We start from the raw sequence: 144,179 nt of genomic DNA, 5'->3' as shown, positions 1-144,179 counted from the left end.
CTGCAGGCCCATGAATTATAGGCTCGCTGAGATCCCCTGCTCAACTTCCCACTTTTGGAACTGGTCACAAATCAGCGGGAAATTTTCAAGCCCTATTCTCCTTCTGAGAGCAAGCTTAGACTTGGGTCAATTCTTGTTCAGCAGTTGAAATTAGAGCACCATATGCCTGTCCAAATATATAGGCATCGTGTCTTATTCTTCCCCGTTGTAGTTCATCCATGGAACCAATTCCAAGCTATAAGAAAGAAGGTTTTGAAAGTGCTGACTTCCCCAAGTGGGGATATTTTCAGGAAAGTGGCTGGAAGCTTGAACCCGAGCACCAGGATATGAGAAGATGAGGTGCGTTTTCATGTTTTTTCCCGTTCCAATGGGGTAGCATCCTGTGGCTGACCCATGCATGTGTTCGCTGTATAAGGGTCGTCTACATTTGGAGATTTCGGGTCAATGGAATCAGGGCAAGGCAGTGTTATTCTACAAGGGCTGCATTTGCTGACTCATGCTCACGAAGACACTCAGACCCACGATTGTCCTCCATTAGGTCCCATCTTTCTGTGTGTGAATATATGCTGAAAACAATTCCAATCACAGCCCCTGAACGAAGTCTCGAAGAATTTATCTCTCACTCACTGCCTTTATTTTGCAGTTTATTTTTCTCACCGGGTGTAGCCGATTTTCCGTGCTGTGTTGCTTGCTGCTGTGCATCCACTAGATTCTCTTCCAGAGAGACATAAATAAATTGTTTTTCAAATTCTGACCAGTTGTCAATAATCTTTTCTGGTGTGTAAAGTGGGCTGAGTTCAGTCCTTTGAGGTTTAGAGTAAGTTGTCTTGATTCCCTCCTTGGTCTATATGGAATGGTATCTGTGCTCATTGAAAACACCTGGTTTTTCCTCACATCATGTGACCTTTGCGCTCCTACAGGCATAAGTGTGTTTGCTAAATGTGTAATTCTCTCTGTCGTCTGCCATTTCGTTCAAGGGACGCAATTTTATATTCCACCTGTACCTCATATCTTTGATAAACCACTTTTTTCTATGTGACTAAATTCACTGAGAATGATTGTAACTAAGAACACTCCGGTGGCGCCAAGTGACGTTATTTCATTGATTTCCTGGCTCTGTAATATATCATTGTAGATAAGAATCACATATTCTCCATCCATGTATTCCGTCCAAGGAAATTTAGATTGTATCCTAGTCGAGGCTTTTGTAAAGAGAGCAGCAGTAAACGTTGAGTTGCCTGTGACCTGAGGTTCTTTGGTTTTCCTGAAAATATACGTCCTTGAATGGAAGTGTCCTGTGTGCTGTAGCATTGTTTCTTACTTTATCTTCGAATACACCATAGAATTTGCCAGGGTGCCGATTGCCATTGTTCATCCCACAATCCACAATATGTGGGTATGATTTACCTCCACCTTACCCTGCATTTCTGGTCTTTACACTTTTCGTACATGACCCTTTTTTTTGATGGGAAGTGATAGCATTATGTAGTGTTGATTTGCACAGAGCCCCTGCGTGGTTGCCCAAAAACGGTGTATGCCTTTATCCTAAAGATATTCAGGATAAAGGCATACACCCTTTTTCGACAAAGGCATTTTTGAAGAAGTACTACCACATCCTAGGTTCTTACCAGGCGAGACGCGTCTCCCTCTTGAAATCCCATTTTTGCAATTCTGCCTTGCTCTCAACTTCTTTTCTCTGGTTCAACCCAAGTCATTTTTCCACATTACGTGCCTTTTACCATCCTGCAGGGCCATGAATTATAGGCTCCCTGAGATCCCCGGCTCAACTTCCCACTTTCGGAACTGGTCCCAAAGCAGCAGGACATTTTCAAGCCCAATTCTCCTTCCGAGAGCAAGCTTAGACTTGGGTCAATTCTTGTTCAGCATTGGAAATTAGAGCGCCATGTGCCTGTCCAAATATATAGCCATCATCTCTTATTCTTCCCCATTGTAGTTCATCCATGGAAACATTTCCAATTTATAAGTAAGAGTGTTTTGAAAGTGCTGACTTCCCCAATTGGGTATATTTTCAGAAAAGCGGCTGAAAGCTTGAACCCGAGCACCAGGATATGAGAAGATGAGGTGGATTTTCATGTTTTTTTGCCGTTCCAATGGGGTAGCATCCTGTGGCTGTCCCATGCATGTGTTCGCTGTAGGAAGGGTCGTTTGCATTTGTAAATTTCGGGTCCATGGAATCAGGAAAAGGCAGTGTTATTCGACAAGGGCTGCATTTGCTGACTCATGCTCACGAAGACACTCAGACCCACGAGTGTCCTTCCTTAGGTCCGATCATTCTGTGTGTTAATATATGCTCAAAACAACTTCAATGACAGCCCCTGAACGAAGTCTCAAAGAATTTATCTCTCACTCACTGCCTTTATTTTGCAGTTTATTTTTCTCACGGGGTGTAGCCGATTTTGAGTGCTGTGTTGCTTGCTGCTGTGCATCCACTTGATTCTCTTCCAGAGAGACATCGATAAATTGTTTTTCAAATTCTAACCAGTTGTAAATAATCTTTTCTGGTGTGTAAAGTGGGCTGAGTTCAGTCCTTTTAGGTTTAGAGTAAGTTGTCTTGATGCCCTCTTTGGTCTATATGGAATGGTATCTGTGCTCATTGAAAACACCTGGTTTTTCCTCACCTCAAGTGACCTTCGCGCTCCTACAGGCATAAGTGTGTTTGCTAAATGTGTGATGCTTTCTGTCGTCTGCCATTTCATTCATGGGACGCAATTTTGTATTCCACCTGTACCTCATATCTTTGATAAACCACTTTTTTCTATGTGACTAAATTTACTGAGAATGATTGTAACTACGACCATTCCTTTGGCGGCAAGTGACGTTATTTCATTGATTTCCTGGCTCAGTAATATATCATTGTAGATAAGAATCACATATTCTCCATCCATGTTTGCCGTCCAAGGAAATTTAGATTGTATCCTAGTCGAGGCTTTTGTAAAGAGAGCAGCAGTAAACGTTGGGTTGCCTGTGACCTGAGGTTCTTTGTTTTTCTTGAAAATATACGTCCTTGAGTGGAAGTGTCCTATGTGCTGTAGCTTTGTTTCTTACATTATTTTTGAATACACCATAGACTTCGCCAGGGTGCTGTTTGCCATTGTTCATCCTGGAATCCACAAAATGTGGGTACGATTTACCTCCATGCTACCCTGAATTTCTCGTCTTTACACTTTTCGTAGATGACCCTTTGTTTAGATGGGAAGTGATAGCACTATGTAGTGTTGATTTGGACCGAGCCCCTGCCTGGTTGCCCAAAAACGGTGTATGCCTTTATTCGGAATATATTCAGGATAAAGGCATACACCGTTTTTCGACAAAGGCATGGTTGAAGAAGTACTGCCACATTCTAGGTTCTTACCAGGCGAGACGCGTCTCCCTCTTGAAATCCCATTTTTGCAATTCTGCCTTGCTCTCAAGTTCTTTTCTCTGGCTCAACCCAAGTCATTTGTCCACATTAGGTGTCTTTGACCATCCTGCAGGCCCATGAATTATAGGCTCGCTGAGATCCCCTGCTCAACTTCCCACTTTTGGAACTGGTCACAAATCAGCGGGAAATTTTCAAGCCCTATTCTCCTTCTGAGAGCAAGCTTAGACTTGGGTCAATTCTTGTTCAGCAGTTGAAATTAGAGCACCATATGCCTGTCCAAATATATAGGCATCGTGTCTTATTCTTCCCCGTTGTAGTTCATCCATGGAACCAATTCCAAGCTATAAGAAAGAAGGTTTTGAAAGTGCTGACTTCCCCAAGTGGGGATATTTTCAGGAAAGTGGCTGGAAGCTTGAACCCGAGCACCAGGGTATGAGAAGATGAGGTGCCTTTTCATGTTTTTTCCCGTTCCAATGGGGTAGCATCCTGTGGCTGACCCATGCATGTGTTTGCTGTAGAAGGGTCGTCTACATTTGGAGATTTCGGGTCAATGGAATCAGGGCAAGGCAGTGTTATTCTACAAGGGCTGCATTTGCTGACTCATGCTCACGAAGACACTCAGACCCACGATTGTCCTCCCTTAGGTCCCATCTTTCTGTGTGTGAATATATGCTGAAAACAACTCCAATCACAGCCCCTGAACGAAGTCTCGAAAAATTTATCTGTCACTCACTGCCTTTATTTTGCAGTTTATTTTTCTCACCGGGTGTAGCCGATTTTCCGTGCTGTGTTGCTTGCTGCTGTGCATCCACTAGATTCTCTTCCAGAGAGACATAGATAAATTGTTTTTCAAATTCTGACCAGTTGTCAATAATCTTTTCTGGTGTGTAAAGTGGGCTGAGTTCAGTCCTTTGAGGTTTAGAGTAAGTTGTCTTGATTCCCTCCTTGGTCTATATGGAATGGTATCTGTGCTCATTGAAAACACCTGGTTTTTCCTCACCTCATGTGACCTTTGCGCTCCTACAGGCATAAGTGTGTTTGCTAAATGTGTAATTCTCTCTGTCGTCTGCCATTTCGTTCAAGGGACGCAATTTTATATTCCACCTGTACCTCATATCTTTGATAAACCACTTTTTTCTATGTGACTAAATTCACTGAGAATGATTGTAACTAAGAACACACCGGTGGCGCCAAGTGACGTTATTTCATTGATTTCCTGGCTCTGTAATATATCATTGTAGATAAGAATCACATATTCTCCATCCATGTTTTCCGTCCAAGGAAATTTAGATTGTATCCTACTCGAGGCTTTTGTAAAGAGAGCAGCAGTAAACGTTGGGTTGCCTGTGACCTGAGGTTCTTTGGTTTTCCTGAAAATATACGTCCTTGAATGGAAGTGTCCTATGTGCTGTAGCATTGTTTCTTACTTTATCTTCGAATACACCATAGAATTCGCCAGGGTGCCGATTGCAATTGGTCATCCCACAATCCACAAAATGTGGGTACGATTTACCTCCACGTTACCCTGCATTTCTGGTCTTTACACTTTTCGTACATGACCCTTTGTTTGGATGGGAAGTGATAGCATTATGTAGTGTTGATTTGCACAGAGCCCCTGCCTGGTTGCCCAAAAACGGTGTATGCCTTTATCCTAAAGATATTCAGGATAAAGGCATACACCCTTTTTCGACAAAGGCATGTTTGAAGAAGTACTGCCACATCCTAGGTTCTTACCAGGCGAGACGCTTCTCCCTCTTGGAATCCCAGTTTTGCAATTCTGCCTTGCTCTCAAGTTCTTTTCTCTGGTTCAACCCAAGTCATTTTTCCACATTACGTGCCTTTTACCATCCTGCAGGGCCATGAATTATAGGCTCCCTGAGATCCCCTGCTCAACTTCCCACTTTCGGAACTGGTCCCAAAGCAGCAGGAAATTTTCAAGCCCAATTCTCCTTCCGAGAGCAAGCTTAGACTTGGGTCAATTCTTGTTCAGCATTGGAAATTAGAGCGCCATGTGCCTGTGCAAATATATAGCCATCGTCTCTTATTCCTCCACATTGTAGTTCATCCATGGAACCAATTCCAAGTTATAAGTAAAAGTGTTTTGAAAGTGCTGACTTCCCCAATTGGGTATATTTTCAGAAAAGCGGCTGAAAGCTTGAACCCGAGCACCAGGATATGAGAAGATGAGGTGGCTTTTCATGTTTTTTGCCGTTCCAATGGGGTAGCATCCTGTGGCTGTCCTATGCATGTGTTCGCTGTAGGAAGGGTCGTCTGCATTTGGAGATTTCGGGTCCATGGAATCAGGAAAAGGCAGTGTTATTCGACAAGGGCTGCATTTGCTGACTCATGCTCACGAAGACACTCAGACCCACGAGTGTCCTCCCTTAGGTCGATCCTTCTGTGTGTTAATATATGCTCAAAACAACTTCAATGACAGCCCCTGAACGAAGTCTCGAAGAATTTATCTCTCACTCACTGCCTTTAATTTGGAGTTTATTTTTCTCACGGTGTGTAGCCGATTTTGAGTGCTGTGTTGCTTGCTGCTGTGCATCCACTTGATTCTCTTCCAGAGAGACATCGATAAATTGTTTTTCAAATTCTAACCAGTTGTAAATAATCTTTTCTGGTGTGTAAAGTGGGCTGAGTTCAGTCCTTTGAGGTTTAGAGTAAGTTGTCTTGATGCCCTCTTTGGTCTATATGGAATGGTATCTGTGCTCATTGAAAACACCTGGTTTCTCCTCACCTCAAGTGACCTTCGCGCTCCTACAGGCATAAGTGTGTTTGCTAAATGTGTGATGCTTTCTCTCGTCTGCCATTTCATTCATGGGACGCAATTTTGTATTCCACCTGTACCTCATATCTTTGATAAACCACTTTTTTCTATGTGACTAAATTTACTGAGAATGATTGTAACTACGAACACCCCTTTGGCGGCAAGTGACGTTATTTCATTGATTTCCTGGCTCAGTAATATATCATTGTAGATAAGAATCACATATTCTCCATCCATGTTTTCCGTCCAAGGAAATTTAGATTGTATCCTAGTCGAGGCTTTTGTAAAGAGAGCAGCAGTAAACGTTGGGTTGCCTGTGACCTGAGGTTCTTTGGTTTTCTTGAAAATATACGTCCTTGAGTGGAAGTGTCCTATGTGCTGTAGCTTTGTTTCTTACATTATTTTTGAATACACAATAGAATTCGCCAGGGTTCCGATTGCAATTGGTCATCCCACAATCCACAAAATGTGGGTACGATTTACCTCCATGCTACCCTGAATTTCTAGTCTTTACACTTTTTGTAGATGACCCTTTGTTTAGATGGGAAGTGATAGCACTATGTAGTGTTGATTTGCACCGAGCCCCTGCCTGGTTGCCCAAAAACGGTGTATGCCTTTATTCGGAATATATTCAAGATAAAGGCATTCACCGGTTTTCGACAAAGGCATGGTTGAAGAAGTACTGCCACATTCTAGGTTCTTACCAGGCGAGACGCGTCTCCCTCTTGAAATCCCATTTTTGCAATTCTGCCTTGCTCTCAAGTTCTTTTCTCTGGCTCAACCCAAGTCATTTGTCCACATTAGGTGTCTTTCACCATCCTGCAGGCCCATGAATTATAGGCTCGCTGAGATCCCCTGCTCAACTTCCCACTTTTGGAACTGGTCACAAATCAGCGGGAAATTTTCAAGCCCTATTCTCCTTCTGAGAGCAAGCTTAGACTTGGGTCAATTCTTGTTCAGCAGTTGAAATTAGAGCACCATATGCCTGTCCAAATATATAGGCATCGTGTCTTATTCTTCCCCGTTGTAGTTCATCCATGGAACCAATTCCAAGCTATAAGAAAGAAGGTTTTGAAAGTGCTGACTTCCCCAATTGGGGATATTTTCAGGAAAGTGGCTGGAAGCTTGAACCCGAGCACCAGGATATGAGAAGATGAGGTGCCTTTTCATGTTTTTTCCCGTTCTAATGGGGTAGCATCCTGTGGCTGACCCATGCATGTGTTCGCTGTATAAGGGTCGTCTACATTTGGAGATTTCGGGTCAATGGAATCAGGGCAAGGCAGTGTTATTCTACAAGGGCTGCATTTGCTGACTCATGCTCACGAAGACACTCAGACCCACGATTGTCCTCCCTTAGGTCCCATCTTTCTGTGTGTGAATATATGCTGAAAACAATTCCAATCACAGCCCCTGAACGAAGTCTCGAAGAATTTATCTCTCACTCACTGCCTTTATTTTGCAGTTTATTTTTCTCACCGGGTGTAGCCGATTTTCCGTGCTGTGTTGCTTGCTGCTGTGCATCCACTAGATTCTCTTCCAGAGAGACATAGATAAATTGTTTTTCAAATTCTGACCAGTTGTCAATAATCTTTTCTGGTGTGTAAAGTGGGCTGAGTTCAGTCCTTTGAGGTTTAGAGTAAGTTGTCTTGATTCCCTCCTTGGTCTATATGGAATGGTATCTGTGCTCATTGAAAACACCTGGTTTTTCCTCACCTCATGTGACCTTTGCGCTCCTACAGGCATAAGTGTGTTTGCTAAATGTGTAATTCTCTCTGTCGTCTGCCATTTCGTTCAAGGGACGCAATTTTATATTCCACCTGTACCTCATATCTTTGATAAACCACTTTTTTCTATGTGACTAAATTAACTGAGAATGATTGTAACTAAGAACACTCCGGTGGCGCCAAGTGACGTTATTTCATTGATTTCCTGGCTCTGTAATATATCATTGTAGATAAGAATCACATATTCTCCATCCATGTTTTCCGTCCAAGGAAATTTAGATTGTATCCTAGTCGAGGCTTTTGTAAAGAGAGCAGCAGAAAACGTTGGGTTGCCTGTGACCTGAGGTTCTTTGGTTTTCTTGAAAATATACGTTCTTGAGTGGAAGTGTCCTATGTGCTGTAGCATTGTTTCTTACTTTATCTTCGAATACACCATAGAATTCGCCAGGGTGCCGATTGCAATTGGTCATCCCACAATCCACAAAATGTGGGTACGATTTACCTCCACGTTACCCTGCATTTCTGGTCTTTACACTTTTCGTACATGACCCTTTGTTTGGATGGGAAGTGATAGCATTATGTAGTGTTGATTTGCACAGAGCCCCTGCCTGGTTGCCCAAAAACGGTGTATGCCTTTATCCTAAAGATATTCAGGATAAAGGCATACACCCTTTTTCGACAAAGGCATGTTTGAAGAAGTACTGCCACATCCTAGGTTCTTACCAGGCGAGACGTTCTCCCTCTTGGAATCCCAGTTTTGCAATTCTGCCTTGCTCTCAAGTTCTTTTCTCTGGTTCAACCCAAGTCATTTTTCCACATTACGTGCCTTTTACCATCCTGCAGGGCCATGAATTATAGGCTCCCTGAGATCCCCTGCTCAACTTCCCACTTTCGGAACTGGTCCCAAAGCAGCAGGAAATTTTCAAGCCCAATTCTCCTTCCGAGAGCAAGTTTAGACTTGGGTCAATTCTTGTTCAGCATTGGAAATTAGAGCGCCATGTGCCTGTGCAAATATATAGCCATCGTCTCTTATTCCTCCCCATTGTAGTTCATCCATGGAACCAATTCCAAGTTATAAGTAAAAGTGTTTTGAAAGTGCTGACTTCCCCAATTGGGTACATTTTCAGAAAAGTGTCTGAAAGCTTGAACCCGAGCACCAGGATATGAGAAGATGAGGTGGCTTTTCATGTTTTTTTGCCGTTCCAATGGGGTAGCATCCTGTGGCTGTCCCATGCATGTGTTCGCTGTAGGAAGGGTCGTCTGCATTTGGAGATTTCGGGTCCATGGAATCAGGAAAAAGCAGTGTTATTCGACAAGGGCTGCATTTGCTGACTCATGCTCACGAAGACACTCAGACCCACGAGTGTCCTCCCTTAGGTCGATCCTTCTGTGTGTTAATATATGCTCAAAACAACTTCAATGACAGCCCCTGAACGAAGTCTCGAAGAATTTATCTCTCACTCACTGCCTTTAATTTGGAGTTTATTTTTCTCACGGGGTGTAGCCGATTTTCAGTGCTGTGTTGCTTGCTGCTGTGCATCCACTTGATTCTCTTCCAGAGAGACATCGATAAATTGTTTTTCAAATTCTAACCAGTTGTAAATAATCTTTTCTGGTGTGTAAAGTGGGCTGAGTTCAGTCCTTTGAGGTTTAGAGTAAGTTGTCTTGATGCCCTCTTTGGTCTATATGGAATGGTATCTGTGCTCATTGAAAACACCTGTTTTTTCCTCACCTCAAGTGACCTTCGCGCTCCTACAGGCATAAGTATGTTTGCTAAATGTGTGATGCTTTCTCTCGTCTGCCATTTCATTAATGGGACGCAATTTTGTATTCCACCTGTACCTCATATCTTTGATAAACCACTTTTTTCTATGTGACTAAATTTACTGAGAATGATTGTAACTACGAACACTCCTTTGGCGGCAAGTGACGTTATTTCATTGATTTCCTGGCTCAGTAATATATCATTGTAGATAAGAATCACATATTCTCCATCCATGTTTTCCGTCCAAGGAAATTTAGATTGTATCCTAGTCGAGGCTTTTGTAAAGAGAGCAGCAGAAAACGTTGGGTTGCCTGTGACCTGAGGTTCTTTGGTTTTCTTGAAAATATACGTCCTTGTGTGGAAGTGTCCTATGTGCTGTAGCTTTGTTTCTTACATTATTTTTGAATACACCATAGACTTCGCCAGGGTGCCGATTGCCATTGTTCATCCCGGAATCCACAAAATGTGGGTACGATTTACCTCCACGCTACCCTGAATTTCTAGCCTTTACACTTTTCGTAGATGACCCTTTGTTTAGATGGGAAGTGATAGCACTATGTAGTGTTGATTTGCACCGAGCCCCTGCCTGGTTGCCCAAAAACGGTGTATGCCTTTATCCTAAAGATATTCAGGATAAAGGCATACACCGTTTTTCGAGAAAGGCATGGTTGAAGAAGTACTGCCACATCCTAGGTTCTTTCCAGGCGAGACCCTTCTCCCTCTTGAAATCCTAGTTTTGCAATTCTGCCTTGCTCTCAAGTTCTTTTCTCTGGTTCAACCCAAGTCATTTTTCCACATTACGTGCCTTTTACCATCCTGCAGGGCCATGAATTATAGGCTCCCTGAGATCCCCGGCTCAACTTCCCACTTTCGGAACTGGTCCCAAAGCAGCAGGACATTTTCAAGCCCAATTCTCCTTCCGAGAGCAAGCTTAGACTTGGGTCAATTCTTGTTCAGCATTGGAAATTAGAGCGCCATGTGCCTGTCCAAATATATAGCCATCGTCTCTTATTCTTCCCCATTGTAGTTCATCCATGGAACCAATTCCAAGTTATAAGTAAGAGTGTTTTGAAAGTGCTGACTTCCCCAATTGGGTATATTTTCAGAAAAGCGGCTGAAAGCTTGAACCCGAGCAATAGGGTATGAGAAGATGAGGTGGCTTTTCATGTTTTTTTGCCGTTCCAATGGGGTAGCATCCTGTGGCTGTCCCATGCATGTGTTCGCTGTAGGAAGGGTCGTCTGCATTTGGAGATTTCCGGTCCATGGAATCAGGAAAAGGCAGTGTTATTCGACAAGGGCTGCATTTGCTGACTCATGCTCACGAAGACACTCAGACCCACGAGTGTCCTCCCTTAGGTCCGATCCTTCTGTGTGTTAATATATGCTCAAAACAACTTCAATGACAGCCCCTGAACGAAGTCTCGAAGAATTTATCTCTCACTCACTGCCTTTATTTTGCAGTTTATTTTTCTCACGGGGTGTAGCCGATTTTGAGTGCTGTGTTGCTTGCTGCTGTGCATCCACTTGATTCTCTTCCAGAGAGACATCGATAAATTGTTTTTCAAATTCTAACCAGTTGTAAATAATCTTTTCTGGTGTGTCAAATGGGCTGAGTTCAGTCCTTTGAGGTTTAGAGTAAGTTGTCTTGATGCCCTCTTTGGTCTATATGGAATGGTATCTGTGCTCATTGAAATCACCTGGTTTTTCCTCACCTCAAGTGACCTTCGCGCTCCTACAGGCATAAGTGTGTTTGCTAAATGTGTGATGCTTTCTCTCGTCTGCCATTTCATTCATGGGACGCAATTTTGTATTCCACCTGTACCTCATATCTTTGATAAACCACTTTTTTCTATGTGACTAAATTTACTGAGAATGATTGTAATTACGAACACTCCTTTGGCGGCAAGTGACGTTATTTCATTGATTTCCTGGCTCAGTAATATATCATTGTAGATAAGAATCACATATTCTCCATCCATGTTTTCCGTCCAAGGAAATTTAGATTGTATCCTAGTCGAGGCTTTTGTAAAGAGAGCAGCAGTAAACGTTGGGTTGCCTGTGACCTGAGGTTCTTTGGTTTTCCTGAAAATATATGTCCTTGAATGGAAGTGTCCTATGTGCTGTAGCATTGTTTCTTACTTTATCTTCGAATACACCATAGAATTCGCCAGGGTGCCGATTGCAATTCGTCATCCCACAATCCACAAAATGTGGGTACGATTTACCTCCATGCTACCCTGAATTTCTAGTCTTTACACTTTTCGTAGAAGACCATTTGTTTAGATGGGAAGTGATAGCACTATGTACTGTTGATTTGGACCGAGCCCCTGCCTGGTTCCCCAAAAACAGTGTATGCCTTTATTCGGAATATATTCAGGATAAAGGCATACACCGTTTTTCGACAAAGGCATGGTTGAAGAAGTACTGCCACATTCTAGGTTCTTACCATGCGAGACGCGTCTCCCTCTTGAAATCCCATTTTTGCAATTCTGCCTTGCTCTCAAGTTCTTTTCTCTGGCTCAACCCAAGTCATTTGTCCACATTAGGTGTCTTTGACCATCCTGCAGGCCCATGAATTATAGGCTCCCTGAGATCCCCTGCTCAACTTCCCACTTTTGGAACTGGTCACAAAGCAGCGGGAAATTTTCAAGCCCTATTCTCCTTCTGAGAGCAAGCTTAGACTTGGGTCAATTCTTGTTCAGCAGTTGAAATTAGAGCACCATATGCCTGTCCAAATATATAGGCATCATTTCTTATTCTTCCCCGTTGTAGTTCATCCATGGAACCAATTCCAAGCTATAAGAAAGAAGGTTTTGAAAGTGCTGACTTCCCCAAGTGGGGATATTTTCAGGAAAGTGGCTGGAAGCTTGAACCCGAGCACCAGGATATGAGAAGATGAGGTGCCTTTTCATGTTTTTTCCCATTCCAATGGGGTAGCATCCTGTGGCTGACACATGCATGTGTTCGCTGTAGAAGGGTCATCTACATTTGGAGATTTCGGGTCAATGGAATCAGGGCAAGGCAGTGTTATTCTACAAGGGCTGCATTTGCTGACTCATGCTCACGAAGACACTCAGACCCACGATTGTCCTCCCTTAGGTCCCATCTTTCTGTGTGTGAATATATGCTGAAAACAACTCCAATCACTGCCCCTGAACGAAGTCTCGAAGAATTTATCTGTCACTCACTGCCTTTATTTTGCAGTGTATTTTTCTCACCGGGTGTAGCCGATTTTCCGTGCTGTGTTGCTTGCTGCTGTGCATCCACTAGATTCTCTTCCAGAGAGACATAGATAAATTGTTTTTCAAATTCTGACCAGTTGTCAATAATCTTTTCTGGTGTGTAAAGTGGGCTGAGTTCAGTCCTTTGAGGTTTAGAGTAAGTTGTCTTGATTCCCTCCTTGGTCTATGTGGAATGGTATCTGTGCTCATTGAAAACACCTGGTTTTTCCTCACCTCATGTGAACTTTGCGCTCCTACAGGCATAAGTGTGTTTGCTAAATGTGTAATTCTCTCTGTCGTCTGCCATTTCGTTCAAGGGACGCAATTTTATATTCCACCTGTACCTCATATCTTTGATAAACCACTTTTTTCTATGTGACTAAATTCACTGAGAATGATTGTAACTAAGAACACTCCGGTGGCGCAAGTGACGTTATTTCATTGATTTCCTGGCTCTGTAATATATCATTGTAGATAAGAATCACATATTCTTCATCCATGTTTCTGTCCAAGGAAATTTAGATTGTATCCTCGTCGAGGCTTTTGTAAAGAGAGCAGCAGTAAACGTTGGGTTGCCTGTGACCTGAGGTTCTTTGGTTTCCTTGAAAATATACGTCCTTGAGTGGAAGTGTCCTATGTGCTGTAGCATTGTTTCTTACTTTATCTTCGAATACACCATAGAATTCGCCAGGGTGCCGATTGCCATTGTTCATTCCACAGTCCACAAAATGTGGGTACGATTTACCTCCACGTTACCCTGCATTTCTGGTCTTTACACTTTTCGTACATGACCCTTTGTTTTGATGGGAAGTGATAGCATTATGTAGTGTTGATTTGCACCGAGCCCCTGCCTGGTTCCCCAAAAACGGTGTATGCCTTTATCCTAAAGATATTCAGGATAAAGACATACACCCTTTTTCGACAAAGGCATGTTTGAAGAAGTACTGCCACATCCTTGGTTCTTACCAGGCGAGACGCTTCTCCCTCTTGAAATCCCAGTTTTGCAATTCTGCCTTGCTCTCAAGTTCTTTTCTCTGGTTCAACCCAAGTCATTTTTCCACATTACGTGCCTTTTACCATCCTGCAGGGCCATGAATTATAGGCTCCCTGAGATCCCCGGCTCAACTTCCCACTTTCGGAACTGGTCCCAAAGCAGCAGGAAATTTTCAAGCCCAATTCTCCTTCTGAGAGCAAGCTTAGACTTGGGTCAATTCTTGTTCAGCATTGGAAATTAGAGCGCCATGTTCCTGTCCACATATATAGCCATCGTCTCTTATTCTTCCCCGATGTAGTTCATCCATGGAGCCAATTCCAAGTTATAAGTAAGAGTGTTTTGAAAGTGCTGACTTCCCCAATTGGGTATATTTTCAGAAAAGCGGCTGAAAGCTTGAACCCGAGCACCAGGGTATGAGAAGATGAGGTGGCTTTTCATGTTTTTTTGCCGTTCCAATGGGGTAGCATCCTTTGGCTGTCCCATGCATGTGTTCGCTGTAGGATGGGTCGTCTGCATTTGGAGATTTCGGGTCCATGGAATCAGGAAAAGGCAGTGTTATTCGACAAGGGCTGCATTTGCTGACTCATGCTCACGAAGACACTCAGACCCACGAGTGTCCTCCCTTAGGTCCGATCCTTCTGTGTGTTAATATATGCTCAAAACAACTTCAATGACAGCCCCTGAACGAAGTCTCGAAGAATTTATCTCTCACTCACTGCCTTTATTTTGCAGTTTATTTTTCTCACGGGGTGTAGCCGATTTTCAGTGCTGTGTTGCTTGCTGCTGTGCATCCACTTGATTCTCTTCCAGAGAGACATCGATAAATTGTTTTTCAAATTCTAACCAGTTGTAAATAATCTTTTCTGGTGTGTAAAGTGGGCTGAGTTCAGTCCTTTGAGGTTTAGAGTAAGTTGTCTTGATGCCCTCTTTGGTCTATATGGAATGGTATCTGTGCTCATTGAAAACACCTGTTTTTTCCTCACCTCAAGTGACCTTTGCGCTCCTACAGGCATAAGTGTGTATGCTAAATGTGTGATGCTTTCTCTCGTCTGCCATTTCATTCATGGGACGCAATTTTGTATTCCACCTGTACCTCATATCTTTGATAAACCACTTTTTTCTATGTGACTAAATTTACTGAGAATGATTGTAACTACGAACACTCCTTTGGCGGCAAGTGACGTTATTTCATTGATTTCCTGGCTCAGTAATATATCATTGTAGATAAGAATCACATATTCTCCATCCATGTTTTCCGTCCAAGGAAATTTAGATTGTATCCTAGTCGAGGCTTTTGTAAAGAGAGCAGCAGAAAACGTTGGGTTGCCTGTGACCTGAGGTTCTTTGGTTTTCTTGAAAATATACGTCCTTGAGTGGAAGTGTCCTATGTGCTGTAGCTTTGTTTCTTACATTATTTTTGAATACACCATAGACTTCGCCAGGGTGCTGATTGCCATTGTTCATCCTGGAATCCACAAAATGTGGGTACGATTTACCTCCATGCTACCCTGAATTTCTAGTCTTTACACTTTTCGTAGATGACCCTTTGTTTAGATGCGAAGTGATAGCACTATGTAGTGTTGATTTGCACCGAGCCCCTGCCTGGTTGCCCAAAAACGGTGTATGCCTTTATTCGGAATATATTCAGGATAAAGGCATACACCCTTTTTCGACAAAGGCATGTTTGAAGAAGTACTGCCACATCCTAGGTTCTTACCAGGCGAGACGCTTCTCCCTCTTGAAATCCCAGTTTTGCAATTCTGCCTTGCTCTCAAGTTCTTTTCTCTGGTTCAACCCAAGTCATTTTTCCACATTACGTGCCTTTTACCATCCTGCAGGGCCATGAATTATAGGCTCCCTGAGATCCCCGGCTCAACTTCCCACTTTCGGAACTGGTCCCAAAGCAGCAGGAAATTTTCAAGCCCAATTCTCCTTCCGAGAGCAAGCTTAGACTTGGGTCAATTCTTGTTCAGCATTGGAAATTAGAGCGCCATGTGCCTGTCCAAATATATAGCCATCGTCTCTTATTCTTCCCCATTGTAGTTCATCCATGGAACCAATTCCAAGTTATAAGTAAGAGTGTTTTGAAAGTGCTGACTTCCCCAATTGGGTATATTTTCAGAAAAGCGGCTGAAAGCTTGAACCCGAGCACCAGGATATGAGAAGATGAGGTGGCTTTTCATGTTTTTTGCCGTTCCAATGGGGTAGCATCCTGTGGCTGTCCCATGCATGTGTTCGCTGTAGGAAGGGTCGTCTGCATTTGGAGATTTCGGGTCCATGGAATCAGGAAAAGGCAGTGTTATTCTACAAGGGCTGCATTTGCTGACTCATGCTCACGAAGACACTCAGACCCACGAGTTTCCTCCTTTAGGTCCGATCCTTCTGTGTGTTAATATATGCTCAAAAGAACTTCAATGACAGCCCCTGAACAAAGTCTCGAATAATTTATCTCTCACTCACTGCCTTTATTTTGCAGTTTATTTTTCTCACGGGGTGTAGCCGATTTTCAGTGCTGTGTTGCTTGCTGCTGTGCATCCACTTGATTCTCTTCCAGAGAGACATCGATAAATTGTTTTTCAAATTCTAACCAGTTGTAAATAATCTTTTCTGGTGTGTAAAGTGGGCTGAGTTCAGTCCTTTGAGGTTTAGAGTAAGTTGTCCTCATTCCCTCTTTGGTCTATATGGAATGGTATCTGTGCTCATTGAAAACACCTGGTTTTTCCTCACCTCAAGTGACCTTCGCGCTCCTACAGGCATAAGTGTGTTTGCTAAATGTGTGATGCTTTCTCTCCTCTGCCATTTCATGCATTGGACGCAATTTTGTATTCCACCTGTACCTCATATCTTTGATAAACCACTTTTTTCTATGTGACTAAATTTACTGAGAATGATTGTAACTACAAACACTCCTATGGCGGCAAGTGGCGTTATTTCATTGATTTCCTGGCTCTGTAATATATCATTGTAGATAAGAATCACATATTCTCCATCCATGTTTTCCGTCCAAGGAAATTTAGATTGTATCCTAGTCGAGGCTTTTGTAAAGAGAGCAGCAGGAAACGTTGGGATGCCTGTGACCTGAGGTTCTTTGGTTTTCTTGAAAATATACGTCCTTGAGTGGAAGTGTCCTATGTGCTGTAGCTTTGTTTCTTACATTATTTTTGAATACACCATAGACTTCGCCAGGGTGCCGATTGCCATTTTTCATCCTGGAATCCACAAAATGTGGGTACGATTTACCTCCATGCTACCCTGAATTTCTAGTCTTTACAATTTTCGTAGATGACCCTTTGTTTAGATGGGAAGTGATAGCACTATGTAGTGTTGATTTGCACCGAGCCCCTGCCTGGTTGCCCAAAAACGGTGTATGCCTTTATTCGGAATATATTCAGGATAAAGGCATACACCGTTTTTCGACAAAGGCATGGTTGAAGAAGTATCGCCACATTCTATTTTCTTACCAGGCGAGACGCGTCTCCCTCTTGAAATCCCATTTTTGCAATTCTGCCTTGCTCTCAAGTTCTTTTCTCTGGCTCAACCCAAGTCATTTGTCCACATTAGGTGTCTTGGCCCATCCTGCAGGCCCATGAATTATATGCTCGCTGAGATCCCCTGCTCAACTTCCCACTTTTGGAACTGGTCACAAATCAGCGGGAAATTTTCAAGCCCTATTCTCCTTCTGAGAGCAAGCTTAGACTTGGGTCAATTCTTGTTCAGTAGTTGAAATTAGAGCACGATATGCCTGTCCAAATATATAGGCATCGTGTCTTATTCTTCCCCATTGTAGTTCATCCATGGAACCAATTCCAAGCTATAAGAAAGAAGGTTTTGAAAGTGCTGACTTCCCCAAGTGGGGATATTTTCAGGAAAGTGGCTGGAAGCTTGAACCCGAGCACCAGGATATGAGAAGATGAGGTGCCTTTTCATGTTTTTTCCCTTTCCAATGGGGTAGCATCCTGTGGATGACCCATGCAAGTGTTCGCTGTAGACTGGTCATCTACATTTGGAGATTTCGGGTCCATGGAATCAGGAAAAGGCAGTGTTATTCGACAAGGGCTGCATTTGCTGACTCTTCCTCACGAAGACACTCAGACCCACGAGTGTCCTCCCTTAGGTCTGATCCTTCTGTGTGTTAATATATGCTCAAAAGAACTTCAATGACAGCCCCTGAACGAAGTCTCGAAGAATTTATCTCTCACTCACTGCCTTTATTTTGCAGTTTATTTTTCTCACGGGGTGTAGCCGATTTTCACTGCTGTGTTGCTTGCTGCTGTGCATCCACTTGATTCTCTTCCAGAGAGACATCGATAAATTGTTTTTCAACTTCTGACCAGTTGTCAATAATCTTTTCTGGTGTGTAAAGTGGGCTGAGTTCAGTCCTTTGAGGTTTAGAGTAAGTTGTCTTGATTCCCTCTTTGGTCTATATGGAATGGTATCTGTGCTCATTGAAAACACCTGGTTTTTCCTCACCTCAAGTGACCTTCGCGCTCCTACAGGCATAAGTGTGTTTGCTAAATGTGTGATGCTTTCTCTCCTCTGCCATTTCATTCATGGGACCCAAATTTGTATTCCACCTGTACCTCATATCTTTGATAAACCACTTTTTTCTATGTGACTAAATTTACTGAGAATGATTGTAACTACGAACACTCCTTTGGCGGCAAGTGACGTTACATCATTGATTTCCTGGCTCAGTTATATATCATTGTAGATAAGAATCACATATTCTCCATCCATGTTTTCCATCCAAGGAAATTTAGATTGTATCCTAGTCGAGGCTTTTGTAAAGAGAGAAGCAGTAAACGTTGGGTTGCCTGTGACCTGAGGTTCTTTGGTTTTCTTGAAAATATACGTCCTTGAGTGGAAGTGTCCTATGTGCTTTACCATTGTTTCTTACATTATTTTTGAATACACCATGGACTTCGCCAGGGTGCCGATTGCCATTGTTCATCCTGGAATCCACAAAATGTGGGTACGATTTACCTCCATGCTACCCTGAATTTCTAGTCTTTACAATTTTCGTAGATGACCCTTTGTTTAGATGGGATGTGATAGCACTATGTAGTGTTGATTTGCACCGAGCCCCTGCCTGGTTGCCCAAAAACGGTGTATGCCTTTATTCGGAATATATTCAGGATAAAGGCATACACCGTTTTTCGACAAAGGCATGGTTGAAGAAGTACTGCCACATTCTAGGTTCTTACCAGGCGAGAAGCGTCTCCCTCTTGAAATCCCATTTTTGCAATTCTGCCTTGCTCTCAAGTTCTTTTCTCTGGCTCAACCCATGTCATTTGTCCACATTAGGTGTCTTTGACCATCCTGCAGGCCCATGAATTATAGGCTCGCTGAGATCCCCTGCTCAACTTCCCACTTTTGGAAATGGTCACAAATCAGTGGGAAATTTTCAAGCCCTATTCTCCTTCTGAGAGCAAGCTTACAGTTGGGTCAATTCTTGTTCAGCAGTTGAAATTAGAGCACCATATGCCTGACCAAATATATAGGCATCGTGTCTTATTCTTCCCCGTTGTAGTCCATCCGTGGAACCAATTCCAAGCTATAAGAAAGAAGGTTTTGAAAGTGTTGACTTCCCCAAGTGGGGATATTTTCAGGAAAGTGGCTGGAAGCTTGAACCCGAGCACCAGGATATGAGAAGATGAGGTGCCTTTTCATGTTTTTTCCCATTCCAATGGGGTAGCATCCTGTGGCTGACACATGCATGTGTTCGCTGTAGAAGGGTCATCTATATTTGGAGATTTCGGGTCAATGGAATCAGGGCAAGGCAGTGTTATTCTACAAGGGCTGCATTTGCTGACTCATGCTCACGAAGACACTCAGACCCACGATTGTCCTCCCTTAGGTCCCATCTTTCTGTGTGTGAATATATGCTGAAAACAACTCCAATCACAGCCCCTGAACGAAGTCTCGAAGAATTTATCTCTCACTCACTGCCTTTATTTTGCAGTTTATTTTTCTCACCGGGTGTAGCCGATTTTCCGTGCTGTGTTGCTTGCTGCTGTGCATCCACTAGATTCTCTTCCAGAGAGACATAGATAAATTGTTTTTCAAATTCTGACCAGTTGTCAATAATCTTTTCTGGTGTGTAAAGTGGGCTGAGTTCAGTCCTTTGAGGTTTAGAGTAAGTTGTCTTGATTCCGTCCTTGGTCTGTATGGAATGGTATCTGTGCTCATTGAAAACACCTGGTTTTTCCTCACCTCATGTGAACTTTGCGCTCCTACAGGCATAAGTGTGTTTGCTAAATGTGTGATGCTTTCTCTCGTCTGCCATTTCATTCATGGGACGCAATTTTGTATTCCACCTGTACCTCATATCTTTGATAAACCACTTTTTTCTATGTGACTAAATTTACTGAGAATGATTGTAACTACAAACACTCCTTTGGCGGCAAGTGACGTTATTTCATTGATTTCCTGGCTCAGTAATATATCATTGTAGATAAGAATCACATATTCTCCATCAATGTTTTCCGTCCAAGGAAATGTAGATTGTATCCTAGTCGAGGCTTTTGTAAAGAGAGCAGCAATAAACGTTGGGTGGCCTGTGACCTGAGGTTCTTTGGTTTTCTTGAAAATATACGTCCTTGAGTGGAAGTGTCCTATGTGCTGTAGCTTTGTTTCTTACATTATTTTTGAATACATCATAGACTTCGCCAGGGTGCCGATTGCCATTGTTCATCCTGGAATCCACAAAATGTGGGTACGATTTACCTCCATGCTACCCTGAATTTCTAGTCTTTACACTTTTCGTAGATGACCCTTTGTTTAGATGGGAAGTGATAGCACTATGTAGTGTTGATTTGCACCGAGCCCCTGCCTGGTTGCCCAAAAACGGTGTATGCCTTTATTCGGAGTATATTCAGGATAAAGGCATACACCCTTTTTCGACAAAGGCATGTTTGAAGAAGTACTGCCACATCCTAGGTTATTACCAGGCGAGACGCTTCTCCTTCTTGAAATCCCAGTTTTGCAATTCTGCCTTGCTCTCAAGTTCTTTTCTCTGGTTCAACCCAAGTCATTTTTCCACATTACGTGCCTTTTACCATCCTGCAGGGCCATGAATTATAGGCTCCGTGAGATCCCCGGCTCAACTTCCCACTTTCGGAACTGGTCCCAAAGCAGCAGGAAATTTTCAAGCCCAATTCTCCTTCCGAGAGCAAGCTTAGACTTGGGTCAATTCTTGTTCAGCATTGGAAATTAGAGCGCCATGTGCCTGTCCAAATATATAGCCATCGTCTCTTATTCTTCACCATTGTAGTTCATCCATGGAACCAATTCCAAGTTATAAGAAAGAGTGTTTTGAAAGTGCTGACTTCCCCAATTGGGTATATTTTCAGGAAAGTGGCTGGAAGCTTGAACCCGAGCACCAGGATAAGAGAAGATGAGGTGGCTTTTCATGTTTTTTTGCCGTTCCAATGGGGTAGCATCCTGTGGCTGTCCCATGCATGTGTTCGCTGTAGGAAGGGTCGTCTGCATTTGGAGATTTCGGGTCCATGGAATCAGGAAAAGGCAGTGTTATTCGACAAGGGCTGCATTTGCTGACTCATGCTCACGAAGACACTCAGACCCACGAGTGTCCTCCCTTAGGTCCGATCCTTCTGTGTGTTAATATATGCTCAAAACAACTTCAATGACAGATCCTGAACGAAGTCTCGAAGAATTTATCTCTCACTCACTGCCTTTATTTTGCAGTTTATTTTTCTCACGGGGTGTAGCCGATTTTGAGTGCTGTGTTGCTTGCTGCTGTGCATCCACTTGATTCTCTTCCAGAGAGACATCGATAAATTGTTTTTCAAATTCTAACCAGTTGTAAATAATCTTTTCTGGTGTGTAAAGTGGGCTGAGTTCAGTCCTTTGAGGTTTAGAGTAAGTTGTCTTGATGCCCTCTTTGGTCTATATGGAATGGTATCTGTGCTCATTGAAAACACCTGGTTTTTCCTCACCTCAAGTGACCTTCGCGCTCCTACAGGCATAAGTGTGTTTGCTAAATGTGTGATGCTTTCTCTCTTCTGCCATTTCATTCATGGGAAGCAATTTTGTATTCCACCTGTACCTCATATCTTTGATAAACCACTTTTTTCTATGTGACTAAATTTACTGAGAATGATTGTAACTACGAACACTCCTTTGGCGGCAAGTGACGTTATTTCATTGATTTCCTGGCTCAGTAATATATCATTGTAGATAAGAATCACATATTCTCCATCCATGTTTTCCGTCCAAGGAAATTTAGATTGTATCCTAGTCGAGGCTTTTGTAAAGAGAGCAGCAGTAAACGTAAGGTTGCCTGTGACCTGAGGTTCTTTGGTTTTCCTGAAAATATATGTCCTTGAATGGAAGTGTCCTATGTGCTGTAGCATTGTTTCTTACTTTATCTTCGAATACACCATAGAATTCGCCAGGGTGCCGATTGCAATTGGTCATCCCACAATCCACAAAATGTGGGTACGATTTACCTCCATGCTACCCTGAATTTCTAGTCTTTACACTTTTCATAGAAGACCCTTTGTTTAGATGGGAAGTGATAGCACTATGTACTGTTGATTTGGACCGAGCCCCTGCCTGGTTGCCCAAAAACGGTGTATGCCTTTATTCGGAATATATTCAGGATAAATGCATACACCGTTTTTCGACAAAGGCATGGTTGAAGAAGTACTGCCACATTCTAGGTTCTTACCAGGCGAGACGCGTCTCCCTCTTGAAATCCCATTTTTGCAATTCTGCCTTGCTCTCAAGTTCTTTTCTCTGGCTCAACCCAAGTCATTTGTCCACATTAGGTGTCTTTGACCATCCTGCAGGCCCATGAATTATAGGCTCCCTGACATCCCCTGCTCAACTTCCCACTTTTGGAACTGGTCACAAATCAGTGGGAAATTTTCAAGCCCTATTCTCCTTCTGAGAGCAAGCTTAGACTTGGGTCAATTCTTGTTCAGCAGTTGAAATTAGAGCACCATATGCCTGTCCAAATATATAGGCATCGTTTCTTATTCTTCCCCGTTGTAGTTCATCCATGGAACCAATTCCAAGCTATAAGAAAGAAGGTTTTGAAAATGCTGACTTCCCGAAGTGGGGATATTTTCAGGAACGTGGCTGGAAGCTTGAACCCGAGCACCAGGATATGAGAAGATGAGGTGCCTTTTCATGTTTTTTCCCATTCCAATGGGGTAGCATCCTGTGGCTGACACATGCATGTGTTCGCTGTAGAAGGGTCATCTACATTTGGAGATTTCGGGTCAATGGAATCAGGGCAAGGCAGTGTTATTCTACAAGGGCTGCATTTGCTGACTCATGCTCACGAAGACACTCAGACCCACGATTGTCCTCCCTTAGGTCCCATCTTTCTGTGTGTGAATATATGCTGAAAACAACTCCAATCACAGCCCCTGAACGAAGTCTCGAAGAATTTATCTGTCACTCACTGCCTTTATTTTGCAGTTTATTTTTCTCACCGGGTGTAGCCGATTTTCCGTGCTGTGTTGCTTGCTGCTGTGCATCCACTAGATTCTCTTCCAGAGAGACATAGATAAATTGTTTTTCAAATTCTGACCAGTTGTCAATAATCTTTTCTGGTGTGTAAAGTGGGCTGAGTTCAGTCCTTTGAGGTTTAGAGTAAGTTGTCTTGATTCCCTCCTTGGTCTATATGGAATGGTATCTGTGCTCATTGAAAACACCTGGTTTTTCCTCACCTCATGTGACCTTTGCGCTCCTACAGGCATAAGTGTGTTCGCTAAATATGTAATTCTCTCTGTCGTCTGCCATTTCGTTCAAGGGACGCAATTTTATATTCCACCTGTACCTCATATCTTTGATAAACCACTTTTTTCTATGTGACTAAATTCACTGAGAATGATTGTAACTAAGAACACTCCGGTGGCGCCGAGTGACGTTATTTCATTGATTACCTGGCTCTGTAATATATCATTGTAGATAAGAATCACATATTCTTCATCCATGTTTTCCGTCCAAGGAAATTTAGATTGTATCCTAGTCGAGGCTTTTGTAAAGAGAGCAGCAGTAAACGTTGGGTTGCCTGTGACCTGAGGTTCTTTGGTTTTCCTGAAAATATACGTCCTTGAATGGAAGTGTCCTATGTGATGTAGCATTGTTTCTTACTTTATCTTCGAATACACCATAGAATTCGCCAGGGTGCCGATTGCAATTGGTCATCCCACAATCCACAAAATGTGGGTACGATTTACCTCCACGTTACCCTGCATTTCTGGTCTTTACACTTTTCGTACATGACCCTTTGTTTTGATGGGAAGTGATAGCATTATGTAGTGTTGATTTGCACAGAGCCCCTGCCTGGTTGCCCAAAAACGGTGAATGCCTTTATCCTAAAGATATTCAGGATAAAGGCATACACCCTTTTTCGACAAAGGCATGTTTGAAGAAGTACTGCCACATCCTAGGTTCTTACCAGGCGAGACGCTTCTCCCTCTTGAAATCCCAGTTTTGCAATTCTGCCTTGCTCTCAAGTTCTTTTCTCTGGTTCAACCCAAGTCATTTTTCCACATTACGTGCCTTTTACCATCCTGCAGGGCCATGAATTATAGGCTCCCTGAGATCCCCGGCTCAACTTCCCACTTTCGGAACTGGTCCCAAAGCAGCAGGGAATTTTCAAGCTCAATTCTCCTTCTGAGAGCAAGCTTAGACTTGGGTCAATTCTTGTTCAGCATTGGAAATTAGAGCGCCATGTGCCTGTCCAAATATATAGCCATCGTCTCTTATTCTTCCCCGTTGTAGTTCATCCATGGAACCAATTCCAAGTTATAAGTAAGAGTGTTTTGAAAGTGCTGACTTCCCCAATTGGGTATATTTTCAGAAAAGCGGCTGAAAGCTTGAACCCGAGCACCAGGATATGAGAAGATGAGGTGGCTTTTCATGTTTTTTGCCGTTCCAATGGGGTAGCATCCTGTGGCTGTCCCATGCATGTGTTCGCTGTAGGAAGGGTCGTCTGCATTTGGAGATTTCGGGTCCATGGAATCAGGAAAAGGCAGTGTTATTCGACAAGGGCTGCATTTGCTGACTCATGCTCACGAAGACACTCAGACCCACGAGTGTCCTCCCTTAGGTCTGATCCTTCTGTGTGTTAATATATGCTCAAAACAACTTCAATCACAGCCCCTGAAAGAAGTCTCGAAGAATTTATCTCTCACTCACTGCCTTTATTTTGCAGTTTATTTTTCTCACGGGGTGTAGCCGATTTTGAGTGCTGTGTTGCTTGCTGCTGTGCATCCACTTGATTCTCTTCCAGAGAGACATCGATAAATTGTTTTTCAAATTCTAACCAGTTGTAAATAATCTTTTCTGGTGTGTAAAGTGGGCTGAGTTCAGTCCTTTGAGGTTTAGAGTAAGTTGTCCTCATTCCCTCTTTGGTCTATATGGAATGGTATCTGTGCTCATTGAAAACACCTGTTTTTTCCTCACCTCAAGTGACCTTCGCGCTCCTACAGGCATAAGTGTGTTTGCTAAATGTGTGATGCTTTCTCTCGTCTGCTATTTCATTCATGGGACGCAATTTTGTATTCCACCTGTACCTCATATCTTTGATAAACCACTTTTTTCTATGTGACTAAATTTACTGAGAATGATTGTAACTACAAACACTCCTTTGGCGGCAAGTGGCGTTATTTCATTGATTACCTGGCTCAGTAATATATCATTGTAGATAAGAATCACATATTCTCCATCCATGTTTTCCGTCCAAGGAAATTTAGATTGTATCCTAGTCGAGGCTTTTGTAAAGAGAGCAGCAGGAAACGTTGGGATGCCTGTGACCTGAGGTTCTTTGGTTTTCTTGAAAATATACGTCCTTGAGTGGAAGTGTCCTATGTGCTGTAGCTTTGTTTCTTACATTATTTTTGAATACACCATAGACTTCGCCAGGGTGCCGATTGCCATTTTTCATCCTGGAATCCACAAAATGTGGGTACGATTTACCTCCATGCTACCCAGAATTTCTAGTCTTTACAATTTTCGTAGATGACCCTTTGTTTAGATGGGAAGTGATAGCACTATGTAGTGTTGATTTGCACCGAGCCCCTACCTGGTTGCCCAAAAACGGTGTATGCCTTTATTCGGAATATATTCAGGATAAAGGCATACACCGTTTTTCGACAAAGGCATTGTTGAAGAAGTATTGCCACATTCTAGTTTCTTACCAGGCGAGACGCGTCTCCCTCTTGAAATCCCATTTTTGCAATTCTGCCTTGCTCTCAAGTTCTTTTCTCTGGCTCAACCCAAGTCATTTGTCCACATTAGGTGTCTTGGCCCATCCTGCAGGCCCATGAATTATAGGCTCGCTGAGATCGCCTGCTCAACTTCCCACTTTTGGAACTGGTCACAAAGCAGCGGGAAATTTTCAAGCCCTATTCTCCTTCTGAGAGCAAGCTTAGACTTGGGTCAATTCTTGTTCAGCAGTTGAAATTAGAGCACCATATGCCTGTCCAAATATATAGGCATCGTGTCTTATTCTTCCCCGTTGTAGTTCATCCATGGAACCAATTCCAAGCTATAAGAAAGAAGGTTTTGAAAGTGCTGACTTCCCCAAGTGGGGATATTTTCAGGAACGTGGCTGGAAGCTTGAACCCGAGCACCAGGATATGAGAAGATGAGGTGCCTTTTCATGTTTTTTCCCTTTCCAATGGGGTAACATCCTGTGGATGACCCATGCATGTGTTCGCTGTAGAAGGGTCGTCTACATTTGGAGATTTCGGGTCAATGGAATCAGGGCAAGGCAGTGTTATTCTACAAGGGCTGCATTTGCTGACTCATGCTCACGAAGACACTCAGACCCACGATTGTCCTCCCTTAGGTCCCATCTTTCTGTGTGTTAATATATGCTGAAAACAACTCCAATCACAGCCCCTGAACGAAGTCTCGAAGAATTTATCTGTCACTCACTGCCTTTATTTTGCAGTTTATTTTTCTCACCGGGTGTAGCCGATTTTCCGTGCTGTGTTGCTTGCTGCTGTGCATCCACTAGATTCTCTTCCAGAGAGACATAGATAAATTGTTTTTCAAATTCTGACCAGTTGTCAATAATCTTTTCTGGTGTGTAAAGTGGGCTGAGTTCAGTCCTTTGAGGTTTAGAGAAAGTTGTCCTCATTCCCTTCTTGGTCTATATGGAATGGTATCTTTGCTCATTGAAAACACCTGGTTTTTCCTCACCTCATGTGACCTTTGCGCTCCTACAGGCATAAGTGTGTTCGCTAAATATGTAATTCTCTCTGTCGTCTGCCATTTCGTTCAAGGGACGCAATTTTATATTCCACCTGTACCTCATATCTTTGATAAACCACGTTTTTCTATGTGACTAAATTCACTGAGAATGATTGTAACTAAGAACACTCCGGTGGCGCCGAGTGACGTTATTTCATTGATTACCTGGCTCTGTAATATATCATTGTAGATAACAATCACATATTCTTCATCCATGTTTTCCGTCCAAGGAAATTTAGATTGTATCCTAGTCGAGGCTTTTGTAAAGAGAGCAGCAGTAAACGTTGGGTTGCCTGTGACCTGAGGTTCTTTGTTTTTCCTGAAAATATACGTCCTTGAATGGAAGTGTCCTATGTGCTGTAGCATTGTTTCTTACTTTATCTTCGAATACACCATAGAATTCGCCAGGGTGCCGATTGCAATTGGTCATCCCACAATCCACAAAATGTGGGTACGATTTACCTCCACGTTACCCTGCATTTCTGGTCTTTACACTTTTCATACATGACCCTTTGTTTTGATGGGAAGTGATAGCATTATGTAGTGTTGATTTGCACCGAACCCCTGCCTGGTTGCCCAAAAACGGTGTATGCCTTTATCCTAAAGATATTCAGGATAAAGGCATACACCCTTTTTCGACAAAGGCATGTTTGAAGAAGTACTGCCACATCCTAGGTTCTTACCAGGCGAGACGCTTCTCCCTCTTGAAATCCCAGTTTTGCAATTCTGCCTTGCTCTCAAGTTCTTTTCTCTGGTGCAACCCAAGTCATTTTTCCACATTACGTGCCTTTTACCATGCTGCAGGGCCATGAATTATAGGCTCCCTGAGATCCCCGGCTCAACTTCCCACTTTCGGAACTGGTCCCAAAGCAGCAGGGAATTTTCAAGCTCAATTCTCCTTCCGAGAGCAAGCTTAGACTTGGGTCAATTCTTGTTCAGCATTGGAAATTAGAGCGCCATGTGCCTGTCCAAATATATAGCCATCGTCTCTTATTCTTCCCCGTTGTAGTTCATCCATGGAACCAATTCCAAGTTATAAGTAAGAGTGTTTTGAAAGTGCTGACTTCCCCAATTGGGTATATTTTCAGAAAAGCGGCTGAAAGCTTGAACCCGAGCACCAGGATATGAGAAGATGAGGTGGCTTTTCATGTTTTTTGCGGTTCCAATGGGGTAGCATCCTGTGGCTGTCCCATGCATGTGTTCGCTGTAGGAAGGGTCGTCTGCATTTGGAGATGTCGGGTCCATGGAATCAGGAAAAGGCAGTGTTATTCTACAAGGGCTGCATTTGCTGACTCATGCTCACGAAGACACTCAGACCCACGAGTGTCCTCCCTTAGGTCTGATCCTTCTGTGTGTTAATATATGCTCAAAAGAACTTCAATGACAGCCCCTGAACGAAGTCTCGAAGAATTTATCTCTCACTCACTGCCTTTATTTTGCAGTTTATTTTTCTCACGGGGTGTAGCCGATTTTGAGTGCTGTGTTGCTTGCTGCTGTGCATCCACTTGATTCTCTTCCAGAGAGACATCGATAAATTGTTTTTCAAATTCTAACCAGTTGTAAATAATCTTTTCTGGTGTGTAAAGTGGGCTGAGTTCAGTCCTTTGAGGTTTAGAGTAAGTTGTCCTCATTCCCTCTTTGGTCTATATGGAATGGTATCTGTGCTCATTGAAAACACCTGTTTTTTCCTCACCTCAAGTGACCTTCGCGCTCCTACAGGCATAAGTGTGTTTGCTAAATGTGTGATGCTTTCTCTCGTCTGCTATTTCATTCATGGGACGCAATTTTGTATTCCACCTGTACCTCATATCTTTGATAAACCACTTTTTTCTATGTGACTAAATTTACTGAGAATGATTGTAACTACAAACACTCCTTTGGCGGCAAGTGGCGTTATTTCATTGATTACCTGGCTCTGTAATATATCATTGTAGATAAGAATCACATATTCTCCATCCATGTTTTCCGTCCAAGGAAATTTAGATTGTATCCTAGTCGAGGCTTTTGTAAAGAGAGCAGCAGGAAACGTTGGGATGCCTGTGACCTGAGGTTCTTTGGTTTTCTTGAAAATATACGTCCTTGAGTGGAAGTGTCCTATGTGCTGTAGCTTTGTTTCTTACATTATTTTTGAATACACCATAGACTTCGCCAGGGTGCCGATTGCCATTTTTCATCCTGGAATCCACAAAATGTGGGTACGATTTACCTCCATGCTACCCAGAATTTCTAGTCTTTACAATTTTCGTAGATGACCCTTTGTTTAGATGGGAAGTGATAGCACTATGTAGTGTTGATTTGCACCGAGCCCCTACCTGGTTGCCCAAAAACGGTGTATGCCTTTATTCGGAATATATTCAGGATAAAGGCATACACCGTTTTTCAACAAAGGCATTGTTGAAGAAGTATTGCCACATTCTAGTTTCTTACCAGGCGAGACGCGTCTCCCTCTTGAAATCCCATTTTTGCAATTCTGCCTTGCTCTCAAGTTCTTTTCTCTGGCTCAACCCAAGTCATTTGTCCACATTAGGTGTCTTGGCCCATCCTGCAGGCCCATGAATTATAGGCTCGCTGAGATCCCCTGCTCAACTTCCTACTTTTGGAACTGGTCACAAAGCAGCGGGAAATTTTCAAGCCCTATTCTCCTTCTGAGAGCAAGCTTAGACTTGGGTCAATTCTTGTTCAGCAGTTGAAATTAGAGCACCATATGCCTGTCCAAATATATAGGCATCGTGTCTTATTCTTCCCCGTTGTAGTTCATCCATGGAACCAATTCCAAGCTATAAGAAAGAAGATTTTGAAAGTGCTGACTTCCCCAAGTGGGGATATTTTCAGGAACGTGGCTGGAAGCTTGAACCCGAGCACCAGGATATGAGAAGATGAGGTGCCTTTTCATGTTTTTTCCCTTTCCAATGGGGTAGCATCCTGTGGATGACCCATGCATGTGTTCGCTGTAGAAGGGTCGTCTACATTTGGAGATTTCGGGTCAATGGAATCAGGGCAAGGCAGTGTTATTCTACAAGGGCTGCATTTGCTGACTCATGCTCACAAAGACACTCAGACCCACGATTGTCCTCCCTTAGGTCCCATCTTTCTGTGTGTTAATATATGCTGAAAACAACTCCAATCACAGCCCCTGAACGAAGTCTCGAAAAATTTATCTGTCACTCACTGCCTTTATTTTGCAGTTTATTTTTCTCACCGGGTGTAGCCGATTTTCCGTGCTGTGTTGCTTGCTGCTGTGCATCCACTAGATTCTCTTCCAGAGAGACATAGATAAATTGTTTTTCAAATTCTGACCAGTTGTCAATAATCTTTTCTGGTGTGTAAAGTGGGCTGAGTTCAGTCCTTTGAGGTTTAGAGAAAGTTGTCCTCATTCCCTTCTTGGTCTATATGGAATGGTATCTTTGCTCATTGAAAACACCTGGTTTTTCCTCACCTCATGTGACCTTTGCGCTCCTACAGGCATAAGTGTGTTCGCTAAATATGTAATTCTCTCTGTCATCTGCCATTTCGTTCAAGGGACGCAATTTTATATTCCACCTGTACCTCATATCTTTGATAAACCACGTTTTTCTATGTGACTAAATTCACTGAGAATGATTGTAACTAAGAACACTCCGGTGACGCCGAGTGACGTTATTTCATTGATTACCTGGCTCTGTAATATATCATTGTAGATAACAATCACATATTCTTCATCCATGTTTTCCGTCCAAGGAAATTTAGATTGTATCCTAGTCGAGGCTTTTGTAAAGAGAGCAGCAGTAAACGTTGGGTTGCCTGTGACCTGAGGTTCTTTGTTTTTCCTGAAAATATACGTCCTTGAATGGAAGTGTCCTATGTGCTGTAGCATTGTTTCTTACTTTATCTTCGAATACACCATAGAATTCGCCAGGGTGCCGATTGCAATTGGTCATCCCACAATCCACAAAATGTGGGTACGATTTACCTCCACGTTACCCTGCATTTCTGGTCTTTACACTTTTCGTACATGACCCTTTGTTTTGATGGGAAGTGATAGCATTATGTAGTGTTGATTTGCACCGAGCCCCTGCCTGGTTGCCCAAAAACGGTGTATGCCTTTATCCTAAAGATATTCAGGATAAAGGCATACACCCTTTTTCGACAAAGGCATGTTTGAAGAAGTACTGCCACATCCTAGGTTCTTACCAGGCGAGACGCTTCTCCCTCTTGAAATCCCAGTTTTGCAATTCTGCCTTGCTCTCAAGTTCTTTTCTCTGGTGCAACCCAAGTCATTTTTCCACATTACGTGCCTTTTACCATGCTGCAGGGCCATGAATTATAGGCTCCCTGAGATCCCCGGCTCAACTTCCCACTTTCGGAACTGGTCCCAAAGCAGCAGGGAATTTTCAAGCTCAATTCTCCTTCCGAGAGCAAGCTTAGACTTGGGTCAATTCTTGTTCAGCATTGGAAATTAGAGCGCCATGTGCCTGTCCAAATATATAGCCATCGTCTCTTATTCTTCCCCGTTGTAGTTCATCCATGGAACCAATTCCAAGTTATAAGTAAGAGTGTTTTGAAAGTGCTGACTTCCCCAATTGGGTATATTTTCAGAAAAGCGGCTGAAAGCTTGAACCCGAGCACCAGGATATGAGAAGATGAGGTGGATTTTCATGTTTTTTGCGGTTCCAATGGGGTAGCATCCTGTGGCTGTCCCATGCATGTGTTCGCTGTAGGAAGGGTCGTCTGCATTTGGAGATGTCGGGTCCATGGAATCAGGAAAAGGCAGTGTTATTCTACAAGGGCTGCATTTGCTGACTCATGCTCACGAAGACACTCAGACCCACGAGTGTCCTCCCTTAGGTCCGATCCTTCTGTGTGTTAATATATGCTCAAAAGAACTTCAATGACAGCCCCTGAACGAAGTCTCGAAGAATTTATCTCTCACTCACTGCCTTTATTTTGCAGTTTATTTTTCTCACGGGGTGTAGCCGATTTTGAGTGCTGTGTTGCTTGCTGCTGTGCATCCACTTGATTCTCTTCCAGAGAGACATCGATAAATTGTTTTTCAAATTCTAACCAGTTGTAAATAATCTTTTCTGGTGTGTAAAGTGGGCTGAGTTCAGTCCTTTGAGGTTTAGAGTAAGTTGTCCTCATTCCCTCTTTGGTCTATATGGAATGGTATCTGTGCTCATTGAAAACACCTGTTTTTTCCTCACCTCAAGTGACCTTCGCGCTCCTACAGGCATAAGTGTGTTTGCTAAATGTGTGATGCTTTCTCTCGTCTGCTATTTCATTCATGGGACGCAATTTTGTATTCCACCTGTACCTCATATCTTTGATAAACCACTTTTTTCTATGTGACTAAATTTACTGAGAATGATTGTAACTACAAACACTCCTTTGGCGGCAAGTGGCGTTATTTCATTGATTACCTGGCTCTGTAATATATCATTGTAGATAAGAATCACATATTCTCCATCCATGTTTTCCGTCCAAGGAAATTTAGATTGTATCCTAGTCGAGGCTTTTGTAAAGAGAGCAGCAGGAAACGTTGGGATGCCTGTGACCTGAGGTTCTTTGGTTTTCTTGAAAATATACGTCCTTGAGTGGAAGTGTCCTATGTGCTGTAGCTTTGTTTCTTACATTATTTTTGAATACACCATAGACTTCGCCAGGGTGCCGATTGCCATTTTTCATCCTGGAATCCACAAAATGTGGGTACGATTTACCTCCATGCTACCCAGAATTTCTAGTCTTTACAATTTTCGTAGATGACCCTTTGTTTAGATGGGAAGTGATAGCACTATGTAGTGTTGATTTGCACCGAGCCCCTACCTGGTTGCCCAAAAACGGTGTATGCCTTTATTCGGAATATATTCAGGATAAAGGCATACACCGTTTTTCGACAAAGGCATTGTTGAAGAAGTATTGCCACATTCTAGTTTCTTACCAGGCGAGACGCGTCTCCCTCTTGAAATCCCATTTTTGCAATTCTGCCTTGCTCTCAAGTTCTTTTCTCTGGCTCAACCCAAGTCATTTGTCCACATTAGGTGTCTTGGCCCATCCTGCAGGCCCATGAATTATAGGCTCGCTGAGATCCCCTGCTCAACTTCCCACTTTTGGAACTGGTCACAAAGCAGCGGGAAATTTTCAAGCCCTATTCTCCTTCTGAGAGCAAGCTTAGACTTGGGTCAATTCTTGTTCAGCAGTTGAAATTAGAGCACCATATGCCTGTCCAAATATATAGGCATCGTGTCTTATTCATCTCCGTTGTAGTTCATCCATGGAACCAATTCCAAGCTATAAGAAAGAAGGTTTTGAAAGTGCTGACTTCCCCAAGTGGGGATATTTTCAGGAACGTGGCTGGAAGCTTGAACCCGAGCACCAGGATATGAGAAGATGAGGTGCCTTTTCATGTTTTTTCCCTTTCCAATGGGGTAACATCCTGTGGATGACCCATGCATGTGTTCGCTGTAGAAGGGTCGTCTACATTTGGAGATTTCGGGTCAATGGAATCAGGGCAAGGCAGTGTTATTCTACAAGGGCTGCATTTGCTGACTCATGCTCACGAAGACACTCAGACCCACGATTGTCCTCCCTTAGGTCCCATCTTTCTGTGTGTTAATATATGCTGAAAACAACTCCAATCACAGCCCCTGAACGAAGTCTCGAAGAATTTATCTGTCACTCACTGCCTTTATTTTGCAGTTTATTTTTCTCACCGGGTGTAGCCGATTTTCCGTGCTGTGTTGCTTGCTGCTGTGCATCCACTAGATTCTCTTCCAGAGAGACATAGATAAATTGTTTTTCAAATTCTGACCAGTTGTCAATAATCTTTTCTGGTGTGTAAAGTGGGCTGAGTTCAGTCCTTTGAGGTTTAGAGAAAGTTGTCCTCATTCCCTTCTTGGTCTATATGGAATGGTATCTTTGCTCATTGAAAACACCTGGTTTTTCCTCACCTCATGTGACCTTTGCGCTCCTACAGGCATAAGTGTGTTCGCTAAATATGTAATTCTCTCTGTCGTCTGCCATTTCGTTCAAGGGACGCAATTTTATATTCCACCTGTACCTCATATCTTTGATAAACCACGTTTTTCTATGTGACTAAATTCACTGAGAATGATTGTAACTAAGAACACTCCGGTGGCGCCGAGTGACGTTATTTCATTGATTACCTGGCTCTGTAATATATCATTGTAGATAACAATCACATATTCTTCATCCATGTTTTCCGTCCAAGGAAATTTAGATTGTATCCTAGTCGAGGCTTTTGTAAAGAGAGCAGCAGTAAACGTTGGGTTGCCTGTGACCTGAGGTTCTTTGTTTTTCCTGAAAATATACGTCCTTGAATGGAAGTGTCCTATGTGCTGTAGCATTGTTTCTTACTTTATCTTCGAATACACCATAGAATTCGCCAGGGTGCCGATTGCAATTGGTCATCCCACAATCCACAAAATGTGGGTACGATTTACCTCCACGTTACCCTGCATTTCTGGTCTTTACACTTTTCGTACATGACCCTTTGTTTTGATGGGAAGTGATAGCATTATGTAGTGTTGATTTGCACCGAGCCCCTGCCTGGTTGCCCAAAAACGGTGTATGCCTTTATCCTAAAGATATTCAGGATAAAGGCATACACCCTTTTTCGACAAAGGCATGTTTGAAGAAGTACTGCCACATCCTAGGTTCTTACCAGGCGAGACGCTTCTCCCTCTTGAAATCCCAGTTTTGCAATTCTGCCTTGCTCTCAAGTTCTTTTCTCTGGTGCAACCCAAGTCATTTTTCCACATTACGTGCCTTTTACCATGCTGCAGGGCCATGAATTATAGGCTCCCTGAGATCCCCGGCTCAACTTCCCACTTTCGGAACTGGTCCCAAAGCAGCAGGGAATTTTCAAGCTCAATTCTCCTTCAGAGAGCAAGCTTAGACTTGGGTCAATTCTTGTTCAGCATTGGAAATTAGAGCGCCATGTGCCTGTCCAAATATATAGCCATCGTCTCTTATTCTTCCCCGTTGTAGTTCATCCATGGAACCAATTCCAAGTTATAAGTAAGAGTGTTTTGAAAGTGCTGACTTCCCCAATTGGGTATATTTTCAGAAAAGCGGCTGAAAGCTTGAACCCGAGCACCAGGATATGAGAAGATGAGGTGGCTTTTCATATTTTTTGCCGTTCCAATGGGGTAGCATCCTGTGGCTGTCCCATGCATGTGTTCGCTGTAGGAAGGGTCGTCTGCATTTGGAGATGTCAGGTCCATGGAATCAGGAAAAGGCAGTGTTATTCTACAAGGGCTGCATTTGCTGACTCATGCTCACGAAGACACTCAGACCCACGAGTGTCCTCCCTTAGGTCTGATCCTTCTGTGTGTTAATATATGCTCAAAAGAACTTCAATGACAGCCCCTGAACGAAGTCTCGAAGAATTTATCTCTCACTCACTGCCTTTATTTTGCAGTTTATTTTTCTCACGGGGTGTAGCCGATTTTGAGTGCTGTGTTGCTTGCTGCTGTGCATCCACTTGATTCTCTTCCAGAGAGACATCGATAAATTGTTTTTCAAATTCTAACCAGTTGTAAATAATCTTTTCTGGTGTGTAAAGTGGGCTGAGTTCAGTCCTTTGAGGTTTAGAGTAAGTTGTCCTCATTCCCTCTTTGGTCTATATGGAATGGTATCTGTGCTCATTGAAAACACCTGGTTTTTCCTCACCTCAAGTGACCTTCGCGCTCCTACAGGCATAAGTGTGTTTGCTAAATGTGTGATGATTTCTCTCCTCTGCCATTTCATGCATTGGACGCAATTTTGTATTCCACCTGTACCTCATATCTTTGATAAACCACTTTTTTCTATGTGACTAAATTTACTGAGAATGATTGTAACTACGAACACTCCTTTGGCGGCAAGTGGCGTTATTTCATTGATTTCCTGGCTCTGTAATATATCATTGTAGATAAGAATCACATATTCTCCATCCATGTTTTCCGTCCAAGGAAATTTAGATAGTATCCTAGTCGAGGCTTTTGTAAAGAGAGCAGCAGGAAACGATGGGATGCCTGTGACCTGAGGTTCTTTGGTTTTCTTGAAAATATACGTCCTTGAGTGGAAGTGTCCTATGTGCTGTAGCTTTGTTTCTTACATTATTTTTGAATACACCATAGACTTCGCCAGGGTGCCGATTGCCATTTTTCATCCTGGAATACACAAAATGTGGGTACGATTTACCTCCATGCTACCCAGAATTTCTAGTCTTTACAATTTTCGTAGATGACCCTTTGTTTAGATGGGAAGTGATAGCACTATGTAGTGTTGATTTGCACCGAGCCCCTACCTGGTTGCCCAAAAACGGTGTATGCCTTTATTCGGAATATATTCAGGATAAAGGCATACACCGTTTTTCGACAAAGGCATTGTTGAAGAAGTATTGCCACATTCTAGTTTCTTACCAGGCGAGACGCGTCTCCCTCTTGAAATCCCATTTTTGCAATTCTGCCTTGCTCTCAAGTTCTTTTCTCTGGCTCAACCCAAGTCATTTGTCCACATTAGGTGTCTTGGCCCATCCTGCAGGCCCATGAATTATAGGCTCGCTGAGATCCCCTGCTCAACTTCCCACTTTTGGAACTGGTCACAAATCAGCGGGAAATTTTCAAGCCCTATTCTCCTTCTGAGAGCAAGCTTAGACTTGGGTCAATTCTTGTTCAGCAGTTGAAATTAGAGCACCATATGCCTGTCCAAATATATAGGCATCGTGTCTTATTCTTCCCCGTTGTAGTTCATCCATGGAACCAATTCCAAGCTATAAGAAAGAAGGTTTTGAAAGTGCTGACTTCCCCAAGTGGGGATATTTTCAGGAACGTGGCTGGAAGCTTGAACCCGAGCACCAGGATATGAGAAGATGAGGTGCCTTTTCATGTTTTTTCCCTTTCCAATGGGGTAACATCCTGTGGATGACCCATGCATGTGTTCGCTGTAGAAGGGTCGTCTACATTTGGAGATTTCGGGTCAATGGAATCAGGGCAAGGCAGTGTTATTCTACAAGGGCTGCATTTGCTGACTCATGCTCACGAAGACACTCAGACCCACGATTGTCCTCCCTTAGGTCCCATCTTTCTGTGTGTTAATATATGCTGAAAACAACTCCAATCACAGCCCCTGAACGAAGTCTCGAAGAATTTATCTGTCACTCACTGCCTTTATTTTGCAGTTTATTTTTCTCACCGGGTGTAGCCGATTTTCCGTGCTGTGTTGCTTGCTGCTGTGCATCCACTAGATTCTCTTCCAGAGAGACATAGATAAATTGTTTTTCAAATTCTGACCAGTTGTCAATAATCTTTTCTGGTGTGTAAAGTGGGCTGAGTTCAGTCCTTTGAGGTTTAGAGAAAGTTGTCCTCATTCCCTTCTTGGTCTATATGGAATGGTATCTTTGCTCATTGAAAACACCTGGTTTTTCCTCACCTCATGTGACCTTTGCGCTCCTACAGGCATAAGTGTGTTCGCTAAATATGTAATTCTCTCTGTCGTCTGCCATTTCGTTCAAGGGACGCAATTTTATATTCCACCTGTACCTCATATCTTTGATAAACCACGTTTTTCTATGTGACTAAATTCACTGAGAATGATTGTAACTAAGAACACTCCGGTGGCGCCGAGTGACGTTATTTCATTGATTACCTGGCTCTGTAATATATCATTGTAGATAACAATCACATATTCTTCATCCATGTTTTCCGTCCAAGGAAATTTAGATTGTATCCTAGTCGAGGCTTTTGTAAAGAGAGCAGCAGTAAACGTTGGGTTGCCTGTGACCTGAGGTTCTTTGGTTTTCCTGAAAATATACGTCCTTGAATGGAAGTGTCCTATGTGCTGTAGCATTGTTTCTTACTTTATCTTCGAATACACCATAGAATTCGCCAGGGTGCCGATTGCAATTGGTCATCCCACAATCCACAAAATGTGGGTACGATTTACCTCCACGTTACCCTGCATTTCTGGTCTTTACACTTTTCGTACATGACCCTTTGTTTTGATGGGAAGTGATAGCATTATGTAGTGTTGATTTGCACCGAGCCCCTGCCTGGTTGCCCAAAAACGGTGTATGCCTTTATCCTAAAGATATTCAGGATAAAGGCATACACCCTTTTTCGACAAAGGCATGTTTGAAGAAGTACTGCCACATCCTAGGTTCTTACCAGGCGAGACGCTTCTCCCTCTTGAAATCCCAGTTTTGCAATTCTGCCTTGCTCTCAAGTTCTTTTCTCTGGTGCAACCCAAGTCATTTTTCCACATTACGTGCCTTTTACCATGCTGCAGGGCCATGAATTATAGGCTCCCTGAGATCCCCGGCTCAACTTCCCACTTTCGGAACTGGTCCCAAAGCAGCAGGGAATTTTCAAGCTCAATTCTCCTTCCGAGAGCAAGCTTAGACTTGGGTCAATTCTTGTTCAGCATTGGAAATTAGAGCGCCATGTGCCTGTCCAAATATATAGCCATCGTCTCTTATTCTTCCCCGTTGTAGTTCATCCATGGAACCAATTCCAAGTTATAAGTAAGAGTGTTTTGAAAGTGCTGACTTCCCCAATTGGGTATATTTTCAGAAAAGCGGCTGAAAGCTTGAACCCGAGCACCAGGATATGAGAAGATGAGGTGGCTTTTCATATTTTTTGCCGTTCCAATGGGGTAGCATCCTGTGGCTGTCCCATGCATGTGTTCGCTGTAGGAAGGGTCGTCTGCATTTGGAGATGTCAGGTCCATGGAATCAGGAAAAGGCAGTGTTATTCTACAAGGGCTGCATTTGCTGACTCATGCTCACGAAGACACTCAGACCCACGAGTGTCCTCCCTTAGGTCTGATCCTTCTGTGTGTTAATATATGCTCAAAAGAACTTCAATGACAGCCCCTGAACGAAGTCTCGAAGAATTTATCTCTCACTCACTGCCTTTATTTTGCAGTTTATTTTTCTCACGGGGTGTAGCCGATTTTGAGTGCTGTGTTGCTTGCTGCTGTGCATCCACTTGATTCTCTTCCAGAGAGACATCGATAAATTGTTTTTCAAATTCTAACCAGTTGTAAATAATCTTTTCTGGTGTGTAAAGTGGGCTGAGTTCAGTCCTTTGAGGTTTAGAGTAAGTTGTCCTCATTCCCTCTTTGGTCTATATGGAATGGTATCTGTGCTCATTGAAAACACCTGGTTTTTCCTCACCTCAAGTGACCTTCGCGCTCCTACAGGCATAAGTGTGTTTGCTAAATGTGTGATGATTTCTCTCCTCTGCCATTTCATGCATTGGACGCAATTTTGTATTCCACCTGTACCTCATATCTTTGATAAACCACTTTTTTCTATGTGACTAAATTTACTGAGAATGATTGTAACTACGAACACTCCTTTGGCGGCAAGTGGCGTTATTTCATTGATTTCCTGGCTCTGTAATATATCATTGTAGATAAGAATCACATATTCTCCATCCATGTTTTCCGTCCAAGGAAATTTAGATAGTATCCTAGTCGAGGCTTTTGTAAAGAGAGCAGCAGGAAACGATGGGATGCCTGTGACCTGAGGTTCTTTGGTTTTCTTGAAAATATACGTCCTTGAGTGGAAGTGTCCTATGTGCTGTAGCTTTGTTTCTTACATTATTTTTGAATACACCATAGACTTCGCCAGGGTGCCGATTGCCATTTTTCATCCTGGAATACACAAAATGTGGGTACGATTTACCTCCATGCTACCCAGAATTTCTAGTCTTTACAATTTTCGTAGATGACCCTTTGTTTAGATGGGAAGTGATAGCACTATGTAGTGTTGATTTGCACCGAGCCCCTACCTGGTTGCCCAAAAACGGTGTATGCCTTTATTCGGAATATATTCAGGATAAAGGCATACACCGTTTTTCGACAAAGGCATTGTTGAAGAAGTATTGCCACATTCTAGTTTCTTACCAGGCGAGACGCGTCTCCCTCTTGAAATCCCATTTTTGCAATTCTGCCTTGCTCTCAAGTTCTTTTCTCTGGCTCAACCCAAGTCATTTGTCCACATTAGGTGTCTTGGCCCATCCTGCAGGCCCATGAATTATAGGCTCGCTGAGATCCCCTGCTCAACTTCCCACTTTTGGAACTGGTCACAAATCAGCGGGAAATTTTCAAGCCCTATTCTCCTTCTGAGAGCAAGCTTAGACTTGGGTCAATTCTTGTTCAGCAGTTGAAATTAGAGCACCATATGCCTGTCCAAATATATAGGCATCGTGTCTTATTCTTCCCCGTTGTAGTTCATCCATGGAACCAATTCCAAGCTATAAGAAAGAAGGTTTTGAAAGTGCTGACTTCCCCAAGTGGGGATATTTTCAGGAACGTGGCTGGAAGCTTGAACCCGAGCACCAGGATATGAGAAGATGAGGTGCCTTTTCATGTTTTTTCCCTTTCCAATGGGGTAACATCCTGTGGATGACCCATGCATGTGTTCGCTGTAGAAGGGTCGTCTACATTTGGAGATTTCGGGTCAATGGAATCAGGGCAAGGCAGTGTTATTCTACAAGGGCTGCATTTGCTGACTCATGCTCACGAAGACACTCAGACCCACGATTGTCCTCCCTTAGGTCCCATCTTTCTGTGTGTTAATATATGCTGAAAACAACTCCAATCACAGCCCCTGAACGAAGTCTCGAAGAATTTATCTGTCACTCACTGCCTTTATTTTGCAGTTTATTTTTCTCACCGGGTGTAGCCGATTTTCCGTGCTGTGTTGCTTGCTGCTGTGCATCCACTAGATTCTCTTCCAGAGAGACATAGATAAATTGTTTTTCAAATTCTGACCAGTTGTCAATAATCTTTTCTGGTGTGTAAAGTGGGCTGAGTTCAGTCCTTTGAGGTTTAGAGAAAGTTGTCCTCATTCCCTTCTTGGTCTATATGGAATGGTATCTTTGCTCATTGAAAACACCTGGTTTTTCCTCACCTCATGTGACCTTTGCGCTCCTACAGGCATAAGTGTGTTCGCTAAATATGTAATTCTCTCTGTCGTCTGCCATTTCGTTCAAGGGACGCAATTTTATATTCCACCTGTACCTCATATCTTTGATAAACCACGTTTTTCTATGTGACTAAATTCACTGAGAATGATTGTAACTAAGAACACTCCGGTGGCGCCGAGTGACGTTATTTCATTGATTACCTGGCTCTGTAATATATCATTGTAGATAACAATCACATATTCTTCATCCATGTTTTCCGTCCAAGGAAATTTAGATTGTATCCTAGTCGAGGCTTTTGTAAAGAGAGCAGCAGTAAACGTTGGGTTGCCTGTGACCTGAGGTTCTTTGGTTTTCCTGAAAATATACGTCCTTGAATGGAAGTGTCCTATGTGCTGTAGCATTGTTTCTTACTTTATCTTCGAATACACCATAGAATTCGCCAGGGTGCCGATTGCAATTGGTCATCCCACAATCCACAAAATGTGGGTACGATTTACCTCCACGTTACCCTGCATTTCTGGTCTTTACACTTTTCGTACATGACCCTTTGTTTTGATGGGAAGTGATAGCATTATGTAGTGTTGATTTGCACCGAGCCCCTGCCTGGTTGCCCAAAAACGGTGTATGCCTTTATCCTAAAGATATTCAGGATAAAGGCATACACCCTTTTTCGACAAAGGCATGTTTGAAGAAGTACTGCCACATCCTAGGTTCTTACCAGGCGAGACGCTTCTCCCTCTTGAAATCCCAGTTTTGCAATTCTGCCTTGCTCTCAAGTTCTTTTCTCTGGTGCAACCCAAGTCATTTTTCCACATTACGTGCCTTTTACCATGCTGCAGGGCCATGAATTATAGGCTCCCTGAGATCCCCGGCTCAACTTCCCACTTTCGGAACTGGTCCCAAAGCAGCAGGGAATTTTCAAGCTCAATTCTCCTTCCGAGAGCAAGCTTAGACTTGGGTCAATTCTTGTTCAGCATTGGAAATTAGAGCGCCATGTGCCTGTCCAAATATATAGCCATCGTCTCTTATTCTTCCCCGTTGTAGTTCATCCATGGAACCAATTCCAAGTTATAAGTAAGAGTGTTTTGAAAGTGCTGACTTCCCCAATTGGGTATATTTTCAGAAAAGCGGCTGAAAGCTTGAACCCGAGCACCAGGATATGAGAAGATGAGGTGGCTTTTCATGTTTTTTGCCGTTCCAATGGGGTAGCATCCTGTGGCTGTCCCATGCATGTGTTCGCTGTAGGAAGGGTCGTCTGCATTTGGAGATGTCGGGTCCATGGAATCAGGAAAAGGCAGTGTTATTCTACAAGGGCTGCATTTGCTGACTCATGCTCACGAAGACACTCAGACCCACGAGTGTCCTCCCTTAGGTCTGATCCTTCTGTGTGTTAATATATGCTCAAAAGAACTTCAATGACAGCCCCTGAACGAAGTCTCGACGAATTTATCTCTCACTCACTGCCTTTATTTTGCAGTTTATTTTTCTCACGGGGTGTAGCCGATTTTGAGTGCTGTGTTGCTTGCTGCTGTGCATCCACTTGATTCTCTTCCAGAGAGACATCGATAAATTGTTTTTCAAATTCTAACCAGTTGTAAATAATCTTTTCTGGTGTGTAAAGTGGGCTGAGTTCAGTCCTTTGAGGTTTAGAGTAAGTTGTCCTCATTCCCTCTTTGGTCTATATGGAATGGTATCTGTGCTCATTGAAAACACCTGGTTTTTCCTCACCTCAAGTGACCTTCGCGCTCCTACAGGCATAAGTGTGTTTGCTAAATGTGTGATGCTTTCTCTCCTCTGCCATTTCATGCATTGGACGCAATTTTGTATTCCACCTGTACCTCATATCTTTGATAAACCACTTTTTTCTATGTGACTAAATTTACTGAGAATGATTGTAACTACAAACACTCCTTTGGCGGCAAGTGGCGTTATTTCATTGATTACCTGGCTCTGTAATATATCATTGTAGATAAGAATCACATATTCTCTATCCATGTTTTCCGTCCAAGGAAATTTAGATAGTATCCTAGTCGAGGCTTTTGTAAAGAGAGCAGCAGGAAACGATGGGATGCCTGTGACCTGAGGTTCTTTGGTTTTCTTGAAAATATACGTCCTTGAGTGGAAGTGTCCTATGTGCTGTAGCTTTGTTTCTTACATTATTTTTGAATACACCATAGACTTCGCCAGGGTGCCGATTGCCATTTTTCATCCTGGAATACACAAAATGTGGGTACGATTTACCTCCATGCTACCCAGAATTTCTAGTCTTTACAATTTTCCTAGATGACCCTTTGTTTAGATGGGAAGTGATAGCACTATGTAGTGTTGATTTGCACCGAGCCCCTACCTGGTTGCCCAAAAACGGTGTATGCCTTTATTCGGAATATATTCAGGATAAAGGCATACACCGTTTTTCGACAAAGGCATTGTTGAAGAAGTATTGCCACATTCTAGTTTCTTACCAGGTGAGACGCGTCTCCCTCTTGAAATCCCATTTTTGCAATTCTGCCTTGCTCTCAAGTTCTTTTCTCTGGCTCAACCCAAGTCATTTGTCCACATTAGGTGTCTTTGCCCATCCTGCAGGCCCATGAATTATAGGCTCGCTGAGATCCCCTGCTCAACTTCCCACTTTTGGAACTGGTCACAAATCAGCGGGAAATTTTCAAGCCCTATTCTCCTTCTGAGAGCAAGCTTAGACTTGGGTCAATTCTTGTTCAGCAGTTGAAATTAGAGCACCATATGCCTGTCCAGATATATAGGCATCGTGTCTTATTCTTCCCCGTTGTAGTTCATCCATGGAACCAATTCCAAGCTATAAGAAAGAAGGTTTTGAAAGTGCTGACTTCCCCAAGTGGGGATATTTTCAGGAACGTGGCTGGAAGCTTGAACCCGAGCACCAGGATATGAGAAGATGAGGTGCCTTTTCATGTTTTTTCCCTTTCCAATGGGGTAACATCCTGTGGATGACCCATGCATGTGTTCGCTGTAGAAGGGTCGTCTACATTTGGAGATTTCGGGTCAATGGAATCAGGGCAAGGCAGTGTTATTCTACAAGGGCTGCATTTGCTGACTCATGCTCACGAAGACACTCAGACCCACGATTGTCCTCCCTTAGGTCCCATCTTTCTGTGTGTTAATATATGCTGAAAACAACTCCAATCACAGCCCCTGAACGAAGTCTCGAAGAATTTATCTGTCACTCACTGCCTTTATTTTGCAGTTTATTTTTCTCACCGGGTGTAGCCGATTTTCCGTGCTGTGTTGCTTGCTGCTGTGCATCCACTAGATTCTCTTCCAGAGAGACATAGATAAATTGTTTTTCAAATTCTGACCAGTTGTCAATAATCTTTTCTGGTGTGTAAAGTGGGCTGAGTTCAGTCCTTTGAGGTTTAGAGAAAGTTGTCCTCATTCCCTTCTTGGTCTATATGGAATGGTATCTTTGCTCATTGAAAACACCTGGTTTTTCCTCACCTCATGTGACCTTTGCGCTCCTACAGGCATAAGTGTGTTCGCTAAATATGTAATTCTCTCTGTCGTCTGCCATTTCGTTCAAGGGACGCAATTTTATATTCCACCTGTACCTCATATCTTTGATAAACCACGTTTTTCTATGTGACTAAATTCACTGAGAATGATTGTAACTAAGAACACTCCGGTGGCGCCGAGTGACGTTATTTCATTGATTACCTGGCTCTGTAATATATCATTGTAGATAACAATCACATATTCTTCATCCATGTTTTCCGTCCAAGGAAATTTAGATTGTATCCTAGTCGAGGCTTTTGTAAAGAGAGCAGCAGTAAACGTTGGGTTGCCTGTGACCTGAGGTTCTTTGGTTTTCCTGAAAATATACGTCCTTGAATGGAAGTGTCCTATGTGCTGTAGCATTGTTTCTTACTTTATCTTCGAATACACCATAGAATTCGCCAGGGTGCCGATTGCAATTGGTCATCCCACAATCCACAAAATGTGGGTACGATTTACCTCCACGTTACCCTGCATTTCTGGTCTTTACACTTATCGTACATGACCCTTTGTTTTGATGGGAAGTGATAGCATTATGTAGTGTTGATTTGCACCGAGCCCCTGCCTGGTTGCCCAAAAAAGGTGTATGCCTTTATCCTAAAGATATTCAGGATAAAGGCATACACCCTTTTTCGACAAAGGCATGTTTGAAGAAGTACTGCCACATCCTAGGTTCTTACCAGGCGAGACGCTTCTCCCTCTTGAAATCCCAGTTTTGCAATTCTGCCTTGCTCTCAAGTTCTTTTCTCTGGTGCAACCCAAGTCATTTTTCCACATTACGTGCCTTTTACCATGCTGCAGGGCCATGAATTATAGGCTCCCTGAGATCCCCGGCTCAACTTCCCACTTTCGGAACTGGTCCCAAAGCAGCAGGGAATTTTCAAGCTCAATTCTCCTTCCAAGAGCAAGCTTAGACTTGGGTCAATTCTTGTTCAGCATTGGAAATTAGAGCGCCATGTGCCTGTCCAAATATATAGCCATCGTCTCTTATTCTTCCCCGTTGTAGTTCATCCATGGAACCAATTCCAAGTTATAAGTAAGAGTGTTTTGAAAGTGCTGACTTCCCCAATTGGGTATATTTTCAGAAAAGCGGCTGAAAGCTTGAACCCGAGCACCAGGATATGAGAAGATGAGGTGGCTTTTCATGTTTTTTGCCGTTCCAATGGGGTAGCATCCTGTGGCTGTCCCATGCATGTGTTCGCTGTAGGACGGGTCGTCTGCATTTGGAGATGTCAGGTCCATGGAATCAGGAAAAGGCAGTGTTATTCTACAAGGGCTGCATTTGCTGACTCATGCTCACGAAGACACTCAGAACCACGAGTGTCCTCCCTTAGGTCTGATCCTTCTGTGTGTTAATATATGCTCAAAAGAACTTCAATGACAGCCCCTGAACGAAGTCTCGAAGAATTTATCTCTCACTCACTGCCTTTATTTTGCAGTTTATTTTTCTCACGGGGTGTAGCCGATTTTGAGTGCTGTGTTGCTTGCTGCTGTGCATCCACTTGATTCTCTTCCAGAGAGACATCGATAAATTGTTTTTCAAATTCTAACCAGTTGTAAATAATCTTTTCTGGTGTGTAAAGTGGGCTGAGTTCAGTCCTTTGAGGTTTAGAGTAAGTTGTCCTCATTCCCTCTTTGGTCTATATGGAATGGTATCTGTGCTCATTGAAAACACCTGGTTTTTCCTCACCTCAAGTGACCTTCGCGCTCCTACAGGCATAAGTGTGTTTGCTAAATGTGTGATGCTTTCTCTCCTCTGCCATTTCATGCATTGGACGCAATTTTGTATTCCACCTGTACCTCATATCTTTGATAAACCACTTTTTTCTATGTGACTAAATTTACTGAGAATTATTGTAACTACAAACACTCCTTTGGCGGCAAGTGGCGTTATTTCATTGATTTCCTGGCTCTGTAATATATCATTGTAGATAAGAATCACATATTCTCCATCCATGTTTTCCGTCCAAGGAAATTTAGATTGTATACTAGTCGAGGCTTTTGTAAAGAGAGCAGCAGGAAACGTTGGGATGCCTGTGACCTGAGGTTCTTTGGTTTTCTTGAAAATATACGTCCTTGAGTGGAAGTGTCCTATGTGCTGTAGCTTTGTTTCTTACATTATTTTTGAATACACCATAGACTTCGCCAGGGTGCCGATTGCCATTTTTCATCCTGGAATCCACAAAATGTGGGTACGATTTACCTCCATGCTACCCTGAATTTCTAGTCTTTACAATTTTCGTAGATGACCCTTTGTTTAGATGGGAAGTGATAGCACTATGTAGTGTTGATTTGCACCGAGCCCCTGCCTGGTTGCCCAAAAACGGTGTATGCCTTTATTCGGAAAATATTCAGGATAAAGGCATACACCATTTTTCGACAAAGGCATGGTTGAAGAAGTATTGCCACATTCTAGTTTCTTACCAGGCGAGACGCGTCTCCCTCTTGAAATCCCATTTTTGCAATTCTGCCTTGCTCTCAAGTTCTTTTCTCTGGCTCAACCCAAGTCATTTGTCCACATTAGGTGTCTTGGCCCATCCTGCAGGCCCATGAATTATATGCTCGCTGAGATCCCCTGCTCAACTTCCCACTTTTGGAACTGGTCACAAATCAGCGGGAAATTTTCAAGCCCTATTCTCCTTCTGAGAGCAAGCTTAGACTTGGGTCAATTCTTGTTCAGCAGTTGAAATTAGAGCACCATATGCCTGTCCAAATATATAGGCATCGTGTCTTATTCTTCCCCGTTGTAGTTCATCCATGGAACCAATTCCAAGCTATAAGAAAGAAGGTTTTGAAAGTGCTGACTTCCCCAAGTGGGGATATTTTCAGGAACGTGGCTGGAAGCTTGAACCCGAGCACCAGGATATGAGACGATGAGGTGGCTTTTCATGTTTTTTCCCTTTCCAATGGGGTAGCATCCTGTGGATGACCCATGCATGTGTTCGCTGTAGAAGGGTCGTCTACATTTGGAGATTTCGGGTCAATGGAATCAGGGCAAGGCAGTGTTATTCTACAAGGGCTGCATTTGCTGACTCATGCTCACGAAGACACTCAGACCCACGATTGTCCTCCCTTAGGTCCCATCTTTCTGTGTGTTAATATATGCTGAAAACAACTCCAATCACAGCCCCTGAACGAAGTCTCGAAGAATTTATCTGTCACTCACTGCCTTTATTTTGCAGTTTATTTTTCTCACCGGGTGTAGCCGATTTTCCGTGCTGTGTTGCTTGCTGCTGTGCATCCACTAGATTCTCTTCCAGAGAGACATAGATAAATTGTTTTTCAAATTCTGACCAGTTGTCAATAATCTTTTCTGGTGTGTAAAGTGGGCTGAGTTCAGTCCTTTGAGGTTTAGAGAAAGTTGTCCATATTCCCTTCTTGGTCTATATGGAATGGTATCTTTGCTCATTGAAAACACCTGGTTTTTCCGCACCTCATGTGACCTTTGCGCTCCTACAGGCATAAGTGTGTTCGCTAAATATGTAATTCTCTCTGTCGTCTGCCATTTCGTTCAAGGGACGCAATTTTATATTCCACCTGTACCTCATATCTTTGATAAACCACGTTTTTCTATGTGACTAAATTCACTGAGAATGATTGTAACTAAGAACACTCCGGTGGCGCCGAGTGACGTTATTTCATTGATTACCTGGCTCTGTAATATATCATTGTAGATAACAATCACATATTCTTCATCCATGTTTTCCGTCCAAGGAAATTTAGATTGTATCCTAGTCGAGGCTTTTGTAAAGAGAGCAGCAGTAAACGTTGGGTTGCCTGTGACCTGAGGTTCTTTGTTTTTCCTGAAAATATACGTCCTTGAATGGAAGTGTCCTATGTGCTGTAGCATTGTTTCTTACTTTATCTTCGAATACACCATAGAATTCGCCAGGGTGCCGATTTCAATTGGTCATCCCACAATCCACAAAATGTGGGTACGATTTACCTCCACGTTACCCTGCATTTCTGGTCTTTACACTTTTCGTACATGACCCTTTGTTTTGATGGGAAGTGATAGCACTATGTAGTGTTGATTTGCACCGAGCCCCTGCCTGGTTGCCCAAAAACGGTGTATGCCTTTATCCTAAAGGCATTCAGGATAAAGGCATACACCCTTTTTCGACAAAGGCATGTTTGAAGAAGTACTGCCACTTCCTAGGTTCTTACCAGGCGAGACGCTTCTCCCTCTTGAAATCCCAGTTTTGCAATTCTGCCTTGCTCTCAAGTTCTTTTCTCTGGTTCAACCCAAGTCATTTTTCCACATTACGTGCCTTTTACCATGCTGCAGGGCCATGAATTATAGGCTCCCTGAGATCCCCGGCTAAACTTCCCACTTTCGGAACTGGTCCCAAAGCAGCAGGGAATTTTCAAGCTCAATTCTCCTTCCGAGAGCAAGCTTAGACTTGGGTCAATTCTTGTTCAGCATTGGAAATTAGAGCGCCATGTGCCTGTCCAAATATATAGCCATCGTCTCTTATTCTTCCCCGTTGTAGTTCATCCATGGAACCAATTCCAAGTTATAAGTAAGAGTGTTTTGAAAGTGCTGACTTCCCCAATTGGGTATATTTTCAGAAAAGCGGCTGAAAGCTTGAACCCGAGCACCAGGATATGAGAAGATGAGGTGGCTTTTCATGTTTTTTGCCGTTCCAATGGGGTAGCATCCTGTGGCTGTCCCATGCATGTGTTCGCTGTAGGAAGGGTCGTCTGCATTTGGAGATGTCGGGTCCATGGAATCAGGAAAAGGCAGTGTTATTCTACAAGGGCTGCATTTGCTGACTCATGCTCACGAAGACACTCAGACCCACGAGTGTCCTCCCTTAGGTCTGATCCTTCTGTGTGTTAATATATGCTCAAAAGAACTTCAATGACAGCCCCTGAACGAAGTCTCGAAGAATTTATGTCTCACTCACTGCCTTTATTTTGCAGTTTATTTTTCTCACGGGGTGTAGCCGATTTTGAGTGCTGTGTTGCTTGCTGCTGTGCATCCACTTGATTCTCTTCCAGAGAGACATCGATAAATTGTTTTTCAAATTCTAACCAGTTGTAAATAATCTTTTCTGGTGTGTAAAGTGGGCTGAGTTCAGTCCTTTGAGGTTTAGAGTAAGTTGTCCTCATTCCCTCTTTGGTCTATATGGAATGGTATCTGTGCTCATTGAAAACACCTGGTTTTTCCTCACCTCAAGTGACCTTCGCGCTCCTACAGGCATAAGTGTGTTTGCTAAATGTGTGATGCTTTCTCTCCTCTGCCATTTCATGCATTGGACGCAATTTTGTATTCCACCTGTACCTCATATCTTTGATAAACCACTTTTTTCTATGTGACTAAATTTACTGAGAATGATTGTAACTACAAACACTCCTTTGGCGGCAAGTGGCGTTATTTCATTGATTACCTGGCTCTGTAATATATCATTGTAGATAAGAATCACATATTCTCCATCCATGTTTTCCGTCCAAGGAAATTTAGATTGTATCCTAGTCGAGGCTTTTGTAAAGAGAGCAGCAGGAAACGTTGGGATGCCTGTGACCTGAGGTTCTTTGGTTTTCTTGAAAATATACGTCCTTGAGTGGAAGTGTCCTATGTGCTGTAGCTTTGTTTCTTACATTATTTTTGAATACACCATAGACTTCCCCAGGGTGCCGATTGCCATTTTTCATCCTGGAATCCACAAAATGTGGGTACGATTTACCTCCATGCTACCCTGAATTTCTAGTCTTTACAATTTTCGTAGATGACCCTTTGTTTAGATGGGAAGTGATAGCACTATGTAGTGTTGATTTGCACCGAGCCCCTACCTGGTTGCCCAAAAACGGTGTATGCCTTTATTCGGAATATATTCAGGATAAAGGCATACACCGTTTTTCGACAAAGGCATGGTTGAAGAAGTATTGCCACATTCTAGTTTCTTACCAGGCGAGACGCGTCTCCCTCTTGAAATCCCATTTTTGCAATTCTGCCTTGCTCTCAAGTTCTTTTCTCTGGCTCAACCCAAGTCATTTGTCCACATTAGGTGTCTTGGCCCATCCTGCAGGCCCATGAATTATAGGCTCGCTGAGATCCCCTGCTCAACTTCCCACTTTTGGAACTGGTCACAAATCAGCGGGAAAATTTCAAGCCCTATTCTCCTTCTGAGAGCAAGCTTAGAATTGGGTCAATTCTTGTTCAGCAGTTGAAATTAGAGCACCATATGCCTGTCCAAATATATAGGCATAGTGTCTTATTCTTCCCCGTTGTAGTTCATCCATGGAACCAATTCCAAGCTATAAGAAAGAAGGTTTTGAAAGTGCTGACTTCCCCAAGTGGGGATATTTTCAGGAACGTGGCTGGAAGCTTGAACCCGAGCACCAGGATATGAGAAGATGAGGTGCCTTTTCATGTTTTTTCCCTTTCCAATGGAGTAGCATCCTGTGGATGACCCATGCAGGTGTTCGCTGTATAAGGGTCGTCTACATTTGGAGATTTCGGGTCAATGGAATCAGGGCAAGGCAGTGTTATTCTACAAGGGCTGCATTTGCTGACTCATGCTCACGAAGACACTCAGACCCACGATTATCCTCCCTTAGGTCCCATCTTTCTGTGTGTTAATATATGCTGAAAACAACTCCAATCACAGCCCCTGAACGAAGTCTCGAAGAATTTATCTGTCACTCACTGCCTTTATTTTGCAGTTTATTTTTCTCACCGGGTGTAGCCGATTTTCCGTGCTGTGTTGCTTGCTGCTGTGCATCCACTAGATTCTCTTCCAGAGAGACATAGATAAATTGTTTTTCAAATTCTGACCAGTTGTCAATAATCTTTTCTGGTGTGTAAAGTGGGCTGAGTTCAGTCCTTTGAGGTTTAGAGTAAGTTGTCTTGATTCCCTCTTTGGTCTATATGGAATGGTATCTGTGCTCATTGAAAACACCTGGTTTTTCCTCACCTCAAGTGACCTTCGCGCTCCTACAGGCATAAGTGTGTTTGCTAAATGTGTGATGCTTTCTCTCGTCTGCCATTTCATTCATGGGACGCAATTTTGTATTCCACCTGTACCTCATATCTTTGATAAACCACTTTTTTCTATGTGACTAAATTTACTGAGAATGATTGTAACTACGAACACTCCTTTGGCGGCAAGTGACGTTACATCATTGATTTCCTGGCTCAGTTATATATCATTGTAGATAAGAATCACATATTCTCCATCCATGTTTTCCATCCAAGGAAATTTAGATTGTATCCTAGTCGAGGCTTTTGTAAAGAGAGAAGCAGTAAACGTTGGGTTGCCTGTGACCTGAGGTTCTTTGGTTTTCTTGAAAATATACGTCCTTGAGTGGAAGTGTCCTATGTGCTGTACCTTTGTTTCTTACATTATTTTTGAATACACCATGGACTTCGCCAGGGTGCCGATTGCCATTGTTCACCCTGGAATCCACAAAATGTGGGTACGATTTACCTCCATGCTACCCTGAATTTCTAGTCTTTACAATTTTCGTAGATGACCCTTTGTTTAGATGGGATGTGATAGCACTATGTAGTGTTGATTTGCACCGAGCCCCTACCTGGTTGCCCAAAAACGGTGTATGCCTTTATTCGGAATATATTCAGGATAAAGGCATACACCGTTTTTCGACAAAGGCATGGTTGAAGAAGTACTGCCACATTCTAGGTTCTTACCAGGCGAGAAGCGTCTCCCTCTTGAAATCCCATTTTTGCAATTCTGCCTTGCTCTCAAGTTCTTTTCTCTGGCTCAACCCAAGTCATTTGTCCACATTAGGTGTCTTTGACCATCCTTCAGGCCCATGAATTATAGGCTCGCTGAGATCCCCTGCTCAACTTCCCACTTTTGGAAATGGTCACAAATCAGTGGGAAATTTTCAAGCCCTATTCTCCTTCTGAGAGCAAGCTTACAATTGGGTCAATTCTTGTTCAGCAGTTGAAATTAGAGCACCATATGCCTGTCCAAATATATAGGCATCGTGTCTTATTCTTCCCCGTTGTAGTCCATCCATGGAACCAATTCCAAGCTATAAGAAAGAAGGTTTTGAAAGTGCTGACTTCCCCAAGTGGGGATATTTTCAGGAAAGTGGCTGGAAGCTTGAACCCGAGCACCAGGATATGAGAAGATGAGGTGCCTTTTCATGTTTTTTCCCATTCCAATGGGGTAGCATCCTGTGGCTGACACATGCATGTGTTCGCTGTAGAAGGGTCATCTACATTTGGAGATTTCGGGTCAGTGGAATCAGGGCAAGGCAGTGTTATTCTACAAGGGCTGCATTTGCTGACTCATGCTCACGAAGACACTCAGACCCACGATTGTCCTGCCTTAGGTCCCATCTTTCTGTGTGTGAATATATGCTGAAAACAACTCCAATCACAACCCCTGAACGAAGTCTCGAAGAATTTATCTCTCACTCACTGCCTTTATTTTGCAATTTATTTTTCTCACCGGGTGTAGCCGATTTTGAGTGCTGTGTTGCTTGCTGCTGTGCATCCACTAGATTCTCTTCCAGAGAGACATAGATAAATTGTTTTTCAAATTCTGACCAGTTGTCAATAATCTTTTCTGGTGTGTAAAGTGGGCTGAGTTCAGTCCTTTGAGGGTTAGAGTAAGTTGTCTTGATTCCCTCCTTGGTCTATATGGAATGGTATCTGTGCTCATTGAAAACACCTGGTTTTTCCTCACCTTATGTGACCTTTGCGCTCCTACAGGCATAAGTGTGTTTGCTAAATGTGTGATGCTTTCTCTCGTCTGCCATTTCATTCATGGGACGCAATTTTGTATTCCACCTGTACCTCATATCTTTGATAAACCACTTTTTTCTATGTGACTAAATTTACTGAGAATGATTGTAACTACGAACACTCCTTTGGCGGCAAGTGACGTTATTTCATTGATTTCCTGGCTCACTAATATATCATTGTAGATAAGAATCACATATTCTCCATCCATGTTTTCCGTCCAAGGAAATTTAGATTGTATCCTAGTCGAGGCTTTTGTAAAGAGAGCAGCAGTAAACGTTGGGTTGCCTGTGACCTGAGGTTCTTTGGTTTTCTTGAAAATATACGTCCTTGAGTGGAAGTGTCCTATGTGCTGTAGCTTTGTTTCTTACATTATTTTTGAATACACCATAGACTTCGCCAGGGTGCCGATTGCCATTGTTCATCCTGGAATCCACAAAATGTGGGTACGATTTACCTCCATGCTACCCTGAATTTCTAGTCTTTACACTTTTCGTAGATGACCCTTTCTTTAGATGGGAAGTGATAGCACTATGTAGTGTTGATTTGCACCGAGCCCCTGCCTGGTTGCCCAAAAACGGTGTATGCCTTTATTCGGAATATATTCAGGATAAAGGCATACACCCTTTTTCGACAAAGGCATGTTTGAAGAAGTACTGCCACATCCTAGGTTCTTACCAGGCGAGACGCGTCTCCTTCTTGAAATCCCAGTTTTGCAATTCTGCCTTGCTCTCAAGTTCTTTTCTCTGGTTCAACCCAAGTCATTTTTCCACATTACGTGCCTTTTACCATCCTGCAGGGCCATGAATTATAGGCTCCCTGAGATCCCCGGCTCAACTTCCCACTTTCGGAACTGGTCCCAAAGCAGCAGGAGATTTTCAAGCCCAATTCTACTTCCGAGAGCAAGCTTAGACTTGGGTCAATTCTTGTTCAGCATTGGAAATTAGAGCGCCATGTGCCTGTCCAAATATATAGCCATCGTCTCTTATTCTTCCCCATTGTAGTTCATCCATGGAACCAATTCCAAGTTATAAGTAAGAGTGTTTTGAAAGTGCTGACTTCCCCAATTGGGTATATTTTCAGAAAAGCGGCTGAAAGCTTGAACCCGAGCACCAGGATATGAGAAGATGAGGTGGCTTTTCATGTTTTTTTGCCGTTCCAATGGGGTAGCATCCTGTGGCTGTCCCATGCATGTGTTCGCTGTAGGAAGGGTCGTCTGCATTTGGAGATTTCGTGTCCATGGAATCAGGAAAAGGCAGTGTTATTCGACAAGGGCTGCATTTGCTGACTCATGCTCACGAAGACACTCAGACCCACGAGTGTCCTCCCTTAGGTCCGATCCTTCTGTGTGTTAATATATGCTCAAAACAACTTCAATGACAGATCCTGAACGAAGTCTCGAATAATTTATCTCTCACGCACTGCCTTTATTTTGCAGTTTATTTTTCTCACGGGGTGTAGCCGATTTTGAGTGCTGTGTTGCTTGCTGCTGTGCATCCACTTGATTCTCTTCCAGAGAGACATCGATAAATTGTTTTTCAAATTCTAACCAGTTGTAAATAATCTTTTCTGGTGTGTAAAGTGGGCTGAGTTCAGTCCTTTGAGGTTTAGAGTAAGTTGTCTTGATTCCCTCTTTGGTCTATATGGAATGGTATCTGTGCTCATTGAAAACACCTGGTTTTTCCTCACCTCAAGTGACCTTCGCGCTCCTACAGGCATAAGTGTGTTTGCTAAATATGTGATGCTTTCTCTCTTCTGCCATTTCATTCATGGGAAGCAATTTTGTATTCCACCTGTACCTCATATCTTTGATAAACCACTTTTTTCTATGTGACTAAATTTACTGAGAATGATTGTAACTACGAACACTCCTTTGGCGGCAAGTGACGTTATTTCATTGATTTCCTGGCTCAGTAATATATCATTGTATATAAGAATGACATATTCTCCATCCATGTTTTCCGTCCAAGGAAATTTAGATTGTATCCTAGTCGAGGCTTTTGTAAAGAGAGCAGCAGTAAACGTTGGGTTGCCTGTGACCTGAGGTTCTTTGGTTTTCCTGAAAATATATGTCCTTGAATGGAAGTGTCCTATGTGCTGTAGCATTGTTTCTTACTTTACCTTCGAATACACCATAGAATTCGCCAGGGTGCCGATTGCAATTGGTCATCCCACAATCCACAAAATGTGGGTACGATTTACCTCCATGCTACCCTGAATTTCTAGTCTTTACACTTTTCGTAGAAGACCCTTTGTTTAGATGGGAAGTGATAGCACTATGTACTGTTGATTTGGACCGAGCCCCTGCCTGGTTCCCCAAAAACGGTGTATGCCTTTATTCGGAATATATTCAGGATAAAGGCATACACCGTTTTTCGACAAAGGCATGGTTGAAGAAGTACTGCCACATTCTAAGTTCTTACCAGGCGAGACGCGTCTCCCTCTTGAAATCCCATTTTTGCAATTCTGCCTTGCTCTCAAGTTCTTTTCTCTGGCTCAACCCAAGTCATTTGTCCACATTAGGTGTCTTTGACCATCCTGCAGGCCCATGAATTATAGGCTCCCTGAGATCCCCTGCTCAACTTCCCACTTTTGGAACTGGTCACAAAGCAGCGGGAAATTTTCAAGCCCTATTCTCCTTCTGAGAGCAAGCTTAGACTTGGGTCAATTCTTGTTCAGCAGTTGAAATTAGAGCACCATATGCCTGTCCAAATATATAGGCATCGTTTCTTATTCTTCCCCGTTGTAGTTCATCCATGGAACCAATTCCAAGCTATAAGAAAGAAGGTTTTGAAAATGCTGACTTCCCGAAGTGGGGATATTTTCAGGAAAGTGGCTGGAAGCTTGAAGCCGAGCACCAGGATATGAGAAGATGAGGTGCCTTTTCATGTTTTTTCCCATTCCAATGGGGTAGCATCCTGTGGCTGACACATGCATGTGTTCGCTGTAGAAGGATCATCTACATTTGGAGATTTCGGGTCAATGGAATCAGGGCACGGCAGTGTTATTCTACAAGGGCTGCATTTGCTGACTCATGCTCACGAAGACACTCAGACCCACGATTGTCCTCCCTTAGGTCCCATCTTTCTGTGTGTGAATATATGCTGAAAACAACTCCAATCACAGCCCCTGAACGAAGTCTCGAAGAATTTATCTGTCACTCACTGCCTTTATTTTGCAGTTTATTTTTCTCACCGGGTGTAGCCGATTTTCCGTGCTGTGTTGCTTGCTGCTGTGCATCCACTAGATTCTCTTCCAGAGAGACATAGATAAATTGTTTTTCAAATTCTGACCAGTTGTCAATAATCTTTTCTGGTGTGTAAAGTGGGCTGAGTTCAGTCCTTTGAGGTTTAGAGTAAGTTGTCTTGATTCCCTCCTTGGTCTATATGGAATGGTATCTGTGCTCATTGAAAACACCTGGTTTTTCCTCACCTCATGTGACCTTTGCGCTCCTACAGGCATAAGTGTGTTCGCTAAATGTGTAATTCTCTCTGTCGTCTGCCATTTCGTTCAAGGGACGCAATTTTATATTCCACCTGTACCTCATATCTTTGATAAACCACTTTTTTCTATGTGACTAAATTTACTGAGAATGATTGTAACTACGAACACTCCTTTGGCGGCAAGTGACGTTATTTCATTGATTTCCTGGCTCACTAATATATCATTGTAGATAAGAATCACATATTCTCCATCCATGTTTTCCGTCCAAGGAAATTTAGATTGTATCCTAGTCGAGGCTTTTGTAAAGAGAGCAGCAGTAAACGTTGGGTTGCCTGTGACCTGAGGTTCTTTGGTTTTCTTGAAAATATACGTCCTTGAGTGGAAGTGTCCTATGTGCTGTAGCTTTGTTTCTTACATTATTTTTGAATACACCATAGACTTCGCCAGGGTGCCGATTGCCATTGTTCATCCTGGAATCCACAAAATGTGGGTACGATTTACCTCCATGCTACCCTGAATTTCTAGTCTTTACACTTTTCGTAGATGACCCTTTCTTTAGATGGGAAGTGATAGCACTATGTAGTGTTGATTTGCACCGAGCCCCTGCCTGGTTGCCCAAAAACGGTGTATGCCTTTATTCGGAATATATTCAGGATAAAGGCATACACCCTTTTTCGACAAAGGCATGTTTGAAGAAGTACTGCCACATCCTAGGTTCTTACCAGGCGAGACGCGTCTCCTTCTTGAAATCCCAGTTTTGCAATTCTGCCTTGCTCTCAAGTTCTTTTCTCTGGTTCAACCCAAGTCATTTTTCCACATTACGTGCCTTTTACCATCCTGCAGGGCCATGAATTATAGGCTCCCTGAGATCCCCGGCTCAACTTCCCACTTTCGGAACTGGTCCCAAAGCAGCAGGAGATTTTCAAGCCCAATTCTACTTCCGAGAGCAAGCTTAGACTTGGGTCAATTCTTGTTCAGCATTGGAAATTAGAGCGCCATGTGCCTGTCCAAATATATAGCCATCGTCTCTTATTCTTCCCCATTGTAGTTCATCCATGGAACCAATTCCAAGTTATAAGTAAGAGTGTTTTGAAAGTGCTGACTTCCCCAATTGGGTATATTTTCAGAAAAGCGGCTGAAAGCTTGAACCCGAGCACCAGGATATGAGAAGATGAGGTGGCTTTTCATGTTTTTTTGCCGTTCCAATGGGGTAGCATCCTGTGGCTGTCCCATGCATGTGTTCGCTGTAGGAAGGGTCGTCTGCATTTGGAGATTTCGTGTCCATGGAATCAGGAAAAGGCAGTGTTATTCGACAAGGGCTGCATTTGCTGACTCATGCTCACGAAGACACTCAGACCCACGAGTGTCCTCCCTTAGGTCCGATCCTTCTGTGTGTTAATATATGCTCAAAACAACTTCAATGACAGATCCTGAACGAAGTCTCGAATAATTTATCTCTCACGCACTGCCTTTATTTTGCAGTTTATTTTTCTCACGGGGTGTAGCCGATTTTGAGTGCTGTGTTGCTTGCTGCTGTGCATCCACTTGATTCTCTTCCAGAGAGACATCGATAAATTGTTTTTCAAATTCTAACCAGTTGTAAATAATCTTTTCTGGTGTGTAAAGTGGGCTGAGTTCAGTCCTTTGAGGTTTAGAGTAAGTTGTCTTGATTCCCTCTTTGGTCTATATGGAATGGTATCTGTGCTCATTGAAAACACCTGGTTTTTCCTCACCTCAAGTGACCTTCGCGCTCCTACAGGCATAAGTGTGTTTGCTAAATATGTGATGCTTTCTCTCTTCTGCCATTTCATTCATGGGAAGCAATTTTGTATTCCACCTGTACCTCATATCTTTGATAAACCACTTTTTTCTATGTGACTAAATTTACTGAGAATGATTGTAACTACGAACACTCCTTTGGCGGCAAGTGACGTTATTTCATTGATTTCCTGGCTCAGTAATATATCATTGTATATAAGAATGACATATTCTCCATCCATGTTTTCCGTCCAAGGAAATTTAGATTGTATCCTAGTCGAGGCTTTTGTAAAGAGAGCAGCAGTAAACGTTGGGTTGCCTGTGACCTGAGGTTCTTTGGTTTTCCTGAAAATATATGTCCTTGAATGGAAGTGTCCTATGTGCTGTAGCATTGTTTCTTACTTTACCTTCGAATACACCATAGAATTCGCCAGGGTGCCGATTGCAATTGGTCATCCCACAATCCACAAAATGTGGGTACGATTTACCTCCATGCTACCCTGAATTTCTAGTCTTTACACTTTTCGTAGAAGACCCTTTGTTTAGATGGGAAGTGATAGCACTATGTACTGTTGATTTGGACCGAGCCCCTGCCTGGTTCCCCAAAAACGGTGTATGCCTTTATTCGGAATATATTCAGGATAAAGGCATACACCGTTTTTCGACAAAGGCATGGTTGAAGAAGTACTGCCACATTCTAAGTTCTTACCAGGCGAGACGCGTCTCCCTCTTGAAATCCCATTTTTGCAATTCTGCCTTGCTCTCAAGTTCTTTTCTCTGGCTCAACCCAAGTCATTTGTCCACATTAGGTGTCTTTGACCATCCTGCAGGCCCATGAATTATAGGCTCCCTGAGATCCCCTGCTCAACTTCCCACTTTTGGAACTGGTCACAAAGCAGCGGGAAATTTTCAAGCCCTATTCTCCTTCTGAGAGCAAGCTTAGACTTGGGTCAATTCTTGTTCAGCAGTTGAAATTAGAGCACCATATGCCTGTCCAAATATATAGGCATCGTTTCTTATTCTTCCCCGTTGTAGTTCATCCATGGAACCAATTCCAAGCTATAAGAAAGAAGGTTTTGAAAATGCTGACTTCCCGAAGTGGGGATATTTTCAGGAAAGTGGCTGGAAGCTTGAAGCCGAGCACCAGGATATGAGAAGATGAGGTGCCTTTTCATGTTTTTTCCCATTCCAATGGGGTAGCATCCTGTGGCTGACACATGCATGTGTTCGCTGTAGAAGGATCATCTACATTTGGAGATTTCGGGTCAATGGAATCAGGGCACGGCAGTGTTATTCTACAAGGGCTGCATTTGCTGACTCATGCTCACGAAGACACTCAGACCCACGATTGTCCTCCCTTAGGTCCCATCTTTCTGTGTGTGAATATATGCTGAAAACAACTCCAATCACAGCCCCTGAACGAAGTCTCGAAGAATTTATCTGTCACTCACTGCCTTTATTTTGCAGTTTATTTTTCTCACCGGGTGTAGCCGATTTTCCGTGCTGTGTTGCTTGCTGCTGTGCATCCACTAGATTCTCTTCCAGAGAGACATAGATAAATTGTTTTTCAAATTCTGACCAGTTGTCAATAATCTTTTCTGGTGTGTAAAGTGGGCTGAGTTCAGTCCTTTGAGGTTTAGAGTAAGTTGTCTTGATTCCCTCCTTGGTCTATATGGAATGGTATCTGTGCTCATTGAAAACACCTGGTTTTTCCTCACCTCATGTGACCTTTGCGCTCCTACAGGCATAAGTGTGTTCGCTAAATGTGTAATTCTCTCTGTCGTCTGCCATTTCGTTCAAGGGACGCAATTTTATATTCCACCTGTACCTCATATCTTTGATAAACCACTTTTTTCTATGTGACTAAATTCACTGAGAATGATTGTAACTAAGAACACTCTGGTGGCGCAAGTGACGTTATTTCATTGATTTCCTGGCTCTGTAATATATCATTGTAGATAAGAATCACATATTCTTCATCCATGTTTCTGTCCAAGGAAATTTAGATTGTATCCTCGTCGAGGCTTTTGTAAAGAGAGCAGCAGTAAACGTTGGGTTGCCTGTGACCTGAGGTTCTTTGGTTTTCCTGAAAATATACGTCCTTGAATGGAAGTGTCCTATGTGCTGTAGCATTGTTTCTTACTTTATCTTCGAATACACCATAGAATTCGCCAGGGTGCCGATTGCCATTGTTCATCCCACAATCCACAAAATGTGGGTACGATTTACCTCCACGTTACCCTGCATTTCTGGTCTTTACACTTTTCGTACATGACCCTTTGTTTTGATAGGAAGTGATAGCATTATGTAGTGTTGATTTGCACCGAGCCCCTGCCTGGTTCCCCAAAAACGGTGTATGCCTTTATCCTAAAGATATTCAGGATAAAGACATACACCCTTTTTCGACAAAGGCATGTTTGAAGAAGTACTGCCACATCCTAGGTTCTTACCAGGCGAGACGCTTCTCCCTCTTGAAATCCCAGTTTTGCAATTCTGCCTTGCTCTCAAGTTCTTTTCTCTGGTTCAACCCAAGTCATTTTTCCACATTACGTGCCTTTTACCATCCTGTAGGGCCATGAATTATAGGCTCCCTGAGATCGCCGGCTCAACTTCCCACTTTCGGAACTGGTCCCAAAGCAGCAGGAAATTTTCAAGCCCAATTCTCCTTCTGAGAGCAAGCTTAGACTTGGGTCAATTCTTGTTCAGCATTGGAAATTAGAGCGCCATGTTCCTGTCCACATATATAGCCATCGTCTCTTATTCTTCCCTGATGTAGTTCATCCATGGAACCAATTCCAAGTTATAAGTAAGAGTGTTTTGAAAGTGCTGACTTCCCCAATTGGGTATATTTTCAGAAAAGCAGCTGAAAGCTTGAACCCGAGCACCAGGATATAAGAAGATGAGGTGGCTTTTCATGTTTTTCCGTTCCAATGGGGTAGCATCCTGTGGCTGTCCCATGCATGTGTTCGCTGTAGGAAGGGTCGTCTGCATTTGGAGATTTCGGGTCCATGGAATCAGGAAAAGGCAGTGTTATTCGACAAGGGCTGCATTTGCTGACTCATGCTCACGAAGACACTCAGACCCACGAGTGTCCTCCCTTAGGTCCGATCCTTCTGTGTGTTAATATATGCTCAAAACAACTTCAATGACAGCCCCTGAACGAAGTCTCGAAGAATTTATCTCTCACTCACTGCCTTTATTTTGCAGTTTATTTTTCTCACGGTGTGTAGCCGATTTTCAGTGCTGTGTTGCTTGCTGCTGTGCATCCACTTGATTCTCTTCCAGAGAGACATCGATAAATTGTTTTTCAAATTCTAACCAGTTGTAAATAATCTTTTCTGGTTTGTAAAGTGGGCTGAGTTCAGTCCTTTGAGGTTTAGAGTAAGTTGTCTTGATTCCCTCTTTGGTCTATATGGAATGGTATCTGTGCTCATTGAAAACACCTGGTTTTTCCTCACCTCAAGTGACCTTCGCGCTCCTACAGGCATAAGTGTGTTTGCTAAATGTGTGATGCTTTCTCTCCTCTGCCATTTCATGCATTGGACACTATTTTGTATTCCACCTGTACCTAAAATCTTTGATAAACCACTTTTTTCTATGTGACTAAATTTACTGAGAATGATTGTAACTACGAACACTCCTTTGGCGGCAAGTGGCGTTATTTCATTGATTTCCTGGCTCTGTAATATATCATTGTAGATAAGAATCACATATTCTCCATCCATGTTTTCCGTCCAAGGAAATTTAGATTGTATCCTAGTCGAGGCTTTTGTAAAGAGAGCAGCAGGAAACGTTGGGATGCCTGTGACCTGAGGTTCTTTGGTTTTCTTGAAAATATACGTCCTTGAGTGGAAGTGTCCTATGTGCTGTAGCTTTGTTTCTTACATTATTTTTGAATACACCATAGACTTCGCCAGGGTGCAGATTGCCATTTTTCATCCTGGAATCCACAAAATGTGGGTACGATTTACCTCCATGCTACCCTGAATTTCTAGTCTTTACACTTTTCGTAGATGACCCTTTGTTTCGATGGGAAGTGATAGCACTATGTAGTGTTGATTTGCACCGAGCCCCTACCTGGTTGCCCAAAAACGGTGTATGCCTTTATTCGGAATATATTCAGGATAAAGGCATACACCATATTTCGACAAAGGCATGGTTGAAGAAGTATTGCCACATTCTAGTTTCTTACCAGGCGAGACGCGTCTCCCTCTTGAAATCCCATTTTTGCAATTCTGCCTTGCTCTCAAGTTCTTTTCTCTGGCTCAACCCAAGTCATTTGTCCACATTAGGTGTCTTTGACCATCCTGAAGGCCCATGAATTATAGGCTCGCTGAGATCCCCTGCTCAACTTCCCACTTTTGGAACTGGTCACAAATCAGCTGGAAATTTTCAAGCCCTATTCTCCTTCTGAGAGCAAGCTTAGACTTGGGTCAATTCTTGTTCAGCAGTTGAAATTAGAGCACCATATGCCTGTCCAAATATATAGGCATCGTGTCTTATTCTTCCCCGTTGTAGTTCATCCATGGAACCAATTCCAAGCTATAAGAAAGAAGGTTTTGAAAGTGCTGACTTCCCCAAGTGAGGATATCTTCAGGAACGTGGCTGGAAGCTTGAACCGGAGCACCAGGATATGAGAAGATGAGGTGCCTTTTCATGTTTTTTCCCTTTCCAATGGGGTAGCATCCTGTGGATGACCCATGCATGTGTTCGCTGTAGAAGGGTCGTCTACATTTGGAGATTTCGGGTCAATGGAATCAGGGCAAGGCAGTGTTATTCTACAAGGGCTGCATTTGCTGACTCATGCTCACGAAGACACTCAGACCCACGATTGTCCTCCCTTAGGTCCCATCTTTCTGTGTGTGAATATATGCTGAAAACAACTCCAATCACAGCCCCTGAACGAAGTCTCGAAGAATTTATCTGTCACTCACTGCCTTTATTTTGCAGTTTATTTTTCTCACCGGGTGTAGCCGATTTTCCGTGCTGTGTTGCTTGCTGCTGTGCATCCACTAGATTCTCTTCCAGAGAGACATAGATAAATTGTTTTTCAAATTCTGACCAGTTGTCAATAATCTTTTCTGGTGTGTAAAGTGGGCTGAGTTCAGTCCTTTGAGGTTTAGAGTAAGTTGTCTTGATTCCCTCCTTGGTCTATATGGAATGGTATCTGTGCTCATTGAAAACACCTGGTTTTTCCTCACCTCATGTGACCTTTGCGCTCCTACAGGCATAAGTGTGTTTGCTAAATGTGTAATTCTCTCTGTCGTCTGCCATTTCGTTCAAGGGACGCAATTTTATATTCCACCTGTACCTCATATCTTTGATAAACCACTTTTTTCTATGTGACTAAATTCACTGAGAATGATTGTAACTAAGAACACTCCGGTGGCGGCAAGTGACGTTTTTTCATTGATTTCCTGGCTCTGTAATATATCATTGTAGATAAGAATCACATATTCTTCATCCATGTTTGCCGTCCAAGGAAATTTAGATTGCATCCTAGTCGAGGCTTTTGTAAAGAGAGCAGCAGTAAACGTTGGGTTGCCTGTGACCTGAGGTTCTTTGGTTTTCCTGAAAATATACGTCCTTGAATGGAAGTTTCCTATGTGCTGTAGCTTTGTTTCTTACTTTACCTTCGAATACACCATAGACTTCGCCAGGGTGCCGATTGCCATTGGTCATCCCACGGTCCACAAAATGTGGGTACGATTTACCTCCACGTTACCCTGCATTTTTTGTCTTTACACTTTTCCTACATGACACATTGTTTTGATGGGAAGTGACAGCATTATGTAGTGTTGATTTGCACCGAGCCCCTGCCTGGTTGCCCAAAAACGGTGTATGCCTTTATCCGGAATATATTCACTATAAAGGCATACACCCCTTTTCGACAAAGGCATGGTTGAAGAAGTACTGCCACATTCTAGGTTCTTACCAGGAGAGACGCTTCCCCGTCTTGAAATCCTATTTTTGCAATTCTGCCTTGCTCTCAAGTTCTTTTCTCTGGCTCAACCCAAGTCATTTGTCCACATTAGGTGTCTTGGCCCATCCTGCAGGCCCATGAATTATAGGCTCGCTGAGATCCCCTGCTCAACTTCCCACTTTTGGAACTGGTCACAAATCAGCTGGAAATTTTCAAGCCCTATTCTCCTTCTGAGAGCAAGCTTAGACTTGGGTCAATTCTTGTTCAGCAGTTGAAATTAGAGCACCATATGCCTGTCCAAATATATAGGCATCGTGTCTTATTCTTCCCCGTTGTAGTTCATCCATGGAACCAATTCCAAGCTATAAGAAAGAAGGTTTTGAAAGTGCTGACTTCCCCAAGTGAGGATATCTTCAGGAACGTGGCTGGAAGCTTGAACCGGAGCACCAGGATATGAGAAGATGAGGTGCCTTTTCATGTTTTTTCCCTTTCCAATGGGGTAGCATCCTGTGGATGACCCATGCATGTGTTCGCTGTAGAAGGGTCGTCTACATTTGGAGATTTCGGGTCAATGGAATCAGGGCAAGGCAGTGTTATTCTACAAGGGCTGCATTTGCTGACTCATGCTCACAAAGACACTCAGACCCACGATTGTCCTCCCTTAGGTCCCATCTTTCTGTGTGTGAATATATGCTGAAAACAACTCCAATCACAGCCCCTGAACGAAGTCTCGAAGAATTTATCTGTCACTCACTGCCTTTATTTTGCAGTTTATTTTTCTCACCGGGTGTAGCCGATTTTCCGTGCTGTGTTGCTTGCTGCTGTGCATCCACTAGATTCTCTTCCAGAGAGACATAGATAAATTGTTTTTCAAATTCTGACCAGTTGTCAATAATCTTTTCTGGTGTGTAAAGTGGGCTGAGTTCAGTCCTTTGAGGTTTAGAGTAAGTTGTCTTGATTCCCTCCTTGGTCTATATGGAATGGTATCTGTGCTCATTGAAAACACCTGGTTTTTCCTCACCTCATGTGACCTTTGCGCTCCTACAGGCATAAGTGTGTTTGCTAAATGTGTAATTCTCTCTGTCGTCTGCCATTTCGTTCAAGGGACGCAATTTTATATTCCACCTGTACCTCATATCTTTGATAAACCACTTTTTTCTATGTGACTAAATTCACTGAGAATGATTGTAACTAAGAACACTCCGGTGGCGGCAAGTGACGTTTTTTCATTGATTTCCTGGCTCTGTAATATATCATTGTAGATAAGAATCACATATTCTTCATCCATGTTTGCCGTCCAAGGAAATTTAGATTGCATCCTAGTCGAGGCTTTTGTAAAGAGAGCAGCAGTAAACGTTGGGTTGCCTGTGACCTGAGGTTCTTTGGTTTTCCTGAAAATATACGTCCTTGAATGGAAGTTTCCTATGTGCTGTAGCTTTGTTTCTTACGTTACCTTCGAATACACCATAGACTTCGCCAGGGTGCCGATTGCCATTGGTCATCCCACGGTCCACAAAATGTGGGTACGATTTACCTCCACGTTACCCTGCATTTTTTGTCTTTACACTTTTCCTACATGACACATTGTTTTGATGGGAAGTGACAGCATTATGTAGTGTTGATTTGCACCGAGCCCCTGCCTGGTTGCCCAAAAACGGTGTATGCCTTTATCCGGAATATATTCACTATAAAGGCATACACCCCTTTTCGACAAAGGCATGGTTGAAGAAGTACTGCCACATTCTAGGTTCTTACCAGGAGAGACGCTTCCCCGTCTTGAAATCCTATTTTTGCAATTCTGCCTTGCTCTCAAATTTTTTATCTGGCTCAACTCAAGTCATTTGTCCACATTAGGTGTCTTTGACCATCCTGCAGGCCCATGAATTATAGGCTCGCTGAGATCCCCTGCTCAACTTCCCACTTTTGGAACTGGTCACAAAGCAGCGGGAAATTTTCAAGCCCTATTCTCCTTCTGAGAGCAAGCTTAGACTTGGGTCAATTCTTGTTCAGCAGTTGATATTAGAGCACCATGTGCCTGTCCAAATATATAGGCATCGTGTCTTACTCTTCCCCGTTGTAGTTCATCCATGGAACCAATTCCAAGCTATAAGAAAGAAGGTTTTGAATGTGCTGACTTCCCCAAGTGGGGATATTTTCAGGAAAGTGGCTGGAAGCTTGAACCCGAGCACCAGGATATGCGAAGATGAGGTGGTTTTCATGTTTTATCCCGTTCCAATGGGGTAGCTTCTTGTGGCTGTCCCATGCATGTGTTAGCTGTAGGAAGAGTCGTCTGCATTTGGAGATTTCGGGTCAATGGAATCAGGGCAAGAGAGTGTTATTCTACAAGGGCTGCATTTGCTGACTCATGCTCACGAAGACACTCAGACCCACGAGTGTCCTCCGTTCGGTCCGATCCTTCTGTGTGTTAATATATGCTCAAAACAACTTCAATGACAGCCACTGAACGAAGTCTCCAAGAATTTATCTGTCACTCACTGCCTTTATTTTGCAGTTTATTTTTCTCACAGGGTGTAGCCGATTTTCAGTGCTATGTTGCTTGCTGCTGTGCATCCACTTGATTCTCTTCTAGAGAGACATCGATAAATAGATTTTCAAATTCTAACCAGTAGTAAATAATCTTTTCTGGTGTGTAAAGTGGGCTGAGTTCAGTCCTTTGAGGTTTAGAGTAAGTTGTCTTGATTCCCTCTTTGGTCTATATGGAATGGTATCTGTGCTCATTGAAAACACCTGGTTTTTCCTCACATCAAGTGACCTTTGCGCTCCTACAGGCATAAGTGTGTTTGCTAAATGTGTAATTCTTTCTGTCGTCTGCAATTTCGTTCAAGGGACGCAATTTTATATTCCACCTGTACCTCATATCTTTGATAAACCACTTTTTTCTATGTGACTAAATTCACTGAGAATGATTTTAACTAAGAACACTCCAGTCGCGGCAAGTGACGTTATTTCATTGATTTCCTGGCTCAGTAATATATCATTGTACATAAGAATCACATATTCTTCATCCGTGTTTTCCGTCCAAGGAAATTTAGATTGTATCCTAGTCGAGGCCTTTGTAAAGAGAGCAGCAGTAAAGGTTGGGTTGCCTGTGACCTGAAGTTGTTTGGTTTTCCTGAAAATATACGTCCTTGTGTGGAAGTGTCCTATGTGCTGTAGCTTTGTTTCTTACTTTATCTTCGAATACACCATAGACTTCGCCAGGGTGCCGATTGCCATTGTTCATCCCACAATCCACAAAATCTGGGTATGATTTACCTCCACGTGACCCTGCATTTCTGGTCTTTACACTTTTCGTACATGACCCTTTGTTTTGATGGGAAGTGATAGCATTATGTAGTGTTGATTTGCACCGACCCTCTGCCTGCTTGCCCAAGAACGGTGTATGCCTTTATCCTGAATATATTCAGGATAAAGGCATACACCCATTTTCGACACAGGCATAGTTGAAGAAGTACTGCCACATTCTAGGTTCTTACCAGGCGAGACGCATCTCCCTCTTGAAATCCCAGTTTTGCAATTCTGCCTTCCTCTCAAGTTCTTTTCTCTGGTTCAACCCAAGTCATTTTTCCACATTACGTGCCTTTTACCATCCTGCAGGGCCATGAATTTTAGGCTCCCTGAGATCCCCTGCTCAACTTCCCACTTTCAGGCCTGGTCACAAAGTAGCAGGATATTTTCAAACTCTATTCTGCTTCTGAGAGAAAGCTAAGACTTGGGTCAATTCTTGTTCAGCATTAGAAATTAGAGCGCCATGTGCCTGTCCAAGTATACAGCCATCGTCTCGTATTCTTCCCCGTTGTAGTTCATGCATGGAACCAATTCCAAGCTATAAGAAAGAGGGTTTTGAAAGTTCTGACTTCCCCAAGTGGGGATATTTTCAGAAAAGCGGCTAGAAGCTTGAAAGCGAGCACCAGGTTTTGAGAAGATGAGGTGGCTTTTCATGTGTTTGCCGTTCCAATGGGGTAGCATCCTGTGGCTGTCCCATGCATGTGTTCGCTGTAGGAAGGGTCGTCTGCATTTGGAGATTTAGGGTCCACGGAATCAGGAAAAGGCAGTGTTATTCTACAAGGGCTGCATTTGCTGACTCATGCTCACGAAGACACTCAGACCCACGAGTGTCCTCCCTTAGGTCCGATCCTTCTGTGTGTTAATATATGCTCAAAACAACTTCAATGACAGCCCCTGAACGAAGTCTCGAAGAATTTATCTGTCACTCACTGCCTTTATTTTGCAGTTTATTTTTCTCACGGGGTGTAGCCGATTTTCATTGCTGTGTTGCTTGCTGCAGTGCAACCACTTGATTCTCTTCCAGAGAGACATCGATAAATTGTTTTTCAAATTCTGACCAGTTGTAAATAATCTTTTCTGGTGTGTAAAGTGGGCTGAGTTCAGTCCTTTGAGGTTTAGAGTTAGTTGTCCTGATTCCCTCTTTGTTCTATATGGAATGGTATCTGTGCTCATTTAAAACAACTGGTTTTTCCTCACCTCAAGTGACCTTTGCGCTCCTACAAGCATAAGTGGGTTTGCTAAATGTGTAATTATTTCTGTCGTCTGCCATTTCGTTCAAGGGATGCAATTTTATATTCCACCTGTACCTCATATCTTTGATAAACCACTTTTTTCTATGGGCCTAAATTCACTGAGAATGATTGTAACTAAGAACACTCCGGTGGCGGCAAGTGACGTTATTTCATTGATTTCCTGGCTCTGTAATATATTATTGCAGATAAGAATCACATATTCTCCATCCATGTTTTCTGTCCAAGGAAATTTAGATTGTATCCTAGTCTAGGCTTTTGGAAAGAGAGCAGCAGTAAACGTTGGGTTGCCTGTGACCTGAGATTCTTTGTTTTTCTTGAAAGTATACGTCCTTGAGTGGAAGTGTCCTATGTGCTGTAGCTTTTTTTCTTACATTATTTTTGAATACACCATAGACTTCGCCAGGGTGCCGATTGACATTTTTCATCCTGGAATCCACAAAATGTGGGTACGGTTTACCTCCATGCTACCCTGAATTTCTAGTCTTTACAATTTTCGTAGATGACCCTTTGTTTAGATGGGAAATGATAGCACTATGTAGTGTTGATTTGCACCGAGCCCCTACCTGGTTGCCCAAAAACGGTGTATGCCTTTATTCGGAAAATATTCAGGATAAAGGCATACACCATTTTTCGACAAAGGCATGGTTGAAGAAGTATTGCCACATTCTAGTTTCTTACCAGGCGAGACGCGTCTCCCTCTTGAAATCCCATTTTTGCAATTCTGCCTTGCTCTCAAGTTCTTTTCTCTGGCTCAACCCAAGTCATTTGTCCACATTAGGTGTCTTTGACCATCCTGCAGGCCCATGAATTATAGGCTCGCTGAGATCCCCTGCTCAACTTCCCACTTTTGGAACTGGTCACAAATCAGCGGGAAATTTTCAAGCCCTATTCTCCTTCTGAGAGCAAGCTTAGACTTGGGTCAATTCTTGTTCAGCAGTTGAAATTAGAGCACCATATGCCTGTCCAAATATATAGGCATCGTGTCTTATTCTTCCCCGTTGTAGTTCATCCATGGAACCAATTCCAAGCTATAAGAAAGAAGGTTTTGAAAGTGCTGACTTCCCCAAGTGGGGATATTTTCAGGAAAGTGGCTGGAAGCTTGAACCCGAGCACCAGGATATGAGAAGATGAGGTGCCTTTTCATGTTTCTTCCCGTTCCAATGGGGTAGCATCCTGTGGATGACCCATGCATGTGTTCGCTGTAGAAGGGTCGTCTGCATTTGGAGATTTCGGGTCCATGGAATCAGGAAAAGGCAATGTTATTCGACAAGGGCTGCATTTGCTGACTCATGCTCACGAAGACACTCAGACCCACGAGTGTCCTCCCTTAGGTCCGATACTTCTGTGTGTTAATATATGCTCAAAACAACTTCAATGACAGCCCCTGAACGAAGTCTCGAAGAATTTATCTCTCACTCACTGCCTTTATTTTGCAGTTTATTTTTCTCACGGGGTGTAGCCGATTTTGAGTGCTGTGCTGCTTGCTGCTGTGCATCCACTTGATTCTCTTCCAAAGAGACATCGATAAATTGTTTTTCAAATTCTAACCAGTTGTAAATAATCTTTTCTGCTGTGTAAAGTGGGCTGAGTTCAGTCCTTTGATGTTTAGAGTAAGTTGTCTTGATGCCCTCTTTGCTCTATATGGAATGGTATCTGTGCTCATTGAAAACACCTGGTTTTTCCTCACCTCAAGTGACCTTCGTGCTCCTACAGGCATAAGTGTGTTTGCTAAATGTGTGATGCTTTCTCTCCTCTGCCATTTTATTCATGGGACGCAATTTTGTATTGCACCTGTACCTCATATCTTTGATAAACCACTTTTTTCTATGTGACTAAATTTACTGAGAATGATTGTAACTACGAACACTCCTTTGACGGCAAGTGACGTTATTTCATTGATTTCCTGGCTCAGTAATATATCATTGTAGATAAGAATCACATATTCTCCATCCATGTTTTCCGTCCAAGGAAATTTAGATTGTATCCTAGTCGAGGCTTTTGTAAAGAGAGCAGCAGTAAACGTTGGGTTGCCTGTGACCTGAGGTTCTTTGGTTTTCTTGAAAATATACGTCCTTGAGGGGAAGTGTCCTATGTGCTGTAGCTTTGTTTCTTACATTATTTTTGAATACACAATAGAATTCGCCAGGGTTCCGATTGCAATTGGTCATCCCACAATCCACAAAATGTGGGTACGATTTACCTCCATGCTACCCTGAATTTCTAGTCTTTACACTTTTCGTAGATGACCCTTTGTTTAGATGGGAAGTGATAGCACTATGTAGTGTTGATTTGCACCGAGCCCCTGCCTGGTTGCCCAAAAACGGTGTATGCCTTTATTCGGAATATATTCAGGATAAAGGCATTCACCGTTTTTCGACAAAGGCATGGTTGAAGAAGTACTGCCACATTCTAGGTTCTTACCAGGCGAGACGCGTCTCCCTCTTGAAATCCCATTTTTGCAATTCTGCCTTGCTCTCAAGTTCTTTTCTCTGGCTCAACCCAAGTCATTTGTCCACATTAGGTGTCTTGGCCCATCCTGCAGGCCCATGAATTATATGCTCGCTGAGATCCCCTGCTCAACTTCCCACTTTTGGAACTGGTCACAAATCAGCGGGAAATTTTCAAGCCCTATTCTCCTTCTGAGAGCAAGCTTAGACTTGGGTCAATTCTTGTTCAGCAGTTGAAATTAGAGCACCATATGCCTGTCCAAATATATAGGCATCGTGTCTTATTCTTCCCCGTTGTAGTTCATCCATGGAACCAATTCCAAGCTATAAGAAAGAAGGTTTTGAAAGTGCTGACTTCCCCAAGTGGGGATATTTTCAGGAAAGTGGCTGGAAGCTTGAACCCGAGTACCAGGATATGAGAAGATGAGGTGCCTTTTCATGTTTTTTCCCGTTCCAATGGTGTAGCATCCTGTGGCTGACCCATGCATGTGTTCGCTGTAGAAGGGTCGTCTACATTTGGAGATTTCGGGTCAATGGAATCTGGGCAAGGCAGTGTTATTCTACAAGGGCTGCATTTGCTGACTCATGCTCACGAAGACACTCAGACCCACGATTGTCCTCCCTTAGGTCCCATCTTTCTGTGTGTGAATATATGCTGAAAACAATTCCAATCACAGCCACTGAACGAAGTCTCGAAGAATTTATCTCTCACTCACTGCCTTTATTTTGCAGTTTATTTTTCTCAACGGGTGTAGCCGATTTTCCGTGCTGTGTTGCTTGCTGCTGTGCTTCCACTAGATTCTCTTCCAGAGAGACATAGATAAATTGTTTTTCAAATTCTGACCAGTTGTCAATAATCTTTTCTGGTGTGTAAAGTGGGCTGAGTTCAGTCCTTTGAGGTTTAGAGTAAGTTGTCTTGATTCCCTCCTTGGTCTATATGGAATGGTATCTGTGCTCATTGAAAACACCTGGTTTTTCCTCACCTCATGTGACCTTTGCGCTCCTACAGGCATAAGTGTGTTTGCTAAATGTGTAATTCTCTCTGTCGTCTGCCATTTCATTCATGGGACGCAATTTTGTATTCCACCTGTACCTCATATCTTTGATAAACCACTTTTTTCTATGTGACTAAATTTACTGAGAATGATTGTAACTACGAACACTCCTTTGGCGGCAAGTGACGTTATTTCATTGATTTCCTGGCTCAGTAATATATCATTGTAGAAAAGAATCACATATTCTCCATCCATGTTTTCCGTCCAAAGAAATTTAGATTGTATCCTTCTCGAGGCATTTGTAAAGAGAGCAGCAGTAAACGTTGGGTTGCCTGTGACCTGAGGTTTTTTGGTTTTCTTGAATGGATACATCCTTGAGTGGAAGTGTCCGATGTGCTGTAGCTTTGTTTCTTACATTATTTTTGAATACACCATAGACTTCGCCAGGGTGCCGATTGCCATTTTTCATCCTGGAATCCACAAAATGTGGGTACGGTTTACCTCCATGCTACCCTGAATTTCTAGTCTTTACAATTTTCGTAGATGACCCTTTGTTTAGATGGGAAATGATAGCACTATGTAGTGTTGATTTGCACCGAGCCCCTACCTGGTTGCCCAAAAACGGTGTATGCCTTTATTCGGAAAATATTCAGGATAAAGGCATACACCATTTTTCGACAAAGGCATGGTTGAAGAAGTATTGCCACATTCTAGTTTCTTACCAGGCGAGACGCGTCTCCCTCTTGAAATCCCATTTTTGAAATTCTGCCTTGCTCTCAAGTTCTTTTCTCTGGCTCAACCCAAGTCATTTGTCCACATTAGGTGTCTTTGACCATCCTGCAGGCCCATGAATTATATGCTCGCTGAGATCCCCTGCTCAACTTCCCACTTTTGGAACTGGTCACAAATCAGCGGGAAATTTTCAAGCCCTATTCTCCTTCTGAGAGCAAGCTTAGACTTAGGTCAATTCTTGTTCAGCAGTTGAAATTAGAGCACCATATGCCTGTCCAAATATATAGGCATCGTGTCTTATTCTTCCCCGTTGTAGTTCATCCATGGAACCAATTCCAAGCTATAAGAAAGAAGGTTTTGAAAGTGCTGACTTCCCCAAGTGGGGATATTTTCAGGAAAGTGGCTGGAAGCTTGAACCCGAGCACCAGGATATGAGAAGATGAGGTGCCTTTTCATGTTTCTTCCCGTTCCAATGGGGTAGCATCCTGTGGCTGACCCATGCATGTGTTCGCTGTAGAAGGGTCGTCTGCATTTGGAGATTTCGGGTCCATGGAATCAGGAAAAGGCAATGTTATTCGACAAGGCCTGCATTTGCTGACTCATGCTCACGAAGACACTCAGACCCACGAGTGTCCTCCCTTAGGTCCGATCCTTCTGTGTGTTAATATATGCTCAAAACAACTTCAATGACAGCCCCTGAACGAAGTCTCGAAGAATTTATCTCTCACTCACTGCGTTAATTTTGCAGTTTATTTTTCTCACGGGGTGTAGCCGATTTTCAGTGCTGTGTTGCTTGCGGCTGTGCATCCACTTGATTCTCTTCCAGAGAGACATCGATAAATTGTTTTTCAAATTCTAACCAGTTGTAAATAATCTTTGCTGGTGTGTAAAGTGGGCTGAGTTCAGTCCTTTGAGGTTTAGAGTAAGTTGTCTTGATTCCCTCTTTGGTCTATATGGAATGGTATCTGTGCTCATTGAAAACACCTGGTTTCTCCTCACCTCAAGTGACCTTCGCGCTCCTACAGGCATAAGTGTGTTTGCTAAATGTGTGATGCTTTCTCTCGTCTGCCATTTCATTCATGGGATGCAATTTTGTATTCCAACTGTACCTCATATCTTTGATAAACCACTTTTTTCTATGTGACTAAATTTACTGAGAATGATTGTAACTACGAACACTCCTTTGGCGGCAAGTGACGTTACTTCATTGATTTCCTGGCTCAGTAATATATCATTGTAGATAAGAATCACATATTCTCCATCCATGTTTTCCGTCCAAGGAAATTTAGATTGTATCCTAGTTGAGGCTTTTGTAAAGAGAGAAGCAGTAAACGTTGGGTTGCCTGTGACCTGAGGTTCTTTGGTTTTCTTCAAAATATACATCCTTGAGTGGAAGTGTCCTATGTGCTGTAGCTTTGTTTCTTACATTATTTTTGAATACACCATAGACTTCGCCAGGGTGCCGATTGCCATTGTTCATCCTGGAATCCACAAAATGTGGGTACGATTTACCTCCATGCTAACCTGAATTTCTAGTCTTTACACTTTTCGTAGATGACCCTTTTTTTAGATGGGAAGTGATAGCACTATGTAGTGTTGATTTGCACCGAGCCCCTGCCTGGTTGCCCAAAAACGGTGTATGCCTTTATTCGGAATATATTCAGGATAAAGGCATACACCGTTTTTCGACAAAGGCATGGTTGAAGAAGTACTGCCACATTCTAGGTTCTTACCAGGCGAGACGCGTCTCCCTCTTGAAATCCCATTTTTGCAATTCTGCCTTGCTCTCAAGTTCTTTTCTCTGGCTCAACCCAAGTCATTTGTCCACATTAGGTGCCTTTGACCATCCTGCAGGGCCATGAATTATAGGCTCCCTGAGATCCCCTGCTCAACTTCCCACTTTTGGAACTGGTCACAAAGCAGCGGGAAATTTTCAAGCCCTATTCTCCTTCTGAGAGCAAGCTTAGACTTGGGTCAATTCTTGTTCAGCAGTTGAAATTAGAGCACCATATGCCTGTCCAAATATATAGGCATCGTGTCTTATTCTTCCCCGTTGTAGTTCATCCATGGAACCAATTCCAAGCTATAAGAAAGAAGGTTTTGAAAGTGCTGACTTCCCCAAGTGGGGATATTTTCAGGAAAGTGGCTGGAAGCTTGAAACCGAGTACCAGGATATGAGAAGATGAGGTGCCTTTTCATGTTTTTTCCCGTTCCAATGGGGTAGCATCCTGTGGCTGACCCATGCATGTTTTTGCTGTAGAAGGGTCGTCTACATTTGGAGATTTCGGGTCAATGGAATCAGGGCAAGGCAGTGTTATTCTACAAGGGCTGCATTTGCTGACTCATGCTGACGAAGACACTCAGACCCACGATTGTCCTCCCTTAGGTCCCATCTTTCTGTGTGTGAATATATGCTGAAAACAACTCCAATCACAGCCCCTGAACGAAGTCTTGAAAAATTTATCTGTCACTCACTGCCTTTATTTTGCAGTTTATTTTTCTCACCGGGTGTAGCCGATTTTCCGTGCTGTGTTGCTTGCTGCTGTGCTTCCACTAGATTCTCTTCCAGAGAGACATAGATAAATTGTTTTTCAAATTCTGACCAGTTGTCAATAATCTTTTCTGGTGTGTAAAGTGGGCTGAGTTCAGTCCTTTGAGGTTTAGAGTAAGTTGTCTTGATTCCCTCCTTGGTCTATATGGAATGGTATCTGTGCTCATTGAAAACACCTGGTTTTTCCTCACCTCATGTGACCTTTGCGCTCCTACAGGCATAAGTGTGTTTGCTAAATGTGTAATTCTCTCTGTCATCTGCCATTTCGTTCAAGGGATGCAATTTTATATTCCACCTGTACCTCATATCTTTGATAAACCACTTTTTTCTATGTGACTAAATTCACTGAGAATGATTGTAACTAAGAACACTCCGGTGGCGCCAAGTGACGTTATTTCATTGATTTCCTGGCTCTGTAATATATCATTGTAGATAAGAATCACATATTCTCCATCCATGTATTCCGTCCAAGGAAATTTAGATTGTATCCTAGTCGAGGCTTTTGTAAAGAGAGCAGCAGTAAACGTTGGGTTGCCTGTGACCTGAGGTTCTTTGGTTTTCCTGAAAATATACGTCCTTGAATGGAAGTGTCCTATGTGCTGTAGCATTGTTTCTTACTTTATCTTCGAATACACCATAGAATTCGCCAGGGTGCCGATTGTAATTGGTCATCCCACAATCCACAAAATGTGGGTACGATTTACCTCCACGTTACCCTGCATTTCTGGTCTTTACACTTTTCGTACATGACCCTTTGTTTTGATGGGAAGTGATAGCATTATGTAGTGTTGATTTGCACCGAGCCCCTGCCTGGTTGCCCAAAAACGGTGTATGCCTTTATCCTAAAGATATTCAGGATAAAGGCATACACCCTTTTTCGACAAAGGCATGTTTGAAAAAGTACTGCCACATCCTAGGTTCTTACCAGGCGAGACGCTTCTCCCTGTTGAAATCCCAGTTTTGCAATTCTGCCTTGCTCTCAAGTTCTTTTCTCTGGTTCAACCCAAGTCATTTTTCCACATTACGTGCCTTTTACCATCCTGCAGGGCCATGAATTATAGGCTCCCTGAGATCCCCGGCTCAACTTCTCACTTTCGGAACTGGTCCCAAAGCAGCAGGAAATTTTCAAGCCCAATTCTCCTTCTGAGAGCAAGCTTAGACTTGGGTCAATTCTTGTTCAGCATTGGAAATTAGAGCGCCATGTGCCTGTCCAAATATATAGCCATCGTCTCTTATTCTTCCCCGTTGTAGTTCATCCATGGAACCAATTCCAAGTTATAAGTAAGAGTGTTTTGAAAGTGCTGACTTCCCCAATTGGGTATATTTTCAGAAAAGCGGCTGAAAGCTTGAACCCGAGCACCAGGATATGAGAAGATGAGGTGGCTTTTCATGTTTTTTGCCATTCCAATGGGGTAGCATCCTGTGGCTGTCCCATGCATGTGTTCGCTGTAGGAAGGGTCGTCTGCATTTGGAGATTTCGGGTCCATGGAATCAGGGCAAGGCAGTGTTATTCGACAAGGGCTGCATTGGCTGACTCATGCTCACGAAGACACTCACACCCACGAGTGTCCTCCCTTAGGTCCGATCCTTCTGTGTGTTAATATATGCTCAAAACAACTTCAATGACAGCCCCTGAACGAAGTCTCGAAGAATTTATCTCTCACTCACTGCCTTTATTTTGCAGTTTATTTTTCTCACCGGGTGTAGCCGATTTTCAGTGCTGTGTTGCTTGCTGCTGTGCATCCACTTGATTCTCTTCCAGAGAGACATCGATAAATTGTTTTTCAAATTCTGACCATTTGTCAATAATCTTTTCTGGTGTGTAAAGTGGGCTGAGTTCAGTCCTTTGAGGTTTAGAGTAAGTTGTCTTGATTCCCTCTTTGGTCTATATGGAATGGTATCTGTGCTCATTGAAAACACCTGGTTTTTCCTCACCTCAAGTGACCTTCGCGCTCCTACAGGCATAAGTGTGTTTGCTTAATGTGTGATGCTTTCTCTCATCTGCCATTTCATTCATGGGACGCAATTTTGTATTCCACCTGTACCTCATATCTTTGATAAACCACTTTTTTCTATGTGACTAAATTTACTGAGAATGATTGTAACTACGAACACTCCTTTGGTGGCAAGTGACGTTATTTCATTGATTTCCTGGCTCAGTAATATATCCTTGTAGATAAGAATCACATATTCTCCATCCATGTTTTCCATCGAAGGAAATTTAGATTGTATCCTAGTCGAGGCTTTTGTAAAGAGAGCAGCAGTAAACGTTGGGTTGCCTGTGACCTGAGGTTCTTTGGTTTTCTTGAAAATATATGTCCTTGAGTGGAAGTGTCCTATGTGCTGTAGCTTTGTTTCTTACATTATTTTTGAATACACCATAGACTTCGCCAGGGTGCCGATTGCCATTGTTCATCCCGGAATCCACAAAATGTGGGTACGATTTACCTCCACGCTACCCTGAATTTCTAGTCTTTACACTTTTCGTAGATGACCCTTTGTTTAGATGGGAAGTGATAGCAATATGTAGTGTTGATTTGCACCGAGCCCCTGCCTGGTTGCCCAAAAACGGTGTATGCCTTTATTCGGAATATATTCAGGATAAAGGCATACACCGTTTTTCGACAAAGGCATGGTGGAAGAAGTATTGCCACATTCTAGTTTCTTACCAGGCGAGACGCGTCTCCCTCTTGAAATCCCATTTTTGCAATTCTGCCTTGCTCTCAAGTTCTTTTCTCTGTCTCAACCCAAGTCATTTGTCCACATTAGGTGTCTTTGACCATCCTGCAGGCCCATGGATTATATGCTCGCTGAGATCCCCTGCTCAACTTCCCACTTTCGGAACTGGTCACAAATCAGCGGGAAATTTTCAAGCCCTATTCTCCTTCTGAGAGCAAGCTTAGACTTGGGTCAATTCTTGTTCAGCAGTTGAAATTAGAGCACCATATGCCTGTCCAAATATATAGGCATCGTGTCTTATTCTTCCCCATTGTAGTTCATCCATGGAACCAATTCCAAGCTATAAGAAAGAAGGTTTTGAAAGTGCTGACTTCCCCAAGTGGGGATATTTTCAGGAAAGTGGCTGGAAGCTTGAACCCGAGCACCAGGATATGAGAAGATGAGGTGCCTTTTCATGTTTTTTCCCGTTCCAATGGGGTAGCATCCTGTGGCTGACCCATGCATGTGTTCGCTGTAGAAGGGTCGTCTACATTTGGAGATTTCGGGTCAATGGAATCAGGGCAAGGCAGTGTTATTCTACAAGGGCTGCATTTGCTGACTCATGCTGACGAAGACACTCAGACACACGATTGTCCTCCCTTAGGTCCCATCTTTCTGTGTGTGAATATATGCTGAAAACAACTCCAATCACAGCCCCTGAACGAAGTCTCGAAGAATTTATCTGTCACTCACTGCCTTTATTTTGCAGTTTATTTTTCTCACCGGGTGTAGCCGATTTTCCGTGCTGTGTTGCTTGCTGCTGTGCATCCACTTGATTCTCTTCCAGAGAGACATCGATAAATTGTTTGTCAAATTCTGACCAGTTGTCAATAATCTTTTCTGGTCTGTAAAGTGGGCTGAGTTCTGTCCTTTGAGGTTTAGAGTAAGTTGTCTTGATTCCCTCCTTGGTCTATATGGAATGGTATCTGTGCTCATTGAAAACACCTGGTTTTTCCTCACCTCATGTGACCTTTGCGCTCCTACAGGCATAAGTGTGTTTGCTAAATGTGTAATTCTCTCTGTCGTCTGCCATTTCGTTCAAGGGACGCAATTTTATATTCCACCTGTACCTCATATCTTTGATAAACCACTTTTTTCTATGTGACTAAATTCACTGAGAATGATTGTAACTAAGAACACTCCGGTGGCGGCAAGTGACGTTTTTTCATTGATTTCCTGGCTCTGTAATATATCATTGTAGATAAGAATCACATATTCTTCATCCATGTTTGCCGTCCAAGGAAATTTAGATTGCATCCTAGTCGAGGCTTTTGTAAAGAGAGCAGCAGTAAACGTTGGGTTGCCTGTGACCTGAGGTTCTTTGGTTTTCCTGAAAATATACGTCCTTGAATGGAAGTTTCCTATGTGCTGTAGCTTTGTTTCTTACTTTACCTTCGAATACACCATAGACTTCGCCAGGGTGCCGATTGCCATTGGTCATCCCACGGTCCACAAAATGTGGGTACGATTTACCTCCACGTTACCCTGCATTTTTTGTCTTTACACTTTTCCTACATGACACATTGTTTTGATGGGAAGTGACAGCATTATGTAGTGTTGATTTGCACCGAGCCCCTGCCTGGTTGCCCAAAAACGGTGTATGCCTTTATCCGGAATATATTCACTATAAAGGCATACACCCCTTTTCGACAAAGGCATGGTTGAAGAAGTACTGCCACATTCTAGGTTCTTACCAGGAGAGACGCTTCCCCGTCTTGAAATCCTATTTTTGCAATTCTGCCTTGCTCTCAAATTTTTTATCTGGCTCAACTCAAGTCATTTGTCCACATTAGGTGTCTTTGACCATCCTGCAGGCCCATGAATTATAGGCTCGCTGAGATCCCCTGCTTAACTTCCCACTTTTGGAACTGGTCACAAAGCAGCGGGAAATTTTCAAGCCCTATTCTCCTTCTGAGAGCAAGCTTAGACTTGGGTCAATTCTTGTTCAGCAGTTGATATTAGAGCACCATGTGCCTGTCCAAATATATAGGCATCGTGTCTTACTCTTCCCCGTTGTAGTTCATCCATGGAACCAATTCCAAGCTATAAGAAAGAAGGTTTTGAATGTGCTGAATTCCCCAAGTGGGGATATTTTCAGGAAAGTGGCTGGAAGCTTGAACCCGAGCACCAGGATATGCGAAGATGAGGTGGTTTTCATGTTTTATCCCGTTCCAATGGGGTAGCTTCTTGTGGCTGTCCCATGCATGTGTTAGCTGTAGGAAGAGTCGTCTGCATTTGGAGATTTCGGGTCAATGGAATCAGGGCAAGAGAGTGTTATTCTACAAGGGCTGCATTTGCTGACTCATGCTCACGAAGACACTCAGACCCACGAGTGTCCTCCGTTAGGTCCGTTCCTTCTGTGTGTTAATATATGCTCAAAACAACTTCAATGACAGCCACTGAACGAAGTCTCCATGAATTTATCTGTCACTCACTGCCTTTATTTTGCAGTTTATTTTTCTCACAGGGTGTAGCCGATTTTCAGTGCTATGTTGCTTGCTGCTGTGCATCCACTTGATTCTCTTCTAGAGAGACATCGATAAATAGTTTTTCAAATTCTAACCAGTAGTAAATAATCTTTTCTGGTGTGTAAAGTGGGCTGAGTTCAGTCCTTTGAGGTTTAGAGTAAGTTGTCTTGATTCCCTCTTTGGTCTATATGGAATGGTATCTGTGCTCATTGAAAACACCTGGTTTTTCCTCACATCAAGTGACCTTTGCGCTCCTACAGGCATAAGTGTGTTTGCTAAATGTGTAATTCTTTCTGTCGTCTGCAATTTCGTTCAAGGGACGCAATTTTATATTCCACCTGTACCTCATATCTTTGATAAACCACTTTTTTCTATGTGACTAAATTCACTGAGAATGATTTTAACTAAGAACACTCCAGTGGCGGCAAGTGACGTTATTTCATTGATTTCCTGGCTCAGTAATATATCATTGTACATAAGAATCACATATTCTTCATCCGTGTTTTCCGTCCAAGGAAATTTAGATTGTATCCTAGTCGAGGCTTTTGTAAAGAGAGCAGCAGTAAAGGTTGGGTTGCCTGTGACCTGAAGTTGTTTGGTTTTCCTGAAAATATACGTCCTTGTGTGGAAGTGTCCTATGTGCTGTAGCTTTGTTTCTTACTTTATCTTCGAATACACCATAGACTTCGCCAGGGTGCCGATTGCCATTGTTCATCCCACAATCCACAAAATCTGGGTATGATTTACCTCCACGTTACCCTGCATTTCTGGTCTTTACACTTTTCGTACATGACCCTTTGTTTTGATGGGAAGTGATAGCATTATGTAGTGTTGATTTGCACCGACCCTCTGCCTGCTTGCCCAAGAACGGTGTATGCCTTTATCCTGAATATATTCAGGATAAAGGCATACACCCATTTTCGACACAGGCATAGTTGAAGAAGTACTGCCACATTCTAGGTTCTTACCAGGCGAGACGCATCTCCCTCTTGAAATCCCAGTTTTGCAATTCTGCCTTCCTCTCAAGTTCTTTTCTCTGGTTCAACCCAAGTCATTTTTCCACATTACGTGCCTTTTACCATCCTGCAGGGCCATGAATTTTAAGCTCCCTGAGATCCCCTGCTCAACTTCCCACTTTCAGGCCTGGTCACAAAGTAGCAGGATATTTTCAAACTCTATTCTGCTTCTGAGAGAAAGCTAAGACTTGGGTCAATTCTTGTTCAGCATTAGAAATTAGAGCGCCATGTGCCTGTCCAAGTATATAGCCATCGTCTCGTATTCTTCCCCGTTGTAGTTCATGCATGGAACCAATTCCAAGCTATAAGAAAGAGGGTTTTGAAAGTTCTGACTTCCCCAAGTGGGGATATTTTCAGAAAAGCGGCTAGAAGCTTGAACCCGAGCACCAGGTTTTGAGAAGATGAGGTGGCTTTTCATGTGTTTGCCGTTCCAATGGGGTAGCATCCTGTGGCTGTCCCATGCATGTGTTCGCTGTAGGAAGGGTCGTCTGCATTTGGAGATTTAGGGTCCACGGAATCAGGAAAAGGCAGTGTTATTCTACAAGGGCTGCATTTGCTGACTCATGCTCACGAAGACACTCAGACCCACGAGTGTCCTCCCTTAGGTCCGATCCTTCTGTGTGTTAATATATGCTCAAAACAACTTCAATGACAGCCCCTGAACGAAGTCTCGAAGAATTTATCTGTCACTCACTGCCTTTATTTCGCAGTTTATTTTTCTCACGGGGTGTAGCCGATTTTCATTGCTGTGTTGCTTGCTGCAGTGCAACCACTTGATTCTCTTCCAGAGAGACATCGATAAATTGTTTTTCAAATTCTGACCAGTTGTAAATAATCTTTTCTGGTGTGTAAAGTGGGCTGAGTTCAGTCCTTTGAGGTTTAGAGTTAGTTGTCCTGATTCCCTCTTTGTTCTATATGGAATGGTATCTGTGCTCATTTAAAACACCTGGTTTTTCCTCACCTCAAGTGACCTTTGCGCTCCTACAAGCATAAGTGGGTTTGCTAAATGTGTAATTATTTCTGTCGTCTGCCATTTCGTTCAAGGGATGCAATTTTATATTCCACCTGTACCTCATATCTTTGATAAACCACTTTTTTCTATGGGCCTAAATTCACTGAGAATGATTGTAACTAAGAACACTCCGGTGGCGGCAAGTGACGTTATTTCATTGATTTCCTGGCTCTGTAATATATTATTGCAGATAAGAATCACATATTCTCCATCCATGTTTTCTGTCCAAGGAAATTTAGATTGTATCCTAGTCTAGGCTTTTGGAAAGAGAGCAGCAGTAAACGTTGGGTTGCCTGTGACCTGAGATTCTTTGTTTTTCTTGAAAGTATACGTCCTTGAGTGGAAGTGTCCTATGTGCTGTAGCATTGTTTCTTACATTATTTTTGAATACACCATAGACTTCGCCACGGTGCCGATTCCAATTGTTCATCCCGGATTCCACAAAATGTGGGTACGATTTACCTCCATGCTACCCTGAATTTCTAGTGTTTACACTTTTCGTAGATGACCCTTTGTTTAGATGGGAAGTGATAGCACTATGTAGTGTTGTTTTGCACCGAGCCCCTGCCTGGTGGCCCAAAAATGGTGTATGCCTTTATCCTAAACATATTCAGGATAAAGGCATACACCCTTTTTCGACAAAGGCATGTTTGAAGAAGTACTGCCACATCCTAGGTTCTTACCAGGCGAGACGCTTCTCCCTATTGAAATCCCAGTTTTGCAATTCTGCCTTGCTCTCAAATTCTTTTCTCTGGCTCAACTCAAGTCATTTGTCCACATTAGGTGTCTTTGACCATCATGCAGGCCCATGAATTATAGGCTCGCTGAGATCCCCTGCTCAACTTCCCACTTCTGGAACTGGTCACAAAGCAGCGGGAAATTTTCAAGCCCTATTCTCCTTCTGAGAGCAAGCTAAGACTTGGGTCAATTCTTGTTCAGCAGTTCAAATTAGAGCACCATGTGCCTGTCCAAATATATAGGCATCGTGTCTTACTCTTCCCCGTTGTACTTTATTCATGGAACCAAATCCAAGCTATAAGAAAGAGTGTTTTGAAGGTGCTAACTTCCCCAAGTGGGGATATTTTCAGGAAAGTGGCTGGAAGCTTGAACCCGAGCACCAGGATATGAGAAGATGAGGTGGCTTTTCATGTTTTTTCCCGTTCCAATGGGGTAGCATCCTGTGGCTGACACATGCATGTGTTCGCTGTAGAAGGGTCGTCTACATTTGGAGATTTCGGCTCAATGGAATCAGGGCAAGGCAGTGTTATTCTACAAGGTCGGCATTTGCTGACTCATGCTCACGAAGACACTCAGACCGACGATTGTCCTCCCTTAGGTCCCATCTTTCTGTGTGTTAATATATGCTCAAAACAACTTCAATGACAGCCCCTGAACGAAGTCTCGAAGTATTTATCTGTCACTCACTGCCTTTATTTTGCAGTTTATTTTTCTCACGGGGTGTAGCCGATTTTCAGTGCTGTGTTGCTTGCTGCTGTGCATCCACTTGATTCTCTTCCAGAGAGACATCGATAAATTGTTTTTCAAATTCTGACCAGTTGTCAATAAACTTTTTTGGAGTGTAAAGTGGGCTGAGTTCAATCCTTTGAGGTTTAGAGTAAGTTGTCTTGATTCCCTCTTTGGTCTATATGGAATGTTATTTGTGCTCATTGAAAACACCTGCTTTCTCCTCACCTCAAGTGACCTTCGCGCTCCTACAGGCATAAGTGTGTTTGCTAAATGTGTGATGCTTTCTCTCGTCTGCCATTTCATTCATGGGACGCAATTTTGTATTCCACCTGTACCTCATATCTTTGATAAACCACTTTTTTCTATGTGACTAAATTTACTGAGAATGATTGTAACTACGAACACTCGTTTGGCGGCAAGTGACGTTATTTCATTGATTTCCTGGCTCAGTAATATATCATTGTAGATAAGAATCACATATTCTCAATCCATGTTTTCCGTCCAAAGATATTTAGATTGTATCCTTGTCGAGGCATTTGTAAAGAGAGCAGCAGTAAACGTTGGGTTGCCTGTGACCTGAGGTTTTTTGGTTTTCTTGAAAGGATACATCCTTGAGTAGAAGTGTCCGATGTGCTGTAGCTTTGTTTCTTACATTATTTTTGAATACACCATAGACTTCGCCAGGGTGCCGATTGCCATTGTTCATCCCGGAATCCACAAAATGTGGGTACGATTTACCTCCATGCTACCCTGAATTTATAGTCTTTACACTTTTCGTAGATGACCCTTTGTTTAGATGGGAAGTGATAGCACTATGTAGTGTTGATTTGCACCGAGCCCCTGCCTGGTTGCCCAAAAACGGTGTATACCTTTATCCGGAATATATTCAGGATAAAGGCATACACCCTTTTTCGACAAAGGCATGGTTGAAGAAGTACTGCCACATTCTAGGTTCTTACCAGGCGAGACGCTTCTCCCTCTTGAAATCCCAGATTTGAAATTCTGCCTTGCTCTCACGTTCTTTTCTCTGGTTCAACCCAAGTCATTTTTCCACATTAGGTGCCTTTGACCATCCTGCAGGGCCATGAATTATAGGCTCCCTGAGATCCCCTGCTCAACTTCCCACTTTGGGAACTGGTCCCAAAGCAGCAGGAAATTTTCAAGCCCGATTTTCCTTCTGAGAGCAAGCTTAGACTTGGGTCAATTCTTGTTCAGCATTTGAAATTAGAGCGCCATGTGCCTGTCCAAATGTATAGCCATCATCTCTTGTTCTTCCCCGTTGTAGTTCATCCATGGAACCAATTCCAAGCTATAAGAAAGGGTGTTTTGAAAGTACTGACTTCCCCAAGTGGGGATAATTTCAGAAGAGCAGCTGAAAGCTTGAAACCGAGCACCAGGATATGAGAAGATGAGGTGGCTTTTCATGTTTTTTTCCCGTTCCAATGGGGTAGCATCCTGTGGCTGTCCCATGCATTTGTTCGGTGTAGGAAGGGTGGTCTGCATTTGGGGATTTCGGGTCAATGGAATCAGGGAAAGGCAGTGTTATTCTACAAGGGCTGCATTTGCTGACTCATGCTCACGAAGACACTCAGACCCACGAGTGTCCTCCCTTAGGTCCCATCTTTATGTGTGTTAATATATGCTCAAAACAACTTCAAACACAGCCCCTGAATGAAGTCTCGAAGTATTTATCTCTTATTCACTGCCTTTATTTTGCAGTTTATTTTTCTCACGGGGTGTAGCCGATTTTCAGTGCTGTGTTGCTTGCTTCTGTGCATCCACTTCATTCTCTTCCAGAGAGACATCGATAAATTGTTTTTCAAATTCTGACCAGATGTCAATAAACTTTTTTGGTGTGTAAATTGGGCTGAGTTCAATCCTTTGATGTTTAGAGTAAGTTGTCTTGATTCCCACTTTGGTCTACATGGAATGATATCTGTGCTCATTGAAAACACCTGGTTTTTCCGCTCCTCAAGTGACCTTTGCGTTCCTACAAGCATAAGTGGGTTTGAAAAATGTGTAATTATTTCTGTCGTCTGCCATTTCGTTCAAGGGATGCAATTTTATATTCCACCTGTACCTCATATCTTTGATAAACCACTTTTTTCTATGGGACTAAATTCACTGAGAATGATTGTAACTAAGAACACTCCGGTGGCGGCAAGTGACGTTATTTCATTGATTTCCTGGCTCTGTAATATATCATTGCAGATAAGAATCACATATTCTCCATCCATGTTTTCCTCCAAGGAAATTTAGATTGTATCCTAGTCTAGGCTTTTGGAAAGAGAGCAGCAGTAAACGTTGGGTTGCCTGTGACCTGAGATTCTTTGTTTTTCTTGAAAGTATACGTCCTTGAGTGGAAGTGTCCTATGTGCTGTAGCTTTGTTTCTTACATTATTTTCGAATACACCATAGAATTCGCCAGGGTGCCGATTGCCATTGTTCATCCCACAATCCACAAAATGTGGGTACGATTTACCTCCACGTTACCCTGCATTTCTGGTCTTTACACTTTTCGTACATGACCCTTTGTTTTGATGGGAAGTGATAGCATTAAGTAGTGTTGATTTGCACCGAGCCCCTGCCTGGTTCCCCAAAAACGGTGTATGCCTTTATCCTAAAGATATTCAGGATAAAGGCATACACCCTTTTTCGACAAAGGCATGTTTGAAGAAGTACTGCCACATTCTAGGTTCTTACCAGGCGAGACGCTTCTCCCTCTTGAAATCCCATTTTTGCAATTCTGCCTTGCTCTCAAGTTCTTTTCTCTGGCTCAACCCAAGTCATTTGTCCACATTAGGTGTCTTTGACCATCCTGCAGGCCCATGAATTATAGGCTCGCTGAGATCCCCTGCTCAACTTCCCACTTTTGGAACTGGTCACAAATCAGCGGAAAATTTTCAAGCCCTATTCTCCTTCTGAGAGCAAGCTTAGACTTGGGTCAATTCTTGTTCAGCATTGGAAATTAGAGCGCCATGTGCCTGTCCAAATATATAGCCATCGTCTCTTATTCTTCCCCATTGTAGTTCATCCATGGAACCAATTCCAAGTTATAAGTAAGAGTGTTTTGAAAGTGCTGACTTCCCCAATTGGGTATATTTTCAGAAAAGCGGCTGAAAGCTTGAACCCGAGCACCAGGATATGAGAAGATGAGGTGGCTTTTCATGTTTTTTTGCCGTTCCAATGGGGTAGCATCCTGTGGCTGTCCCATGCATGTGTTCGCTGTAGGAAGGGTCGTCTGCATTTGGAGATTTCGGGTCCATGGAATCAGGAAAAGGCAGTGTTATTCGACAAGGGCTGCATTTGCTGACTCATGCTCACGAAGACACTCAGACCCACGAGTGTCCTCCCTTAGGTCCGATCCTTCTGTGTGTTAATATATGCTCAAAACAACTTCAATGACAGCCCCTGAACGAAGTCTCGAAGAATTTATCTCTCACTCACTGCCTTTATTTTGCAGTTTATTTTTCTCACGGGGTGTAGCCGATTTTGAGTGCTGTGTTGCTTGCTGCTGTGCATCCACTTGATTCTCTTCCAGAGAGACATCGATAAATTGTTTTTCAAATTCTAACCAGTTGTAAATAATCTTTTCTGGTGTGTAAAGTGGGCTGAGTTCAGTCCTTTGAGGTTTAGAATAAGTTGTCTTGATTCCCTCTTTGGTCTATATGGAATGGTATCTGTGCTCATTGAAAACACCTGGTTTTTCCTCACCTCAAGTGACCTTCGCGCTCCTACAGGCATAAGTGTGTTTGCTAAATGTGTGATGCTTTTCTCTCGTCTGCCATTTCATTCATGGGACGCAATTTTGTATTCCACCTGTACCTCATATCTTTGATAAACCACTTTTTTCTATGTGACTAAATTTACTGAGAATGATTGTAACTACGAACACTCCTTTGGTGGCAAGTGACGTTATTTCATTGATTTCCTGACTCCGTAATATATCATTGTAGATAAGAATCACATATTCTCCATCCATGTTTTCCGTCCAAGGAAATTTAGATTCTATCCTAGTCGAGGCTTTTGTAAAGAGAGCAGCAGTAAACGTTGGGTTGCCTGTGACCTGAGGTTCTTTGGTTTTCCTGAAAATATACGTCCTTGAATGGAAGTGTCCTATGTGCTGTAGCATTGTTTCTTACTTTATCTACGAATACACCATAGAATTCGCCAGGGTGCCGCTTGCAATTGGTCATCCCACAATCCACAAAATATGGGTACGATTTACCTCCATGCTACCCTGAATTTCTAGTCTTTACACTTTTCGTAGATGACCCTTTGTTTAGATGGGAAGTGATAGCACTATGTAGTGTTGATTTGGACCGAGCCCCTGCCTGGTTGCCCAAAAACGGTGTATGCCTTTATTCGGAATATATTCAGGATAAAGGCATACACCGTTTTTCGACAAAGGCATGGTTGAAGAAGTACTGCCACATTCTAGGTTCTTACCAGGCGAGACGCGTCTCCCTCTTGAAATCCCATTTTTGCAATTCTGCCTTGCTCTCAAGTTCTTTTCTCTGGCTCAACCCAAGTCATTTGTCCACATTAGGTGTCTTTGACCATCCTGCAGGCCCATGAATTATAGGCTCCCTGAGATCCCCTGCTCAACTTCCCACTTTTGGAACTGGTCACAAAGCAGCGGGAAATTTTCAAGCCCTATTCTCCTTCTGAGAGCAAGCTTAGACTTGGGTCAATTCTTGTTCAGCAGTTGAAATTAGAGCACCATATGCCTGTCCAAATATAAAGGCATCGTGTCTTATTCTTCCCCGTTGTAGTTCATCCAGGGAAGCAATTCCAAGCTCTAAGAAAGAAGGTTTTGAAAGTGCTGACTTCCCCAAGTGGGGATATTTTCAGGAAAGTGGCTGGAAGCTTGAACCCGAGCACCAGGATATGAGAAGATGAGGTGCCTTTTCATGTTTTTTCCCATTCCAATGGGGTAGCATCCTGTGGCTGACACATGCATGTGTTCGCTGTAGAAGGGTCGTCTACATTTGGAGATTTCAGGTCAATGGAATCAGGGCAATGCAGTGTTATTCTACAAGGGCTGCATTTGCTGACTCATGCTCACGAAGACACTCAGACCCACGATTGTCCTCCCTTAGGTCCCATCTTTCTGTGTGTGAATATATGCTGAAAACAACTCCAATCACAGCCCCTGAACGAAGTCTCGAAGAATTTATCTGTCACTCACTGCCTTTATTTTGCAGTTTATTTTTCTCACCGGGTGTAGCCGATTTTCCGTGCTGTGTTGCTTGCTGCTGTGCATCCACTAGATTCTCTTCCAGAGAGACATAGATAAATTGTTTTTCAAATTCTGACCAGTTGTCAATAATCTTTTCTGGTGTGTAAAGTGGGCTGAGTTCAGTCCTTTGAGGTTTAGAGTAAGTTGTCTTGATTCCCTCCTTGGTCTATATGGAATGGTATCTGTGCTCATTGAAAACACCTGGTTTTTCCTCACCTCATGTGACCTTTGCGCTCCTACAGGCATAAGTGTGTTTGCTAAATGTGTAATTCTCTCTGTCGTCTGCCATTTCGTTCAAGGGACGCAATTTTATATTCCACCTGTACCTCATATCTTTGATAAACCACTTTTTTCTATGTGACTAAATTCACTGAGAATGATTGTAACTAAGAACACTCCGGTGGCGCAAGTGACGTTATTTCATTGATTTCCTGGCTCTGTAATATATCATTGTAGATAAGAATCACATATTCTTCATCCATGTTTCTGTCCAAGGAAATTTAGATTGTATCCTCGTCGAGGCTTTTGTAAAGAGAGCAGCAGTAAACGTTGGGTTGCCTGTGACCTGAGGTTCTTTGGTTTCCTTGAAAATATACGTCCTTGAGTGGAAGTGTCCTATGTGCTGTAGCATTGTTTCTTACTTTATCTTCGAATACACCATAGAATTCGCCAGGGTGCCGATTGCCATTGTTCATCCCACAATCCACAAAATGTGGGTACGATTTACCTCCACGTTACCCTGCATTTCTGGTCTTTACACTTTTCGTACATGACCCTTTGTTTTGATGGGAAGTGATAGCATTATTTAGTGTTGATTTGCACCGAGCCCCTGCCTGGTTCCCCAAAAACGGTGTATGCCATTATCCTAAAGATATTCAGGATAAAGACATACACCCTTTTTCGACAAAGGCATGTTTGAAGAAGTACTGCCACATCCTAGGTTCTTACCAGGCGAGACGCTTCTCCCTCTTGACATCCTAGTTTTGCAATTCTGCCTTGCTCTCAAGTTCTTTTCTCTGGTTCAACCCAAGTCATTTTTCCACATTACGTGCCTTTTACCATCCTGTAGGGCCATGAATTATAGGCTCCCTGAGATCCCCGGCTCAACTTCCCACGTTCGGAACAGGTCCCAAAGCAGCAGGAAATTTTCAAGCCCAATTCTCCTTCTGAGAGCAAGCTTAGACTTGGGTCAATTCTTGTTCAGCATTGGAAATTAGAGCGCCATGTGCCTGTCCAAGTATATAGCCATCGTCTCTTATTCTTCCCCATTGTAATTCATCCATGGAACCAATTCCAAGTTATAAGTAAGAGTGTTTTGAAAGTGCTGACTTCCCCAATTGGGTATATTTTCAGAAAAGCGGCTGAAAGCTTGAACCCGAGCACCAGGATATGAGAAGATGAGGTGGCTTTTCATGGTTTTTTGCCATTCCAATGGGGTAGCATCCTTTGGCTGTCCCATGCATGTGTTCGCTGTAGGAAGGGTCGTCTGCATTTGGAGATTTCGGGTCCATGGAATCAGGAAAAGGCAGTGTTATTCGACAAGGGCAGCATTTGCTGACTCATGCTCACGAAGACATTCAGACCTACGAGTGTCCTCCCTTAGGTCCGATCCTTCTGTGTGTTAATATATGCTCAAAACAACTTCAATGACAGCCCCTGAACGAAGTCTCGAAGAATTTATCTCTCACTCACTGCCTTTATTTTGCAGTTTATTTTTCTCACAGGGTGTAGCCGATTTTCAGTGCTGTGTTGCTTGCTGCTGTGCATCCACTTGATTCTCTTCCAGAGAGGCATCGATAAATTGTTCTTCAAATTCTAACCAGTTGTAAATAATCTTTTCTGGTGTGTAAAGTGGGCTGAGTTCAGTCCTTTGAGGTTTAGAGTAAGTTGTCTTGATGCCCTCTTTGGTCTATATGGAATGGTATCTGTGCTCATTGAAAACACCTGGTTTTTCCTCACCTCAAGTGACCTTCGCGCTCCTACAGGCATAAGTGTGTTTGCTAAATGTGTGATGCTTTCTCTCGTCTGCCATTTCCTTCATGGGACGCAATTTTGTATTCCACCTGTACCTCATATCTTTGATAAACCACTTTTTTCTATGTGACTAAATTTACTGAGAATGATTGTAACTACGAACACTCCTTTGGCGGCAAGTGACGTTATTTCATTGATTTCCTGGCTCAGTAATATATCATTGTAGATAAGAATCACATATTCTCCATCCATGTTTTCCGTCCAAGGAAATTTAGATTGTATCCTAGTCGAGGCTTTTGTAAAGAGAGCAGCAGAAAACGTTGGGTTGCCTGTGACCTGAGGTTCTTTGGTTTTCCTGAAAATATACGTCCTTGAATGGAAGTGTCCTATGTGCTGTAGCATTGTTTCTTACTTTATCTTCGAATACACCATAGAATTCGCCAGGGTGCCGATTGCAATTGGTCATCCCACAATCCACAAAATGTGGGTACAATTTACCTCCACGTTACCCTGCATTTCTGGTCTTTACACTTTTCGTACCTGACCCTTTGTTTTCATGGGAAGTGATAGCATTATGTAGTGTTGATTTGCACAGAGCCCCTGCCTGGTTGCCCAAAAATGGTGTATGCCTTTATCCTAAAGATATTCAGGATAAAGGCATACACCCTTTTTCGACAAAGGCATGTTTGAAGAAGTACTGCCACATCCTAGGTTCTTACCAGGTGAGACGCTTCTCCCTCTTGAAATCCCAGTTTTGCATTTCTGCCTTGCTCTCAAGTTCTTTTCTCTGGTTCAACCCAAGTCATTTTTCCTCATTACGTGCCTTTTACCATCCTGCAGGGCCATGAATTATAGGCACCCTGAGATACGCGGCTCAACTTCCCACTTTCGGAACTGGTCCCAAAGCAGCAGGAAATTTTCAAGCCCAATTCTCCTTACGAGAGCAAGCTTAGACTTGGGTCAATTCTTGTTCAGCATTGGAAATTAGAGCGCCATGTGCCTGTCCAAATATATAGCCATCGTCTCTTATTCTTCCCCGTTGTAGTTCATCCATGGAACCAATTCCAAGTTATAAGTAAGAGTGTTTTGAAAGTGCTGACTTCCCCAATTGGGTATATTTTCAGAAAAGCGGCTGAAAGCTTGAACCCGAGCACCAGGATATGAGAAGATGAGGTGGCTTTTTTTTTTTTTTTGCCGTTCCAATGCGGTAGCATCCTGCGGCTGTCCCATGCATGTGTTCGCTGTAGGAAGGGTCGTCTGCATTTGGAGAATTCGGGTCCATGGAATCAGGAAAAGGCAGTGTTATTCGACAAGGACTGCATTTGCTGACTCATGCTCACGAAGACACTCAGACCCACGGGTGTCCTTCCTTAGGTCCGATCATTCTGTGTGTTAATATATGCTCAAAACAACTTCAATGACAGCCCCTGAACGAAGTCTCGAAGAATTTATCTCTCACTCACTGCCTTTATTTTGCAGTTTATTTTTCTCACGGGGTGTAGCCGATTTTGAGTGCTGTGTTGCTTGCTGCTGTGCATCCACTTGATTCTCTTCCAGAGAGACATCGATAAATTGTTTTTCAAATTCTAACCAGTTGTAAATAATCTTTTCTGGTGTGTAAAGTGGGCTGAGTTCAGTCCTTTGAGGTTTAGAGTAAGTTGTCTTGATTCCCTCTTTGGTCTATATGGAATGGTATCTGTGCTCATTGAAAACACCTGGTTTTTCCTCACCTCAAGTGACCTTCGCGCTCCTACAGGCATAAGTGTGTTTGCTAAATGTGTGATGCTTTCTCTCGTCTGCCATTTCATTCATGGGACGCAATTTTGTATTCCACCTGTACCTCATATCTTTGATAAACCACTTTTTTCTATGTGACTAAATTTACTGAGAATGATTGTAACTACGAACACTCCTTTGGTGGCAAGTGACGTTATTTCATTGATTTCCTGGCTCAGTAATATATCATTGTAGATAAGAATCACATATTCTCCATCCATGTTTTCCGTCCAAGGAAATTTAGATTGTATCCTAGTCGAGGCTTTTGTAAAGAGAGCAGCAGTAAACGTTGGGTTGCCTGTGAACTGAGGTTCTTTGGTTTTCTTGAAAATATACGTCCTTGACTGGAAGTGTCCTATGTGCTGTAGCTTTGTTTCTTACATTATTTTTGAATACACCATAGACTTCGCCAGGGTGCCGATTGCCATTGTTCATCCTGGAATCCACAAAATGTGGGTACGATTTACCTCCATGCTACCATGAATTTCTAGTCTTTACACTTTTCGTAGATGACCCTTTGTTTAGATGGGAAGTGATAGCACTATGTAATGTTGATTTGCACTGAGCCCCTGCCTGGTTGCCCAAAAATGGTGTATGCCTTTATTCGGAATATATTCAGGATAAAGGCATACACCGTTTTTCGACAAAGGCATGGTTGAAGAAGTACTGCCACATTCTAGGTTCTTACCAGGCGAGACGCGTCTCCCTCTTGAAATCCCATTTTTGCAATTCTGCCTTGCTCTCAAGTTCTTTTCTCTCGCTCAACCCAAGTCATTTGTCCACATTAGGTGTCTTTGACCATCCTGCAGGCCCATGAATTATAGGCTCCCTGAGATCCCCTGCTCAACTTCCCACTTTTGGAACTGGTCACAAAGCAGCGGGAAATTTTCAAGCCCTATTCTCCTTCTGAGAGTAAGCTTAGACTTGGGTCAATTCTTGTTCAGCAGTTGAAATTAGAGCACCATATGCCTGTCCAAATATATAGGCATCGTGTCTTATTCTTCCCCGTTGTAGTTCATCCATGGAACCAATTCCAAGCTATAAGAAAGAAGGTTTTGAAAGTGCTGACTTACCCAAGTGGGGATATTTTCAGGGAAGTGGCTGGAAGCTTGAACCCGAGCACCAGGTTATGAGAAGATGAGGTGCCTTTTCATGTTTTTTCCCGTTCCAATGGGGTAGCATCCTGTGGCTGACCCATGCATGTGTTTGCTGTAGAAGGGTCGTCTACATTTGGAGATTTCGGGTCAATGGAATCAGGGCAAGGCAGTGTTATTCTACAAGGGCTGCATTTGCTGACTCATGCTCACGAAGACACTCAGACCCACGATTGTCCTCCCTTAGGTCCCATCTTTCTGTGTGTGAATATATGCTGAAAACAACTCCAATCACAGCCCCTGAACGAAGTCTCGAAGAATTTATCTGTCACTCACTGCCTTTATTTTGCAGTTTATTTTTCTCACCGGGTGTAGCCGATTTTCCGTGCTGTGTTGCTTGCTGCTGTGCATCCACTAGATTCTCTTCCAGAGAGACATAGATAAATTGTTTTTCAAATTCTGACCAGTTGTCAATAATCTTTTCTGGTGTGTAAAGTGGGCTGAGTTCAGTCCTTTGAGGTTTAGAGTAAGTTGTCTTGATTCTCTCCTTGGTCTATATGGAATGGTATCTCTGCTCATTGAAAACACCTGGTTTTTCCTCAACTCATGTGACCTTTGCGCTCCTACAGGCATAAGTGTGTTTGCTAAATGTGTAATTCTCTCTGTCGTCTGCCATTTCGTTCAAGGGACGCAATTTTATATTCCACCTGTACCTCATATCTTTGATAAACCACTTTTTTCTATGTGACTAAATTTACTGAGAATGATTGTAACTAAGAACATTCCGGTGGCGCCATGTGACGTTATTTCATTGATTTCCTGGCTCAGTAATATATCATTGTAGATAAGAATCACATATTCTCCATCCATGTTTTCCATCCAAGGAAATTTAGATTGTATCCTCGTCGAGGCTTTTGTAAAGAGAGCAGCAGTAAACGTTGGGTTGCCTGTGACCTGAGGTTCTTTGGTTTTCTTCAAAATATACGTCCTTGAGTGGAAGTGTCCTATGTGCTGTAGCTTTGTTTCTTACATTATTTTTGAATACACCATAGACTTCGCCAGGGTGCCAATTGCCATTGTTCATCCTGAAATCCACAAAATGTGGGTACGATTTACCTCCACGCTACCCTGAATTTCTAGTCTTTACACTTTTCGTAGATGACCCTTTGTTTAGATGGGAAGTGATAGCACTATGTAGTGTTGATTTGCACCGAGCCCCTGCCTGGTTGCCCAAAAACGGTGTATGCCTTAATTCGGAATATATTCAGGATAAAGGCATACACCGTTTTTCGACAAAGGCATGGTTGAAGAAGTACTGCCACATTCTAGGTTCTTACCAGGCGAGACGCGTCTCCCTCTTGAAATCCCATTTTTGCAATTCTGCCTTGCTCTCAAGTTCTTTTCTCTGGCACAACCCAAGTTATTTGTCCACATTAGGTGTCTTTGACCATCCTGCAGGCCCATGAATTATAGGCTCGCTGAGATCCCCTGCTCAACTTCCAAATTTTGGAACTGGTCACAAATCAGCGGGAAATTTTCAAGCCCTATTCTCCTTCTGAGAGCAAGCTTAGACTTGGGTCAATTCTTGTTCAGCAGTTGAAATTAGAGCACCATATGCCTGTCGAAATATATAGGCATCGTGTCTTATTCTTCCCCGTTGTAGTTCATCCATGGAACCAATTCCAAGCTATAAGAAAGAAGGTTTTAAAAGTGTTGACTTCCCCAAGTGGGGATATTTTCAGGAAAGTGGCTGGAAGCTTGAACCCGAGCACCAGGATATGAGAAGATGAGGTGCCTTTTCATGTTTTTTCCCGTTCCAATGGGGTAGCATCCTGTGGCTGACCGATGCATGTGTTTGCTGTAGAAGGGTCGTCTACATTTGGAGATTTCGGGTCAATGGAATCAGGGCAATGCAGTGTTATTCTACAAGGGCTGCATTTGCTGACTCATGCTCACGAAGACACTCAGACCCACGATTGTCCTCCCTTAGGTCCCATCTTTCTGTGTGTGAATATATGCTGAAAACAACTCCAATCACAGCCCCTGAACGAAGTCTCGAAAAACTTATCTGTCACTCACTGCCTTTATTTTGCAGTTTATTTTTCTCACCAGGTGTAGCCGATTTTCCGTGCTGTGTTGCTTGCTGCTGTGCATCCACTAGATTCTCTTCCAGAGAGACATAGATAAATTGTTTGTCAAATTCTGACCAGTTGTCAATAATCTTTTCTGGTGTGTAAAGTGGGCTGAGTTCAGTCCTTTGAGGTTTAGAGTAAGTTGTCTTGATTCCCTCCTTTGTCTATATGGAATGGTATCTGTGCTCATTGAAAACACCTGGTTTTTCCTCACCTCATGTGACCTTTGCGCTCCTACAGGCATAAGTGTGTTTGCTAAATGTGTAATTCTCTCTGTCGTCTGCCATTTCGTTCATGGGACGCAATTTTATATTCCACCTGTACCTCATATCTTTGATAAACCACTTTTTTCTATGTGACTAAATTCACTGAGAATGATTGTAACTAAGAACACTCCGGTGGCGCCAAGTGACGTTATTTCATTGATTTCCTGGCTCTGTAATATATCATTGTAGATAAGAATCACATATTCTCCATCCATGTATTCCGTCCAAGGAAATTTAGATTGTATCCTCGTCGAGGCTTTTGTAAAGAGAGCAGCAGTAAACGTTGGGTTGCCTGTGACCTGAGGTTCTTTGGTTTTCCTGAAAATATACGTCCTTGAATGGAAGTGTCCTATGTGCTGTAGCATTGTTTCTTACTTTATCTTCGAATACACCATAGAATTCGCCAGGGTGCCGATTGCAATTGTTCATCCCACAATCCACAAAATGTGGGTACGATTTACCTCCACGTTACCCTGCATTTCTGGTCTTTACACTTTTCGTACATGACCCTTTGTTTTGATGGGAAGTGATAGCATTATGTAGTGTTGATTTGCACAGAGCCCCTGCCTGGTTGCCCCAAAACGGTGTATGCCTTTATCCTAAAGATATTCAGGATAAAGGCATACACCCTTTTTCGACAAAGGCATGTTTGAAGAAGTACTGCCACATCCTAGGTTCTTACCAGGCGAGACGCTTTTCCCTCTTGGAATCCCAGTTTTGCAATTCTGCCTTGCTCTCAAGTTCTTTTCTCTGGTTCAACCCAAGTCATTTATCCACATTACGTGCCTTTTACCATCCTGCAGGGCCATGAATTATAGGCTCCCTGAGATCCCCTGCTCAACTTCCCACTTTCGGAACTGGTCCCAAAGCAGCAGGAAATTTTCAAGCCCAATTCTCCTTCCGAGAGCAAGCTTAGACTTGGGTCAATTCTTGTTCAGCATTGGAAATTAGAGCGCCATGTGCCTGTCCAAATATATAGTCATCGTCTCTTATTCCTCCCCATTGTAGTTCATCCATGGAACCAATTCCAAGTTATAAGTAAGAGTGTTTTGAAAGTGCTGACTTCCCCAATTGGGTATATTTTCAGAAAAGCGGCTGAAAGCTTGAACCCGAGCACCAGGATATGAGAAGATGAGGTGGCTTTTCATGTTTTTTGCCGTTCCAATGGGGTAGCATCCTGTGGCTGTCCCATGCATGTGTTCGCTGTAGGAAGGGTCGTCTGCATTTGGAGATTTCGGGTCCATGGAATCAGGAAAAGGCAGTGTTATTCAACAACGGCTGCATTTGCTGTCTCATGCTCACGAAGACACTCAGACCCACGAGTGTCCTCCCTTAGGTCCGATCCTTCTGTGTGTTAATATATGCTCAAAACAACTTCAATGACAGCCCCTGAACGAAGTCTTGAAGAATTTATCTCTCACTCACTGCCTTTAATTTGCAGTTCATTTTTCTCACGGGGTGTAGCCGATTTTGAGTGCTGTGTTGCTTGCTGCTGTGCATCCACTTGATTCTCTTCCAGAGAGACATCGATAAATTGTTTTTCAAATTCTAACCAGTTGTTAATAATCTTTTCTGGTGTGTAAAGTGGGCTGAGTTCAGTCCTTTGAGGTTTAGAGTAAGTTGTCTTGATTCCCTCCTTGGTCTATATGGAATGGTATCTGTGCTCATTGAAAACACCTGGTTTTTCCTCACCTCAAGTGACCTTCGCGCTCCTACAGGCATAAGTGTGTTTGCTAAATGTGTGATGCTTTCTCTCGTCTGCCATTTCATTCATGGGACGCAATTTTGTATTCCACCTGTACCTCATATCTTTGATAAACCACTTTTTTCTATGTGACTAAATTTACTGAGAATGATTGTAACTACGAACACTCCTTTGGCGGCAAGTGACGTTATTTCATTGATTTCCTGGCTCAGTAATATATCATTGTAGATAAGAATCACATATTCTCCATCCATGTTTTCCGTCCAAGGAAATTTAGATTGTATCCTAGTCGAGGCTTTTGTAAAGAGAGCAGCAGTAAACGTTGGGTTGCCTGTGACCTGAGGTTCTTTGGTTTTCTTGAAAATATACGTCCTTGAGTGGAAGTGTCCTATGTGCTGTAGCTTTGTTTCTTACATTATTTTTGAATACACCATAGACTTCGCCAGGGTGCCGATTGCCATTGTTCATCCTGGAATCCACAAAATGTGGGTACGATTTACCTCCATGCTACCCTGAATTTCTAGTCTTTACACTTTTCGTAGATGACCCTTTGTTTAGATGGGAAGTGATAGCACTATGTAGTGTTGATTTGCACCGAGCCCCTGCCTGGTTGCCCAAAAACGGTGTATGCCTTTATTCGGAATATATTCAGGATAAAGGCATACACCGTTTTTCGACAAAGGCATGGTAGAAGAAGTACTGCCACATTCTAGGTTCTTACCAGGCGAGACGCGTCTCCCTCTTGAAATCCCATTTTTGCAATTCTGCCTTGCTCTCAAGTTCTTTTCTCTGGCTCAACCCAAGTCATTTGTCCACATTAGGTGTCTTTGACCATCCTGCAGGGCCATGAATTATAGGCTCCCTGAGATCCCCGGCTCAACTTCCCACTTTCGGAACTGGTCCCAAAGCAGCGGGAAATTTTCAAGCCCAATTCTCCTTCCGAGAGCAAGCTTAGACTTGGGTCAATTCTTGTTCAGCATTGGAAATTAGAGCGCCATGTGCCTGTCCAAATATATAGCCATCGTCTCTTATTCTTCCCCGTTGTAGTTCATCCATGGAACCAATTCCAAGTTATAAGTAAGAGTGTTTTGAAAGTGCTGACTTCCCCAATTGGGTATATTTACAGAAAAGCGGCTGAAAGCTTGAACCCGAGCACCAGGATATGAGAAGATGAGGTGGCTTTTCATGTTTTTTTGCCGTTCCAATGGGGTAGCATCCTGTGGCTGTCCCATGCATGTGTTCGCTGTAGGAAGGGTCGTCTGCATTTGGAGAATTCGGGTCCATGGAATCAGGAAAAGGCAGTGTTATTCGACAAGGGCTGCATTTGCTGACTCATGCTCACGAAGACACTCAGACCCACGAGTGTCCTTCCTTAGGTCCGATCCTTCTGTGTGTTAATATATGCTCAAAACAACTTCAATGACAGCCCCTGAACGAAGTCTCGAAGAATTTATCTCTCACTCACTGCCTTTATTTTGCAGTTTATTTTTCTCACGGGGTGTAGCCGATTTTGAGTGCTGTGCTGCTTGCTGCTGTGCATCCACTTGATTCTCTTCCAGAGAGACATCGATAAATTGTTTTTCAAATTATAACCAGTTGTAAATAATCTTTTCTCGTGTGTAAAGTGGGCTGAGTTCAGTCCTTTGAGGTTTAGAGTAAGTTGTCTTGATGCCCTCTTTGGTCTATATGGAATGGTATCTGTGCTCATTCAAAACACCTGTTTTTTCCTCACCTCAAGTGACCTTCGCGCTCCTACAGGCATAAGTGTGTTTGCTAAATGTGTGATGCTTACTCTCGTCTGCCATTTCATTCATGGGACGCAATTTTGTATTCCACCTGTACCTCATATCTTTGATAAACCACTTTTTTCTATGTGACTAAATTTACTGAGAATGATTGTAACTACGAACACCCCTTTGGCGGCAAGTGACGTTATTTCATTAATTTCCTGGCTCAGTAATATATCATTGTAGATAAGAATCACATATTCTCCATCCATGTTTTCCGTCCAAGGAAATTTAGATTGTATCCTAGTCGAGGCTTTTGTAAAGAGAGCAGCAGTAAACGTTGGGTTGCCTGTGACCTGAGGTTCTTTGGTTTTCCTGAAAATATATGTCCTTGAATGGAAGTGTCCTATGTGCTGTAGCTTTGTTTCTTACATTATTTTTGAATACACCATAGACTTCGCCAGGGTGCCGATTGCCATTGTTCATCCTGGAATCCACAAAATGTGGGTACGATTTACCTCCACGCTACCCTGAATTTCTAGTCTTTACACTTTTCGTAGATGACCCTTTGTTTAGATGGAAAGTGATAGCACTATGTAGTGTTGATTTGCACCGAGCCCCTGCCTGGTTGCCCAAAAACGGTGTATGCCTTTATCCTAAAGATATTCAGGATAAAGGCATACACCGTTTTTCGACAAAGGCATGGTTGAAGAAGTACTGCCACATTCTAGGTTCTTACCAGGCGAGACGCGTCTCCCTCTTGAAATCCCATTTTTGCAATTCTGCCTTGCTCTCAAGTTCTTTTCTCTGGCTCAACCCAAGTCATTTGTCCACATTAGGTGTCTTTGACCATCCTGCAGACCCATGAATTATAGGCTCCATGAGATCCCCTGCTCAACTTCCCACTTTTGGAACTGGTCACAAAGCAGCGGGAAATTTTCAAGCCCTATTCTCCTTCTGAGAGCAAGCTTAGACTTGGGTCAATTCTTGTTCAGCAGTTGAAATTAGAGCACCATATGCCTGTCCAAATATATAGGCATCTATTCTTATTCTTCCCCGTTGTAGTTCATCCATGGAAGCAATTCCAAGCTCTAAGAAAGAAGGTTTTGAAAGTGCTGACTTCCCCAAGTGGGGATATTTTCAGGAAAGTGGCTGGAAGCTTGAAACCGAGCACCAGGATATGAGAAGATGAGGTGCCTTTTCATGTTTTTTCCCATTCCAATGGGGTAGCATCCTGTGGCTGACACATGCATGTGTTCGCTGTAGAAGGGTCGTCTACATTTGGAGATTTCAGGTCAATGGAATCAGGGCAAGGCAGTGTTATTCTACAAGGGCTGCATTTGCTGACTCATGCTCACGAAGACACTCAGACCCACGATTGTCCTCCCTTAGGTCCCATCTTTCTGTGTGTGAATATATGCTGAAAACAACTCCAATCACAGCCCCTGAACGAAGTCTCGAAGAATTTATCTGTCACTCACTGCCTTTATTTTGCAGTTTATTTTTCTCACCGGGTGTAGCCGATTTTCCGTGCTGTGTTGCTTGCTGCTGTGCATCCACTAGATTCTCTTCCAGAGAGACATAGATAAATTGTTTTTCAAATTCTGACCAGTTGTCAATAATCTTTTCTGGTGTGTAAAGTGGGCTGAGTTCAGTCCTTTGAGGTTTAGAGTAAGTTGTCTTGATTCCCTCCTTGGTCTATATGGAATGGTATCTGTGCTCATTGAAAACACCTGGTTTTTCCTCACCTCATGTGACCTTTGCGCTCCTACAGGCATAAGTGTGTTTGCTAAATGTGTAATTCTCTCTGTCGTCTGCCATTTCGTTCAAGGGACGCAATTTTATATTCCACCTGTACCTCATATCTTTGATAAACCACTTTTTTCTATGTGACTAAATTCACTGAGAATGATTGTAACTAAGAACACTCCGGTGGCGCAAGTGACGTTATTTCATTGATTTCCTGGCTCTGTAATATATCATTGTAGATAAGAATCACATATTCTTCATCCATGTTTCTGTCCAAGGAAATTTAGATTGTATCCGCGTCGAGGCTTTTGTAAAGAGAGCAGCAGTAAACGTTGGGTTGCCTGTGACCTGAGGTTGTTTGGTTTCCTTGAAAATATACGTCCTTGAGTGGAAGTGTCCTATGTGCTGTAGCATTGTTTCTTACTTTATCTTCCAATACACCATAGAATTCGCCAGGGTGCCGATTGCCATTGTTCATCCCACAATCCACAAAATGAGGGTATGATTTACCTCCACGTTACCCTGCATTTCTGGTCTTTACACTTTTCGTACATGACCCTTTGTTTTGATGGGAAGTGATAGCATTATGTAGTGTTGATTTGCACCGAGCCCCTGCCTGGTTCCCCAAAAACGGTGTATGCCTTTATCCTAAAGATATTCAGGATAAAGACATACACCCTTTTTCGACAAAGGCATGTTTGAAGAAGTACTGCCACATCCTTGGTTCTTACCAGGCGAGACGCTTCTCCCTCTTGAAATCCCAGTTTTGCAATTCTGCCTTGCTCTCAAGTTCTTTTCTCTGGTTCAACCCAAGTCATTTTTCCACATTACGTGCCTTTTACCATCCTGCAGGGCCATGAATTATAGGCTCCCTGAGATCCCCGGCTCATCTTCCCACTTTCGGAACTGGTCCCAAAGCAGCAGGACATTTTCAAGCCCAATTCTCCTTCCGAGAGCAAGCTTAGACTTGGGTCAATTCTTGTTCAGCATTGGAAATTAGAGCGCCATGTGCCTGTCCAAATATATAGCCATCGTCTCTTATTATTCCCCATTGTAGTTCATCCATGGAACCAATTCCAAGTTATAAGTAAGAGTGTTTTGAAAGTGCTGACTTCCCCAATTGGGTATATTTTCAGAAAAGCGGCTGAAAGCTTGAACCCGAGCACCAGGATATGAGAAGATGAGGTGGCTTTTCATGTTTTTTTGCCGTTCCAATGGGGTAGCATCCTGTGGCTGTCCCATGCATGTGTTCGCTGTAGGAAGGGTCGTCTGCATTTGGAGATGTCGGGTCCATGGAAACAGGAAAAGGCAGTGTTATTCGACAAGGGCTGCATTTGCTGACTCATGCTCACGAAGACACTCAGACCCACGAGTGTCCTCCCTTAGGTCCGATCCTTCTGTGTGTTAATATATGCTCAAAACAACTTCAATGACAGCCCCTGAACGAAGTCTCGAAGAATTTATCTCTCACTCACTGCCTTTATTTTGCAGTTTATTTTTCTCACGGGGTGTAGCCGATTTTGAGTGCTGTGTTGCTTGCTGCTGTGCATCCACTTGATTCTCTTCCAGAGAGACATCGATAAATTGTTTTTCAAATTCTAACCAGTTGTAAATAATCTTTTCTGGTGTGTAAAGTGGGCTGAGTTCAGTCCTTTGATGTTTAGAGTAAGTTGTCTTGATTCCCTCTTTGGTCTATATGGAATGGTATCTGTGCTCATTGAAAACACCTGTTTTTTCCTCACCTCAAGTGACCTTCGCGCTCCTACAGGCATAAGTGTGTTTGCTAAATGTGTGATGCTTTTCTCTCGTCTGCCATTTCATTCATGGGACGCAATTTTGTATTCCACCTGTACCTCATATCTTTGATAAACCACTTTTTTCTATGTGACTAAATTTACTGAGAATGATTATAACTACGAACACTCCTTTGGCGGCAAGTGACATTATTTCATTGATTTCCTGGCTCAGTTATATATCATTGTAGATAAGAATCACATATTCTCCATCCATGTTTTCCGTCCAAGGAAATTTAGATTGTATCCTAGTCGAGGCTTTTGTAAAGAGAGCAGCAGAAAACGTTGGGTTGCCTGTGACCTGAGGTTCTTTGGTTTTCTTGAAAATATACGTCCTTGAGTGGAAGTGTCCTATGTGCTGTAGCTTTGTTTCTTACATTATTTTTGAATACACAATAGAATTCGCCAGGGTGCCGATTGCCATTGTTCATCCTGGAATCCACAAAATGTGGGTACGATTTACCTCCATGCTACCCTGAATTTCTAGTCTTTACACTTTTCGTAGATGACCCTTTGTTTAGATGGGAAGTGATAGCACTATATAGTGTTGATTTGCACCGAGCCCCTGCCTGGTTGCCCAAAAACGGTGTATGCCTTTATTCGGAATATATTCAGGATAAAGGCATACACCCTTTTTCGACAAAGGCATGTTTGAAGAAGTACTGCCACATCCTAGGTTCTTACCAGGCGAGACGCTTCTCCCTCTTGAAATCCCAGTTTTGCAATTCTGCCTTGCTCTCAAGTTCTTTTCTCTGGTTCAACCCAAGTCATTTTTCCACATTACGTGCCTTTTACCATCCTGCAGGGCCATGAATTATAGGCTCCCTGAGATCCCCGGCTCAACTTCCCACTTTCGGAACTGGTCCCAAAGCAGCAGGACATTTTCAAGCCCAATTCTCCTTCCGAGAGCAAGATTAGACTTGGGTCAATTCTTGTTCAGCATTGGAAATTAGAGCGCCATGTGCCTGTCCAAATATATAGCCATCGTCTCTTATTATTCCCCATTGTAGTTCATCCATGGAACCAATTCCAAGTTATAAGTAAGAGTGTTTTGAAAGTGCTGACTTCCCCAATTGGGTATATTTTCAGAAAAGCGGCTGAAAGCTTGAACCCGAGCACCAGGATATGAGAAGATGAGGTGGCTTTTCATGTTTTTTTGCCGTTCCAATGGGGTAGCATCCTGTGGCTGTCCCATGCATGTGTTCGCTGTAGGAAGGGTCGTTTGCATTTGGAGATGTCGGGTCCATGGAAACAGGAAAAGGCAGTGTTATTCGACAAGGGCTGCATTTGCTGACTCATGCTCACGAAGACACTCAGACCCACGAGTGTCCTCCCTTACGTCCGATCCTTCTGTGTGTTAATATATGCTCAAAACAACTTCAATGACAGCCCCTGAACGAAGTCTCGAAGAATTTATCTCTCACTCACTGCCTTTATTTTGCAGTTTATTTTTCTCACGGGGTGTAGCCGATTTTGAGTGCTGTGTTGCTTGCTGCTGTGCATCCACTTGATTCTCTTCCAGAGAGACATCGATAAATTGTTTTTCAAATTCTAACCAGTTGTAAATAATCTTTTCTGGTGTGTAAAGTGGGCTGAGTTCAGTCCTTTGATGTTTAGAGTAAGTTGTCTTGATTCCCTCTTTGGTCTATATGGAATGGTATCTGTGCTCATTGAAAACACCTGTTTTTTCCTCACCTCAAGTGACCTTCGCGCTCCTACAGGCATAAGTGTGTTTGCTAAATGTGTGATGCTTTTCTCTCGTCTGCCATTTCATTCATGGGACGCAATTTTGTATTCCACCTGTACCTCATATCTTTGATAAACCACTTTTTTCTATGTGACTAAATTTACTGAGAATGATTATAACTACGAACACTCCTTTGGCGGCAAGTGACATTATTTCATTGATTTCCTGGCTCAGTTATATATCATTGTAGATAAGAATCACATATTCTCCATCCATGTTTTCCGTCCAAGGAAATTTAGATTGTATCCTAGTCGAGGCTTTTGTAAAGAGAGCAGCAGTAAACGTTGGGTTGCCTGTGACCTGAGGTTCTTTGGTTTTCCTGAAAATATACGTCCTTGAATGGAAGTGTCCTATGTGCTGTAGCATTGTTTCTTAATTTATCTTCGAATACACCATAGAATTCTCCAGGGTGCCGATTGCAATTGGTCATCCCACAATCCACAAAATGTGGGTACGATTTCCCTCCATGCTACCCTGAATTTCTAGTCTTTACACTTTTCGTAGATGACCCTTTGTTTAGATGGGAAGTGATAGCACTATGTAGTGTTGATTTGGACCGAGCCCCTGCCTGGTTGCCCAAAAACGGTGTATGCCTTTATTCGGAATATATTCAGGATAAAGGCATACACCGTTTTTCGACAAAGGCATGGTTGAAGAAGTACTGCCACATTCTAGGTTCTTACCAGGCGAGACGCATCTCCCTCTTGAAATCCCATTTTTGCAATTCTGCCTTGCTCTCAAGTTCTTTTCTCTGGCTCAACCCAAGTCATTTGTCCACATTAGGTGTCTTTGACCATCCTGCAGGCCCATGAATTATAGGCTCCCTGAGATCCCCTGCTCAACTTCCCACTTTTGGAACTGGTCACAAAGCAGCGGGAAATTTTCAAGCCCTATTCTCCTTCTGAGAGCAAGCTTAGACTTGGGTCAATTCTTGTTCAGCAGTTGAAATTAGAGCACCATATGCCTGTCCAAATATAAAGGCATCGTGTCTTATTCTTCCCCGTTGTAGTTCATCCATGGAAGCAATTCCAAGCTCTAAGAAAGAAGGTTTTGAAAGTGCTGACTTCCCCAAGTGGGGATATTTTCAGGAAAGTGGCTGGAAGCTTGAACCCGAGCACCAGGATATGAGAAGATGAGGTGCCTTTTCATGTTTTTTCCCATTCCAATGGGGTAGCATCCTGTGGCTGACACATGCATGTGTTCGCTGTAGAAGGGTCGTCTACATTTGGAGATTTCAGGTCAATGGAATCAGGGCAAGGCAGTGTTATTCTACAAGGGCTGCATTTGCTGACTCATGCTCACGAAGACACTCAGACCCACGATTGTCCTCCCTTAGGTCCCATCTTTCTGTGTGTGAATATATGCTGAAAACAACTCCAATCACAGCCCCTGAACGAAGTCTCGAAGAATTTATCTGTCACTCACTGCCTTTATTTTGCAGTTTATTTTTCTCACCGGGTGTAGCCGATTTTCCGTGCTGTGTTGCTTGCTGCTGTGCATCCACTAGATTCTCTTCCAGAGAGACATAGATAAATAGTTTTTCAAATTCTGACCAGTTGTCAATAATCTTTTCTGGTGTGTAAAGTGGGCTGAGTTCAGTCCTTTGAGGTTTAGAGTAAGTTGTCTTGATTCCCTCCTTGGTCTATATGGAATGGTATCTGTGCTCATTGAAAACACCTGGTTTTTCCTCACCTCATGTGACCTTTGCGCTCCTACAGGCATAAGTGTGTTGCTAAATGTGTAATTCTCTCTGTCGTCTGCCATTTCGTTCAAGGGACGCAATTTTATATTCCACCTGTACCTCATATCTTTGATAAACCACTTTTTCTATGTGACTAAATTCACTGAGAATGATTGTAACTAAGAACACTCCGGTGGCGCAAGTGACGTTATTTCATTGATTTCCTGGCTCTGTAATATATCATTGTAGATAAGAATCACATATTCTTCATCCATGTTTCTGTCCAAGGAAATTTAGATTGTATCCTCGTCGAGGCTTTTGTAAAGAGAGCAGCAGTAAACGTTGGGTTGCCTGTGACCTGAGGTTCTTTGGTTTCCTTGAAAATATACGTCCTTGAGTGGAAGTGTCCTATGTGCTGTAGCATTGTTTCTTACTTTATCTTCGAATACACCATAGAATTCGCCAGGGTGCCGATTGCCATTGTTCATCCCACAATCCACAAAATGTGGGTACGATTTACCTCCACGTTACCCTGCATTTCTGGTCTTTACACTTTTCGTACATGACCCTTTGTTTTGATGGGAAGTGATAGAATTATGTAGTGTTGATTTGCACCGAGCCCCTGCCTGGTTCCCCAAAAACGGTGTATGCCTTTATCCTAAAGATATTCAGGATAAAGACATACACCCTTTTTCGACAAAGGCATGTTTGAAGAAGTACTGCCACATCCTAGGTTCTTTCCAGGCGAGACGCTTCTCCCTCTTGAAATCCTAGTTTTGCAATTCTGCCTTGCTCTCAAGTTCTTTTCTCTGGTTCAACCCAAGTCATTTTTCCACATTACGTGCCTTTTACCATCCTGTAGGGCCATGAATTATAGGCTCCCTGAGATCCCCGGCTCAACTTCCCACTTTCGGAACAGGTCCCAAAGCAGCAGGAAATTTTCAAGCCCAATTCTCCTTCTGAGAGCAAGCTTAGACTTGGGTCAATTCTTGTTCAGCATTGGAAATTAGAGCGCCATGTGCCTGTCCAAATATATAGCCATCGTCTCTTATTCTTCCCCATTGTAGTTCATCCATGGAACCAATTCCAAGTTATAAGTAAGAGTGTTTTGAAAGTGCTGACTTCCCCAATTGGGTATATTTTCAGAAAAGCGGCTGAAAGCTTGAACCCGAGCACCAGGATATGAGAAGATGAGGTGGCTTTTCATGTTTTTTGCCGTTCCAATGGGGTAGCATCCTGTGGCTGTCCCATGCATGTGTTCGCTGTAGGAAGGGTCGTCTGCATTTGGAGATTTCGGGTCCATGGAATCAGGAAAAGGCAGTGTTATTCGACAAGGGCTGCATTTGCTGACTCATGCTCACGAAGACACTCAGACCCACGAGTGTCCTTCCTTAGGTCCGATCATTCTGTGTGTTAATATATGCTCAAAACAACTTCAATGACACCCCCTGAACGAAGTCTCGAAGAATTTATCTCTCACTCACTGCCTTTATTTTGCAGTTTATTTTTCTCACGGGGTGTAGCCGATTTTGAGTGCTGTGTTGCTTGCTGCTGTGCATCCACTTGATTCTCTTCCAGAGAGACATCGATAAATTGTTTTTCAAATTCTAACCAGTTGTAAATAATCTTTTCTGGTGTGTAAAGTGGGCTGAGTTCAGTCCTTTGAGGTTTAGAGTAAGTTGTCTTGATTCCCTCCTTGGTCTATATGGAATGGTATCTGTGCTCATTCAAAACACCTGTTTTTTCCTCACCTCAAGTGACCTTCGCGCTCCTACAGGCATAAGTGTGTTTGCTAAATGTGTGATGCTTTCTCTCGTCTGCCATTTCATTCATGGGACGCAATTTTGTATTCCACCTGTACCTCATATCTTTGATAAACCACTTTTTTCTATGTGACTAAATTTACTGAGAATGATTGTAACTACGAACAATCCTTTGGCGGCAAGTGACGTTATTTCATTGATTTCCTGGCTCAGTAATATATCATTGTAGATAAGAATCACATATTCTCCATCCATGTTTTCCGTCCAAGGAAATTTAGATTGTATCCTAGTCGAGGCTTTTGTAAAGAGAGCAGCAGAAAACGTTGGGTTGCCTGTGACCTGAGGTTCTTTGGTTTTCTTGAAAATATACGTCCTTGAGTGGAAGTGTCCTATGTGCTGTAGCTTTGTCTCTTACATTATTTTTGAATACACCATAGACTTCGCCAGGGTGCCGATTGCCATTGTTCATCCTGGAATCCACAAAATGTGGGTACGATTTACCTCCATGCTACCCTGAATTTCTAGTCTTTACACTTTTCGTAGATGACCCTTTGTTTAGATGGGAAGTGATAGCACTATGTAGTGTTGATTTGCACCGAGCCCCTGCCTGGTTCCCCAAAAACGGTGTATGCCTTTATTCGGAATATATTCAGGATAAAGGCATACACCCTTTTTCGACAAAGGCATGTTTGAAGAAGTACTGCCACATCCTAGGTTCTTACCAGGCGAGACGCTTCTCCCTCTTGAAATCCCAGTTTTGCATTTCTGCCTTGCTCTCAAGTTCTTTTCTCTGGTTCAACCCAAGTCATTTTTCCACATTACGTGCCTTTTACCATCCTGCAGGGCCATGAATTATAGGCTCCCTGAGATCCCCGGCTCAACTTCCCACTTTCAGAACTGGTCCCAAAGCAGCAGGACATTTTCAAGCCCAATTCTCCTTCTGAGAGAAAGCTTAGACTTGGGTCAATTCTTGTTCAGAAGTTGAAATTAGAGCACCATATGCCTGTCCAAATATATAGGCATCGTGTCTTATTCTTCCCCATTGTAGTTCATCCATGGAACCAATTCCAAGCTATAAGAAAGAAGGTTTTGAAAGTGCTGTCTTCCCCAAGTGGGGATATTTTCAGGAAAGTGGCTGGAAGCTTGAACCCGAGCACCAGGATATGAGAAGATGAGGTGCCTTTTCATGTTTTTTCCCGTTCCAATGGGGTAGCATCCTGTGGCTGACCGATGCATGTGTTCGCTGTAGAAGGGTCGTCTACATTTGGAGATTTTGGGTCAATGGAATCAGGGCAAGGCAGTGTTATTCTACAAGGGCTGCATTTGCTGACTCATGCTCACGAAGACACTCAGACCCACGATTGTCCTCCCTTAGGTCCCATCTTTCTGTGTGTGAATACATGCTGAAAACAACTCCAATCACAGCCCCTAAACGAAGTCTCAAAAAATTTATCTGTCACTCACTGCCTTTATTTTGCCGTTTATTTTTCTCACCGGGTGTAGCCGATTTTCCGTGCTGTGTTGCTTGCTGCTGTGCATCCACTAGATTCTCTTCCAGAGAGACATAGATAAATTGTTTTTCAAATTCTGACCAGTTGTCAATAATCTTTTCTGGTGTGTAAAGTGGGCTGAGTTCAGTCCTTTGAGGTTTAGAGTAAGTTGTCTTGATTCCCTCCTTGGTCTATATGGAATGGTATCTGTGCTCATTGAAAACACCTGTTTTTTCCTCACCTCATGTGACCTTTGCGCTCCTAAAGGCATAAGTGTGTTTGCTAAATGTGTAATTCTCTCTGTCGTCTGCCATTTCGTTCATGGGACGCAATTTTATATTCCACCTGTACCTCATATCTTTGATAAACCACTTTTTTCTATGTGACTAAATTCACTGAGAATGATTGTAACTAAGAACACTCCGGTGGCGCAAGTGACGTTATTTCATTGATTTCCTGGCTCTGTAATATATCATTGTAGATAAGAATCACATATTCTCCATCCATATATTCCGTCCAAGGAAATTTAGATTGTATCCTAGTCGAGGCTTTTGTAAAGAGAGCAGCAGTAAACGTTGGGTTGCCTGTGACCTGAGGTTCTTTGGTTTTCCTGAAAATATACGTCCTTGAATGGAAGTGTCCTATGTGCTGTAGCATTGTTTCTTACTTTATCTTCGAATACACCATAGAATTCGCCAGGGTGCCGATTGCAATTGGTCATCCCACAATCCACAAAATGTGGGTACGATTTACCTCCACGTTACCCTGCATTTCTGGTCTTTACACTTTTCGTACATGACCCTTTGTTTTGATGGGAAGTGATGGCATTATGTAGTGTTGATTTGCACAGAGCCCCTGCCTGGTTGCCCAAAAACGGTGTATGCCTTTATCCTAAAGATATTCAGGATAAAGGCATACACCCTTTTTCGACAAAGGCATGTTTGAAGAAGTACTGCCACATCCTAGGTTCTTACCAGGCGAGACGTTTCTCCCTCTTGAAATCCCAGTTTTGCAATTCTGCCTTGCTCTCAAGTTCTTTTCTCTGGTTCAACCCAAGTCATTTTTCCACATTACGTGCCTTTTACCATCCTGCAGGGCCATGAATTATAGGCTCCCTGAGATCCCCGGCTCAACTTCCCACTTTCGGAACTGGTCCCAAAGCAGCAGGAAATTTTCAAGCCCAATTCTCCTTCCGAGAGCAAGCTTAGACTTGGGTCAATTCTTGTTCAGCATTGGAAATTAGAGCGCCATGTGCCTGTCCAAATATATAGCCATCGTCTCTTTTTCTTCCCCATTGTAGTTCATCCATGGAACCAATTCCAAGTTGTAAGTAAGAGTGTTTTGAAAGTGCTGACTTCCCCAATTGGGTATATTTTCAGAAAAGCGGCTGAAAGCTTGAACCCGAGCACCAGGATATGAGAAGATGAGGTGGCTTTTTTTTTTTTTTGCCGTTCCAATGGGGTAGCATCCTGTGGCTGTCCCATGCATGTGTTCGCTGTAGGAAGGGTCGTCTGCATTTGGAAATTTCGGGTCCATGGAATCAGGAAAAGGCAGTGTTATTCGACAAGGGCTGCATTTGCTGACTCATGCTCACGAAGACACTCAGACCCACGAGTGTCCTCCCTTAGGTCCGATCCTTCTGTGTGTTAATATATGCTCAAAACAACTTCAATGACAGCCCCTGAACGAAGTCTCGAAGAATTTATCTCTCACTCACTGCCTTTAATTTGCAGTTTATTTTTCTCACGGGGTGTAGCCGATTTTGAGTGCTGTGTTGCTTGCTGCTGTGCATCCACTTGATTCTCTTCCAGAGAGACATCGATAAATTGTTTTTCAAATTCTAACCAGTTGTAAATAATCTTTTCTGGTGTGTAAAGTGGGCTGAGTTCAGTCCTTTGAGGTTTAGAGTAATTTGTCCTCATTCCCTCTTTGGTCTATATGGAATGGTATCTGTGCTCATTGAAAACACCTGGTTTTTCCTCACCTGAAGTGACCTTCGCGCTCCTACAGGCATAAGTGTGTTTGCTAAATGTGTGATGCTTTCTCTCGTCTGCCATTTCATTCATGGGACGCAATTTTGTATTCCACCTGTACCTCATATCTTTGATAAACCACTTTTTTCTATGTGACTAAATTTACTGAGAATGATTGTAACTACGAACACTCCTTTGGCGGCAAGTGACGTTATTTCATTGATTTCCTGGCTCAGTAATATATCATTGTAGATAAGAATCACATATTCTCCATCCATGTTTTCCGTCCAAGGAAATTTAGATTGTATCCTAGTCGAGGCTTTTGTAAAGAGAGCAGCAGTAAACGTTGGGTTGCCTGTGACCTGAGGTTCTTTGGTTTTCCTGAAAATATATGTCCTTGAATGGAAGTGTCCTATGTGCTGTAGCATTGTTTCTTACTTTATCTTCGAATACACCATAGAATTCGCCAGGGTGCCGAATGCAATTGGTCATCCCACAATCCACAAAATGTGGGTACGATTTACCTCCATGCTACCCTGAATTTCTAGTCTTTACACTTTTCGTAGAAGACCCTTTGTTTAGAAGGGAAGTGATAGCACTATGTACTGTTGATTTGGACCGAGCCCCTGCCTGGTTGCCCAAAAACGGTGTATGCCTTTATTCGGAATATATTCAGGATAAAGGCATACACCGTTTTTCGACAAAGGCATGGTTGAAGAAGTACGGCCACATTCTAGGTTCTTACCAGGCGAGACGCGTCTCCCTCTTGAAATCCCATTTTTGCAATTCTGCCTTGCTCTCAAGTTCTTTTCTCTGGCTCAACCCAAGTTATTTGTCCACATTAGGTGTCTTTGACCATCCTGCAGGCCCATGAATTATAGGCTCGCTGAGATCCCCTGCTCAACTTCCAACTTTTGGAACTGGTCACAAATCAGCGGGATATTTTCAAGCCCTATTCTCCTTCTGAGAGCAAGCTTAGACTTGGGTCAATTCTTGTTCAGCAGTTGAAATTAGAGCACCATATGCCTGTCCAAATATATAGGCATCGTGTCTTATTCTTCCCCGTTGTAGTTCATCCATGGAACCAATTCCAAGCTATAAGAAAGAAGGTTTTGAAAGTGCTGACTTCCCCAAGTGGGGATATTTTCAGGAAAGTGGCTGGAAGCTTGAACCCGAGCACCAGGATATGAGAAGATGAGGTGCCTTTTCATGTTTTTTCCCGTTCCAATGGGGTAGCATCCTGTGGCTGACCCATGCATGTGTTTGCTGTAGAAGGGTCGTCTACATTTGGAGATTTCGGGTCAATGGAATCAGGGCAAGGCAGTGTTATTCTACAAGGGCTGCATTTGCTGACTCATGCTCACGAAGACACTCAGACCCACGATTGTCCTCCCTTAGGTCCCATCTTTCTGTGTGTGAATATATGCTGAAAACAACTCCAATCACAGCCCCTGAACGAAGTCTCGAAAAATTTATCTGTCACTCACTGCCTTTATTTTGCAGTTTATTTTTCTCACCGGGTGTAGCCGATTTTCCGTGCTGTGTTGCTTCCTGCTGTGCATCCACTAGATTCTCTTCTAGAGAGACATAGATAAATTGTTTTTCAAATTCTGACCAGTTGTCAATAATCTTTTCTGGTGTGTAAAGTGGTCTGAGTTCAGTCCTTTGAGGTTTAGAGTAAGTTGTCTTGATTCCCTCCTTGGTCTATATGGAATGGTATCTGAGATCATTGAAAACACCTGGTTTTTCCTCACCTCATGTGACCTTTGCGCTCCTACAGGCATAAGTGTGTTTGCTAAATGTGTAATTCTCTCTGTCGTCTGCCATTTCGTTCATGGGACGCAATTTTATATTCCACCTGTACCTCATATCTTTGATAAACCACTTTTTTCTATGTGACTAAATTCACTGAGAATGATTGTAACTAAGAACACTCCGGTGGCGCCAAGTGACGTTATTTCATTGATTTCCTGGCTCTGTAATATATCATTGTAGATAAGAATCACATATTCTCCATCCATGTATTCCGTCCAAGGAAATTTAGATTGTATCCTAGTCGAGGCTTTTGTAAAGAGAGCAGCAGTAAACGTTGGGTTGCCTGTGACCTGAGGTTCTTTGGTTTTCCTGAAAATATACGTCCTTGAATGGAAGTGTCCTATGTGCTGTAGCATTGTTTCTTACTTTATCTTCGAATAAACCATAGAATTCGCCAGGGTGCCGATTGCAATTGTTCATCCCACAATCAACAAAATGTGGGTACGATTTACCTCCACGTTACCCTGCATTTCTGGTCTCTAAACTTTTCGTACATGACCCTTTGTTTTGATGGGAAGTGATAGCATTATGTAGTGTTGATTTGCACAGAGCCCCTGCCTGGTTGCCCCAAAACGGTGTATGCCTTTATCCTAAAGATATTCAGGATAACGGCATACACCCTTTTTCGACAAAGGCATGTTTGAAGAAGTACTTCCACATCCTAGGTTCTTACCAGGCGAGACGCTTCTCCCTCTTGGAATCCCAGTTTTGCAATTCTGCCTTGCTCTCAAGTTCTTTTCTCTGGTTCAACCCAAGTCATTTATCCACATTACGTGCCTTTTACCATCCTGCAGGGCCGTGAATTATAGGCTCCCTGAGATCCCCTGCTCAACTTCCCACTTTCGGAACTGGTCCCAAAGCAGCAGGAAATTTTCAAGCCCAATTCTCCTTCCGAGAGCAAGCTTAGACTTGGGTCAATTCTTGTTCAGCATTGGAAATTAGAGCGCCATGTGCCTGTCCAAATATATAGCCATCGTCTCTTATTCCTCCCCATTGTAGTTCATCCATGGAACCAATTCCAAGTTATAAGTAAGAGTGTTTTGAAAGTGCTGACTTCCCCAATTGGGTATATTTTCAGAAAAGCGGCTGAAAGCTTGAACCCGAGCACCAGGATATGAGAAGATGAGGTGGCTTTTCATGATTTTTTGCCGTTCCAATGGGGTAGCATCCTGTGGCTGTCCCATGCATGTGTTCGCTGTAGGAAGGGTCGTCTGCATTTGGAGATTTCGGGTCCATGGTATCAGGAAAAGGCAGTGTTATTCGACAAGGGCTGCATTTGCTGACTCATGCTCACGAAGACACTCAGACCCACGAGTGTCCTCCCTTAGGTCCGATCCTTCTGTGTGTTAATATATGCTCAAAACAACTTCAATGACAGCCCCTGAACGAAGTCTCGAAGAATTTATCTCTCACTCACTGCCTTTAATTTGCAGTTCATTTTTCTCACGGGGTGTAGCCGATTTTGAGTGCTGTGTTGCTTGCTGCTGTGCATCCACTTGATTCTCTTCCAGAGAGACATCGATAAATTGTTTTTCAAATTCTACCCAGTTGTAAATAATCTTTTCTGGTGTGTAAAGTGGGCTGAGTTCAGTCCTTTGAGGTTTAGAGTAAGTTGTCTTGATGCCCTCTTTGCTCTATATGGAATGGTATCTGTGCTCATTGAAAACACCTGGTTTTTCCTCACCTCAAGTGACCTTCGCGCTCCTACAGGCATAAGTGTGTTTGCTAAATGTGTGATGCTTTCTCTCGTCTGCCATTTCATTCATGGGACGCAATTTTGTATTCCACCTGTACCTCATATCTTTGATAAACCACTTTTTTCTATGTGACTAAATTTACTGAGAATGATTGTAACTACGAACACTCCTTTGGCGGCAAGTGACGTTATTTCATTGATTTCCTGGCTCAGTAATATATCATTGTAGATAAGAATCACATATTCTCCATCCATGTTTTCCGTCCAAGGAAATTTAGATTGTATCCTAGTCGAGGCTTTTGTAAAGAGAGCAGCAGTAAACGTTGGGTTGCCTGTGACCTGAGGTTCTTTGGTTTTCTTGAAAATATACGTCCTTGAGTGGAAGTGTCCTATGTGCTGTAGCTTTTTTTCTTACATTATTTTTGAATACATCATAGACTTCGCCAGGGTGCCGATTGCCATTGTTCATCCTGGAATCCACAAAATGTGGGTACGATTTACCTCCATGCTACCCTGAATTTCTAGTCTTTACACTTTTCGTAGATGACCCTTTGTTTAGATGGGAAGTGATAGCACTATGTAGTGTTGATTTGCACCGAGCCCCTGCCTGGTTGCCCAAAAACGGTGTATGCCTTTATTCGGAATATATTCAGGATAAAGGCATACAACGTTTTTCGACAAAGGCATGGTTGAAGAAGTACTGCCACATTCTAGGTTCTTACCAGGCGAGACGCGTCTCCCTCTTGAAATCCCATTTTTGCAATTCTGCCTTGCTCTCAAGTTCTTTTCTCTGGCTCAACACAAGTCATTTGTCCACATTAGGTGCCTTTGACCATCCTGCAGGGCCATGAATTATAGGCTCCCTGAGATCCCCTGCTCAACTTCCCACTTTTGGAACTCGTCACAAATCAGCGGGAAATTTTCAAGCCCTATTCTCCTTCTGAGAGCAAGCTTAGACTTGGGTCAATTCTTGTTCAGCAGTTGAAATTAGAGCACCATATGCCTGTCCAAATATATAGGCATCGTGTCTTATTCTTCCCCGTTGTAGTTCATCCATGGAACCAATTCCAAGCTATAAGAAATAAGGTTTTGAAAGTGCTGACTTCCCCAAGTGGGGATATTTTCAGGAAAGTGGCTGGAAGCTTGAACCCGAGTACCAGGATACGAGAAGATGAGGTGCCTTTTCATGTTTTGTCCCGTTCCAATGGGGTAGCATCCTGTGGCTGACCCATGCATGTGTTTGCTGTAGAAGGGTCGTCTACATTTGGAGATTTCGGGTCAATGGAATCAGGGCAAGGCAGTGTTATTCTACAAGGGCTGCATTTGCTGACTCATGCTGACGAAGACACTCAGACCCACGATTGTCCTCCCTTAGGTCCCATCTTTCTGTGTGTGAATATATGCTGAAAACAACTCCAATCACAGCCCCTGAACGAAGTCTCGAAGAATTTATCTGTCACTCACTGCCTTTATTTTGCAGTTTATTTTTCTCACCGGGTGTAGCCGATTTTCCGTGCTGTGTTGCTTGCTGCTGTGCATCCACTAGATTCTCTTCCAGAGAGACATAGATAAATTGTTTTTCAAATTCTGACCAGTTGTCAATAATCTTTTCTGGTGTGTAAAGTGGGCTGAGTTCAGTCCTTTGAGGTTTAGAGTAAGTTGTCTTGATTCCCTCCTTGGTCTATATGGAATGGTATCTGTGCTCATTGAAAACACCTGGTTTTTCCTCACCTCATGTGACCTTTGCGCTCCTACAGGCATAAGTGTGTTTGTTAAATGTGTAATTCTCTCTGTAATCTGCCATTTCGTTCAAGGGATGCAATTTTATATTCCACCTGTACCTCATATCTTTGATAAACCACTTTTTTCTATGTGACTAAATTCACTGAGAATGATTGTAACTAAGAACACTCCGGTGGCGCCAAGTGACGTTATTTCATTGATTTCCTGGCTCTGTAATATATCATTGTAGATAAGAATCACATATTCTCCATCCATGTATTCCGTCCAAGGAAATTTAGATTGTATCCTAGTCGAGGCTTTTGTAAAGAGAGCAGCAGTAAACGTTGGGTTGCCTGTGACCTGAGGTTCTTTGGTTTTCCTGAAAATATACGTCCTTGAATGGAAGTGTACTATGTGCTGTAGCATTGTTTCTTACTTTATCTTCGAATACACCATAGAATTCGCCAGGGTGCCGATTGCAATTGGTCATCCCACAATCCACAAAATGTGGGTACGATTTACCTCCACGTTACCCTGCATTTCTGGTCTTTACACTTTTCGTACATGACCCTTTGTTTTGATGGGAAGTGATAGCATTATGTAGTGTTGATTTGCACAGAGCCCCTGCCTGGTTGCCCAAAAACGGTGTATGCCTTTATCCTAAAGATATTCAGGATAAAGGCATACACCCTTTTTCGACAAAGGCATGTTTGAAGAAGTACTGCCACATCCTAAGTTCTTACCAGGCGAGACGCGTCTCCGTCTTGAAATCCCATTTTTGCAATTCTGCCTTGCTCTCAAGTTCTTTTCTCTGGCTCAACCCAAGTCATTTGTCCACATTAGGTGTCTTTTACCATCCTGCAGGGCCATGAATTATAGGCTCCCTGAGATCCCCGGCTCAACTTCCCACTTTCGGAACTGGTCCCAAAGCAGCAGGACATTTTCTAGCCCAATTCTCCTTCCGAGAGCAAGCTTAGACTTGGGTCAATTCTTGTTCAGCATTGGAAATTAGAGCGCCATGTGCCTGTCCAAATATATACCCATCGTCTCTTATTCTTCCCCGTTGTAGTTCATCCATGGAACCAATTCCAAGTTATAAGTAAGAGTGTTTTGAAAGTGCTGACTTCCCCAATTGGGTATATTTTCAGAAAAGCGGCTGAAAGCTTGAACCCGAGCACCAGGATACGAGAAGATGAGGTGCCTTTTCATGTTTTTTCCCGTTCCAATGGGGTAGCATCCTGTGGCTGACCCATGCATGTGTTTGCTGTAGAAGGGTCGTCTACATTTGGAGATTTCGGGTCAATGGAATCAGGGCAAGGCAGTGTTATTCTACAAGGGCTGCATTTGCTGACTCATGCTGACGAAGACACTCAGACCCACGATTGTCCTCCCTTAGGTCCCATCTTTCTGTGTGTGAATATATGCTGAAAACAACTCCAATCACAGCCCCTGAACGAAGTCTCGAAGAATTTATCTGTCACTCACTGCCTTTATTTTGCAGTTTATTTTTCTCACCGGGTGTAGCCGATTTTCCGTGCTGTGTTGCTTGCTGCTGTGCATCCACTAGATTCTCTTCCAGAGAGACATAGATAAATTGTTTTTCAAATTCTGACCAGTTGTCAATAATCTTTTCTGGTGTGTAAAGTGGGCTGAGTTCAGTCCTTTGAGGTTTAGAGTAAGTTGTCTTGATTCCCTCCTTGGTCTATATGGAATGGTATCTGTGCTCATTGAAAACACCTGGTTTTTCCTCACCTCATGTGACCTTTGCGCTCCTACAGGCATAAGTGTGTTTGCTAAATGTGTAATTCTCTCTGTCGTCTGCCATTTCATTCAAGGGACGCAATTTTATATTCCACCTGTACCTCATATCTTTGATAAACCACTTTTTTCTATGTGACTAAATTCACTGAGAATGATTGTAACTAAGAACACTCCGGTGGCGGCAAGTGTCGTTTTTTCATTGATTTCCTGGCTCTGTAATATATCATTGTAGATAAGAATCACATATTCTTCATCCATGTTTGCCGTCCAAGGAAATTTAGATTGCATCCTAGTCGAGGCTTTTGTAAAGAGAGCAGCAGTAAACGTTGGGTTGCCTGTGACCTGAGGTTCTTTGGTTTTCCTGAAAATATACGTCCTTGAATGGAAGTTTCCTATGTGCTGTAGCTTTGTTTCTTACTTTACCTTCGAATACACCATAGACTTCGCCAGGGTGCCGATTGCCATTGGTCATCCCACGGTCCACAAAATGTGGGTACGATTTACCTCCACGTTACCCTGCATTTTTTGTCTTTACACTTTTCCTACATGACACATTGTTTTGATGGGAAGTGACAGCATTATGTAGTGTTGATTTGCACCGAGCCCCTGCCTGGTTGCCCAAAAACGGTGTATGCCTTTATCCGGAATATATTCACTATAAAGGCATACACCCCTTTTCGACAAAGGCATGGTTGAAGAAGTACTGCCACATTCTAGGTTCTTACCAGGAGAGACGCTTCCCCGTCTTGAAATCCTATTTTTGCAATTCTGCCTTGCTCTCAAACTTTTTATCTGGCTCAACTCAAGTCATTTGTCCACATTAGGTGTCTTTGACCATCCTGCAGGCCCATGAATTATAGGCTCGCTGAGATCCCCTGCTCAACTTCCCACTTTTGGAACTGGTCACAAAGCAACGGGAAATTTTCAAGCCCTATTCTCCTTCTGAGAGCAAGCTTAGACTTGGGTCAATTCTTGTTCAGCAGTTGATATTAGAGCACCATGTGCCTGTCCAAATATATAGGCATCGTGTCTTACTCTTCCCCGTTGTAGTTCATCCATGGAACCAATTCCAAGCTATAAGAAAGAAGGTTTTGAATGTGCTGACTTCCCCAAGTGGGGATATTTTCAGGAAAGTGGCTGGAAGCTTGAACCCGAGCACCAGGATATGCGAAGATGAGGTGGTTTTCATGTTTTATCCCGTTCCAATGGGGTAGCTTCTTGTGGCTGTCCCATGCATGTGTTAGCTGTAGGAAGAGTCGTCTGCATTTGGAGATTTCGGGTCAATGGAATCAGGGCAAGAGAGTGTTATTCTACAAGGGCTGCATTTGCTGACTCATGCTCACGAAGACACTCAGACCCACGAGTGTCCTCCGTTCGGTCCGATCCTTCTGTGTGTTAATATATGCTCAAAACAACTTCAATGACAGCCACTGAACGAAGTCTCCAAGAATTTATCTGTCACTCACTGCCTTTATTTTGCAGTTTATTTTTCTCACAGGGTGTAGCCGATTTTCAGTGCTATGTTGCTTGCTGCTGTGCATCCACTTGATTCTCTTCTAGAGAGACATCGATAAATAGATTTTCAAATTCTAACCAGTAGTAAATAATCTTTTCTGGTGTGTAAAGTGGGCTGAGTTCAGTCCTTTGAGGTTTAGAGTAAGTTGTCTTGATTCCCTCTTTGGTCTATATGGAATGGTATCTGTGCTCATTGAAAACACCTGGTTTTTCCTCACATCAAGTGACCTTTGCGCTCCTACAGGCATAAGTGTGTTTGCTAAATGTGTAATTCTTTCTGTCGTCTGCAATTTCGTTCAAGGGACGCAATTTTATATTCCACCTGTACCTCATATCTTTGATAAACCACTTTTTTCTATGTGACTAAATTCACTGAGAATGATTTTAACTAAGAACACTCCAGTCGCGGCAAGTGACGTTATTTCATTGATTTCCTGGCTCAGTAATATATCATTGTACATAAGAATCACATATTCTTCATCCGTGTTTTCCGTCCAAGGAAATTTAGATTGTATCCTAGTCGAGGCTTTTGTAAAGAGAGCAGCAGTAAAGGTTGGGTTGCCTGTGACCTGAAGTTGTTTGGTTTTCCTGAAAATATACGTCCTTGTGTGGAAGTGTCCTATGTGCTGTAGCTTTGTTTCTTACTTTATCTTCGAATACACCATAGACTTCGCCAGGGTGCCGATTGCCATTGTTCATCCCACAATCCACAAAATCTGGGTATGATTTACCTCCACGTGACCCTGCATTTCTGGTCTTTACACTTTTCGTACATGACCCTTTGTTTTGATGGGAAGTGATAGCATTATGTAGTGTTGATTTGCACCGACCCTCTGCCTGCTTGCCCAAGAACGGTGTATGCCTTTATCCTGAATATATTCAGGATAAAGGCATACACCCATTTTCGACACAGGCATAGTTGAAGAAGTACTGCCACATTCTAGGTTCTTACCAGGCGAGACGCATCTCCCTCTTGAAATCCCAGTTTTGCAATTCTGCCTTCCTCTCAAGTTCTTTTCTCTGGTTCAACCCAAGTCATTTATCCACATTACGTGCCTTTTACCATCCTGCAGGGCCGTGAATTATAGGCTCCCTGAGATCCCCTGCTCAACTTCCCACTTTCGGAACTGGTCCCAAAGCAGCAGGAAATTTTCAAGCCCAATTCTCCTTCCGAGAGCAAGCTTAGACTTGGGTCAATTCTTGTTCAGCATTGGAAATTAGAGCGCCATGTGCCTGTCCAAATATATAGCCATCGTCTCTTATTCCTCCCCATTGTAGTTCATCCATGGAACCAATTCCAAGTTATAAGTAAGAGTGTTTTGAAAGTGCTGACTTCCCCAATTGGGTATATTTTCAGAAAAGCGGCTGAAAGCTTGAACCCGAGCACCAGGATATGAGAAGATGAGGTGGCTTTTCATGATTTTTTGCCGTTCCAATGGGGTAGCATCCTGTGGCTGTCCCATGCATGTGTTCGCTGTAGGAAGGGTCGTCTGCATTTGGAGATTTCGGGTCCATGGTATCAGGAAAAGGCAGTGTTATTCGACAAGGGCTGCATTTGCTGACTCATGCTCACGAAGACACTCAGACCCACGAGTGTCCTCCCTTAGGTCCGATCCTTCTGTGTGTTAATATATGCTCAAAACAACTTCAATGACAGCCCCTGAACGAAGTCTCGAAGAATTTATCTCTCACTCACTGCCTTTAATTTGCAGTTCATTTTTCTCACGGGGTGTAGCCGATTTTGAGTGCTGTGTTGCTTGCTGCTGTGCATCCACTTGATTCTCTTCCAGAGAGACATCGATAAATTGTTTTTCAAATTCTAACCAGTTGTAAATAATCTTTTCTGGTGTGTAAAGTGGGCTGAGTTCAGTCCTTTGAGGTTTAGAGTAAGTTGTCTTGATGCCCTCTTTGCTCTATATGGAATGGTATCTGTGCTCATTGAAAACACCTGGTTTTTCCTCACCTCAAGTGACCTTCGCGCTCCTACAGGCATAAGTGTGTTTGCTAAATGTGTGATGCTTTCTCTCGTCTGCCATTTCATTCATGGGACGCAATTTTGTATTCCACCTGTACCTCATATCTTTGATAAACCACTTTTTTCTATGTGACTAAATTTACTGAGAATGATTGTAACTACGAACACTCCTTTGGCGGCAAGTGACGTTATTTCATTGATTTCCTGGCTCAGTAATATATCATTGTAGATAAGAATCACATATTCTCCATCCATGTTTTCCGTCCAAGGAAATTTAGATTGTATCCTAGTCGAGGCTTTTGTAAAGAGAGCAGCAGTAAACGTTGGGTTGCCTGTGACCTGAGGTTCTTTGGTTTTCTTGAAAATATACGTCCTTGAGTGGAAGTGTCCTATGTGCTGTAGCTTTTTTTCTTACATTATTTTTGAATACATCTTAGACTTCGCCAGGGTGCCGATTGCCATTGTTCATCCTGGAATCCACAAAATGTGGGTACGATTTACCTCCATGCTACCCTGAATTTCTAGTCTTTACACTTTTCGTAGATGACCCTTTGTTTAGATGGGAAGTGATAGCACTATGTAGTGTTGATTTGCACCGAGCCCCTGCCTGGTTGCCCAAAAACGGTGTATGCCTTTATTCGGAATATATTCAGGATAAAGGCATACAACGTTTTTCGACAAAGGCATGGTTGAAGAAGTACTGCCACATTCTAGGTTCTTACCAGGCGAGACGCGTCTCCCTCTTGAAATCCCATTTTTGCAATTCTGCCTTGCTCTCAAGTTCTTTTCTCTGGCTCAACACAAGTCATTTGTCCACATTAGGTGCCTTTGACCATCCTGCAGGGCCATGAATTATAGGCTCCCTGAGATCCCCTGCTCAACTTCCCACTTTTGGAACTCGTCACAAATCAGCGGGAAATTTTCAAGCCCTATTCTCCTTCTGAGAGCAAGCTTAGACTTGGGTCAATTCTTGTTCAGCAGTTGAAATTAGAGCACCATATGCCTGTCCAAATATATAGGCATCGTGTCTTATTCTTCCCCGTTGTAGTTCATCCATGGAACCAATTCCAAGCTATAAGAAATAAGGTTTTGAAAGTGCTGACTTCCCCAAGTGGGGATATTTTCAGGAAAGTGGCTGGAAGCTTGAACCCGAGTACCAGGATACGAGAAGATGAGGTGCCTTTTCATGTTTTTTCCCGTTCCAATGGGGTAGCATCCTGTGGCTGACCCATGCATGTGTTTGCTGTAGAAGGGTCGTCTACATTTGGAGATTTCGGGTCAATGGAATCAGGGCAAGGCAGTGTTATTCTACAAGGGCTGCATTTGCTGACTCATGCTGACGAAGACACTCAGACCCACGATTGTCCTCCCTTAGGTCCCATCTTTCTGTGTGTGAATATATGCTGAAAACAACTCCAATCACAGCCCCTGAACGAAGTCTCGAAGAATTTATCTGTCACTCACTGCCTTTATTTTGCAGTTTATTTTTCTCACCGGGTGTAGCCGATTTTCCGTGCTGTGTTGCTTGCTGCTGTGCATCCACTAGATTCTCTTCCAGAGAGACATAGATAAATTGTTTTTCAAATTCTGACCAGTTGTCAATAATCTTTTCTGGTGTGTAAAGTGGGCTGAGTTCAGTCCTTTGAGGTTTAGAGTAAGTTGTCTTGATTCCCTCCTTGGTCTATATGGAATGGTATCTGTGCTCATTGAAAACACCTGGTTTTTCCTCACCTCATGTGACCTTTGCGCTCCTACAGGCATAAGTGTGTTTGTTAAATGTGTAATTCTCTCTGTAATCTGCCATTTCGTTCAAGGGATGCAATTTTATATTCCACCTGTACCTCATATCTTTGATAAACCACTTTTTTCTATGTGACTAAATTCACTGAGAATGATTGTAACTAAGAACACTCCGGTGGCGCCAAGTGACGTTATTTCATTGATTTCCTGGCTCTGTAATATATCATTGTAGATAAGAATCACATATTCTCCATCCATGTATTCCGTCCAAGGAAATTTAGATTGTATCCTAGTCGAGGCTTTTGTAAAGAGAGCAGCAGTAAACGTTGGGTTGCCTGTGACCTGAGGTTCTTTGGTTTTCCTGAAAATATACGTCCTTGAATGGAAGTGTACTATGTGCTGTAGCATTGTTTCTTACTTTATCTTCGAATACACCATAGAATTCGCCAGGGTGCCGATTGCAATTGGTCATCCCACAATCCACAAAATGTGGGTACGATTTACCTCCACGTTACCCTGCATTTCTGGTCTTTACACTTTTCGTACATGACCCTTTGTTTTGATGGGAAGTGATAGCATTATGTAGTGTTGATTTGCACAGAGCCCCTGCCTGGTTGCCCAAAAACGGTGTATGCCTTTATCCTAAAGATATTCAGGATAAAGGCATACACCCTTTTTCGACAAAGGCATGTTTGAAGAAGTACTGCCACATCCTAAGTTCTTACCAGGCGAGACGCGTCTCCGTCTTGAAATCCCATTTTTGCAATTCTGCCTTGCTCTCAAGTTCTTTTCTCTGGCTCAACCCAAGTCATTTGTCCACATTAGGTGTCTTTTACCATCCTGCAGGGCCATGAATTATAGGCTCCCTGAGATCCCCGGCTCAACTTCCCACTTTCGGAACTGGTCCCAAAGCAGCAGGAGATTTTCTAGCCCAATTCTCCTTCCGAGAGCAAGCTTAGACTTGGGTCAATTCTTGTTCAGCATTGGAAATTAGAGCGCCATGTGCCTGTCCAAATATATACCCATCGTCTCTTATTCTTCCCCGTTGTAGTTCATCCATGGAACCAATTCCAAGTTATAAGTAAGAGTGTTTTGAAAGTGCTGACTTCCCCAATTGGGTATATTTTCAGAAAAGCGGCTGAAAGCTTGAACCCGAGCACCAGGATACGAGAAGATGAGGTGCCTTTTCATGTTTTTTCCCGTTCCAATGGGGTAGCATCCTGTGGCTGACCCATGCATGTGTTTGCTGTAGAAGGGTCGTCTACATTTGGAGATTTCGGGTCAATGGAATCAGGGCAAGGCAGTGTTATTCTACAAGGGCTGCATTTGCTGACTCATGCTGACGAAGACACTCAGACCCACGATTGTCCTCCCTTAGGTCCCATCTTTCTGTGTGTGAATATATGCTGAAAACAACTCCAATCACAGCCCCTGAACGAAGTCTCGAAGAATTTATCTGTCACTCACTGCCTTTATTTTGCAGTTTATTTTTCTCACCGGGTGTAGCCGATTTTCCGTGCTGTGTTGCTTGCTGCTGTGCATCCACTAGATTCTCTTCCAGAGAGACATAGATAAATTGTTTTTCAAATTCTGACCAGTTGTCAATAATCTTTTCTGGTGTGTAAAGTGGGCTGAGTTCAGTCCTTTGAGGTTTAGAGTAAGTTGTCTTGATTCCCTCCTTGGTCTATATGGAATGGTATCTGTGCTCATTGAAAACACCTGGTTTTTCCTCACCTCATGTGACCTTTGCGCTCCTACAGGCATAAGTGTGTTTGCTAAATGTGTAATTCTCTCTGTCGTCTGCCATTTCGTTCAAGGGACGCAATTTTATATTCCACCTGTACCTCATATCTTTGATAAACCACTTTTTTCTATGTGACTAAATTCACTGAGAATGATTGTAACTAAGAACACTCCGGTGGCGGCAAGTGTCGTTTTTTCATTGATTTCCTGGCTCTGTAATATATCATTGTAGATAAGAATCACATATTCTTCATCCATGTTTGCCGTCCAAGGAAATTTAGATTGCATCCTAGTCGAGGCTTTTGTAAAGAGAGCAGCAGTAAACGTTGGGTTGCCTGTGACCTGAGGTTCTTTGGTTTTCCTGAAAATATACGTCCTTGAATGGAAGTTTCCTATGTGCTGTAGCTTTGTTTCTTACTTTACCTTCGAATACACCATAGACTTCGCCAGGGTGCCGATTGCCATTGGTCATCCCACGGTCCACAAAATGTGGGTACGATTTACCTCCACGTTACCCTGCATTTTTTGTCTTTACACTTTTCCTACATGACACATTTTTTTGATGGGAAGTGACAGCATTATGTAGTGTTGATTTGCACCGAGCCCCTGCCTGGTTGCCCAAAAACGGTGTATGCCTTTATCCGGAATATATTCACTATAAAGGCATACACCCCTTTTCGACAAAGGCATGGTTGAAGAAGTACTGCCACATTCTAGGTTCTTACCAGGAGAGACGCTTCCCCGTCTTGAAATCCTATTTTTGCAATTCTGCCTTGCTCTCAAACTTTTTATCTGGCTCAACTCAAGTCATTTGTCCACATTAGGTGTCTTTGACCATCCTGCAGGCCCATGAATTATAGGCTCGCTGAGATCCCCTGCTCAACTTCCCACTTTTGGAACTGGTCACAAAGCAACGGGAAATTTTCAAGCCCTATTCTCCTTCTGAGAGCAAGCTTAGACTTGGGTCAATTCTTGTTCAGCAGTTGATATTAGAGCACCATGTGCCTGTCCAAATATATAGGCATCGTGTCTTACTCTTCCCCGTTGTAGTTCATCCATGGAACCAATTCCAAGCTATAAGAAAGAAGGTTTTGAATGTGCTGACTTCCCCAAGTGGGGATATTTTCAGGAAAGTGGCTGGAAGCTTGAACCCGAGCACCAGGATATGCGAAGATGAGGTGGTTTTCATGTTTTATCCCGTTCCAATGGGGTAGCTTCTTGTGGCTGTCCCATGCATGTGTTAGCTGTAGGAAGAGTCGTCTGCATTTGGAGATTTCGGGTCAATGGAATCAGGGCAAGAGAGTGTTATTCTACAAGGGCTGCATTTGCTGACTCATGCTCACGAAGACACTCAGACCCACGAGTGTCCTCCGTTCGGTCCGATCCTTCTGTGTGTTAATATATGCTCAAAACAACTTCAATGACAGCCACTGAACGAAGTCTCCAAGAATTTATCTGTCACTCACTGCCTTTATTTTGCAGTTTATTTTTCTCACAGGGTGTAGCCGATTTTCAGTGCTATGTTGCTTGCTGCTGTGCATCCACTTGATTCTCTTCTAGAGAGACATCGATAAATAGATTTTCAAATTCTAACCAGTAGTAAATAATCTTTTCTGGTGTGTAAAGTGGGCTGAGTTCAGTCCTTTGAGGTTTAGAGTAAGTTGTCTTGATTCCCTCTTTGGTCTATATGGAATGGTATCTGTGCTCATTGAAAACACCTGGTTTTTCCTCACATCAAGTGACCTTTGCGCTCCTACAGGCATAAGTGTGTTTGCTAAATGTGTAATTCTTTCTGTCGTCTGCAATTTCGTTCAAGGGACGCAATTTTATATTCCACCTGTACCTCATATCTTTGATAAACCACTTTTTTCTATGTGACTAAATTCACTGAGAATGATTTTAACTAAGAACACTCCAGTCGCGGCAAGTGACGTTATTTCATTGATTTCCTGGCTCAGTAATATATCATTGTACATAAGAATCACATATTCTTCATCCGTGTTTTCCGTCCAAGGAAATTTAGATTGTATCCTAGTCGAGGCTTTTGTAAAGAGAGCAGCAGTAAAGGTTGGGTTGCCTGTGACCTGAAGTTGTTTGGTTTTCCTGAAAATATACGTCCTTGTGTGGAAGTGTCCTATGTGCTGTAGCTTTGTTTCTTACTTTATCTTCGAATACACCATAGACTTCGCCAGGGTGCCGATTGCCATTGTTCATCCCACAATCCACAAAATCTGGGTATGATTTACCTCCACGTGACCCTGCATTTCTGGTCTTTACACTTTTCGTACATGACCCTTTGTTTTGATGGGAAGTGATAGCATTATGTAGTGTTGATTTGCACCGACCCTCTGCCTGCTTGCCCAAGAACGGTGTATGCCTTTATCCTGAATATATTCAGGATAAAGGCATACACCCATTTTCGACACAGGCATAGTTGAAGAAGTACTGCCACATTCTAGGTTCTTACCAGGCGAGACGCATCTCCCTCTTGAAATCCCAGTTTTGCAATTCTGCCTTCCTCTCAAGTTCTTTTCTCTGGTTCAACCCAAGTCATTTTTCCACATTACGTGCCTTTTACCATCCTGCAGGGCCATGAATTTTAGGCTCCCTGAGATCCCCTGCTCAACTTCCCACTTTCAGGCCTGGTCACAAAGTAGCAGGATGTTTTCAAACTCTATTCTGCTTCTGAGAGAAAGCTAAGACTTGGGTCAATTCTTGTTCAGCATTAGAAATTAGAGCGCCATGTGCCTGTCCAAGTATATAGCCATCGTCTCGTATTCTTCCCCGTTGTAGTTCATGCATGGAACCAATTCCAAGCTATAAGAAAGAGGGTTTTAAAAGTTCTGACTTCCCCAAGTGGGGATATTTTCAGAAAAGCGGCTAGAAGCTTGAACCCGAGCACCAGGTTTTGAGAAGATGAGGTGGCTTTTCATGTGTTTGCCGTTCCAATGGGGTAGCATCCTGTGGCTGTCCCATGCATGTGTTCGCTGTAGGAAGGGTCGTCTGCATTTGGAGATTTAGGGTCCACGGAATCAGGAAAAGGCAGTGTTATTCTACAAGGGCTGCATTTGCTGACTCATGCTCACGAAGACACTCAGACCCACGAGTGTCCTCCCTTAGGTCCGATCCTTCTGTGTGTTAATATATGCTCAAAACAACTTCAATGACAGCCCCTGAACGAAGTCTCGAAGAATTTATCTGTCACTCACTGCCTTTATTTTGCAGTTTATTTTTCTCACGGGGTGTAGCCGATTTTCATTGCTGTGTTGCTTGCTGCAGTGCAACCACTTGATTCTCTTCCAGAGAGACATCGATAAATTGTTTTTCAAATTCTGACCAGTTGTAAATAATCTTTTCTGGTGTGTAAAGTGGGCTGAGTTCAGTCCTTTGAGGTTTAGAGTTAGTTGTCCTGATTCCCTCTTTGTTCTATATGGAATGGTATCTGTGCTCATTTAAAACACCTGGTTTTTCCTCACCTCAAGTGACCTTTGCGCTCCTACAAGCATAAGTGGGTTTGCTAAATGTGTAATTATTTCTGTCGTCTGCCATTTCGTTCAAGGGATGCAATTTTATATTCCACCTGTACCTCATATCTTTGATAAACCACTTTTTTCTATGGGCCTAAATTCACTGAGAATGATTGTAACTAAGAACACTCCGGTGGCGGCAAGTGACGTTATTTCATTGATTTCCTGGCTCTGTAATATATTATTGCAGATAAGAATCACATATTCTCCATCCATGTTTTCTGTCCAAGGAAATTTAGATTGTATCCTAGTCTAGGCTTTTGGAAAGAGAGCAGCAGTAAACGTTGGGTTGCCTGTGACCTGAGATTCTTTGTTTTTCTTGAAAGTATACGTCCTTGAGTGGAAGTGTCCTATGTGCTGTAGCTTTTTTTCTTACATTATTTTTGAATACACCATAGACTTCGCCAGGGTGCCGATTGCCATTTTTCATCCTGGAATCCACAAAATGTGGGTACGGTTTACCTCCATGCTACCCTGAATTTCTAGTCTTTACAATTTTCGTAGATGACCCTTTGTTTAGATGGGAAATGATAGCACTATGTAGTGTTGATTTGCACCGAGCCCCTACCTGGTTGCCCAAAAACGGTGTATGCCTTTATTCGGAAAATATTCAGGATAAAGGCATACACCATTTTTCGACAAAGGCATGGTTGAAGAAGTATTGCCACATTCTAGTTTCTTACCAGGCGAGACGCGTCTCCCTCTTGAAATCCCATTTTTGCAATTCTGCCTTGCTCTCAAGTTCTTTTCTCTGGCTCAACCCAAGTCATTTGTCCACATTAGGTGTCTTTGACCATCCTGCAGGCCCATGAATTATATGCTCGCTGAGATCCCCTGCTCAACTTCCCACTTTTGGAACTGGTCACAAATCAGCGGGAAATTTTCAAGCCCTATTCTCCTTCTGAGAGCAAGCTTAGACTTGGGTCAATTCTTGTTCAGCAGTTGAAATTAGAGCACCATATGCCTGTCCAAATATATAGGCATCGTGTCTTATTCTTCCCCGTTGTAGTTCATCCATGGAACCAATTCCAAGCTATAAGAAAGAAGGTTTTGAAAGTGCTGACTTCCCCAAGTGGGGATATTTTCAGGAAAGTGGCTGGAAGCTTGAACCCGAGCACCAGGATATGAGAAGATGAGGTGCCTTTTCATGTTTCTTCCCGTTCCAATTGGGTAGCATCCTGTGGATGACCCATGCATGTGTTCGCTGTAGAAGGGTCGTCTGCATTTGGAGATTTCGGGTCCATGGAATCAGGAAAAGGCAATGTTATTCGACAAGGGCTGCATTTGCTGACTCATGCTCACGAAGACACTCAGACCCACGAGTGTCCTCCCTTAGGTCCGATCCTTCTGTGTGTTAATATATGCTCAAAACAACTTCAATGACAGCCCCTGAACGAAGTCTCGAAGAATTTATCTCTCACTCACTGCCTTTATTTTGCAGTTTATTTTTCTCACGGGGTGTAGCCGATTTTGAGTGCTGTGCTGCTTGCTGCTGTGCATCCACTTGATTCTCTTCCAAAGAGACATCGATAAATTGTTTTTCAAATTCTAACCAGTTGTAAATAATCTTTTCTGCTGTGTAAAGTGGGCTGAGTTCAGTCCTTTGATGTTTAGAGTAAGTTGTCTTGATGCCCTCTTTGCTCTATATGGAATGGTATCTGTGCTCATTGAAAACACCTGGTTTTTCCTCACCTCAAGTGACCTTCGTGCTCCTACAGGCATAAGTGTGTTTGCTAAATGTGTGATGCTTTCTCTCGTCTGCCATTTTATTCATGGGACGCAATTTTGTATTGCACCTGTACCTCATATCTTTGATAAACCACTTTTTTCTATGTGACTAAATTTACTGAGAATGATTGTAACTACGAACACTCCTTTGGCGGCAGGTGACGTTATTTCATTGATTTCCTGGCTCAGTAATATATCATTGTAGATAAGAATCACATATTCTCCATCCATGTTTTCCGTACAAGGAAATTTAGATTGTATCCTAGTCGAGGCTTTTGTAAAGAGAGCAGCAGTAAACGTTGGGTTGCCTGTGACCTGAGGTTCTTTGGTTTTCTTGAAAATATACGTCCTTGAGGGGAAGTGTCCTATGTGCTGTAGCTTTGTTTCTTACATTATTTTTGAATACACAATAGAATTCGCCAGGGTTCCGATTGCAATTGGTCATCCCACAATCCACAAAATGTGGGTACGATTTACCTCCATGCTACCCTGAATTTCTAGTCTTTACACTTTTCGTAGATGACCCTTTGTTTAGATGGGAAGTGATAGCACTATGTAGTGTTGATTTGCACCGAGCCCCTGCCTGGTTGCCCAAAAACGGTGTATGCCTTTATTCGGAATATATTCAGGATAAAGGCATTCACCGTTTTTCGACAAAGGCATGGTTGAAGAAGTACTGCCACATTCTAGGTTCTTACCAGGCGAGACGCGTCTCCCTCTTGAAATCCCATTTTTGCAATTCTGCCTTGCTCTCAAGTTCTTTTCTCTGGCTCAACCCAAGTCATTTGTCCACATTAGGTGTCTTGGCCCATCCTGCAGGCCCATGAATTATATGCTCGCTGAGATCCCCTGCTCAACTTCCCACTTTTGGAACTGGTCACAAATCAGCGGGAAATTTTCAAGCCCTATTCTCCTTCTGAGAGCAAGCTTAGACTTGGGTCAATTCTTGTTCAGCAGTTGAAATTAGAGCACCATATGCCTGTCCAAATATATAGGCATCGTGTCTTATTCTTCCCCGTTGTAGTTCATCCATGGAACCAATTCCAAGCTATAAGAAAGAAGGTTTTGAAAGTGCTGACTTCCCCAAGTGGGGATATTTTCAGGAAAGTGGCTGGAAGCTTGAACCCGAGCACCAGGATATGAGAAGATGAGGTGCCTTTTCATGTTTTTTCCCGTTCCAATGGGGTAGCATCCTGTGGCTGACCCATGCATGTGTTCGCTGTAGAAGGGTCGTCTGCATTTGGAGATTTCGGGTCCATGGAATCAGGAAAAGGCAATGTTATTCGACAAGGGCTGCATTTGCTGACTCATGCTCACGAAGACACTCAGACCCACGAGTGTCCTCCCTTAGGTCCGATCCTTCTGTGTGTTAATATATGCTCAAAACAACTTCAATGACAGCCCCTGAACGAAGTCTCGAAGAATTTATCTCTCACTCACTGCCTTAATTTTGCAGTTTATTTTTCTCACGGGGTGTAGCCGATTTTCAGTGCTGTGTTGCTTGCGGCTGTGCATCCACTTGATTCTCTTCCAGAGAGACATCGATAAATTGTTTTTCAAATTCTAACCAGTTGTAAATAATCTTTGCTGGTGTGTAAAGTGGGCTGAGTTCAGTCCTTTGAGGTTTAGAGTAAGTTGTCTTGATTCCCTCTTTGGTCTATATGGAATGGTATCTGTGCTCATTGAAAACACCTGGTTTCTCCTCACCTCAAGTGACCTTCGCGCTCCTACAGGCATAAGTGTGTTTGCTAAATGTGTGATGCTTTCTCTCGTCTGCCATTTCATTCATGGGATGCAATTTTGTATTCCACCTGTACCTCATATCTTTGATAAACCACTTTTTTCTATGTGACTAAATTTACTGAGAATGATTGTAACTACGAACACTCCTTTGGCGGCAAGTGACGTTACTTCATTGATTTCCTGGCTCAGTAATATATCATTGTAGATAAGAATCACATATTCTCCATCCATGTTTTCCGTCCAAGGAAATTTAGATTGTATCCTAGTTGAGGCTTTTGTAAAGAGAGAAGCAGTAAACGTTGGGTTGCCTGTGACCTGAGGTTCTTTGGTTTTCTTCAAAATATACATCCTTGAGTGGAAGTGTCCTATGTGCTGTAGCTTTGTTTCTTACATTATTTTTGAATACACCATAGACTTCGCCAGGGTGCCGATTGCCATTGTTCATCCTGGAATCCACAAAATGTGGGTACGATTTACCTCCATGCTACCCTGAATTTCTAGTCTTTACACTTTTCGTAGATGACCCTTTGTTTAGATGGGAAGTGATAGCACTATGTAGTGTTGATTTGCACCGAGCCCCTGCCTGGTTGCCCAAAAACGGTGTATGCCTTTATTCGGAATATATTCAGGATAAAGGCATACACCGTTTTTCGACAAAGGCATGGTTGAAGAAGTACTGCCACATTCTAGGTTCTTACCAGGCGAGACGCGTCTCCCTCTTGAAATCCCATTTTTGCAATTCTGCCTTGCTCTCAAGTTCTTTTCTCTGGCTCAACCCAAGTCATTTGTCCACATTAGGTGCCTTTGACCATCCCGCAGGGCCATGAATTATAGGCTCCCTGAGATCCCCTGCTCAACTTCCCACTTTTGGAACTGGTCACAAAGCAGCGGGAAATTTTCAAGCCCTATTCTCCTTCTGAGAGCAAGCTTAGACTTGGGTCAATTCTTGTTCAGCAGTTGAAATTAGAGCACCATATGCCTGTCCAAATATATAGGCATCGTGTCTTATTCTTCCCCGTTGTAGTTCATCCATGGAACCAATTCCAAGCTATAAGAAAGAAGGTTTTGAAAGTGCTGACTTCCCCAAGTGGGGATATTTTCAGGAAAGTGGCTGGAAGCTTGAACCCGAGTACCAGGATATGAGAAGATGAGGTGCCTTTTCATGTTTTTTCCCGTTCCAATGGGGTAGCATCCTGTGGCTGACCCATGCATGTGTTTGCTGTAGAAGGGTCGTCTACATTTGGAGATTTCGGGTCAATGGAATCAGGGCAAGGCAGTGTTATTCTACAAGGGCTGCATTTGCTGACTCATGCTGACGAAGACACTCAGACCCACGATTGTCCTCCCTTAGGTCCCATCTTTCTGTGTGTGAATATATGCTGAAAACAACTCCAATCACAGCCCCTGAACGAAGTCTTGAAAAATTTATCTGTCACTCACTGCCTTTATTTTGCAGTTTATTTTTCTCACCGGGTGTAGCCGATTTTCCGTGCTGTGTTGCTTGCTGCTGTGCTTCCACTAGATTCTCTTCCAGAGAGACATAGATAAATTGTTTTTCAAATTCTGACCAGTTGTCAATAATCTTTTCTGGTGTGTAAAGTGGGCTGAGTTCAGTCCTTTGAGGTTTAGAGTAAGTTGTCTTGATTCCCTCCTTGGTCTGTATGGAATGGTATCTGTGCTCATTGAAAACACCTGGTTTTTCCTCACCTCATGTGACCTTTGCGCTCCTACAGGCATAAGTGTGTTTGCTAAATGTGTAATTCTCTCTGTCATCTGCCATTTCGTTCAAGGGATGCAATTTTATATTCCACCTGTACCTCATATCTTTGATAAACCACTTTTTTCTATGTGACTAAATTCACTGAGAATGATTGTAACTAAGAACACTCCGGTGGCGCCAAGTGACGTTATTTCATTGATTTCCTGGCTCTGTAATATATCATTGTAGATAAGAATCACATATTCTCCATCCATGTATTCCGTCCAAGGAAATTTAGATTGTATCCTAGTCGAGGCTTTTGTAAAGAGAGCAGCAGTAAACGTTGGGTTGCCTGTGACCTGAGGTTCTTTGGTTTTCCTGAAAATATACGTCCTTGAATGGAAGTGTCCTATGTGCTGTAGCATTGTTTCTTACTTTATCTTCGAATACACCATAGAATTCGCCAGGGTGCCGATTGTAATTGGTCATCCCACAATCCACAAAATGTGGGTACGATTTACCTCCACGTTACCCTGCATTTCTGGTCTTTACACTTTTCGTACATGACCCTTTGTTTTGATGGGAAGTGATAGCATTATGTAGTGTTGATTTGCACCGAGCCCCTGCCTGGTTGCCCAAAAACGGTGTATGCCTTTATCCTAAAGATATTCAGGATAAAGGCATACACCCTTTTTCGACAAAGGCATGTTTGAAAAAGTACTGCCACATCCTAGGTTCTTACCAGGCGAGACGCTTCTCCCTGTTGAAATCCCAGTTTTGCAATTCTGCCTTGCTCTCAAGTTCTTTTCTCTGGTTCAACCCAAGTCATTTTTCCACATTAGGTGCCTTTTACCATCCTGCAGGGCCATGAATTATAGGCTCCCTGAGATCCCCGGCTCAACTTCTCACTTTCGGAACTGGTCCCAAAGCAGCAGGAAATTTTCAAGCCCAATTCTCCTTCTGAGAGCAAGCTTAGACTTGGGTCAATTCTTGTTCAGCATTGGAAATTAGAGCGCCATGTGCCTGTCCAAATATATAGCCATCGTCTCTTATTCTTCCCCGTTGTAGTTCATCCATGGAACCAATTCCAAGTTATAAGTAAGAGTGTTTTGAAAGTGCTGACTTCCCCAATTGGGTATATTTTCAGAAAAGCGGCTGAAAGCTTGAACCCGAGCACCAGGATATGAGAAGATGAGGTGGCTTTTCATGTTTTTTGCCATTCCAATGGGGTAGCATCCTGTGGCTGTCCCATGCATGTGTTCGCTGTAGGAAGGGTCGTCTGCATTTGGAGATTTCGGGTCCATGGAATCAGGGCAAGGCAGTGTTATTCGACAAGGGCTGCATTGGCTGACTCATGCTCACGAAGACACTCAGACCCACGAGTGTCCTCCCTTAGGTCCGATCCTTCTGTGTGTTAATATATGCTCAAAACAACTTCAATGACAGCCCCTGAACGAAGTCTCGAAGAATTTATCTCTCACTCACTGCCTTTATTTTGCAGTTTATTTTTCTCACCGGGTGTAGCCGATTTTCAGTGCTGTGTTGCTTGCTGCTGTGCATCCACTTGATTCTCTTCCAGAGAGACATCGATAAATTGTTTTTCAAATTCTGACCATTTGTCAATAATCTTTTCTGGTGTGTAAAGTGGGCTGAGTTCAGTCCTTTGAGGTTTAGAGTAAGTTGTCTTGATTCCCTCTTTGGTCTATATGGAATGGTATCTGTGCTCATTGAAAACACCTGGTTTTTCCTCACCTCAAGTGACCTTCGCGCTCCTACAGGCATAAGTGTGTTTCCAAAATGTGTGATGCTTTCTCTCATCTGCCATTTCATTCATGGGACGCAATTTTGTATTCCACCTGTACCTCATATCTTTGATAAACCACTTTTTTCTATGTGACTAAATTTACTGAGAATGATTGTAACTACGAAAACTCCTTTGGTGGCAAGTGACGTTATTTCATTGATTTCCTGGCTCAGTAATATATCCTTGTAGATAAGAATCACATATTCTCCATCCATGTTTTCCATCGAAGGAAATTTAGATTGTATCCTAGTCGAGGCTTTTGTAAAGAGAGCAGCAGTAAACGTTGGGTTGCCTGTGACCTGAGGTTCTTTGGTTTTCTTGAAAATATATGTCCTTGAGTGGAAGTGTCCTATGTGCTGTAGCTTTGTTTCTTACATTATTTTTGAATACACCATAGACTTCGCCAGGGTGCCGATTGCCATTGTTCATCCCGGAATCCACAAAATGTGGGTACGATTTACCTCCACGCTACCCTGAATTTCTAGTCTTTACACTTTTCGTAGATGACCCTTTGTTTAGATGGGAAGTGATAGCACTATGTAGTGTTGATTTGCACCGAGCCCCTGCCTGGTTGCCCAAAAACGGTGTATGCCTTTATTCGGAATATATTCAGGATAAAGGCATACACCGTTTTTCGACAAAGGCATGGTTGAAGAAGTATTGCCACATTCTAGTTTCTTACCAGGCGAGACGCGTCTCCCTCTTGAAATCCCATTTTTGCAATTCTGCCTTGCTCTCAAGTTCTTTTCTCTGTCTCAACCCAAGTCATTTGTCCACATTAGGTGTCTTTGACCATCCTGCAGGCCCATGGATTATATGCTCGCTGAGATCCCCTGCTCAACTTCCCACTTTCGGAACTGGTCACAAATCAGCGGGAAATTTTCAAGCCCTATTCTCCTTCTGAGAGCAAGCTTAGACTTGGGTCAATTCTTGTTCAGCAGTTGAAATTAGAGCACCATATGCCTGTCCAAATATATAGGCATCGTGTCTTATTCTTCCCCATTGTAGTTCATCCATGGAACCAATTCCAAGCTATAAGAAAGAAGGTTTTGAAAGTGCTGACTTCCCCAAGTGGGGATATTTTCAGGAAAGTGGCTGGAAGCTTGAACCCGAGCACCAGGATATGAGAAGATGAGGTGCCTTTTCATGTTTTTTCCCGTTCCAATGGGGTAGCATCCTGTGGCTGACCCATGCATGTGTTCGCTGTAGAAGGGTCGTCTACATTTGGAGATTTCGGGTCAATGGAATCAGGGCAAGGCAGTGTTATTCTACAAGGGCTGCATTTGCTGACTCATGCTGACGAAGACACTCAGACACACGATTGTCCTCCCTTAGGTCCCATCTTTCTGTGTGTGAATATATGCTGAAAACAACTCCAATCACAGCCCCTGAACGAAGTCTCGAAGAATTTATCTGTCACTCACTGCCTTTATTTTGCAGTTTATTTTTCTCACCGGGTGTAGCCGATTTTCCGTGCTGTGTTGCTTGCTGCTGTGCATCCACTTGATTCTCTTCCAGAGAGACATCGATAAATTGTTTGTCAAATTCTGACCAGTTGTCAATAATCTTTTCTGGTCTGTAAAGTGGGCTGAGTTCTGTCCTTTGAGGTTTAGAGTAAGTTGTCTTGATTCCCTCCTTGGTCTATATGGAATGGTATCTGTGCTCATTGAAAACACCTGGTTTTTCCTCACCTCATGTGACCTTTGCGCTCCTACAGGCATAAGTGTGTTTGCTAAATGTGTAATTCTCTCTGTCGTCTGCCATTTCGTTCAAGGGACGCAATTTTATATTCCACCTGTACCTCATATCTTTGATAAACCACTTTTTTCTATGTGACTAAATTCACTGAGAATGATTGTAACTAAGAACACTCCGGTGGCGGCAAGTGACGTTTTTTCATTGATTTCCTGGCTCTGTAATATATCATTGTAGATAAGAATCACATATTCTTCATCCATGTTTGCCGTCCAAGGAAATTTAGATTGCATCCTAGTCGAGGCTTTTGTAAAGAGAGCAGCAGTAAACGTTGGGTTGCCTGTGACCTGAGGTTCTTTGGTTTTCCTGAAAATATACGTCCTTGAATGGAAGTTTCCTATGTGCTGTAGCTTTGTTTCTTACTTTACCTTCGAATACACCATAGACTTCGCCAGGGTGCCGATTGCCATTGGTCATCCCACGGTCCAAAAAATGTGGGTACGATTTACCTCCACGTTACCCTGCATTTTTTGTCTTTACACTTTTCCTACATGACACATTGTTTTGATGGGAAGTGACAGCATTATGTAGTGTTGATTTGCACCGAGCCCCTGCCTGGTTGCCCAAAAACGGTGTATGCCTTTATCCGGAATATATTCACTATAAAGGCATACACCCCTTTTCGACAAAGGCATGGTTGAAGAAGTACTGCCACATTCTAGGTTCTTACCAGGAGAGACGCTTCCCCGTCTTGAAATCCTATTTTTGCAATTCTGCCTTGCTCTCAAATTTTTTATCTGGCTCAACTCAAGTCATTTGTCCACATTAGGTGTCTTTGACCATCCTGCAGGCCCATGAATTATAGGCTCGCTGAGATCCCCTGCTTAACTTCCCACTTTTGGAACTGGTCACAAAGCAGCGGGAAATTTTCAAGCCCTATTCTCCTTCTGAGAGCAAGCTTAGACTTGGGTCAATTCTTGTTCAGCAGTTGATATTAGAGCACCATGTGCCTGTCCAAATATATAGGCATCGTGTCTTACTCTTCCCCGTTGTAGTTCATCCATGGAACCAATTCCAAGCTATAAGAAAGAAGGTTTTGAATGTGCTGAATTCCCCAAGTGGGGATATTTTCAGGAAAGTGGCTGGAAGCTTGAACCCGAGCACCAGGATATGCGAAGATGAGGTGGTTTTCATGTTTTATCCCGTTCCAATGGGGTAGCTTCTTGTGGCTGTCCCATGCATGTGTTAGCTGTAGGAAGAGTCGTCTGCATTTGGAGATTTCGGGTCAATGGAATCAGGGCAAGAGAGTGTTATTCTACAAGGGCTGCATTTGCTGACTCATGCTCACGAAGACACTCAGACCCACGAGTGTCCTCCGTTAGGTCCGTTCCTTCTGTGTGTTAATATATGCTCAAAACAACTTCAATGACAGCCACTGAACGAAGTCTCCATGAATTTATCTGTCACTCACTGCCTTTATTTTGCAGTTTATTTTTCTCACAGGGTGTAGCCGATTTTCAGTGCTATGTTGCTTGCTGCTGTGCATCCACTTGATTCTCTTCTAGAGAGACATCGATAAATAGTTTTTCAAATTCTAACCAGTAGTAAATAATCTTTTCTGGTGTGTAAAGTGGGCTGAGTTCAGTCCTTTGAGGTTTAGAGTAAGTTGTCTTGATTCCCTCTTTGGTCTATATGGAATGGTATCTGTGCTCATTGAAAACACCTGGTTTTTCCTCACATCAAGTGACCTTTGCGCTCCTACAGGCATAAGTGTGTTTGCTAAATGTGTAATTCTTTCTGTCGTCTGCAATTTCGTTCAAGGGACGCAATTTTATATTCCACCTGTACCTCATATCTTTGATAAACCACTTTTTTCTATGTGACTAAATTCACTGAGAATGATTTTAACTAAGAACACTCCAGTGGCGGCAAGTGACGTTATTTCATTGATTTCCTGGCTCAGTAATATATCATTGTACATAAGAATCACATATTCTTCATCCGTGTTTTCCGTCCAAGGAAATTTAGATTGTATCCTAGTCGAGGCTTTTGTAAAGAGAGCAGCAGTAAAGGTTGGGTTGCCTGTGACCTGAAGTTGTTTGGTTTTCCTGAAAATATACGTCCTTGTGTGGAAGTGTCCTATGTGCTGTAGCTTTGTTTCTTACTTTATCTTCGAATACACCATAGACTTCGCCAGGGTGCCGATTGCCATTGTTCATCCCACAATCCACAAAATCTGGGTATGATTTACCTCCACGTTACCCTGCATTTCTGGTCTTTACACTTTTCGTACATGACCCTTTGTTTTGATGGGAAGTGATAGCATTATGTAGTGTTGATTTGCACCGACCCTCTGCCTGCTTGCCCAAGAACGGTGTATGCCTTTATCCTGAATATATTCAGGATAAAGGCATACACCCATTTTCGACACAGGCATAGTTGAAGAAGTACTGCCACATTCTAGGTTCTTACCAGGCGAGACGCATCTCCCTCTTGAAATCCCAGTTTTGCAATTCTGCCTTCCTCTCAAGTTCTTTTCTCTGGTTCAACCCAAGTCATTTTTCCACATTACGTGCCTTTTACCATCCTGCAGGGCCATGAATTTTAAGCTCCCTGAGATCCCCTGCTCAACTTCCCACTTTCAGGCCTGGTCACAAAGTAGCAGGATATTTTCAAACTCTATTCTGCTTCTGAGAGAAAGCTAAGACTTGGGTCAATTCTTGTTCAGCATTAGAAATTAGAGCGCCATGTGCCTGTCCAAGTATATAGCCATCGTCTCGTATTCTTCCCCGTTGTAGTTCATGCATGGAACCAATTCCAAGCTATAAGAAAGAGGGTTTTGAAAGTTCTGACTTCCCCAAGTGGGGATATTTTCAGAAAAGCGGCTAGAAGCTTGAACCCGAGCACCAGGTTTTGAGAAGATGAGGTGGCTTTTCATGTGTTTGCCGTTCCAATGGGGTAGCATCCTGTGGCTGTCCCATGCATGTGTTCGCTGTAGGAAGGGTCGTCTGCATTTGGAGATTTAGGGTCCACGGAATCAGGAAAAGGCAGTGTTATTCTACAAGGGCTGCATTTGCTGACTCATGCTCACGAAGACACTCAGACCCACGAGTGTCCTCCCTTAGGTCCGATCCTTCTGTGTGTTAATATATGCTCAAAACAACTTCAATGACAGCCCCTGAACGAAGTCTCGAAGAATTTATCTGTCACTCACTGCCTTTATTTCGCAGTTTATTTTTCTCACGGGGTGTAGCCGATTTTCATTGCTGTGTTGCTTGCTGCAGTGCAACCACTTGATTCTCTTCCAGAGAGACATCGATAAATTGTTTGTCAAATTCTGACCAGTTGTAAATAATCTTTTCTGGTGTGTAAAGTGGGCTGAGTTCAGTCCTTTGAGGTTTAGAGTTAGTTGTCCTGATTCCCTCTTTGTTCTATATGGAATGGTATCTGTGCTCATTTAAAACACCTGGTTTTTCCTCACCTCAAGTGACCTTTGCGCTCCTACAAGCATAAGTGGGTTTGCTAAATGTGTAATTATTTCTGTCGTCTGCCATTTCGTTCAAGGGATGCAATTTTATATTCCACCTGTACCTCATATCTTTGATAAACCACTTTTTTCTATGGGCCTAAATTCACTGAGAATGATTGTAACTAAGAACACTCCGGTGGCGGCAAGTGACGTTATTTCATTGATTTCCTGGCTCTGTAATATATTATTGCAGATAAGAATCACATATTCTCCATCCATGTTTTCTGTCCAAGGAAATTTAGATTGTATCCTAGTCTAGGCTTTTGGAAAGAGAGCAGCAGTAAACGTTGGGTTGCCTGTGACCTGAGATTCTTTGTTTTTCTTGAAAGTATACGTCCTTGAGTGGAAGTGTCCTATGTGCTGTAGCATTGTTTCTTACATTATTTTTGAATACACCATAGACTTCGCCACGGTGCCGATTCCAATTGTTCATCCCGGATTCCACAAAATGTGGGTACGATTTACCTCCATGCTACCCTGAATTTCTAGTGTTTACACTTTTCGTAGATGACCCTTTGTTTAGATGGGAAGTGATAGCACTATGTAGTGTTGTTTTGCACCGAGCCCCTGCCTGGTGGCCCAAAAATGGTGTATGCCTTTATCCTAAACATATTCAGGATAAAGGCATACACCCTTTTTCGACAAAGGCATGTTTGAAGAAGTACTGCCACATCCTAGGTTCTTACCAGGCGAGACGCTTCTCCCTATTGAAATCCCAGTTTTGCAATTCTGCCTTGCTCTCAAATTCTTTTCTCTGGCTCAACTCAAGTCATTTGTCCACATTAGGTGTCTTTGACCATCATGCAGGCCCATGAATTATAGGCTCGCTGAGATCCCCTGCTCAACTTCCCACTTCTGGAACTGGTCACAAAGCAGCGGGAAATTTTCAAGCCCTATTCTCCTTCTGAGAGCAAGCTAAGACTTGGGTCAATTCTTGTTCAGCAGTTCAAATTAGAGCACCATGTGCCTGTCCAAATATATAGGCATCGTGTCTTACTCTTCCCCGTTGTACTTTATTCATGGAACCAAATCCAAGCTATAAGAAAGAGTGTTTTGAAGGTGCTAACTTCCCCAAGTGGGGATATTTTCAGGAAAGTGGCTGGAAGCTTGAACCCGAGCACCAGGATATGAGAAGATGAGGTGGCTTTTCATGTTTTTTCCCGTTCCAATGGGGTAGCATCCTGTGGCTGACACATGCATGTGTTCGCTGTAGAAGGGTCGTCTACATTTGGAGATTTCGGCTCAATGGAATCAGGGCAAGGCAGTGTTATTCTACAAGGTCGGCATTTGCTGACTCATGCTCACGAAGACACTCAGACCGACGATTGTCCTCCCTTAGGTCCCATCTTTCTGTGTGTTAATATATGCTCAAAACAACTTCAATGACAGCCCCTGAACGAAGTCTCGAAGTATTTATCTGTCACTCACTGCCTTTATTTTGCAGTTTATTTTTCTCACGGGGTGTAGCCGATTTTCAGTGCTGTGTTGCTTGCTGCTGTGCATCCACTTGATTCTCTTCCAGAGAGACATCGATAAATTGTTTTTCAAATTCTGACCAGTTGTCAATAAACTTTTTTGGAGTGTAAAGTGGGCTGAGTTCAATCCTTTGAGGTTTAGAGTAAGTTGTCTTGATTCCCTCTTTGGTCTATATGGAATGTTATCTGTGCTCATTGAAAACACCTGCTTTCTCCTCACCTCAAGTGACCTTCGCGCTCCTACAGGCATAAGTGTGTTTGCTAAATGTGTGATGCTTTCTCTCGTCTGCCATTTCATTCATGGGACGCAATTTTGTATTCCACCTGTACCTCATATCTTTGATAAACCACTTTTTTCTATGTGACTAAATTTACTGAGAATGATTGTAACTACGAACACTCGTTTGGCGGCAAGTGACGTTATTTCATTGATTTCCTGGCTCAGTAATATATCATTGTAGATAAGAATCACATATTCTCAATCCATGTTTTCCGTCCAAAGATATTTAGATTGTATCCTTGTCGAGGCATTTGTAAAGAGAGCAGCAGTAA

The sequence above is a fragment of the Kogia breviceps genome, chromosome 20, assembly GCF_026419965.1.
Source record: "Kogia breviceps isolate mKogBre1 chromosome 20, mKogBre1 haplotype 1, whole genome shotgun sequence".
In the NCBI taxonomy this organism is placed as follows: domain Eukaryota; kingdom Metazoa; phylum Chordata; class Mammalia; order Artiodactyla; family Physeteridae; genus Kogia; species Kogia breviceps.
Note: the sequence above shows the minus strand (reverse complement) of the source record.